A 144,179-nucleotide genomic window follows, 5' to 3' on the forward strand; every position below is an offset into this window, starting at 1 on the left:
TTTTTTTTAATCCTGAGAATGTATCATCTTTAAATCCTTAGTAAGTACTTGCTATGTTTCAAACAGCTTAAATTAGAACAATGAATTACCACAGACTGCATAGAAGAAGGCTCCCACCTTCTCAGAATCAAGTGTGCAGACTGATTTAATCTGACTTCAGTCCTGTTAGTGCAATTTAATAATCTATAACACTGACCTAAATGTATCCAACCTTGTTTAGGTCCTGAATGTACACATGCCCAAAGAGGTGGGGGAAGCCCCATCCCTGGAATTTTACAAGGCCAGGCTGGATGGAGCTCTGGATAACCTGAGCTAATGGAAAGTGTCCCTGCCCATGGGAAGGGGGGTGGAACTAGCTGATCCTTGAGGTCCCTTCCAACCCTGACAGTTCTGTGATTCCCACAGTACTAATTTCACACATAAAGAGTGCTTCCTTTTAACCCTGTAAATGGATCACATAAATAAAAACCATTCCTGAATTCTTGCAGGACAGAGTCGGAATAATGCAGTGTTAGGTATAAACACTTGTGAAGTTTTTTAACACAGATGAATTTGGGGACTAGAAGGAAAATGTGTTATGAGAAAGAGCTAATAAGGAACAAATACAACATCTATATTGAAATGAGGACTGCTAAGTGGATGGGAATTTGGCAAGCTCAGAGTCTTTACATTCCTTTAGTGATGCTTTGTTGCCAACAGAAAATAAGATGTAAAGGAACAAGAAAGAATTCTTAACAGGAAAATATTACTAACTGGAAAAGTGACAGAAATTACAAGCAAAAGGAGGAGAGAATCACAAAATTGGCCAAGACTTTAAGGGTTTACTGAGCCAGAGTACAACAGTATTAGAAATCTGATTTTGCTGGCAGTTTTTCCACACTCTTGTCTACAATTTTAATGTCATTTTTTGGGCTGATGACTTTTTGAGAGGCAACATAATCATCTTAAATGCTTATCAGGTGATTTCTGTAATTATTGCAGACCTGCTCCTAGTAATCATCTGGAACTTTTTCTGCATGTTGAACTACTCTTCCTGCTTGATCCTGCACCTTGACTCAAAGGAACAATTCCCTTTGACTTCACTGGGAGTCTGCCAAAAGAACCTTCTCCTTACTGAAAAAGTTCACCTAATTTATTGACTAGCTGGGATTACAGAATTTCCATAATTTTTTCTAACAACATCCAATTAAGTGTCTAACTTCAGTGTTTGCTTGGGTTTTTTTTCTCCTCTTACATATTATCTTCTGTTGTTCATTTTCAGTAGAGAACTAAGATCTACTTCACAGTTTAATTTGGAAAGCAGTTATGTATTCTTCATTTCATGTTATCCAGTGACAATAAAAAATACGACTGTAATAGCAGGAATCACCTTGGGTAGTTTTAGTGAACATATATGTAAAAAAAAACATTTGTGAAGTGTAACAGTGTGAGAAGAAAAATTAAAAAGACAGTTTCAAACCATCACATGAAGGAAATGCTCACTTCCACATCTCTCCTTCTCAGAAAACATAAATGTTTTATTTAACAGCTTTTACCAAGTATAATTTCACAGGAGATTACTCAAAACACTTTTAAAATGTAAAAAAGTTACCTTTTTTTTTTTTTTTTGATGGGTATATCAGTTCAAAACCTGACTGAGCAGGAAGCTAAGTAAATGTATTAATTCCTGATATCCTAATTTCCATTTCAGAACTGGACAGTCTGAGCAGCAGTAAATGAGTACTTTTAACTACATGAATTTTTCATAAGGATGACCTGGTTGATCTACATGATGTGGTCTCGATGATCTTCCTGACCCTCCTTTCTCTGGTTTTCCCCTCTCTCAGCATGATCCTCTCAAATAATTCTAGATTTATCATATGGCCTGGACAAACCAGCACACCAATGGACTCCAGGGCAAGAAGGAATACAGTGAGAAGAAGTTTTCTTGCTGAGGAACATGTCCTGCCTGTGCCCTTCTACGCTGCTTTCCAAGGGGGTGATGTTGTTGCCTGCTGCTTATACCAGTGTGCCTACCTAAGGGAATCTTCCAGATAATTTCTCCATCATGTGAAGTCTTTAGCCCTGTCTCAAAAGGCACTGGAATGGACTGCCCAGGGAGGTGGTGGAGTCACCATCACTGGAGGTCTTTAAGAAAAGCTTGGATGTGGCACTTGGTGGCATGGTTTAGCTGATGTGGTGGTGTTAGGTCACAGGCTGCACTTGATGATCTCAGAGGTCTTTCCCAGCCTTGATAATTCTGTGATTCTGTGAAAACACTCCCAGGAAGCAGACCATGTCAGATTTTTCACCTGCCCTTTATTTCTCTGCTTTAAGCATCAGAAACCCTCAGGTATTAAAAGCTTAATGATATTCGCTTATATACTTGCAAGACCTACTTGGTTCCATTGTACTGGCCTTAGACTTCACTCCAATGGCAATGCAGGATGCAATCTAAGAGTGTAACAAGATGCTTCTTACCCCGCAGAGCACAAATATCTTCTCTCTGCCTGCTCTCATGTGAAAATACCTTTGAAGTTTAGATGAGCTTTTTTCAACAACTTAAACAAAGACACTGTCAGGCTTAGCAGATACTTACACACAGGGGAAACCATGAGCTGGGCAGAAAATGGGCAGTCTACAGGAGCTTAATACAGAAGTGACCGCAAGCATTTGGCATAAAGATTTTTTGAGTGCTTCAGGCAACGGCCCTTAAGCCTAGAAGGAATGAAGCACTGCTTCTCCCTTCTTTCCCTGATAATCCTGAGAAGAAATTTTTTCTTTCTCTGAGTAATATGTTAACATTTATTTTATGCAACCTGCCAAACTTGGGCAATCCTATGTGGTAAATGATCTCACTCTAACATTTGTCACGCATAATATCCTTCGAGTACAAATCCTTACAAACACAAGTCACTAGAGAGAAGGTTTAAGATACAGTTCTGCTGCAGCCACAGGCTTCGGGAAATGAGGTAGAAATGCAGCTGTCCCCTTGCTAATGGCACCACGCAGGGTATGGCAGGAGCTCAGTGCTGCTCACCAGTGCAGTGCTGCAGTATCACAGCCATGCACTCCTCTGGCAGATATGGGCAAATATTGTTGCATATTACACAGAGGAAGACGGACATGAAAACTGTTTTCCAAGAAAGAAATAAGCAGAAACATTTCAACAGAGTCCACAGGAGAAACAATTTCCCCTACAGGCAAGAATAAGACAAGAAAACTGTGTCTTCTCATCTCTGAAGGATTTGAACCTAAAGAAACATATGACAAAACAGTCAATAAACAACAATACTTTGCTTTCTGGTTTCCCAGAAGTTGATATGACTTTTCTGCCCTTCAAGAGCATTTCAAACACAATAACCAAAGCAAGAGAGAGAATTTTCCTTAATTTCTTATACTTATCCCCATTTTCCTAACCATTAATCAATTTCAGTAAGTGGTCAAAAAGGGGCACTGTAGAAATCTTTCCTGCACATTTGTTCTCTGTCACAAGCCCTCTCACTCCCACATAATTCCCATGTTTGAAGCACAACCCACCTAGTTTTCTAGGAGTCTTTGCTCAGTCTTTCCAACATTCCCCACCCAAAGGGTGGCTTGTGCCTGTGCCTCCCCTAGCATCAGCCATGTAAAATCTAGGAGGTGTCTCTAAACATGTATCTAGGGTTTATCTATAGTAAATGAGGGAGGAAGGTAGCACCACAGACTGATTTGTTCTCCCTTGAAAGAGTAGAAGATAGGTGGGATAAAGTGCTGTAGACATCTAGTTGAGGATGCCCCTGCTCACTGCAGGGGGGGTTGGACTAGATGATGTTTAGAGGTCCCTTCCAACCCAGGTGATTCTATGATTCTGTGATCTGCTGCTTTAAAAGTGAGATGCCTACACAAGTAGTTTAACAAGCTTTGGATGACCCGTGGTGATCTTCATCACCCAACGCTAGTGAGGAGGTAGCCAACTGCAACTGTATCCACCTGCAAAGTGATGATGCCCAGGCCAGTTGTGACCTCTGTTTAAATGAAGAACATGTTGGGTTCCTGCCTCTATGGAGCACAATGAAGGGTGGAAATCTTAACTTATAAAGGATTATTAAAAAAAACCCCAAATCTAAAGTGTTTCTACACAGAACAAGAGAGTCACTCTTAGATCCATGACTGCCAGTCAGAGAAATGCAGTCAGGTTGGGTCTCAGTTTTTACTTGCAAGAGCAGTCATGCATCTCTCATCCAACACATGGGCACAAGTCTGTGCTCTAACACATTCCAGCAGCACAGCCTGAAAGTACACGCATCAGAAACCTGGATGCAGGTGAGTCGTGGCTCCAGTTAAAAACAAATAAATAACAATTAACCCCCCCCAAAAATTATGACTTACATAGTGCAAATTTAGTCACTTCACAGCCAAGAATCCAACTGCTAATGTGTTCCAAATGGAAATCTGTGTCTGGCATCTGAATCCTAATGGCAGCTGACTTTCTTTTCTGCTCTGAATCACCCCAATTCCATTGTCAAGCTAGAGAGCATACTAAGTATCTCTCAAAATCAAGATCCCAGCGTGCCGTGCCCCAGTGAAGCAGCGGGACATCAAATACAGCATTTGTGTCCCACCTGGGCCCATTAGATTCGTACAACCACTGGCTCAAAGCAGAACACTGCTTTCTTTTGTGTTCTCAGTTAAATTCCCTTCTTCCCTCGTGGCAAAGGCATGCGGATAAAGAGAAGATGCTGAGAAAAGCTGTCATATGCATCCTGCCGGATGCTACTTCTGTAAAGACGACCATCAAGTGCCGGCTGGAGCGACAGCGTAAGGGAGGCAGAAGGATTTGGGGGAGGCTGTCAGGTTTTTAAAGGGGAAAAATAAATAAATAAATGAATTCCAAGCGAACCAAAAAAGCCACCCAGCCGAGGCGAGGGGAGGAGCCGGGGTAGGGGCTTGGCTCTTCCCTGTGCCGAGCCTGGCAGCGCGGCAGCGCTTTGCCAACTGGCAGCCGGCTCGGGCGGCCGCTCAGCTCTGAGGCCAGCGCGGCCGCGGCCCCCCGCGCTCCCCGCTGCTGCCGGGCAGAAGTCGGGCAGGGGCAGCGCTCGGGTCGGCCAGGGCCACCTCAGTCTCCGGCTCAGCCCGTCCCTGGGCGCCGGGGCAGTGAGGTGCCGCGGCGGGGCAGCGAGGGGAGAGCCGGGGCCGCTCCTCGGGGCCGTGCCGCCCGCGCCGTGCAGTGCCGGAGGGCGGCGGGTGCATCGGCTCCGTCCAGGCGCTTCCGGGCGCGCCGGGCGGTGCGGGGAAAGAGGAAGAGGAGGAGAAGGAGGGGTAGGGTGGGTGGAGGAGAGGGAGGGAGGGAGGCCGCCTTTTTTAGGAGGGAGACCCTCCTTCGCGGCCGCCCGCTTTCAGCCATGGCTTTGAAGGAGGCGGGCGGCAGCATCCTGCCCATCAGCGACATGGTGTCGGGACCGTCGGTCTCGCCGTTCCCCGAGGTGGTGGAGCTGAACGTGGGGGGCCAGGTGTACGTGACGAGGCACTCCACGCTGCTCAGCGTCCCGGACAGCACGCTGGCCACCATGTTCTCCCCGTGCCGGGGCGGCCCGGCGGCGGCACGCCAGCTGCCAAGGGACAGCCGGGCGCGCTTCTTCATCGACCGCGACGGCTTCCTCTTCAGGTACGTGCTGGATTACCTGCGGGACAAGCAACTGGCGCTGCCCGAGCACTTCCCCGAGAAGGAGCGGCTGCTGCGGGAGGCCGAGTATTTCCAGCTGGGGGACCTGGTGAAGCTGCTTTCGCCCAAGGTCACCAAGCAGAGTTCGCTCAACGACGAGGGCTGCCAGAGCGACCTGGAAGACAGCAATTCGCAGGGCAGCAGTGACCGGCTGCAGCGGTCGGCGCTGGACAAGCGCTCGGGTTTCCTCACCGTGGGCTACCGCGGCTCCTACACCACGGTGCGGGACAACCAGGCGGACGCCAAGTTCCGCCGCGTCGCCCGCATCATGGTGTGCGGCAGGATCGCCCTGGCCAAGGAGGTCTTCGGAGAGACCCTCAACGAGAGCCGCGATCCCGACCGCCCTCCCGAGAAGTACACCTCCCGTTTCTACCTCAAATTCACCTATTTGGAGCAAGCCTTCGACCGGCTTTCCGAGGCGGGCTTCCACATGGTGGCTTGCAACTCCACCGGCACTGCCGCCTTCATCAACCAGTACAGGGACGACAAGATCTGGAGCAGCTATACTGAGTACATCTTCTTCAGTAAGTGCTTGTCCGCCCCCCTGCATTCAACCCCCAGGACGAGGGGCAGTTAGAAGTACATCTGCACCCTCGCTGTCCCAAAGCAACATGTAGCTCCAGGGAAATGAGGGTTACCCTCTTTACCCTCTTCTTCGGCGCTGTCACCGCCACAGTTCAGATTTCGTGCATTGGGGCGGCGGGGCGGGGAGGCAGGATAGGGTTGCCCCGTCCGTATCGCGACTAGGGAGCAGCTCCCCGCCAACTCTTTGGAGCAATCCTTCGGTGTCGAATGTGCTGCGGGGGAGAGCCAGCCCTCCCCCGTGCCATACCGCCTGCCCGGTGTCGGGGTCTCTCAGGGGGATGTCACGCCGATGCCGGAGCCAGGGGGCCGCCGCGCCCGGGGGGTCCCAGCCCCGCTGGCTGGGACAGGGGGCGCGTGCACAGGGCTGGCTCCGCCGCGGGCGGTTGCGGCTCTTCCCCGCAACGAGCCGGTGCAGAGACTGCAACGGTGGAGCCCCGATCAAGAAGGGTTTTAATATTTTATCCCTGCGTTTCCTTCCCAAGTGAGCGCATTGCGCCTGGGCACGGTCTTCTCTGTCAGGGAAGGGGCAGCGAGGGCACAAGCCCAACTTCCCGCGGAGCAAGAGAGTCTGGCTTCAGGGTGGGGAAAAAAAATGGCAAAAAGGAAAAAAAATACTCTGTAACCAGTACACAGCTCCTAAGCAACTTTGCTAGCTGGCTATCGGTAGTCTCAAAGGTTTCAGGTCACTCGCAAATAGTCAAATGAAGCGATGACGAATGAGTTTCAGTCTGGCAAAGTACGTTGTGTCATGTAGGGCAATGGTTGGGCAGTGGTTTTGTGTAGTGAACCCCATCTGGCTGGCTGGCTGGCGAGCACCAGGCTCTCGCAGAGATTTGTCTTGGAAGGGCAGAGGTAGCCTTAAACATGACAGATGTTTCCGAGAGTCGAGTAAGCCTGTGGAAGACAGAGGTGTTCTCCATTCACTTCTTCCTTCTCCTACCTCTGTGTGGTCTCACGCTCCCAGAGCGCAGGAGGGATGGTTTGGTAGAGCATCTGCCTGCCTCTGGCGAGGTGGGAGATGCAGCCTCTAACTAACTTCACCGGTAGGGCAGCTAAACAGGAAGCAACCTGTTTTGCATGCAAAGCTGGACCTTGGCACAGTTTTAGTCGAGGAGGGAAATGTAAATGGTTTTTCATTGCTGTATATTGTACAGGCAGTGACCACCCAGACATAAGTATTTAGTCCTCAAAACTATATTAAAACAGATTTTGAAGATTCATTGCATAACCTACTGATAGTCATATTTCATTAGGATATGTAAAAGCTGAGTAGCAGAGGAGCAGTAAAGAAGCTTTGCATTCTTCTGGGTGGACTTTCACCAGGTATTTTACATGACTATTAAGTCTCCTTTCAGAGAAAAATGAATGTACTGATGTTATAAGCAGTAGAAAGACCTTATTACCAAGACTACAGAAGAGTCTGTTGTGTTTGCTCAGAAAGAGATTTATAGGTGCAGACTTACCCGTGTGCATTTGTGATGCTCATAATGTTTTGGGTTATTTCTCTGTGTGTGTGTTATGATGAAATTGCTGTATAGAGCAGTGCTCTAATTCAGATCAGTGTTCCAAATTAATCCCTGGTGTAATACTGCTGATTTACATGGAATAATGCCAGGCATGAATTGGATGTTGTTGCAACGTGATTTTTTTGTTGTTGTAATTTTTTAGCTTTCTCGCTTATGATGTTTTCATAAGTAAAACAATTACTTAAGTGGCTACACTCAACTGAAAATTTAAGATTTTTCTTATTATTTTTGAGTGATTTTTTTTCTTCTGAATGCAAGAAAAATGGTTGAGATAAAAGTAGGGGGGGAAGAGAGGGAGCATATTTTAGTCTTGGCTGCTTGTTAGGCATTTAGCAACCTTTTTTGTTTAACAATTTTAGACATTTTTGTATGGGTAAATAGATATTTCCAAAATACAGCAACATGGAGACAAAACTTAAAAAAATCACCAAAACGCAAAGAGAAACAAGCAAAGCAATGCCTGAAGTAACGTTTTAGTTTTGTGGATTTGTTTGTTTGGGTTTTTTCCTTAGATGACTAAATGTTCAATTGATAAAGACTGTTGCTAAAACAATGTTATTATGATGAAATCCCCTTGCTGGCTTGGGTGCTGCTTGCCATTGCTTTGCCAGACTGCTGCGCAGGAATCCATTGCAAGGAGAATAAACCTTGGAAGCCTTATTGCTCTGCACCAGGAGTGAAGAAGAGTGGTTGGGGTAGGGGGCTCTAGGCATTCCAGCCACATTAGCCAGCCACATTCTTTCCTCACTCACAAGCAGCTCAATAATACACAAAGAGCAGTCACTTTTCCTTGCCACATGGCCCCATGAACCCCAGAAAGGACGCAGTTCTGGCTGGGAGGTTGCTGATTTCAAGAGTTCTCATGGAGAATGTCCAACACTGGACTGTGTTTTACAGATGAAAATATCACGACAAAAAACGCTGGGGAGCCTGTTCCAGCCTTGGCCAGCACCTGAAACTTAATTTGGTGCCTAGTGGAGAAGAAAGCTAGTTTTATGTTCCACTGGAAGAAGCCCTAGCTGGACTTGGCATTTGTTATTCACAGCATGAGCATCAGCAACTACATTTGTTGTTGGTCTGTAATTCTATAGCAACCACGTAAACTTCTCTTTCACCATTTCTCCTGAGGACTTGTTGGACGGCTCTGTGTTCTACTAATGGCAGACAGCAAAGTAATTGGAAAAATAAATGAGGATATATACATTCTACTCATTTCCTTAGGTCACGAGTAGCTGAGTGGAATTACACAGCTCCCCTTGCTGGAGGTGTTCAAGGCTAGGTTGGATGAGGTGTCCCTGCCAGTGCCAGAGGGGTTGGAACTAGATGATCTTCAAGGTTCCTTCCGACCTAAACCATGCTGTGAATCATAGAATCAGTCAGGGTTGGAAGGGACTACAAGGATCATCTAGTTCCAACCCCCCTGCCATGGGCAGAGAGTGGCTCTATGAGAGTGGCTAATGAATGCTTGAAGGCCAAAAGTTTAATCTATAGATTGTAGGACAGATTTCAGGGCTATCCCTCAAACTTCAGTGGGCATTTTGAGTCACAATGACCATAGAATCATAGAATCACAGAACTGTTAGGGTTGGAAGGGACCTCAAGGATCATCTAGTTCCAACCCCCCTGCTGTGGGCAGGGACACCTATCACCCTTTTTAAAAAAAATAGAAATTGCTGTATATTCTTAAATGTTCCAGCAGATGAAAATCACCTTAGATAGTATATAAATACTTAATTAATTTGTGAATTGCTTAATATCCAGGGAAGGATCAGTTGTTGCAGTCTAACGCTAATTGAAGAGCCAGAGATGGTTTGAAACTGCTTACTAGGAAATAATGCTTCAGCCTTTGGCAACGTGTCCTGACAAGTAGGGAGACTGACTTTTCTTCTTAGCATGCATAATTCCCTGTAAAAACCATTTGCTTCTTTGCCCCCAGTGGTGTGCAGGCTATCATGTATGCGGTGCTGGCTTCATTTGTCTACGCAATTATTACACAGCCAGAATTGAACCTGCATCTTGCTTCTGAAAAGGGCTCTTAGGTCTGAGATGGACACAGTTCCCTGGTGTCCATTACAAATCCTGTCTCTTAATGGTCCCTAAAAGGTGTATGTTTTGACGTGGTAGTGAAAAGACCCTGCCAGAATGTACCACAAAAGACTTCTATGTTTTTTTTTTTCTTTTGCTGATAGCTTGGCTCCATGCTACTGAAACTCTCACCTTAGTGCATGTGAGGATGACTAGGGTCAGTTAATGTCACATGAAGTGCATGTGCAGTTTAAAAGAGAGGCTCAAACTGTTGTTCCTAGTTTCAAGCTGCCACAGAGGATCACTGATAAATTACCTGTTGGTGTTAGTAGGTCATGGCCTTCACAAAAGTTGCTTCTATCTAGAGACAAGAGACCAGAAGCCAGGAGACCTCGCTTCAGGTGGCTGCAGGCATCATAACAGCACCTGTTAGCTGCTCTCTTTGTGAGGAATGGGTGCAATTTACATTTTGAAGGTTTTTGTCTTTTTTTTGGTGGTTCATTGTATCTCTCAGTGTATTGTTGGGTAGTGTAGGATTGCGTGTGCACTCTCTGCCCATTTTTTTTCTTCTGTAGAATCTAATTGGTCTTAATGGATTTTACATTTAGCATCTGCTATGCAATCTGACTTACTGGTGTTGAGAGCATCGTGCTCAGCTGGGAGCTTTCAGTGCTGAGCTGAAATGTTTATTGTAAGAAGAATGCAGTAATACTTAATGAAAAAACCCAAACTTTGACATGCATTCTGTTTTGACATTTCTGTTTCACATGTGACAATTTCTGTTTTCTTCTCTCTCACTTTTCTTTGTAACAGGTGAGATTTGCATGAATTTATGGTGCTTATTTTCCCTTTGAAGTCGCAGCGTTCCGAGATTATATTGGTTGCTGTGGAAATTGTCATAAACAAGTGATAATAATTCTGTCATCAGAGGGGAATAAGTGGTTGGAAGAAACGAACTCGTAGGAAACAGCATGGCATTTTGAAAAACACTAAGCCTGGAACCCCACAAAACTCAAACCACACCACCAAAGCCCCCTTCCCCCAAAAAAAACCTGCTCACAACACCACCCAACCAATGTTATTTGTGTCTTTGCAATAAAAACGAGAAGAAACTAGCAGGTGACACTTGAAATGTGGGGAACAAACATGTATGTAAAATACTTTGAAGTGTTACTTGCTCTGTGAATGCCAAATCCAGCTCAATATCCCACTGGGATGGTGAATGGTGGAATGGTGGGTGGGCAGGTAAGCCTAAACCACTCTTCTGAGGGCAGGGTGGTGTAAGAGCCATTCTGCAGGTGGTATCTGTGACCATACTAAGCTGCTGTCCATCCAGCACTGCTTACTTGGTAGAGTTTTTGCTACATGGGGTGTGTCTATGCTATTTTAAATTTATTTTTTAACATGGAACTGATATATCTGAAACATGCCAGGCTGAGGAGAGAAGGGAGATCAAGACCTAAGTAAAACAAGGGTAGTGCTTCTCTAGGGCATGGTAAGGTAAAGTTGGACAATTTACTTTGCACTTGAAATCTAGCCTTAGAGATTAGAGTGCAATTTTGGTGGCACAGGCAGAGTTGAAGGATTAAATCAGTGTCACAAGCACAATATAGAAAAGCTTTGGATTTCTGTCAGTATCAATATCTAGGAATGTTGTTTCTGGTAGGACTCTTGAGTGAAGCCCTTTGAAGAGAAATTCTGTAGGGCTGTCCTGGAAAATCAGACTTAAAACTTCAGGATATTCTGCTTTATGATCCTAGCTCAACTGCAGTACAGTTTAAAAATAAATGAATAATAGACTACTCTTTATCTTTTCTTCCAAAATATGTGTCCCTGAATGTAAAGGGAGGAAAGCAAATCTTATAAATTACTAACACGAGGTGTTCTGATTTTAGTCATCATTTCAACCAAGAGACTCTATCTGAGAATGGTTTTAAAATGTGAGATTAAAAAGGAGTTTGAACAAATTTGACTTTTTAATAAAGAAATAATGAAAACAACCTCTGTTCCTCCACAGCTGGTGTAAAAACACTGCTGCAGTGAAAAACTGTGCCAGAAACCTTTTTTTTTAATTTTTCTTACGAGTCAATATAAATCTGCAAGACTCTGCACAGTGATTTGTGATCACCTTTCAATCATTGTATCTAGTTTCTGGTCTTTATTACCCTAAAATGATATTTTTAAGTTCTGTAGAACTGCTCAGATATTTGGAACTGAGGGCTGGAACTGTAGTGCAGTGTTGTAAACGTAAAATTACAGATTAAGAGAGAAAATCAACTATCCTGAATATATACAGGGATCAATATTAGATAAGCAATAAGCAGCTTGATACAAGCAGCTGTGATTGCTGGTGCTGGGGAATGGAAATACACTGGGTTTGGTATTATCCCTGACTTGTGCTTCTTTTGGATTACATGAGACCAAAGTGATAGTGCTGGAGAAGCTGACTTTGCTGGATCTGTAATATCTTTGCAGAAAAACTGCTTTTTGGTGTCAGATCACTTCATCCCTTGTCAAGGATTTATGACAGTAGTTGCAGGCAAATGTTTGCTTTTCCACAGGAAGATGAGCAAATTATATTTTTTATTTTTTTCTTTATTATCAACACAAACTTCTAGTTACCTACTGTTCAGATGCAGAATTTATGTGTACAAAAGTTTGCCCTATAATATCATTCCAGGTACAGGATTTAAAATTAAACCATTATTGCTAATCTAATACATTTTGCAATATATTTGCTTTCTAAGTGGAGTATGGTTGGCACTTGACTGCTAGTTTTCTCCTTTGCAGCAAATATACCAGTTCTGGTGTCCCCATCACAAGAAGGACACAGAGATACTGGAGTGAGTCCAAAGGAGGGCCACAAAGATGATCCAAGGAATGGAACATCTCTGCTATGAGGATAGGCTGAGGGAGCTGGGGTTGTACAGCCTGGAGAAGACTCTAGAAGGATCTTAGAGCTGCCTTCCAATACCTAAAGGGATGCTACAGGAAGGCTGGAGGGGGACTTTTTATGAGGGTGTCTAGAGATAGGACAGGGTGGGATGGTTTGAAGCTGAGGGAGAGTAGTTTCAGACTGGATCTTAGGAAGAAGTTCTTTAGTATGAGGGTGGTGAGACTCTGAAACGGGTTTCCCAGGGAGGTTGTGGCTGCCTCCTCCCTGAGGGTGTTGAAGGCCAGGATGGATGAGGCCTTGGGCAGCCAAGTCTAGGTGAGAGGTGCTCCTGCCCATGGTGGGGAGGTTGGAGTTGATGATCTCTAAGGTCCCTTCCAACCTGAGCCATTCTGTGAAATACCACGTTTGTTATACTGTGATGAGAATTTGTGTGGTGAACAAAAATTCACTAAGCATTGCAGCAAGATCATCAATTTTCACGTTAGCTTCTTTCTTCCACATTTAAGCATAGGAAAAATTGCTCAGGCAGCTCTCACAGATGGCAAAAGTAGTATGCTATGGACATGAGAAGTGGCAGAAAGCCTTCTTGGCACAGCTGAACATCAGCGTGGCATGAGCAAAGCGACCTGAAGTAATAGGGCATGTTTTAGGAGTGTCCTCTGGTTAAGGGCAAGATCTTTGGTGAGCCAGATACCTAGATGGGCAAAGAAGGAAAGTGTGTAAGGTGATGTGCATGCATCTCATCTCTCTGGGGTCCTGGGCTCCTTGACACTGGTGTGGTGCCTGGTGTAGATCTCAGCCAGCTTAGCATGCCCTGCGTTGTGTCTCAGCAACCAGACAGATCCTGGGTGTCAGTGCAGAAGTGACTAGCACGGCCATGCTCTGGATTTCTTCTCTGATTGTCTGTCTCCAGTTTGGATTATTTTTCTGCCACAGTCATGTCAGAAGTCTCTTACAAAGGTAAGTTGAGTAAGGTCATGTCTGCAGGGCTTTTCCACTTCACAGGCTCTTGGTGGTTATTTGACTTGGTGTAACTGTTGAAAAAAAGCTGAAGTCACTATAGCAGCTAACATCCTACCCTGGCAAGTAGAATGTCTTGGGTTTTGGTTGTTATTTTTTTTTTTTTATCCAAGGATGATTTAATTCCAGTTTTGCTCGGAAGATCTCTCTGTAAAGCAGGTAGAGTACTAATGGCACACAAGTCATGGTTGTTTTATAAACTAAGCCACTGCGAATCCAGTGGAAAAATCTTAAAAAAAAAAAAAAAATTACTAGGCAAAGTTAATTTTGCTTTAGCAAATCGAATGTTTCATGATGGATTTCCTGGGGGGGTTGTTCACTTTAGCTTTATAAAACTGCATGTTCTCTTTGAGGAGAGGTAATTTTTACTCTGCTTAAAATTCATGTATTGACTAAGTGTTAGGAGAAAGAAATGCTATGTCTAAAATGAAATGATTGTTCTTAGTAGAGTTTAAGCACTTACCTTTGCATATTTTGTATGATTGTTAACTTTTATTTTTAAACCAGTAATGGCCATTGGATATGTGGCATCTGCCTCATATAAATTCAGGATTATGGAGTGAATTTAGTTCTTGACTTATTTTTCCTTTGACCTAAATGAGAGTAATTATACAAATAGAGACTAACAGTGTGTGAAACTCACACTGAAGTCCCATTCACAGCAGCAAGGACTGAAGCAGCAAATATTTTTTGGCTGCTTTTTTTTCATATAAAGTGAAGTTCAACCTACATGAGGGATTATTTGGCTTCATAATTGTTTCTGGTACACATAATCCTGGCAGGAGGTAAGCAGTGATGTTTTGTATTTTCATGGCACTTACAGAAACTTAATGACATTTCATTTTGGTTGCATTTTGGCAGATTGTGATAACAAACCTTGCCATGTTTGTTACATTTTGACAGTTTAGCTTCAGAAGATGTATTTAAATTAAAGAGTGCATCTTGCTGCAAGGTGTCACTCCATTTATATCATCATATCTCTGGATAAGTTTCAGGGCTTCACCACAGACAGGAAAAAATCCCAGTGGGTGCTAAAGAGAGTTTCATGCTTCTAGAAATAAGATAAATGCAACGCTTTAACAACATTTATTCAAATATTATGTCTTCTTTATGGGATGACTTCCATCTGGATATTTTCTTTCCCAAAGTTGCTCCAAACAGGATTCAAAGACAGGGAACTGTGTTCACCCATTTTTGGTGAGGTCTGCCTGGCCGTAAGCAGCGTCAGCGCTGCTCTCAGTTACAGCTGGTGCAATGATTCCTTCATTAACATTTTCCAGCTGAGAGGAGCTGGCTCAAAATTTAGTTCCTTTTTCTTTGCTTCCTGCATGCTTGAACCTTGTGGCTGGGCCTCTGAGGAAAGGAGATGCAGAAACAGAGGCCACTGCCTCTGGGGGACTGCCACTGCCTCCGGGTGGCTGCCACTGCCTCCGGGTGGCTGCCACTGCCTCTGGGCTGTGTGCACGTCGAGTTTGCTTTGTACTGCTAGAGTCCTGTACCCTGTGCCTGACCTCTTCCAGTGACATGCACTTAGTAAATAAAGGAAACTAGAGTGGCTTGTAGAATAAAAACAATAATAGTATTTTCTTTTGAAAGGAATACTGCAACACTTAAAAAAAAATAAATACTGTGAGTAAATCCTAAGTGCAAGAAGACACAGCAGCAGTAACTAATGCATGGAAGTAGCAATGCTGCACAGCTTTGTAGGGGAAAAGGGAGTGGGCTGAGAAACTGAAGAGGGAAATCAACACCATCATTAACTTCTATTAATGAAACTAAGTATTTCCAGTCTTCACTTAGCATATATTCAGTTTATTATACTTACTGCCTGGAGAGACTTTATCTTTGCCTTAGCAGGCAAACACAACTCAGAAGTGAAATCAGTTGGTACATTTTATATAAGCAAATGACAGTCACCTTCAGATGTGTTTTTAGTTTTCTCTTTCATCCTTTGTGGGTTTTACCCTGCAGTAGTGTTAACAAATATTCCCAAAGAGACATGAGTTGGTGCCCAGGGACTCTTGCTACGGTTTGTTGTAAACAATCTCCTGCAAGTTAAGCTAATAGTGAAATTGTTTTATATTTTACTGAAGGTAGGTGTTTAGAGGTTCTTGTAAGCATTACAGCTATGTCAATGTCTTCCACAGAAGTTGTGTGCTACCGTTCCAAAGGCTTTTGAGTACTTTATATATGCCTGGGGTATCTGTGAAGCTCTTCATGTTTAACAGGAGGAGGGGAAAAGGCCCCAAATTGCATATATACATGATAATATAAATAAATTCTGTACAAACCACTTAATTTATAGTGTCTTACTAAGTTTAATTCAACCAGATTATTTTTTCTGTTACTTAGCTCCTCATTAAAACCACCATAGCTGCAAAACTATGAGAGTACTGACAAATATGTATTTTGTGCATGCAAAAGTGTTCTCTCACCTGTGTTTTTTAATCCAAGTCGATTTTTGATGAAAATCAGCTACATGAGGGCTAGAAGGCAGATAAAATAAGACAGTAGAGTTCCAACAATTTAATCAGTGTAATGTGTAGATAATGCAGTGGAGAAGGACTAAAACTAAACAACACTTTTGCTAGCTTTTCTTAACAAACATTTGCTTTTCCTTTCTTCTCACAGTCACCCATTTATAGGCAGTCACTTCTCAGCATTGTTCAGACAACAGTTACTATTTCTGTTGTTAATGCCTACTGTGGCTTTTGAGCTGATCTGAAACAAAGCAGAAGCATGGCTACTCTTGCCTTTCCACCTATTTTTGTCTCTTCCCAGAGTTTGGGGATATAAATATCACTCATTCTGTCCTTCTAAATAAACCAAAATGCAGCCTTGTAGAAGTGTGATCAATACTGCTGAAGGTATTGTGGGCTTCAGGAGGGAAAGAAAGAGAGCAAAGTAGTTCAGCTAGTTATGATGCAAGACAGAATGGTGTCGTTCAAGTAAGGTTGTGTCTGTTCTCTCTTCTTAAATTTGGGTGTCAAATCCCAGACCTGCCTTTGGGAGTGACTTACCCATCTGAATTACGCCTTCTTCAGAGCAGGAACTGTCAGCAACTGTCTGTGTACATAAGCCTTATCATATTAAAAAGAGTAAACCAAAATTACATAAGAAATAGAACTAAGACCACTGCAATTTGCAATCCTGCTTGGGATTTTACTTTCCCATTACTTGTAGGCTTTATTTTTTTCCTGTTAGTAATCCCTCAGCAAGCTGAGCATCTTTACCTCTTTTAGCATTGTCATAGGTAGCAAACAGATTCCTGATCACTTCTTTACCTCTTTTAGCTTTCTCATAGCTGGCAAACAGATTCCTGATCACTTCTTTACCTCTTTCAGCATTGTCATAGCTAGCAAACAGATTCCTGATCACTTCTTTACCTCTTTCAGCATTGTCATAGGTAGCAAACAGATTCCTGATCACTTCTTTACCTCTTCTAGCTTTGTCGTAGCTAGCAAACAGATTCCTGATCACTTCTTTACCTCTTTCAGCATTGTCATAGCTAGCAAACAGATTCCTGATCACTTCTTTACCTCTTTCAGCATTGTCATAGGTAGCAAACAGATTCCTGATCACTTCTTTACCTCTTCTAGCTTTGTCGTAGCTAGCAAACAGATTCCTGATCACTTCTTTACCTCTTTCAGCATTGTCATAGCTAGCAAACAGATTCCTGATCACTTCTTTACCTCTTTCAGCATTGTCATAGCTAGCAAACAGATTCCTGATCACTTCTTTACCTCTTTCAGCATTGTCATAGCTAGCAAACAGATTCCTGATCACTTCTTTACCTCTTTCAGCACTGTCATAGCTAGCAAGCAGGTTCCTGATCACTTTCTTTTGCCTGTGAGATTTCTTCATGCTGTTGGTTTGTTGCTGGGGATGAAATAAACAAATCTTAACGGTTTCTAAATCTTACAACCAGAGCTAGAGAAAGCATGTGCTTTTGTTTCCCAAGAAACATCTGGAGTAGAATGGTGTCTGGTGGCAAAAAGGTTTACTGGTGTATTATTATTTGCATGAGGAGGATCTTTTCATTAGCTGTGGGTGTTACTGAACACCTCTGTCGTAGGATTCTAGAATTGTAGGGGTTGGAAGGGACCTCCAGAGATCATCGAGCCCAATCCCCAGCAGTACAGTGATATCCTTTGGTGTCAGAATAATCCTGTAATTCTTGAGGACAGAAGGGACAAACTTCTCAGAAATGCTTTGGTGAATTATTATGTGATAATTTTGAGGACTACTGCAATTTTTGGAATTTGACCTCATAACTTAAGAAGTTTCTATCTTCCTATGACTTTTGGCTGCCTAGTAATCTAGCCTCTGGTCATAGCAACGCTGACATTTCATTCCTGTACTTTCACTGTTTACCTCTTCCACCTGCAGCTGCAGTGGTTTGGTGTCTAAATTGGTGGAATTATGCCCCTAAATAATTGCATCTGTGATTACATTTAATTACAGGAAGGAGAAGATGCTCGTGGTAGAGGAGATTAGGTTAAAAGCTGTCTTTCTAATCGGGTCCCTGCTGACGGGCTTCTGGCAGTGCTTCCTTCCTAAATCCCACTGCTGTGGATGTGATGAATAAAAGCTCTGCAGCCTGTGGCAAATCCATGCTTTTGCTTTTCTGATTTGAGGGGTACCACACAAACTTAGAAGCAAAAATGAACCTTGTCCACCCTTGCCTCGTGGTGCTTTTTGGGTGAGATCAGTGGTTGGGCAGCACTGTGAGGAGATGGGACTGCCAGCCCTGGGGGGGCTGAAATGGGCTCCTGGGCAGGGTTAGGAGGCTCCCAGGAGGTCTGTCAGGGCCAGTACAGCCTGGAGGTATCTCTGTGGAGCCTGGCACTGTGGTGGCCATATCTGTTTGCTGTAAATGCCAGCAAATAAGCCAAGAGCTGCCCCATCCAAGGACTTCTGGCCAGGTGCTGTAATCCTGGGTCTGCTTCAGGATCTCAAAATACCAGAACAACGATTCAGGGTGGAGCTTTTCACACTTTCACAAGCTTTTTGTAACATAAAATACAAAAGAAATGGCTCTGTGAGTTATTTTTATTGCAGGAAAACCAAGGGACTCTTGGTCAAAGACATCAGTAAAGGCAGGAATTCTAACTGGTATTTATTAAGTGGCAATGTTTCTGCAACCATTTAACATCCAATTTAATACAATTAATATAAATATTCTTTACATTTAGCTGCAAAATGTGGAGAGAAAAAAAAAAAAAGCACAAGGTGTTTTTATTTAAAATACACATACTCACATCATTAATACTTGTTACAAATAAAACATCTTTACATCATTTAAACAGCAAATTGATTTTCTCCAATGTGTTTTCTTCCAGATTATCAATTACTTATAACTTTTTCTATATTGTCATGCTTAAGATGCATAAAAAGGTGTCAAAAATCTTGGGGGAGGGGGGTTGCTTAGCTGTACTTTGTGAAAACAGTGAAAATATTCTGAAATTGGAGAGGATGCATTGCTGGGTTTTAAAAAAAAAATACATATATTTTAATACATGTTCTTGGAATTGAGGTTATCCTCTGTCATCAATAGTGAGTTTACTAGTGATCTGTCTTGATGAAACCTGGGAAAAAAAATCACATTTGAGGATAATAAGGAGTCTAAAATTGACCTCCAAAGCAATGCTTGTGATCTTGGATGGATTTTCTGAAAGTACATTGAAGTTCAGTGAAAATTTCCGTCTGCACTTTGAGTACTGGGCAGAGAGCAGGGATAAACAAATTTAAATTTAGGTTGCTGGTTTGGGAAATTCAGTTCTTCTTGTCATCTCTGTGACTGAGAATAAATTGCACTTGTTTCTCTTCTTATCATAGGGTTTAGCAACACAGAAATTGACCTTTTACCAGTTTGGTTTCTGGCAATGGTTAGCTCTCAGTCATCAAATGGAGCAAAACTAGAAGTGGATAGGTTCAGGTTGGATGTTAGGAAGAAGTTTTACACCATGAGGGTGGTGAGACACTGGAACAGGTTGCCCAGGGAGGTGGTGGAAGCCTCATCCCTGGAGGTTTTTGCAGCCAGGGTGGATGTGGCTGTGAGCAATCTGATGTAGTGTGAGATGTCCCTGCTCATGGCAGGGGGATTGGAACAGGATGATCCTTGAGGTCTCTTCCAACTCTAACAATTCTGTGATTCTATGATCAGTAAATTAAGACTATTCAATATTACATGTGGTAGCCATCTAACACTTTCAGCTTTCAAACTTAATAGATTCCTAGGTTTCTTGATATAAAGAAAATGATTTCCCCCACCAAGGCAGTCATGTGTTGGAACAGGCTGTGTGGTGGTGCTCTGCACCTTCTGCATCCTTGGAGGTTTAGAAGACTGGCTTGGATCAAGTGCTGATAACCTGGTTTCACCTCATAACTGACCATGCTTTTGAGCAGGAGATTGGACTACAGACCTCCTAAACTACCCTGTGATTTCTCTTCTCTGATGTGACTTCAGCTATGGCATTGGCTGTTTGAAATCACTTCTTGGAAAAGGCAGAGTAAACTGCATCAGGTAAATGGAGCAAATGCTGGGGAGCTATAAATTCCGATTATTCTGAAAATCACAAACTCCTTTACTTCATCTTATCTTTTTACTTACTTGGGTGTGTCCTCCTTGTAGTCAGAATTGAACAAATTGAAACAAATGCTTCAGCAGAAAGTTTCTTGCAGGACTTTCTGGTCCAAATTCATGCTGAATTTGCCACAGTTAAAAAAGAATCTGCAAGGATGTTCAACATTTGATGCTGGATAACACCATGGTTGTTGATCCCATGTTACTTGAAGAAAAAAAAAATCTCATTAATTTAGCAAGTGATGATTGTTTAAACCTCTTAACCATTTTTACTGTAATTCTTTAGATAGATTCTGCCTCTTTAAGTGTCAATAAAGGTGACAAACCCATCTTGGATTTCTTTGAGTTTTCTTCATTTTGGTGTTTTTTTTTTTTTTTCTTCTCAATATTGAATTCCTTTAATGTGACATATTTTTGTTTTGCTGGAGATTTTCAGCTTCTGCATTTTCCCCCTGGCATAGCTTGAATCAATTTATGTAGCAACTGTAAAAATGCTGAACAGGGCTTTTTTTTTTTTTTTTTTTTTTTTTTTTTTTTTTTTTTTGTAGCCTGGCAAAGAAAAACCAAATAAATCATAAAGCAAACATGAACAATACCAAATTACTTTTTAGTAATACATTGCTGAATGCATGCTTAGCATAAAAGTAAGGTAGTTAACTGTTAGGATATTTAAGCAATTTGATTTTTTTTTTCCTTTCTTGAAATTTTAATGTAAGAAAGGAACATGAGACACTAAGATTATACAAAAAGATACTGGATGTACCTCTTCCTTTTCCCACATTACTTTGCTGAAGTGATGTGTCTGGAGACCCCTTTTGCTGATGAAAATTCTCTTATGCCAACAAATAACCCAGAAGTATTGCTTGATTGACACCTAATAGATAAATATACATACATAGGAATAGAGAAGCAGCATAATAAAAAGATCTTGAGATAAGCCTTCTGTCAGTTGTAGGTTGTCAAAACACTGTTGATGTCAGTGAAATCATGTCAGTTATGCCTGGTAATATGTTGTCTTGCCTAAAGTTATTCTCCTGGGGCAGGGCATGCCTTGTGTATTTCCATCAGCATTCACAGTGATGCAGGCATTGGGCAGATTTGTACTGGTACCCCTGCTATGAGCTCACCTACATCCAACTAGAGAAGGTTTGAAGGTCTTGATAACAGAGTGTTAGGGATTGGAAGGGACCTCAAAAGACAACCCAGTCTAACCCCCGCTGCCAGAGCAGGATCACCTAGAGCAGGTCACACAGGAGTGCATCCAGACAGGTTTTGAATGGCTCCAGAGAAGAAGACTCCACAAACTCTCTGGGCAGCCTGCTCCATTTTATTGTCACCCTCAGAGTGAAAAAGTTTTTCCTTATGTTCATGTGGAATCTCCTAAGCTCCAGCTTGCCCCCATTGCCCCTTGTCCTATCATTGAACTTCACTGAGCAAAGCCTGGCTCTGTCCTCCTGACACTGCCCTCCACACCTTTATAAACATGAATGAGGTCACCTCTCAGTCTCCTTTCCTCCAAGCTCAAGAGCCCCAGCTCCCTTGGCCTTTCCTCATAAGGGAGGTGTTCCACTCCCTTCAGCCTCTTTGTGGCTCTGTGCTGGACTCTTTCAAGCAGTTCCCTGAGGTCCTTTTTGAACTGAGGGGCCCAGAGCTGCACACAATATTCCAGATGTTGTTTTGATATATTGATGGTGTTAACTACTCTGTTCCTTTATGTCCACACTAAATGTGTTAAAAAAACTTCTGTGATGCTGTGTCCAAACCCTGGTGGCTTCGTTGTTGTTTGCTGGTGGGAGAGTGGAGGTGATGGATTTCCTAGAAAGGGGAGGAAGGGATCCTGAGGAACAACAGCCACAGGGTTTCAGCACATCCCTTCTTCTCCTAAGCTGGTGTGGTGACCTAGAAGCAGTGGATCATGAAGCTTAGTCCCTCTCAGCTTCATCATTTCAGGATTTCTTGCAGGCTCTTCTCCAGACTTTAATTGGTCTCTTAAATCTGCTTAATTCTACATTATGAGGTACAAGCTTTTCTGCACAACATAGAGGGCCAGATAATTGCCCTCACAACTTCTGACTGAAATTCCTGTGTGGTCATGTGAATCAGGAGCCTAGTACCTACTGTGCTACTACTGTTTTCACTGTCTTTTCAATGCTTGATTTCCACCCTTATTTGTAGACTGCTCTTGGAAATATATTAGCCATTTTGCAGCACAGTATTCCCAAATATTTCTTGAATCTGCTACATAATAACCTTAAGTCATGTATAGTGTGCATATTATTATCTATCTGCATTTAACAACCTAAATATTTAAAGAAAAGGCATTGTGCTCTTGTGGCCAAGAGAGCCAGAGGTATCCTGGGATGCATCAAGCAAGGTGTGTCCAGCAGGTCTGGAGAGGTTCTTCTTCCCCTCTGCTCTGCCCTGCTGAGACCACAGCTGCAATCCTGTGTCCAGTTTTGGGCTCCCCAGTTCAAGAGAGACAGAGACCTGCTGGAGAGAATCCAACAGAGAACCATGAGGGTGCTTAGGGGACTTGAGCATCTCCCCTGTGAAGATCGACTAAGAGTCTTGGGGTTGTTTAGCCTTGAGAAGACTGAGAGGGGATCTGATCAATGTCTATCAATATCTGAGGGGTGAGTGTCAAATGGAGGGGGCCAGGCTCTTTTCAGTGGTGCACAGTGATGAGAAACAACAGGTACAAGCTTGAACAGAGAAGATTTCAGCTCAACATGAGGAGAAATTTCTTTCCAGTGAGGGTGACAGAGCCCTGGAACAGGCTACCCAGGGGAGTTGTGGAGTCCCTAAGTGATCCTGCTCTGGCAGGGGGGGTTGGACCTTGATGATCTCTGGAGATCCCCTCCAACCACTGATATACTGTGAGACTGTGATTAGACAGGTTGTGATGTCTTGGCTCAATATCATCATGTTATATAAAGTATTTTTTGCTATAATATTGTTGACAGGCTTTGAATGCTTGGCAAGAGGCTATTCCTTTTTTTATATAGCAACCATGAAACAGATGGCTGTGCCAATATGATTCAGACTGGTATTGGCATATCCTATAAAATTGCCATTATTTTATGTATTTTTTAAGCAGTTTGATACCTCAGTGATCCATGGCAATGATTTGAATGTTTAGGGTGCTGAAAGGGTTTGCTTTGCAGTCTGACTTCCAATGCAAAAGAATTGCTAAATTCTTATGCACAAACCAAGAGCTGTTTGTTTCATCTTGATTCAAAGCTTCTTGAAGTCTTTGGATTCAGTTCAGTGGCTTAATACTTATATGTAAAGATCCAGGGGTATATACAGTTACCAAAATACAAATATTGATTTGGTAATCATTTTATGTAGTGCTAAATCCTACATCAAATACATAAGAATTATGTTATCAAGTAGAGAAGATTATATTAAAGTAACCCTTGCTTTTTTGTGTGTTCTCCTTTCTGAGTTACAATCTTTAAGTAGGATTTTTCCCTCCACATGTTTCTCCCTTGTAAGATTGTGATGTTCCAATCCTTCTTGGAGAGGAAAGGAGCCTCCCTGCCACATAAAACTGTTCTCTTTTCGCTGTCTTCTTCTACACCATTATTTGAGAGCAAAAAAAAAAAAAATGACAGTATTTTTAGCAGGCTGCAGAATTCTCTGTGGACTTTCAGGGTCATCAGTAGAGCCTGCACCTTGAACAGGGTTTTGTTGTGATGAGGATGATAGAGAACATCTGCACCAGGCAAGTATATAACACTGCTTTGCTATAGTTCTGGAAAGAGGTAGATTGCAGTGTTGAGTACTTGAAAACTTTGAGTAGCAGGGTGGTATTACAGATGTTACAATGAGCTGGAGAAATAAATAACATAGAGGAGGCTATGTATTGGTCTTTGTGAGAGCTCTGTAAGTTTTGTAAGATTATCACATCCTCCATGGCATGCTCATGTCATGTGTACTTAACTTCCACGTGGACCAAGCAAAATAGGTTTGATGCTTTGCATGTCCATCAAGCAAATGTAGGCACAGGGCACAAACCAATGGAAAACTTGGGGGTGTATGGACAAGAATGTTCTTGGAAGATAGGAGAAAATCCTCAGCTAGGACAGATGCAGAGGTAAAACTCCAAAGTTTCCAGTTATTCTGGTCCTGCAGACTCTTATGTTGCAGTGGGAATTAAAGTCACAGAATCACAGAACGGCTTAGGTTGGAAGGGACCTCAGAGATCATCTACTCCAACCTTCTAGACTCAGCTGCTCAAGGTCTCATCCAGCCTGGTCTGAACACCCTCAGGGAGGAGGCATCCACGACCTCCCTGAGAACCTATTCCAGAGTCTCACCATGCTCATACTGAAGAACTTCTTAAGATCCAGTCTAAACCTACCCTCCCTCAACTTCAAACCATTTCCCCTTGTCTTATCTCTAGACAACCTTATGGAAAGTCCCTCTCCAGCCTTCCTATAGCATCCCTTTAGGTATTGGAAGGCAGCTCTAAGGTCCCCCCAGTGCCTTCTCTTCTCCAGGCTGAACAACCCCAGCTCCCTGAGCCTATCCTCATAGCAGAGGTGCTCCAGCCCTTGGATCATCCTTGTGGCCCTCCTCTGGACTTGCTCTAACAGCTCTGTGTGTTGAAACTGTAAATTTGCAATAAAATATGTCATAATTAAGAAAAAAGCTCTTTTCTACCAAGGGATTCCTGCCATTAAATCCTGCAGAATTTCATTTTTAGTTTCACAGAGTTACTTGAAATGAGGCTGCTGGGGCTAGGTTCTGCTGAGCCTGACATGAGACCAGTTCAATCTAATGGAAGCCATTGCAGTCAGGGAGTTTGCTATAAAAGGGAGGGCTTTTGTGTGCTTTCATAGAGTGGCTAATGTCAAGATGAATATATTGTGTGCATGTTGAAAATGTTTGAAGGAAGCAGACAGGATTTTACCTGCCAGGCTGCAAATATTCTTTATATTTATTTATTTTTTGTTATTTTTTTTCTTTCTTTCCCCTCTTTCTTTGTTATATTGATTTTCTACACTAGATGGCAGTGCCTTAGCACTAGTGCATGCTAGGGGAATTGATTTCATTTGTCCAGGGGGTGAAGAAATCCTTCTCTTTCATGTTTCCTTTTACATACATAGCTTCCAGAATTGCGGATAGGAGACTGAATTACGATTAGCCACAAACGGATGGGTAAAGGAAGATGCAAATTGTCTTCCCTCATCCTTTGCACAAATGAAAACGTATTCAGGCTGAATGAACCAGGCTTGCCCTGACAGTAGGTGAGATGAACTGGGGCCACCTCTCTGTGCTGTCCCCAGAGAACTGCGTTCATAGAAAGTTCACTTGAAATGCTCTACTGAGTTAGAGCTGAGAGTGTGTCCAGACTCTAAGCAGATTGTCTCACAGTTTTGAACCATATGTTGTCTATACTGAGTAGTCAGTGAGAGAAAAACACAGTTTCTTTCTCTTTCCAAGAAAACCAGGTGCTGGAGAGGTGGGCATGGAATGCTGAGAAATGATGGGATGTACCACCCCTCCTGCCCAGGGAGGTGGTGGAGTCACTATCCCTGGAGGTGCTCAAAAAAAGACTGGATGTAGTACTTGGAGCTATGGTTTAGTTGTCAGGAGGTGTTAGGCATTAGGTAATAGGTTGGACTCGATAATCTCTGAGGTCTTCTCCAACCTGATTGATTCTGTGATTCTGATTCTATTGCTGTGTTTGTGTCCTGGCTTTCTTCTAGCTCTTACACACACACCTGTGAGCTGGGATGCACTCCTTCCTGGGTTGCATGTTAGATGCAAGACTGGAAGTTTACTAACTTGAAGTATTTTGACTAACAGAAAAGTCTGTGAAACTGATGGTGAGGATTGAGGGGAGATCATGATTCATCAAATGGGCTCTGGAAGGTGTAAATGTGGCAATAACAGGGGAAGGTTAAAAGCTGAAAGCTTGGAGATAAAATTCAAGGTGAGACTGTGATACAGTGTTTTAACCTCTTATGGAAGAGGTTAAAAGCAGAAGGTTATTTAAACAAACAAACATCCTTTTGTCATTAGTTATTTTTAGTCTCTAATGTTGATTCTTTCAATCTCACGTTCATAAACTTGAAAGAAAACCTTCTGTGATTATCAGGAGAAAGTAAATATCTTGAAAGGCAAGTAACAGTAGGAAAAAAAAGTGCCAAAGTGCCTGCTATGGGAATGACTGTATGAAAAACAGCTGAAAGAAGGTACAGAACAGCCTGAAAAAATGTCAGGAAGTCCAAAATTGCCAAAGGAATAACTTCCTCTATGTAAATTCCTGAGGAGTCTCTACATCCTAGGATTTGATCAAAAGTAAGATTGTTTTTTCAAGTTTCATTCCAGTTTATACTTAAGAGGAAGTAAATTTGCTGCAATACCTTCATCTTGCTCACTGGAGTTAAACATTTTAGAGCCAGGAAAGCTCTTGCCTGAGGCTGGGAAGGATACTGCCATGAATACATTTTCTTAAAGAAAATTTAACTAAACTTGGTGTCTTCTGGGACCTCGCTGCATGCAGCTTCTGTCTTATTTATTCAGTTTTATTTTATTTTATTTTAGTTTTGCTCCATCCCTACTGAATGAGCCGGATAAAAACAACTTGAAATTCAGGAAAACAATTTTTTTCACTTGCTGTTTTTTTTTTTTTTTTTTTCCCCGTGGATCTGCTGTAGTAGCTGAGATTTCATTATCATTGCTGGAAGGAAAGCAGGCCAAAAGAATGTTTACCTATCTTCAACCAAAACATTTGCAGAAACTGCATCTTTTTTTTTTTTTTTTCTTGCAAAATAAGGCACTGTTGGTTGCTGTAATTTCTTCTTTTTTTTTTTTTTGCATGTCACAGAAAGTGATAGTCTTGCCTCTAATTTCTTACATAACTCTGCCAGAGAGAAGGCGGCACAGATGGCTTGCTATAAAAATGCAATGCAAATGATATTTGATAGTACCACTTAGATGCTTCCTTATTAGTTAGGGGAAGAGACGAATGGTGCTGAGCTGGAATTGCTCAGGACTTTGGTGCTAGAGAGTCAGCCACATGCTTGGGGCAGTTCTGTGGGAGGTGGGAGCTGACAGTTGTTTAAATCAGAGAGAATAAATGATTGAATGAGAGACCTCCCACCTCCCAGGATGAATTTTCTAATCACCAGGTTAGGTTGTCAAGGGAAATACCTCTTCACTTTGCAGCAGTGATTATATCTCCTTTTTTTTTTTTTTTTCCCCTTTCCTTTCTGAATTCAAAGATGAATATCTTGCCTTGAAGGTTTTCATAAAACAGAAACTTGTTTGCCAGTTAGGATTCTTCACATCAGTAGGAAGAGTGATGCAGAGTCATTTGAGGAAGAAGGTATGAAGTGTCTTGAGGAAAAATGAGCATTTATATGAATAATATTAGGCAGGAATTTGGGCTTGGGGAGGTTTGTTGTTGGTTTTGGAGGAGGTGTTTTTATATTCTGTCTTGGTTTGGTTCTCTTTCATCCTGTGGTTAGATGGTGAACTGGGATTTTCCCTTTGTACAGATCTTGGGGATGTCTGAGAAAAGGAAGTTGTGTGGAGAGTTAGTGAATTCCTTCCAGAATTTCCCTCTTCTGAGCACACACTTTCACAGACTGGATGATATATTCAGAGCTACGTGGCCTCATTGGGTACTCAGTGCTGGAGTTTCTTTATCATGAACCTCACTGTACTTTCAGAGGCTCCTCTGACCAAATCTGTGTAGTCTGCAGATCAAATTCCAGTTAAAAAGAAGAGAAGCAGTTTGTAAACTTTTAATGTCAGTACCAAAGGAACATGACATCTATATTTTAGAAATAATTGGAGAGTCTCATTAAAATCTGATTAGCTCATCAGGAATTCTGTAGCCATTTCCTTTTTTTTTTTCTTTTTTTTTTAACAAGACATGCCCAGAACTTTGGGAAGCAGCAGAAACCTCCTTGTTCATGCAAACCAAGAGCAACTTGCTCTGCTAGGAGATTTTTATCTTGCTCATGTGGGTTCTTCTGATTACATCTGAAGAGCAAATGAATGACAGGATGCTTCAAACTACCCAGATGACTTGGCCTTACTCATTGTGGCTGTTCAGGCTGGGTGCCTCCAAAAAAGAAGCCACAGAGTGGAGACCTCCAGTTCTAGAGTGTCCAGCCCAGTGGGTGGACACAGGCAATAGTCTATTTCTTCCCATTAAGTCCTGCACCCTTAGAAGTCTGGCTGCAAAGTTATTGTCAGTCTCTTTCTTTCCTCTCTGCTCCCATGGGAGAGAGATTCTCTCCTATCTGGTAACAATGGGGAGTATCCCAGGCTTCTTTGGCCTGAGTAATTTTTTTTTTTCCCTGTGCAATTTTGGTCTGTTTAGGCCTAATGGCAGGCTAAAAAGGGGGAGCAGTTCAGGCTTGGCCAGCCTGAAACCAGCCTGGCAATGAGGGGTGGGGAGAAAGAGCCCTGGGGTTTTTGGTGAACCCCAAGTGGGGAGAAGGGAAGTGTTGGGTTTTTGATCTGGTGTAAAGGAACTTGTGTGTTAAGATTAGATTGGGGATTTCTTTGAGCTTTGCTATGCTCACCACTATGCTTTGTAGTTGTTATAGTATATGAATTGCTTTACCATCTAAACTTCCCATGACTATCCAATCCATTTGTGTGAGCCCTATTCTTTTGCCCCTTTTTGGAGCAATAGAGCAATCTGTCCTCTAAACTAGGACACTCATATACATGATTTAATTGTAAGCAGTAGGTTTGCCTTCAAGAAGGAACCTTGGTAAGCATAAAGACTACCTCTGTTTTTTGAATATTAAGACCCATAATTCAAACTTTGTTTCCTCAAAAAGGCAATGCACTCTCTCAGACTGTTCTCTTGGGTTTAGTGGGGCTGTGTATTTGAAAAACAAACAAAAAACCCTCAAACCAAACCAAAACAAAAAAACAACCAACCAACCAAACAAAAAAAACCAAGCAAATTGTCAAGGTGTGGCTTTTGGGTTTGTTACTGCTGCTTCCCCTTCTCCACATTTGCTTGCCTCCTTCTGCTTCTGAACTGCCATCAACAGGCACAACAGAATTGCTGCTCTTGCTAAAGTAGTGTTAGCATTTCTCGTGGCAGCTTTTATGCCACTCCTGTTGACCTGCTGATTTTTAGCCATTTTCTTGCATACTTGCACCTGTACAGATCGTCTTCCTCTTCAGAGGCATATAAAGGAATTAATTATCCTTTCACTGGGCTACTGTTTGCTGATGACACTAAGCTGTGTGGTGTGCTGGACACATTTGAGGCTAGAGATGCCATCCAGAAGGGTCTTGACAGATTTGAGAAGTGGGCCAGCCACAAGAAGCTCCTGGCAAAGCTGGCAGCTCGTGGTTTGAACAGATTCATTCTGAAATGGGTCAAGAACTGGCTGGAGGGCCGGGCCCAGAGAGTGCTGGTGAATGGTGCCACATCCAGTTGGTGGCCAGTCACTAGTGGTGTCCCCCAGGGATCAGTGCTGGGCCCTGTCCTGTTCAGTATCTTTATTGATGATGTAGATGAAGGCATTGAGTCCATCATCAGTAAGTTTGCAGATGACACCAAGTGAGGAGCAGATGTTGATCTGTTGGAGGGTAGGAGGGCCCTGCAGAGGGACCTGGACAGGCTGGATGGGTGGGCAGAGGCCAATGGGAAGAGATTTAACAAGGCTAAGTGCAGGGTTCTACACTTTGGCCACAACAACCCCAAGCAGTGCTACAGGCTGGGGACAGAGTAGCTGAGAGCAACCAGGCAGAAAGGGACCTGGGGGTACTGGTTGATAGTAACTGAACATGAGCCAGCAGTGTGCCCAGGTGGCCAAGAGAGCCAATGGCATCCTGGCCTGGATCAGGAATAGTGTGGCCAGCAGGACAAGGGAGGTCATTCTGCCCTGTACTCAGCACTGGTCAGGCCACACCTTGAGTGCTGTGTCCAGTTCTGGGCTCCTTAATTCAAGAGAGATGTTGAGGTACTGGAAGGTGTCCAGAGAAAGGCAACAAAGCTGGGGAGGGGTCTGGAGCACAAACCCTATGAGGAGAGGCTGAGGGAGCTGGGAGTGTTTAGCCTGGAGAAGAGGAGGCTCAGGGGAGACCTCATTGCTGTCTACAACTACCTGAAGGGAGGTTGTAGCCAGGTGGGGGTTGGTCTCTTCTCCCAGGCAACCAGCAGCAGAACAAGAGGACACAGTCTCGAGCTGTGCCAGGGGAGGTCTAGGCTGGATAGTAGGAGGAAGTTCTTCACAGAGAGAGAGATTTGCCATTGGGATGTGCTGCCCAGGGAGGTGGTGGAGTCACCATCCCTGGAGGTGTTCAAGAGAAGCCTGGATGAGGCACTTAGTGCCATGGTCTGGTTGATTGGATAAGGCTGGGTGATAGGCTGGACTGGATGAGCTTGGAGGTCTCTTCCAACCTGGTTGATTCTATGATTCTATGAACTGCAAGAGGTTCAACAAGTCAGAGTGCAAGGTCCTGTGTCTGGGTTGGGCCAGTCCAATGCACAGGCTGGGTGTAGAGTGGGTTGAAGGTAGGTCTAAAGAAAGAGACTTGGGTGTATTGATTGATGAGAAGCTCACCATGACCCATCAGTGCCCTCAAGCAGTCCAGAAGGCAAAGCAAATCCCAGGCTGCATCAAGAGGAGTGTGGCCAGCAGGTCAAGAGAGGGGATTCTTCCCTTTACTCTGCTCTTGTGAGACCCCACCTTGAATACTGCATCCAGTTCTGGTGTCTCCATCATAAGAAAGACACACAGCTGTTGGAGTGAGCCCAGAAGAGGGCCACAAAGGTGATCCAAGGGCTGGAACATCTCTGCTATGAGGATAGGCAGAGGGAGCTGCGGTTGTTCACCCCACTTAGAGAACACTCCAGAGGGACCTTAGAGCTGCCTTCCAGTATCGAAAGGGATCCTGCAGAAAGGCTGCAGAGCGACTTTTCATAAGAGTGTCTAGCAATGGGAAAAGGGGGAATGGTTTGAAGCTGAGGGAGAGTAGGTTCAGACTGGATCTTAGGAAGTTCTTCAGTATGAGGGAGGTGGGACTGTGGAAGAGGCTGCTCAGGGAGGCTGTAGATTCCTCCTCCCTGAGGGTGGTCGAGGCCAGGCTGGATGAGGCCTTGAGAAGCTGAGTCTGGGTGAAAGGTGTCCCTGCCCTTGGTGGGGTGGTTGGACTAGGTCCCTTCCAACCTAAGCCATTCTATGATTCTATGCTCCTTTTACCTTTCTTTTCTCAGTTTTGATTTTTATGTTCATTTTGAATGTTGGTATTTTTCCTTTCTTTCTGTAACTATTAACATCCATCAGTGTTTTGTCCTTGATCTATTTTTTCTGCTTCTTTCATTACCTTTAAGTTGTTGGTTTTTTTTTTCCTAATATAAAAATCTCTGCATGGAATATATTATTGTACCAGCTCTTGAAGGCTGTGTACTTGGTGGGTGTTTTTTTGTTTGTTTGTTTGTTTGTTTTTTTTTGTTAGCATACAGTCCACTCTGGTGCATTTTATTTCATTTTCAGCAAAGCTAAAACCTTGAAAAGGCAGCAGCTCTGCTTGTTTCTTAATTATCTTTGTTTTCTTGTCTCCATCCTGCCTGACATATGGAAAACAGCTGGTTCCCTTGTTTCCATTCCTTAACCATTACTTCCTGTGGTCACATGCTGTTCTGAATCAATGCAAGTTCTTTGGGTGGCGTGATAGGGATAAGAGATTGGGAATTTCTTTTTTCTTTTCCTCTCAGTTCATTTGGTTTAAAATAGAGGACGAAAGACATAATTTCACTGTGTACTGCTTGCTTATTTGACTGTATTAATGAGTAAAATTCTGCAACCTGCTCAAAATCCTCCACTTTCTTTTGCTGCTTTTGGTTGCTGCTGTAGGTTCAGATCTTCAGTCCAGCTGGAAATCCAAGTTGGCTGCTAGAGAGAAGATTGAGATGCAGGTGGTGAGCTACTCTGCTGTAGCCTGCAGAGTTTCTGTGAATATTTTCTGCCCTGGGGGACCTACAGAAATAGCCAAATTAGCATTTTTCATGCTATTGTTTTAGCTGCCGTGGATTAATCACAGACCCAGTATGCTTAGTTGGCAACATGTACAGACCCCTCTCTCTGTACATGGGGACAATTGCTGATTTGATTTTAGCCTCCTTCCTAAAAAAATGAAGAAAAGAGCAAGACACCTCAGGATGTCTGAATCCCACCAAGCCAGCTCTCTGGTGAATGTTTTCTCACTGCACAGCAGCATATCCAGCAAGGTGAAACTTTGGTCCACTGATTTCACAGGATTACAGGATGTTAGGGGTTGGAAGGGAAGTTCGAAGATCATGGAGTCCAACCCCCCACCAGAGCAGGACCAGAGAATCCAGCACAGGTCGCACAGGAATGCATCCAGATGGATCTCGAAAGTCTCCGGAGAAGGGGACTCCACATTTCCCATGCTTGCTGTGGCTACTCCTGTCTGATAGAATTCCATATTTAGGTGTCCTTCTTTTTTATTAGCAAAATGCCTGTTTCCTTCAGATGGCAAGCACCCACCTATCTGTATGAAGACCTGAGTACTAATAGGTCATACTACTCAAAGGCATGTAATTTATGGCTGCCTTCATAATGCAACAAGATAAGGTGCTCAAGGGTTTGGTGAACTGGTGGCCCTGGTAAGAGTTAGACAATGGTTGGACTTGATAATCTTAAAAAATCTTTTTCAACCATAGAGATTCTGTGAACTTAAGGAGTAATCTCTTCACACTGAGGACGCTGGAGCACTGGAACAGGCTCCCCAGAGAGGTTGTGGAGTCTCCTTCTCTGGAGATGTTCAAAACCCACCTGGACATGTTCCTATGCAACAACAGGTACCAATACAGGTTAGGGGCTGCCCTGCTGGAGAGCAGCTCCACAGACAAAGACTTTGGAGTGCTGGTGGACAGCAAGTTCTGCATGGGACAGCAATGTGCCCTTGTGGCCAAGAGAGCCAAGGGGATCCTGGGGTGCATCAAGAAAAGCGTGGCCAGCAGGTCGAGGGAGGTTCTTCTTCCCCTCTGCTCTGCCCTGCTGAGACCACAGCTGCAATCCTGTGTCCAGTTTTGGGCTCCCCAGTTCAAGAGAGACAGAGACCTGCTGGAGAGAATCCAATAGAGAGCCAGGAGGATGATTAGAGGACTTGAGCATCTCCCCTATGAAGAGAGACTGAGAGCCCTGGGGCTGTTTAGTCTGGAGAAGAGAAGACTGAGAGGGGATCTGATCAATGTCTATCAATAGCTGAGGGGTGGGTGCCAAGTGGAGGGGGCCAGGCTCTTTTTGGTGGTGCACAGTAATAAGAAACAACAGGTACAAGCTTGAACATAGAAGATTTCAGCTCAACATGAGGAGAAACTTCTTTCCAGTGAGGATGCCAGAGCCCTGGAACAGGCTGCCCAGGGCGGGGTTGTGGAGTATCCTTCTCTGGAGACTTTCCAAACCCACCTGGATGCATTCCTGTGTGGAATGCCCTAAGTGATGCTGCTCTGGCAGGGGGGTTGGACCTGATGATCTCTGGAGGTCCCTTCCAACCTCTGATGTACTGTGATCCTGTGACACTGATCCAGGCAAACCTGTGTTAGCAGGAGGCTGGAGTAGGTAGTCTGCAGAGGTCCCTTCCAATCCCCACCATTCTCTGATTCTATGAGCACACAAGTAGTAAAACTTTACGCATTTTTATTTCCTAAGAGACAGACACAAAACGGCAAAATGATGACATGCAGACATATATTAGTCTGTATTTTTCTCCATGTTGTTGCAGTTTTTTAATCTTTCTGCTTAATTTCTGAGATTCACCACAGTTTATGTGAATGTGCTGTACAATAATACCAGCAGAGGTAGTGAGGCAGATTTATGTCCTTCTGACTGGTAGAGGCAATAACTTATCAAACTAAGATGCAGTAGTGTCTATGGTAATATTACTACATAATTATGCAATGAATTTTCTTCTTTTTAAAGATGTCTCTTAAGAAATGGAGAGGAAAATAGCCAATTTTACCCAACTTGAAAATTATTTTCTTTAAAGAACAAAAAACAACAACAAAAGGCTGTCCTAAAAATGAATGTCCATCAGCTATTTTTATTCCCCATCCTGTATTCTCTAGACTTGATTTGCCAGTTTGGGGTAATTTTAGCAGTGTCTCACTGTCGTTTTGACTTTGTGAAATTTACTGTTCAAGTGAGTGTAAAATACTGTTCTCTACAAAGATGGCAAGAGGATCATGAAGCATTAAAATTCAAGAGCAACTGTTTGAGGGGGAAGGGAACATCATATTCAATCATGCTGTTTCTTAAGAAGTCAACAACAAAAGACACAAGATATTTATCTGGAATGATCACAGCACTGTATACAGACAGGAGGCAAAACCAGAACTGGCATTTTAATTTAAACACCCCAAATTGCTGATCCTGAGGAGCTCAACTACTGACTCTTTTTTCCTACTTCAGAAGCTCATTACTGATATCTTCAGTTTGGGCTGCTCAGTGCTGTTAGCTGTGCAGCTCACACCTCGCCACCACTCCTCCATTTGTGACAGCTGGGTACAGTGGGTAGCTTGTGGCAGTGCAATTTCTTCTGGGCTGGCATGGGCAAAGTGTGCTGGTGTCTGCAAGCAGGGAGCTCAGATACTTTTTGGAGACAAAAAGCCAGAGCAGCTTTAGGAGGCTGAAAACAAGAGCAAGGTGAGATGAGGGAAAGCTTTCCAGTTTTTGAAGTGGCTAAGGACAATGCAGTTGATCACCTGGTGGTACAAACCCCAGAACACAACATATTCACACCCTCCTGTTGGGCTTGAAGGACATGCCTAATATTTTATCACTTCGGATCTTGCTGTACTCAGTTTTCTGTTTGACATGTAAAATATCAGCTGAGTTAAATCACAGAGTCACAGAATGTTAGATGCTGGAAGGGAGCTCCAAAAATCATTGAGTCTGACCCCCCCCCTGCCAAAAGTAGGATCACTTAGGGTACAGGAATGCATCCAGGTAGGTTTTGAAAGCCTTCAGAGAAGGAGACTCCACAACCTCTCTGTGCAGCCTGTACCAGTGCTCCATCACTTAAGGAAATATATGTCTGTATCAACCTCAAACCTATCACTTTGTTCACTATTGCCACATTTGTTGGTTAGAACCCACTTGAAAATGTCCAGCCTTAGCTTTAGTCAGTTTATTCTTTTTGTTATGTGCTGATACCACTTCAGTTTAAATGGGTCTTCTTGTTCCATTATAAAAGCAATAATTCTGCTGCTGGTGGTTTGCTAGGATTGACAAGATAGGAATGTGTCATTCACTCGTATTTGATAAGTGTTGCCATCCCTCTGATCTTTCTAGTGGCTTGATTTTCTGCATCTAATCCTGTTTAGCTGTACATTTCCTGAAGAAAGGGTTGTATAGAGAACATTCAATGAGATTTTATCCTTGCAGTGGCATTTACACAGTTTGGGATAATTTTTCACAAAACCATGCTATGTAGACATTAGTTTACCAGTTTAAGACAGTCATACCTTTTCTCATCCTTTGTTTTCTCCAACTGAGATTTCTTGTCCTTACTAAACTGGGTAATACTCCATTTCACACTACTTTCATTCTGCTTTTATGATACTCAGATCTTAGCTTACTGACTTCTGAACTATCTGGAACATTTTCTTTAATCTCATCTGTTTCTGAGATGTTTTGGAGTTTTTTGGTGTCCATAAGCTGTTGCAGCCATGCTGCAGCCCTCACAAGCTGGAGCTTCAGGATAGTATGGCCAGAGTAAATGCAAAGCTGCTTTTAAAAATCTCCTTTCTCTATTTCTTTGACACATGGTTCTAGTGGTTACTTGAGTGTGGTAGTCCAGACACTTTTTCATGTTGCATTAGGTCCAGTCTTGTTTGTGCAAATGCTCTGACAGTCTTTCATAGATTCATAGAATGGTTTGGGTTGGAAAGGACCTTGAAGGTCATTTAGCTCCAACCCTCTGGCATTGGCAGGGACACCTTCTACTAGAACAGATTGCTCAAGGCTTCATCCAACCTGGCCTGGAACACCACCAAGGAGAGGGCATCCACAGCCTCCTTGGGCAACCTGTCCCAGTGTCTTACTGTAAAGAATTTCTTTCTATTTGTTCAGGCTGAGGGAGCTGGGGTTGTTCAGCATGGAGAAGAGGAGGCTCTGGGGAGACCTGAGAGCAGCCTGCCAGTACTGAAGGCGACTACAGGAAGGATAGAGAGACACTGCGGTGACAGGACGAGGGACAATGGCTTCAAACGAGAGAAGGGCAGATTTAGATTGGTTATCAGGAAGAAGTTCTTCACTATGAGGGTGGTGGAACACTGGAACAGGTTGCCCTGGGAGGTGGTTGACACCCTTTCCCTGGAGATACTCAAGGTGAGGCTCGACAGGGCTCTGGGCAGCCTGATCTAGTTGGGGACTGCAGGGAGGTTGGACTGGATGACCACTGGAGGTCCCTTCCAGCCTGAACCATTCTATGATTCAGTGACTTTTTTTACTTCGTAAAAATATAAACCATACAAACTTTTTTTTTTTTCTTAAATATAAGGAATGCAATAGGGAATAGAAGCCTTTAGCAATCACTTTCGTACATTTTTTTAATATATATATATAATATATAGCTATATATATATAGCTGATCTCAACACTTGCTAAAATTACAAAAGGAATTTGGGGAGGAAAGATTCTCTGAAAGGCAAAAGAAAATCACTGACTGTGAGTTTTTTTGGCTGTGCAGCAAAACATCAGTATGTTCTAATACACAAGCTCTACTTTCTGTGGTGTATTTATTCCATCAGCAGATAATACTGACAGGTGGGAAAGCTGACATTCTGATTAATCTCACTTTTTTTTTTTTTTTGTTTTTTTATGTAGAATTAAAAGCATCTCTAGATAAGAGCAGCTGACTGTGGGATTTCAGAAGTTTTCTTTTTTCCTGTTCTGGTGCATAAACTGCTGAGCGCTCCATAGCTATAGAATCTTGCTCTTTGAAATTGCTGAAGCTACTTTATAAACAATGTGAAAAACGTTTTTCACAGAAAAAAAAAAAGTCTCTAAATACTCTAAGAAATCCTTGCAAAGTTTATGATTAAACATCAAGAGACAAAATCAGCAGGTTTTGAATTTTGAGTGCAATTTTGTTCTTTTTTTCTCAGGCAACATATTTTTCTGATTCTGAGTTTTTCAGTATGCTAAACCCCTGGTCTTGTATCTCAGTTGTTAACAGTAGGAGAAGAGGGAGCCATGCTGAATGCCAGAACGAGCTGTGGGTGAAATCAGGCTGAGAATAAAACTGTGGAAGGCTTGGTGGCATTTATCACAACTTGCTAACTGGAAGTTATGTTTGACAGGAAAATCTTATGAGGAGTACAGGTTATTGGATATACAGTTTGGAATAATCTGCCTTGCTTTTTCTTTCCAGTCTGTTACCAAATAATGTGCTTTGTCCCAAAGAGAAGCTCTCACCTCATCTTGTATTGAGAGGTGTAAAGTGGTTGTGTTAGGATGGATGATGTTCAGAAGTGGAAGAAAATGCTGTGTCACACTTTTAGCTTTTCCTGTTCAAAACAGTGTTCCTTGTTTTTTCTGTTCTGTGTCCAGCTCTGGAGTGCTCAGCACAAGAAGGACTTGAAGCTATTTGGAGTGGGTACCGATTAGGCCACAAAAATGATCACAGAATCAGTCAGGGTTGGAAGGGACCTCAAGGATCATCCAGTTCCAACCCCCCTGCCATGGGCAGGGACACCTCACACTACAGCAGGCTGCCCAGAGCCTCATCCAGCCTGGCTGCAAACACCTCCAGGGATGGGGCCTCAACCACCTCCCTGGACAACCCATTCCAGGCTCTCACCACTCACATGGGGAAGAACTTCTTCCTCACATCCAGTCTGAATCTCCCCACTTCCAGCTTTATTCCATTCCCCCCAGTCCTATCACTACCTGATAGCCTAAAAAGTCCCTCCCCAGCTTTCTTGTAGCCCCCTTCAGATACTGGAAGGCCACAAGAAGGTCACCTTGAAGCCTTCTCTTCTCCAGACTGAACAGCCCCAACTCTCTCAGTCTGTCCTCATAGGAGAGGAGCTCCAGCCCTGTGCTCATCCTGGTGGCCCTTCTCTGGACACCTTCCAGCATGTCCAGATCCCTCTTGTAATAGAGGCTCCAGAACTGGATGCAGTACTCCAGGTAGGGTCTCACCAGAGCTGAGCAGAGGGGGAGAATCACCTCCCTTGACCTGCTGGCCACACTTCTCTTGCTGCAGCCCAGGCTCTGGTTGGCTTTCTGGGCTGCAAGTGCACACTGACAGCTCATGGTGAGCTTCTCATCCACCAGCACCCCCAAGTCCCTCTCCTCAGGGCTGCTCTCCAGCCAGTCCCTGCCCAGCCTGGATTTGTGCTTGGGATTGCCTTGACCCAGCTGCAGGACCTTGCACTTGGTCTTGTTGGACCTCCTGAGGTTGGCTTGTGCCCACCTCTCCAGTCTGTCCAGGTCCCTCTGGATGGATCCCTTCCCTCCAGTGTGTCAGCCATGCCACACAGCTTGGTGTCATCAGCAAACTTGCTGAGGGTGCCCTCAATGCCACTGTCCATGTCACCAACAAAGATGTTGAACAAGATGGAAGGGTGGAACCCCTTCTGCTATGAGGAAAGGCTGAGAGAGTTGGGGTTCAGTTTGGAGAAGAGAAGGTTCTGGGGAGACCTTACTGTGGCCTTTTAGTGCTTAAACAGGGCTTGTAAGAAAGATGGGGAGAGCCATTTTAGCAGGGTCTGTTGCAACAGGACAGTGGTAATGGTTTTTAAACTAAAAGAGGGGAGATTTAGAAAAGATCTAAGACAGACATTTTTTACAACGAAACTGGCAGAACCCTGGCACAGGTTGCCCAGAGAGGTGATAGAAGCTCTATTCCTGCAAACATCCAAGGTCTGGTTGGACAGGGCTCCAAGCAACCTTTTCTAGCTAATGAGGTGGCCCACAAAGATGATCAGAGGGAAGGCAGCTCTCCTGTGGGGACGGGCTATGAAAGTTGGAGCTGTTCAGGATGGAGGCTCAGGTGAGACCTTAGAAAAGCCTTCCAGTACCTGAAAGGGCCTACAAGAAAGCTGGCAAGGGACTTTTTCCAAAGGTTTGTTGGACTAGGATGAGAGGGAATGGACTGAAGCTTGAGGAGAGCAGGTTTAGACTGGATATTGGAAAAAAATTCTTTAGTTAGGCTGGTGAGACACTGGAACAGGTTGCCCAGGGAGGTTGTGGATGCCCCCTCCCTGAAGGTGTTCAAGGCCAAGTTGGGTGAGTCCTTGAGCAACCTGCTGTAGTGGAAGGTGTCCCTGCCCATGGCAAGGGGTTGGAACTGCACGATCTTTAAGAGACTCTTCCAGTGCAAACCATTCTATTATTCTATGTGCCTGCCTACTGGAGGTTGGGGTGTTGAGCTGTGTGACCTTTGAAGCACCCTTCCAACCCAAACCATTCTGTGATTCTATAAGGTTGTCAATGATATATTTTTTTATAAAGACTTTTTTTTTGGTTTTTTTTTTTTGTTTTTTGTTTTTTGGTTTGGTTTGGTTTTGGGGTTTTTTGTTTGTTTTTGTGGGTTTTGTTTTGGTTTTTGTTTTTTAAATTTGGGTTACCCATGAGAAAATATCATGCAGCTTGGCTTCCAACCTCAGCATCAGCTGAACTCAGACACAAGTGTTTCCTCAAGTCTTTGTGGTCCTTTCCAATGTTTAATTGCTTATTTGTGTATTACTGATAACTAAGAACCTTGCATCATGGCATTACACACAGCTTGAATAATTTGCAACATTTATGCTTTTCATGATTTAATATTTGCTGCTCTGTGGATTGTTTTATTTAGCTTCGTGTAAAGCCACTTTAATTATGTCTTGAACTCTACTTGTTCCTCATACTTGAAGCTAGAGATGCCCATTAGAAAGAAAAGCTACATTTTCAACAAAAATTCAGCAACAAATTTGATACCTGCTGTGAGTGCTCAGAGAACTGCTCCCAACTGTGATATTAATATTGCATTGTTTATCAGGAAGGTAACTTGCTGAGTTAGTTCAAGTTAAAGGCCAGGGTTATCTCCCACTGAGATAATAGCAGCATATTTTTTTTTGGTACAAAAGTATGGGTCTAATTATGCTTTCAACTGTGCTACTAACTATGGTAGCCATACAGCTGCATGCATTAGGCTTTAAATGACTTTACATTGTACATTGGCCCTAAATTATCCTGCGTTTAAAATGCATTGGGAAATTTTTACACAGTAGCTTGTTAACCTTGTTTTTGAATTTCATTGTTACTGAATGTTAATGTAATGACTCAAGAAAATTGGCTACATAGAATTCTTAAGCATTTGAATGCTTTATAAGGAAAGTATAGTTTTGTGTGTGTGTGTAAGAGTAGTACTAATTTATTAACTACTAGCAATTTTAAGGGGAAGTTCCAAATTTAGCATGTGTTAGAGTGAAAAGAGCATTCCACCTTGTAGCCTGTCAGAATTCTCCATTTTATAGGAGTGAAGAAGAAATAACACGAAACAATATTTAGTCCACTAGGCAGTAAATTCAGCAGCACTCTTAGGTCATACTATCCCCAAAGTTTCTGGTAAAAATATTTCTAGATCCTTTGACTGAAACTGAACAGTTTACCAGCATAATTTGTTCTCCACCAGAGACAACAGCAGCATGCTATTACCAGGAGTTGTAACCACAATTAGTCTTACTTCTCTTGATGAGTATTAGTAATAATATTTTAAACTCCTATAATCCCTCACACTTGAAGTTTTTAGTGCACTTTAAATATATGATTTAGTACTCACATCATCTCCAGGACATGTAGGATTACCATTTCCTTTAAATATAGTGGAATTCAATCAGCAGAAAGTGCAGATCTGGAAGGCATTTAGAAAGGCTACACTAAGCATGTGAGTAACTGGAAATCACAGTGCTTTGCAGAATTAGAGCTGGGATGAGGAATTACATGAATAAATTTAAGGGTCTGAAATAGGAAGAAAAGGAGAGCAGAAAGGAAGTACTTTAAATGCAATTCAGTGCAAACTAGTTCTCACTGATCTGATGTGAAAAATTGACAACTCAGGTTAAAGCAGCATCTATAATACTGGCTGAAAGTTTGTTATGGGAAATGTTATTGTAGCCTTTAAATTGAATAAGCAGCTAAGGCACTGAAGAGCTGAACCCCGTTCAAGAAACAGCATATGGCAAGGGAAAACTTCCCTTCACTGTGTGGCCACGCTTACAGGTGACATGTTTAATAAATGGACTCAGCTCATCCAGATACAGTCAACCTTTGGTGATCTGAGGATGAATTATTCAGTCCCAGGGTTAAGTGTGCCGCTGATGGAGCGACGCCGGAGCTGGCTCTGCATGAGCTGGTTTCGTTTCAGGAGCAGCGCAGGCATGCCCAGGCTGAGCACAATATGTTCTGGCCTGCTTGCTGGGTGCCAGCTGGGGGATCTCCCTGCTCATCAGCAATGCTGCCCTTTTCCTGCTGCACCCCTGTGGTGTGTTCTTCTGGCCCAGTTTTACATGTACCTTGCATTGTGTGTGGTTTCGGGTTAGCCAACGCTGTTAGAGTCTGTGAGCATATCATCAAGAGTTGATTATTGCCTCCTGTCTCCTTTTTACATTCTTTATGTACCAATACTGTAACCAGTTTTGGGCTACCCAATTCAAGAGAAACAGGGATCTACTGGAGAGAATCCAATGGAGAGCTATGAGGATGATTAAGAGACTTGAACATCTCTCCTGTGAAGAGAGACTGAGAGACCTGGGGGATTTGTTCAGTCTGGAGAAGAGAAGGCTGAGATGGGATCTTGTCAATGTCTATAAATATCTGAGGGATGGGTGTCAAGATGAAGGTGCCAGGCTCTTTTTTGGTGGTGTTCAGTGATAGGACAAGGAACAACAGGAACAATCTGGAACACAGGAGGTTCTACCTCAACACAGGGAGACACTTCTTTACTGTGAGGGTGCTGGAGCACTGGAACAGGCTGCCCAGAATGGTCGTGGAGTCTCCTCTGGAGACTTTCAAAAGCCACCTGGATGTGTTCCTGTGTGGCCTGCCCTAGGTGATCCTGTTTTGGTAGGGGAGTTGATCTCAGTGATCTCTGGAGGTCCCTTCCAACCCCTAACATTCTGTGATTCTGTGATTTGGTAGGAAACCATATTAAAAGTGGGACTAAAATAAAAGCTGCTGACTTTGAAGTTGTAACTTATATGTGATTTCACAATCAGGCTTACTGCTGTGTTTTAGTATTAGGGTTCATGATCTCTTCTAGTGGTAAAAAGACATTCCTCTTACTAACTTGCTTTGGGCTTTTGGTGCACAGTGAATTTAAACCATTCCTCCAGTGTAGCTTTTCTGTGCAAACTAGAGAGGACCATGCACTTCAGAACTTTGTGTGGAGTAGATCCACTCTGCAATACATAGAAAGCAGCAGGAGGTTTAAATTTCCCACAGTTCTATTTCAGATCCTTTTCACAAGGATTAATTATGTCCCACTTAATGATATTTTCACACCTACATTCAGAATTTTAAAGTTCTCATCAGTTGTTTCCAATGCTTTACCATACCATGCTGTGCATTTTGGAGTGGCAGTTATACACATATATTCACATCTATAATTTTTTGGCTCTGAAGAATATTTTATTCTAACAATAGGCATCATTGGCACTGTCAGACCCACTGATTCCCAGCCACCAAGTTCAATCTGTGTCTTGTTATTTGGCCTCCTATTTGTAGACTGTAGGGCACATAGTCACTTGGGAATAGTGTAATAGAAATCCACTTATGAGATGTACTCATGTTGCTTTTAAATTAAATTTCAAATTGCACTACTAAAAGGTAGGTTTTGAACATTTTTTTTTTAAATACAGTATTTTAAATGCTGAACACAACCATTTATGTTTGAGTTATATTTCAGGGTGCAAGATCTAATTAACCTTCCATTTAATGTAAAAGCCTTTCATAGAATCATAGAATCAACCAGGTTGGAAGAGACCTCCAAGATCTTCCAGTCTAACCTATCACCCAGCCCTATCCAATCAACTAGCTTTTTTTGTCACTTCCATGATGGAGATAACAGCCTGTCAAAATATTCTGCCCAGGATGACTTTACCTACCAGGTTAAAGCTTTGAAATCTTTCAGATTATGTCTGTGAAATGTCTGTAATTGAATCCATGGTCAGTTAACAGCATTACCTCTGTAATCTTAAAATGCCATCTGTTTCATCAACATCATCAACTGCCTTGCAGGGAAATATGACAGTGAAATCATACATACCTGAAAGGTTAAAATCTAACTTTCACTGTTTATTCAAGGAAATATCTAAATAAGAAAAAAAAATAATCAAAGAGTGGCTTGGATTGGAAGGGACCTTAGAGATCATCTACTCCAACCTCCTCACCGTGGGCAGGGACACCTCTCAACTGGACTCAACTGCTCAAGGCATCATTCAACCTCGTCTTGAACACCCTGAGGGAGGAGGCAGCCACAACCTCCCTGGGCAGCCTGAAGAACTTCCTAAGATCCAGCCCAAACCCACTCTCCCTCAGTTTAAAACCATTTCCCCTTGTCCTGTCTCTAGACACCGTTATGAAAAGTCCCTCTCCAGCCTTCCCATAGGATTCCTTCAGATACTGGAAGGCAGCTGTAAGCACACCCTGGAGTCTTCTCTTCTCCAGGTTGAATAACCCCAACTCCCTCAGCCTGTCCTCATAGCAGAGGTGTTCCAGCCCTTGGATCATCTTTGTGGCCCTCCTCTGGACTCACCCCATCAGCTGTGTCCTTCTTATGATGGGGACACCACAACTGGATGAGATCTCAGGAGAGCAAAGGGGCAGCCAAGTCTAGTTGAGAGGTGTCCCTGCCTGTGGCAGTGAGGTTGGAATAGATGATCTCTAAGGTTCCTTCCAACCTAAGCCATGCTATGAAATTTTTACTCTCCCTTGCACATTAGCATTCCTTCTCTTTATATGAAGTACCCATCTCTACAACATGGACATGTAGCACAAATCTGCAGTAGGTTTGTCTCCCTCAGCTGGGCAGGTTTCTTGGGAGACTGCATCTCCCCATCTACCCCAAGCACAGTGGCAACGTGTCTCTCTTGAGTAGGAAGAATAAGGAGAGTCTGGCTCTGAATCAGGGCTGTTCAGTGGTAGAATAAGAAGCTTGTAACTTGAACAGAGATGTAGGTGAAGTCTGTGTGGTAGCACTGTTGCTCAGAGATTGCCCTTGCTCAGCTGTGGACATGCCCTGCTGTGGATGAGGGATCTGCCAAGTCTTGCTGGGCAGTCTTCCTTGGGAGTTATAAATTGATAAGGCAGTTTCAACTGTCTGCATCATTTATTCAGGCTAGTCTTGTGATGCTGATAGCTTAAATGAGAGAGTTTTTTGGAAAAGATCTCAAGTTCATTAGAAATGCAGGTCTGTGGCTGGGTATGACAGGACCTGCTAACTCATTAGTCTCACCTGACAAAGAGCAGGATCTGCTACAGCGGGAGTTTGTGATCTTGACTCGTTTCAAACAAGAGTCTGCCACAGTCTGGGGGTTCTTTTTTGTATGAAAAAAACCCCAACCAACCAACCAGAGGCATCAATCCAGATTTGAGACAACAGCTTCTTGGATGGCATCTCACATGTCACACACAGTAATCAGTATAGAATACACATTTATCACTCTCCTGGTGATACTTTCAAACACAGATTCTATTTTGATTATGTTGCAACATGGCTAAGATTGCTCAACAATCTCCTTCAAGAAAAGTAATGAAATCTTTCCCCTCTGAATATTTTTTTCCCCCTCGTAACCTTCAGAGAGAACATGTTGGAACTCTGGAGGTCACTTTTAATCCTTGGTTGGCCAAGGAGGAAACCTGATTATCCAGGCTTCCTACAGGTGGAACGTGACGATCTGGCAGCACGGTGCAGTGGTGCATCACCAGGGTAGCGATGAGCTGCAGAGCAGGTGAAGCACAAACTTCACAACATGTAGCTGAAGGAATGGCCAACATTGCAGCCTTCAGTGACTCATCAGAGCTCAGGGGTGGAGGCATCAGTACTCTCATCACTTTGATGCATCTGTGGAAGTGCAGTCTCCAGTCAATGACAGAGGATGTAGCTGGCTCTGGTATCTTCTTGTGCTTTGTTCTTCAGCACAGCAGACGCAATAAGCGCCTGCTAATGGCAAACACAGGCAGCTGAAAGAACAGCATGTTTTGGTTTGGGAATAAACTCTATTGTTTCAGAATTATTCTTGAATTCAAAGAATTCTGAAACTGAATCCCTGGTGCATAAGCACTTAAATTGAGTTGCTCTCAATGCATCCCAGCTGTACTGATCTAATTTCCAGACAAGTGACTGCAGCAGCCCTTTATGCTTTGAGTGCTTGCTGCTTGTCCTCAAGACCACTGCTTCCTTCTCTGAGTGTCATGCTCCTGCTGGTTGTGCTCATTCATCCACAGGATTCCACCCTTCAGGTAAGAGCCCCAGAATTCTGTTTGTGGAGTGGGACATGTCTTGCAGAAGAAGCCAGCAGCCAATAAGTCTGACTTTTTGTGGTTAGCAATATCAGCAAAACCACACCAGATGCACCTTCACACGGAGGAATCACAGAAACATAGAACATTAAGGGATGGAAGGGACCTTGAAAGAACATCTAGTCTAACCCCCCTCTGCCAGGGCAGGATCACATAGAGTAGGTCACACAGCAGTACATCTAGGCAGATTCTGAAAGTCTCCAGAGAAGGAAACTCCACAAACTCTCTGGGCAGCCTGTTCCAGGGCCCTGTCACCCTCACAGTGAAAAAGTTTTTCCTTATAGTCACATGGAACCTTCTATGCTCTAGATTGCACCCATTGCCCCTTGTCCCGTCATTGGACATCACTGAGCAGAGCCTGGCTCCATCCTCCTGACACTGGCCTGCACATCTTTAAAAACATGAATGAGGGCACCCCTCAGTCTCCTCCAAGCTAAAGAGACCCAGCTCCCTCAGCCATTCCTCATAAGGAAAGGAAGGTGCAGATCAGAGGACTGGAAGCTCTGCCATATGAGGAAAAGCTGAGAGGACTGGGTTTGTTCAGCCTTGAGAAGAGAAGGCCTAGGGGAAACCTAATTACCATGGACCAGTACATAAAGTGTGGCTATCAGGATGAAGGAGACTCCCTTTTTACAAGGAGCCACATGGAAGAGACAAGGGGCAATGGGTACAAGTTACTCCTAATCCTATTGGATTCCAGAGAAAAAAAAGTTACCATGAGAACAGTTAGACATTAGAATCATCTCCCAGGAGAAGTAGTGGATTCCCCTGCATTTCACAGTTTTAAGACTCATCTTGGCAGGATGTTGGGCCATCTCATTTAAACAACACCATCAGCTAGAATGGTTGGACCAGATGATCCTTGGGGTCCTCTCCAACCTGGCATTCTGTGATTCTGTGAACTGTGTGCAACATTAGTTCCTCATAGGCTGCAAACAATATTCTGCCACAGCAGTGGCATCTCATCTGAAAATTCATACTGCAAAAATAATTTAAAGTGCCCTTTTATACATACATCACATTTTTTGCCTCTTGGTTTCCTGTCCCTATGTAGGAGTCTGCTCTCTCCTTCAGAGAGAACATCATCAGGTCCAACATTGCCACTATTGCTTTTGCCTCTTTGCATTAATCAGCACCAAGATTTCTCTTCTCCTTCTTTAATCCTTGCACCTCTTCAGGAGCACAACAATCTCTATTTTTTACTTTTGTAATGTTGTCCTCTTTGTTCACTTACCTAGTTGCCAGCTAGCAGCCTGTCTGGTGTTGTCCATTACTGCCACAGAAAGATGATCATTCCACCTAGGTGTCATGTAGTCATGTCTGTTGGAAATGCTCTGAAATAGTGCATTTTTTTCCTTTTAGAAAACAAAAATTTAAGATTTTGCTTGTTAATATATATAAAAGGACACTCTTAGTTGGGAATAGAATCATGGAACGGGTTGGAAGGGACCTCCAAAGGTCATCTAGTCCAACCCCCCCCTGCAATAAGCAGAGGCATCCTCAACTAGATCAGGTTGTCAAGCCTCACCCTGAGTATCTTCAGGGATGGAACCTCAACTATCTCCCTGGACAACCTGTTCCAGTGTTCCACTAATAGAACACTAGCTAATGCTTTCTGTTTCCAAGAGGTATATAATGAATAAAAGGAAAAGTTCTTCTATGAATAAGATGAAATTCTTGTGGAAATTTGCAAAACATCAGGGCTTAGTAATTTAAATCCACTCTAGAATCAATTTAAATTATAGTTAGGAAAACTAAAAAGCCAGGGGCATTCAGTTTAGTAGCTTCAGAGCTTTAGCTTCAGTGACAACAGTGGCACTGAAGAGTAATTAACTAAATTATTTCAACAGGCTCTGATGCCTTCATGAACTGTTTATAAAGATTTACTTTTCATTCTGTTTACTCCAATACTTCATTGTTTTTAGGGCTGCTAGAGCTGTTGTTCTTACTTGTGACCTTCTTGCTGTATCATTCACTATGTAAGTATGAACCAGCAGAATAGGGAGAGAAATGGAAAGTACAAAGGAAATCAAAAGTTCAAAGCTTTCATAGAATGCCTTCAGGTTCTTGAAGCCTTTCAAGTAGAAAAATATGACAAAAATTAATTACTTGCTGGTGCTAAAACATAATTAAGAAGTAATGGATAGCACAATATACAAAATTTAAGCAACAGTCATAATATATTATTAATACCTAAAATATTTATCTAGAAGCAACTTTTCAGCCACATCCCAGTATTTGGGTTTTTAGATAGCTAGCTAGATGTAATTATAATGATCTGAAATAATGGCTTGCAAGTATAATCATTGAATCCTAGAATGGTTTGGGTTGAAAGGGACCTCCAAAGGTCATCTAGTCCAACTCCCTCTGCAGTAATCAGGGGCATCCTCAACTAGATCAGGTTGCCCAGACCTTTGTTGAGCCTCACTCTGAATGTCTCTAGGGATAAGGCCTCAACTACTTTCCTGGGCAACCTGTTCTAGTGTTCCACTACTCTCATAGTAAAGAACATGTTCCTAACATCCAATCTAAATCTGCTCTTCTCTAGTTTGAAGCCATTAATCTGTGAATCTGTCGTAGCACAGAGTGAGCTGTTGCGCTATTCGGAGAGAAAAAGGGAGGAATCACAGAAATCACAGAATTGAAGCACAGAAACATTCAGGTTGGAAAAGACCCTCAGGATCACCAAGCCCAACTGAGAACCCTACTCTACAAGGGTCACCCCTGTACTATATCCCCAAACACCACATCCAAACCACCCTTAAACGCATCCAGGCTTGGTGACTCAACCACCTCCCTGGGCAGCACATTCCAGTTCCCTCTTGCTGGGAAAAAAAATTTCCTACTGTCCAGTGTAAACCTACCCAGTTGTAAGCTTGGGGCCATTCCCTCTTGTTCTAGGACTAATTACCTTGGAGAAGAGACCAGCACCAGCCTCTCCACAATGTCCTTTGAGGTATTTGTAGACAGCAATGAGGTCTTCCCTCAGCCTCCTCTTTTCCAAAGTAACCTTTCCTACCTGCTTCAGTCACTCCTCATGAGATTTATTCTCCAAATATCCTGTGCTGTCTGTTTATAAAGGGGAGATGCAGGAATTATGGGATCAAATAACAAAAGATTACACTTCTCTGGTGTCCACCTCCCTGCACCTCTCTGGTACTTGGAGATCTTTCAACTCCATGGTCAAGACATCCAATCTTAAACCCACACCAGCTGGTGATCCTGTAGTGATGCTTCCTCTACCTATATATAGAGATAGAAAAATACTTTGCTGTTCATGTTTGAAAGGTAAATGCTGGCACACCAAAGAGTGAGGCATGTCTGGATACACTTTGGAAAGTAAATTTGCAGACTGTGTATTTTCTACTAGAATTGAATACATCTTGCCCTAGAGAAAATGCCTCCCCAACAGAAGGTAGTTGATTTTGTTGGCAAATAATAGACTCCATATTTTAAAGTGAACATTCAACTTTACCTACCTAAAAGACTTTTTGAAGCAACTGTTATTCACAGATCCTTTGCAATAGCTTTATGACTTTCATTAAACTTTAAAATATGATAATGTTTTATGTTTAAAGCAGAGAAAACTTTGAGACACCAAAGCACATCACTTGCTGTCCTGAAAAGAGCTGAGAAAATAATTCATAATTTATTTGCAGAATTTTACTTTTTTTCCCCCTCTTTTCTTTCCTTCATGAATATGTCACATAGAGCAGTTTCCCAGTATCAAACTTTTATGTATTGAGAACTGGGTTACTTTTAAGTTAAGTTCATAATTTTTAGTCAATAGAGTTTTGGTTTTTTTTTTTGTCAACAGTTATTGAATTTACAAATACTTGACACATTTTGACTGATAGGATATTTTTGTCCCTCAGCTGTAATTCTCTGCACCACTCTTCTAGTAGATGTGAGAATAAATAATGATTTTTTGGTAGACATTAGCATCTCAAGCTTCAGATGTCTTCATGGTTTCCTGTCTGGAGTTCTGAGGTCCATGACTAGTGATACTGAATGTTCATTAAAAATAGAATATAATATATTTTTCCCTAAAAACTGGTAAATCACAGACTCACAGAATCTTAGGGATTAGAAGGGACCTCCAGAGATCATCCAGTCCAACCCTGCTGCCAGAGCAGGATCACCCAGGGCAGGCTGCACAGGAGTGCATCCAGGTGGATTTTGAAAGTCTCCAGAGGAGTCTCCACAAAGTCTCTGGGCGGCCTGCTCCAGTGCTCCATCACTCTCACCATACAGAAGTGTCTCCTCATGTTGAGGTGGAGCCTCCTGTGTTCTAGCTTGTACCTGTTGTTCCTTGTCCTGTCACTGGGCACCACTGGAAAGAGCCTGGCACCTTCATCCTGACACCCACCCCTCAGCTATTGATAGACATTGATCAGATCCCCTCTCAGCCTTCTCTTCTCCAGACTGAACCACCCCAGGTCTTTCAGTCTTTCTTCATAGGAGAGATGTTCAAGTCTCTTCATCATCCTCCTAGCTCTCCATTGGACTGTCTCCAGCAGATCCCTGTCTCTCTTGAGTTGGGGAGTCCAAAACTGGATTCCAGTATTCCATATGTGGTCTCACCAGGGCAGAGTAAACACTGAAATCCATGTGGCAGTGAAAAAGAGTCTTAAGTGTAGATGTTTATAAACTTAGCATAAGTGTGTTGTAGGATCAATGACAATGTGAAAAGTAGGAGAGAAAATAAAAAATGTAATCAAAGGATTGAGACCCACAGCAGGGAACTACAAGAGCTTTTACAGAATTCAGGAGATGGAGTTTCCCACCCTCATGTTTTCTTCATAGTATGAAATACAATCCACAGGCTGAGCTGTTTATTCTCAGAAAGCAGTGATGCTGATTAAAGTCTAGTTGGTTGTAGATAAGCATCTGACCTTGAGAATGATGAATGCTCTCCTAATTCTAAATAATATTGCTGAGTGCTTGAAGGTTTTAAATGACAACAAGGTGGTGAAGGATCCTAACCTAGTCTGCATAAGAAAAAAATTTACACCCCTTTTTGCAATTGATTGTAAAAGTATTTGTAAGCTCTCTGGCCTCGCATATGTAGTTATTTAAATTGAATCTGTTGCTTAGAAAACCAGGCACATAGTGTTTGTTCCTCTGCAGTGTTTCCACTAGCACTGAATATTTCTTTCTTCACTTCACTACCAGAGATTTATTTCATTTGTTTGTTTTGTTCTAAATGCTCAGAGGCAAAGCGGGAAGTAATTGGTTTTTTGCTTCAGCTAGTTGCAAACCTCTGAGTTCAGGGACACTGGAAGGGTTTGCCCAGGCCAGTAGCCTTATATAGCCTTATACCTTCATGATGAATACAACAACAGCTCTTGCAAAGACCATTTCTAACATGAACTGGGGTGCCTGAGGGTGGCAGAGCCCTGGAAGAGGCTGCCCAGAGAGGCTGTGGAGTCTCCTTGTCTGAAGAGTTTCCAAACCCACCTGGATGCATTCCTGCACCTGCCCTAGGTGATCCTGCTTTGGCAGAGGGGGTTGGATCTGTGGAGAGCCCTTCCAACCCCTCACATTCTGTGAGTCAGTGACTCGAATTCTGTTGTGCTTTGCACCACTGCAGCTTCACCCTTTGTTTGTTTATTTGCAGATGCCATTTTGATCTTGCTCAACAGTGCATTTTTTTGACCCAAACCCTTTCTTTGATGCAGGTGACAGAGGTTATTCCACCTTTAAAGAAACACTCAGAGTGGAAAGCAGCCCAAAGCTTTATACACCTCTTGCTTTTGTTTCCAGCTGCTTGTTTTTGTTGTGTCTTCGCCTGCTGGAACTAAAAGCATAGTGATGTCAGCCTAATTACTCTGTACACCTCTTTCCATTTTCCATAATTTTCAAATTAAAGCACATGAAATCTTCCCTTTTGTAGGATTTCATAACACCTCATTTCTTGCAGCTGGAGCCAAATCCACCACTGTCAGTAAGCTTATCTGCCAACAGTGAATTGTTTGTCAGAGCCTTTCCATCTCAACTATATTTCCCAGCTTAATTGCTATGAGTCAGGAGTAGGAAACTAGAAACACACTGCATAATGAATGGAAGCTGGCTGTGAATGCCATCTTTTTAAAGTACAGTTGAACCTTTACAAGTGTAAGCTCATTTTGGATGTTAGGAACAAGTTCTTTACCAGAAGGGTAGTGGAACACTGGAACAGGTTGCCCAGGGAGGTGATTGAGGCCCCATCCCTGCAGATACTCAAGGCAGTGCTCCTCAGGGCTCTGGGCAATCTGTTCTAGTTGAGGATGCTCCTGCTTACTGAAAAGGATTGGACTGGATATCCTTTAGAAGTCCTTTCCAAGCCAAACCATTCTATGAGTTTTGTGCTTTAATTTTTAGGGTCACGTTTCCATTCAATTTTGTTTTGTTTTGTTTTTTCACTGTCAAAACTTAATGGCTTGTCCTACATGACAAGCTAGGCAGCAGTTAGAACCTGCAAATAATCAACCAGATGATATTTCAAAATCACAGGGGGCTGTGAACCTGAGCTGTAATTCTGCAAATCCTGAATGTTCTCAGGCCCAGAGTTTCCCATGTGAAGTGTTCTTGTGCCTTGTCAGCCCATGTAGTCATAGTGAGCTTGCAAGACAAAGCTCCTATTCCAAAAATGATGACAGGGATACATTACTTTATATAGTGACATATTGGTTTATGTCACAAGGATTAAATGGATGACTCAGACATGAGCCCAGAGATTTATGCACACTGTAAACTTTAAGCATTTGAGTAAATTTAAGACATAAGTCTTCCCTGGATTAAATCATAAACTGTAGGTGCTGATTGCCAAATATTTCCACTGAATACTGACAAAGGATTCTAATAAATTTGGTATTGCTTGATTTTTTTTTTTCTTTTTTCACTTCCTTAGGGCAAAGACAATGAAATATTACTGAAAGGAGGATCTTGGTGCATTGCTAAACTAGCAACAACTGTCCTATGGCTGTTTTGTCCAATGATTTAAAGTTTTACTCTGTCTTGATGACAAATAATGAATCTAATCATTACCTTGAAATTATCCTTCCTGCTTCTCTCTTCCCTGTTTGTACTTTGCCCTTACTTAATTTCTTGGGTGTCAAAGACGCAGAGTCAAAGCAATTAGGATTTGTTTGGTGTTTTCGTTCTTAATGTAAGGCCTGAAAGCTTTACATATTCAGGAAGACAGAGAGTTCTATTTAGATCAGATGTGAAGCTTGCAGAAACTGGGTCTTTCCAGGTAGTTATGCTAAGCATTCAATCAGGATTTCTACAAAAAATACATGAGCAAATTGATGTCCAGTCATGGGACAAGCTTCTAGCTATCAGCTACCTGCTGCCCACTGGAAGACTCAATGAAATTTCACTGTCTTTGCTCAAATGCAACAAGAGGAAAAAATTATCTGCAAACATAGAATCATAGAATTGTCAGGGCTGGAAGGGACCTCAAGGATCATCTAGTTCCAACCCTCCTGCCATAGGCAGGGACACCTCACACTAGATCAGGTTGCTTAGAGTCACATCCAGCCTCCAGGGATGAGGCTTCTACCACCTCCCTGGGCAACCTGTTCAACATCTACTTCACCCTTCTTGTCCTTCTCATTTTGCTTCTGGCTTCCACCACTGAGGAAGTGAGGGGTTTTATTTGTGGTTTCCTATTTGTCCAGGCCTGCCCAAAGCTGAAACAGCTGTGAAATTCTGTTAATTGAAATGAAACTTGCTTGAAAAGCAACCATGATCATATGACTTCTAAAACTCAAGGTTTTCATGTGGAAAGAGAACTGGATACATAGAGGAAGAAGAATGGGTACAGAAAAGTTCTCCTAGAGGAAATATAGAACTGAAAAAAGTGGCATTCCAGAAACCCTACTCAAAATCAAGGCACACAGTCCTAGAAAAGATCACAGAGGGAATCAAGTCATCACAAACCCTTGTGATAAGTGAAATTTGCAGTAAATATAGCAGGCTCTGAAATCCAAGGAGGGCTTTTCCAAATGTAAGAGCATTTATTTGAATATTCCATTAATGTCACAATGTTGCCTCATTTCAGTCTAGAATCAGGTGTGAAAATAAACCAAAATCTTGAGTTAGCACAGTGCTCACATTTTCACCAAGGTGGGTTTCACCGGAGTCTCCTTTTGGCAACTCTTCAACGCCAGGTTGAGTGTTTTGTAATGAGGTTTCAGTCTAGGTGCTCCTCTTACTTGTGCTGGAATTCAGATCAAAGCATTTACTCTTGCATAGTCTGTCCTTGCCTCTGTCAAACTGTCTCTCTCTGGCCCTGCTCATCTTAATTGGCTTTCCTGAGCTTCAGATGCCTGCAAGTACCATAAATAGAACTTTTTATGGTGAATATGTGGAAGTCTGAGGTGCTAAAAAAAGGCTGGTTTCATTTGCTGGCAATTAAGATAAGGTTATTCATGTATGTAATGGATTGCTTTTTCTTATTCTTCTAACTAATTATCAAAGGTCAGTTTTAGCATCAAAGTCCTGAGTATCTCTCTAGTCACTGACTTTCCACAAAGTCAAAGAAGTTCACAGCCTCACGGGCTGTGTTCAGCAGTGCTGACTGACTGGTCCCAAGGCTGCTTCTGTTGAAACTCTCAGAAGAATAAATCTTCCCTGAAAAGGGAATAAACATTCAGTTCTCTTGCTATGTAGGTTTGTTTCTAACTTGAGAGCTTCTCAGAGTATCACAGACTCACAGAGTGTTAGGGGTTGGAAGGGACCTCCAGAGATCAGAGAGCCCCAGTTCCCTGCCAGAGCAGGATCACCTAGGGCAGGCTACACAGGAACGCATCCAGGTGTGTTTGGAAACTCTCCAGAGGAGACTCCACAACCTCTTGGGGCAGCCTGTTCCAGTGCTTTGTCACCCTTACCATAAGGAAGTGTCTCCTCATGTTGAGGTGGAACCTCCTGTGTTCTAGCTTGTAGCCATTCTTTGTCCTGTCACTGGGCACCACCCAAAAGAGCCTGGCACCTTCATCTTGACACCCACCCCTCAGATATTTATAGACGTTGATCAGATCCGCTGCACCTTCATCTTTACACCCACTCAGATCCCCTCTCAGCCTTTTCCTCTTCAGACTAAACAGCCCCAGGGCTCTCAGTCTTTCTTTATAGGAGAGATGTTCAAGTCCCTTCATCATCCTCCTAGCTCTCCACTGGACTCTATGCAGCAGGTCCCTGTCTCTCTTGAGTTGGGGAGTCCCAAACTGGACATTCTGTTTCAGGTGTGGGCTCACAGGACAGAGTAGAGCGGGAGGAGAACCTCCTTAGACCTGCTGGACACACTTTTCTTAATGCACAAGAGGATGCTGTTGGCCCTCTTGGCCACAAAGACTCATTGGTGTACCATGGGGAGCTTGCTGCCCACCAGGACCCCAAGGTCTTTCTCCATGGGACTGTTTTTCTAAAGCATTCTATTTAATACTCTGTTGGTCTGTTAGTGTGATAGATTGTTACCTCTGCAGCAGGAACTATATCCACTTCTCTGTTCACAGGAGACCCAGAGCAGTATGACCTGAGCTCTGGGGCTCACAGCCATTACTATTCAGTGCAGTAGTGGAATATTATCAATTTATTTTGGTGGCCATACAGGTATCATGCTTTCATGAGTGACAGAATACCAGTCTCACACCACATCTGTGCTGCTAACCTCAGGGGTACTGAGGGCTTTCCTATACCTCATTAGCTGTGAATAATTTAACCTTACTGCCAGCTATCACAGTGTGGGGGGATGAACCCAGTTCACACCAAATCATACTGGGAGAATTCAAGGAAACCTTTGCAAGTGCTCTCAGAAAGCTCAACTGGATTTAATGTATGGAACGAGTGGCAGAACTTTAATATTAGCTTCTTGCCTTTCTGTTTCTAATTATGCAAATGCTCTTTTGTATCAAAACATCATTAAACTTTTAATGGTATACATTATGTTAGTCAACAAACTGAATCATGCTAGGACTGCAAGATGTTTCATCCAGAAGAAAAGATCTGGAGAGGAAGCTTGGTTGAGCAGGAGGAGGGCATTGTACATAGTTACAAGTTGCTTGCACCAGTTGGTTTTGGGTCAGAATCCTGTTTATTTTCTCCTGTGTGGCAGTGAAGATGTGTGAGAGTGTGGTAGTTTTAGGCTATGCCTTTCAAACTTTTTACAGATCTTGAACAGAAAGTGGTAAAATGGAAATAAATCACTATTGGGTGTAAAAAGGAAAATAAAGATAATTCTAATCAATCCCATTGGAGAGATATCTACCATAAGGTTTAGTTCCCAAAACCATCTCTCTTCTCATTTCCTCAGTCTGGGAGATACTAACTTTGTGCTTCTGCTGGTTTCTCCTTGACCTTGGCTGCATTTTGACTGGTATTAACTTCTCTGCTTCTGTCTCTTGCCTCTTGTGTACAGGGGAGTAAGGGGGAGGCAGGGAAGAGAGAAGCTGTTGCAGCTCACCTGGTCATTGGCCAGGGGGGTCCTTGTGCTGTTTATTAATTGTAAATACTTGTAAATAGTGTATATTTGTACATATTCAGTGCATTCCATTGTAGACTGTAGTTTTGCTTGTAAATACAGCTTTCATTTGCTTCCAACAGAGCTCAAATATAATGTTGGAGGGAGGGATTTTCAACCCACCACAGAGAGCTCACAGGAGGCTTTTGGCTTATAGCTTTGTCCTATAGCAGATGTGGCTGAGAAGAATTTTGTACAGAGTAGTGTTGGTCTGCTGGGCATACACACACTGCTCATGTTTTTGAGCCTCTCTTGAGACACAGCCATTGGCTGGGATCTGCTTCCTAGCATCTGTGGGTCCAGGATGGTTGATGAATTTATAATGTTGTAAGATGGGGAAGAGGAAATACAGAAAAGGAAGTAACAAGAAGAAATATAAATTCATGTGAGAGCCTCCTCACTTTTTACTTCTTTGCCTTCACAGCTTCAGTCACAGCACTTGATAACCTGCACTGACAGGTTGTAGACTGGAGAAGAGCTGCTACAAGAAAGGGAAACATATGCCAAGGGACATGTAAACACCTAGGCAGGGAGGGAAGTAGTCAATTGGAAACTGCTACAATGATTGCTTTTAATTGGAATGGAAAACTGGCTTTGCTTTGTCCTGGAAAATCAACAAAACAACCCTGACTTTTAGGCATAAAACCCACACAAACTATTTAATTTAAATGTCATTAGATAAAGTATGTTAATAGCAGAATTGCACATTAGCCTCACATTTCTAATTCCTCAGCTGCAATTAAGGGAAATTCATATGCTCTGGAAGCATTTTGAGGCCAAAACAATAAAAGCAACTTCAGTTTTAATAATTGATTTGCTATTGTTAAGGAAACATTTCCCCCTATGTTTTGATCTCCAGTGTATAATTGCATTAGAGGGTAAAGACAGCAGACATATGAAAATAAAACAGATGTTCTTAACAGGCAGAAAGGAAAAGATGAGTGAGTTGGGGTAGTCCCAGGTCACCACTGTATCACCTCAGGCTTAATCTGCAGAAGGAAGAATTTTCCTGGTTATAGCGGCAGCCACAGAGCAGTTACTCAGATTTAGAGCTGCTTTACTGCAGGAATGCATTGGAGCTTTTCAGTTTATTATCTTCCTCAGTCAGTGATGGAGCTATATATATTTTTGGTGGTATAGTGTCAACCCACAATATAACTGACAGAGGAAATCTGTCTGGCACTGTACTATGAATAAACACATACAAAACAGCTGAAGGAAATTGCTGTCTGGCTGTTCTGGCAAAAGAACTGCACAGAATATGAAACAGCAGCATTAACCTTTCCTGTAGTTCTTAATAAATGAGGAATCACTAAAAGGTGCTATGCAGGGAGCTCTGGGATGCACAGGGAATAGTTATATGGTTAGAGCTATCAGTAAAATTTAAAACATCTCCATGAATAAAAATTAAAGCTCTGCTGTTGTGATTTCCTTGTCACAACCTTCCTTATCTGTGATTGCAGAGAAACTTCCCAGTTGCATGTGAAAATGCTTGGGGTTTAAGAATTTTTTTTTTTACATTATTAATTACTCAAAATTAATATGAAAATTGCATTACTTGTATCTCTTAGTGTACAAGGTTGAAATGTACATCTTAAACCTTACTTTCAGGGTGAGTGCATTTTGAAAAGCAGTTACCTAGTCTCAGTCTCTCTATTTTCTATTCCTTGGTTTCATTATTGACAAATAATTCCAAGAATTAGGCCAGAAATAAGGAACAGAAGCAGTCCAGATAGGCTGTTCCTGATTTTTTTCCCCAGCAAAGGTATATTCATCTAAATTTTCCACATCCTTGGTGTCATTGACAAATAATTCCAAGAATTATTCCAAACATAAGGAACAAAAGCAATCCAGATAGGCTGTTCATGATTTTCTTTCCCAGCAAAGGTCTATCCAGCTCAATTTTCTATATGCTTGGTTTCATGATTGACAAATAATTTCAAGAATTATTTCAAACATAAGGAACAAAAGCAATCCAGATAGACTGTTCAAATTTTTTTTTCCAGCAAAGGTACATTCAGCTCCATTTTCCATATCCTTGGAGTCATTATTGACAAATAATTTCAAGAACTATTCCAAAAATAAGAACTAAAAGCCAGATAGGCTGTTCAGGATTTTTTTTCCAGCAAAGTTATATTCAGCTACATTTTCTGAAGCAGGAAAAAAATGAGTGTGTTTGGCAAGTGCACACCTAGAAATGCTTTATTGTCTCAGAAAGGCCTTACCTAATGCCCTTATGTAATGCATATATTCTCGAATGGATCTTTAACTCCAGTGGGTATTTCAGCCCCTCAGAAGTGTCAATCTGCACTGCCCATGAGAGTAAGAGCTAATAAAAGGTAGATTTCCCTGCCTTGACTCAGCCAGCTGTGTCTGGATGTATTTCCAGCACAAGGTGTGTGAACACATTTAGTTTGTACCTCTTAACTATTCTTCAGAGGGTCTGCAGGAGATAGTTTTGTACTCAGCTCATTATCAGTGATTTTTTTTTCTCTACAGTACAGTCTTTCATTCATTCTTCCTTAATGTTTTGCCATAGCTGACAGATGCTCTGTGCCTGGGAGCTTAATTAATAAAAACATTACCCTACAAAAGCATCCAGAAGTGACTTATTCCCCCTTTGCTTGCTGTATTAGATACTTTGCTCTTTTTTCACAGAATCACAGAATCACAGAATGTTAGGGGTTGGAAGGGACCTCGAAAGATCATCCGGTCCGAATCCCCTGCTAGAGCAGGATCACCTAGGGCAGGTCACACAGGAACACATCCAGGCAAGTTTTGAACATCTCCAGAGAGGGAGACTCCACAACCTCTCTGGGCAGCCTGTCCAGGGCTCTGTCACCCGCACAGTGAAAAAATTTTTCCTTATGTTCACATGGAACCTCCTGCACCTGTTGCCTTTTGGTCTGTCATTGGATATCACTGAGCAGAGCCTGGCTCTCTCCTCCTGACACTGCCCTGCATACCTTTACAAACATGAATGAGGTCACCTCTCAGTCTCCACTTCTCCAAGCAAAAGAGCCCCAGCTTCCTCAGCCTTTCCTCATAACGGAGATGTTTCATTCCCTTCATCATCTTCGTGGCTCTGTGCTGGACTCTTACAAACAGTTCCCTGAGGTTCTTTTTGAACTGAGAGGCCCAGAACTGGACAAAATATTCCACATGTGGCCTCACCAGGGCAGAGGAGAGGAGGAGGAGAACCTCTCTTGACCTACTAATACACCCAAAGCTACTATTGGCCACAAGGGCTCATTTCTGGCTCATGGTCACCCTTCTCTCCACCAGGAGCCCCACGTCCCTCTCCTCTGTGCTGCAATTTTCTCATTGTCTTGAAAGACTTCTTTATAAGAATTTACATCAGTAAATGATTTTTGACATGAGATAATACAGGATGCAAGGGTCCATTCGGAAAAAAAAAAAAAGAATGCATATTGTTTTTTCTTACAAAGGTTTGAGCTTTTTCATTGTAGTCCTACTTGAGGAACAAAGCTGTCCCACTGCCAGCTTCAATTTTTCATGGATCTTTTGAATAGGCAGTCCCCAAACCTGTGTCCTAAAACTGCCAAACCTATATTTACTGCTTGCTGTGGGAGGTTTTCATTGTCAATCTCAGCTGCAAGATCTGCCTTGAGGGTAAAGCCTATGCTAATATTTGTAATTTATTTAGAAGAGATGAGTTGTTCTTTCTTCCACTTAGTCAGTGAAGGACACATTGCCTCTTTCCTTATCTTCCCAATTCCTTTTTGTCTAGCTGGTGATTCACTTTTCTCCCAAGTTCCTTTACACAGAAACATCTAAAAGGGGGAAAGCAGGTATATTTACACTGGACTGTTACAACAAACAGTCTTTCAGCAAATCCACCATGCTGTTTTACTTCCCTTTATTCTTTTGAGTCCTTCAGAAACATCCATGTCCTTTCAATGACCTCCCAAAGACACAGCATGCAGATAGTGTGCACCTCAAGCAACATCTGTTAAAAGAGACCAGAAAAATCACTTCCTTCTGTTTTCCCAAGGATTGTCCAGGCTGTACAGATACTTCTCTCAGGGCAAAAATGCAGAAAAAGAACAGCTTTGTTATTCAGTATCAGAGCTGCTGTTCTTCCTAGATGACTGCATTAGAGAAGGAGGATATATTTCTTACTGCAGTTCTCTGCAGCTTCACAGAAGTCAAGAACCCCATCTGAGCCATAATTGCTCTTTGAATCAGAATCCTTTTGGTTGGAAGAGACCTTTAAGATCATCAATCTAACCATTAACATTGCACTGCCAACTCACCACTAAATCATCTCCATCAGCATCACATCTGTAGGTCTCTTAAAATACCTTCAAGGACAGTGACTAAATCACTTGCCTGGGCAGCCTGTTCCAGAGCTTGACAACCCATTCAGGGAAGAGATTTTTCCTAGTATTCAGCCTAAACCTCTCCTGGCATTTTCCTCCTGTCTTATCACTTGTTACTTGGGAGAAGGCACTGACACCCACCTCCCTACAACCCCCTTTCAAGTAGTTGAGAAAGATGAGGTCTCCCCTTTGCTTTCTTTATTACAGGCTAAAGAACCCCAGTTCCCTCAGGCACTCATCATAAAACTTGTACTCTAGACCCCTCACCAGCTTTGTTGCCCTTCTCTACACCCAATCCAGCACCTCAATGTCCTTCTTGGAGTGAGTGGCCCAAAACTGAACCCAGTTTTGAAGCTGTGGCCTCACCAGTGCTGAGTACAGGGGCATGATCCCTTCCCTACTCCTGCTGGCCACATTATTCCTGATCCAGGCCAGGATGCTGTTGGCTTTCTTGGCTACCTGGGCACACTTCTGGATCGTGTTCAGCCAGCTGTCAGCCAGCACTCCTAAGTCCTTTTCCACCAGCCAGCTTTCTAGCTGCTCTGCATAAAGCTTATGTCCTGAAGACTTTATTCAAATTCAGAGCTGGTCTTTTCATATTTAAAAAAAAAAATTCAAATGGATGGATCAAAATCTTGAAACCAAAGATTTATCTCTGAGTATATGAAAAATGTCAGTACTTTATCCAAATACCTTTAAATGCTTTCAAAAATAGAGTTCAAACTTAAAATTGAATTGAAGCTACATCCTTTTTGGTATATATTATTTATTTTTTACCATAACTTTATGTGATGCACCCTACTTTCCCAATTCTATTTTCTAAGCAGCATTTTTAGGAAATGCTCTTTATACCTATACATTGCTGCTTAAAACTTGTAAGACTTGTCCTGGAGTAGTAGATACATTTGAGATGAAAGAATGTTCTTTTCAAGTCTCATTTGTGTTGCTAGTAATATAGTTCAGGCATGACATTTTAATCATCTGATAGTGAATAAGATTTATTTTTCCTTAAACTATTACTCATCAGCAAAATGACTAAATCCTTTATTGACCTTTCTTTTTAATTTTTTTCTTTTTTTGAGATTTCAGCAGCTTTAAAGAGTTGCAGTTCATCATCCTGATCATCCAAGATCTGACCTTTACTCTGTGTTTAACATGACTCCCATTACTTTGATTCGAAGAATCCCGGATCGTGAGATAACTGCTTTCACTTTTTCTCCTCCTGTCAGTCTAAGGGTAATATCTGCAAACTACATTGATAAGAAAGCAGAAGTCTTTCCAGAGAATTAATCTGTTCCTGCTCATGCTGTTATAACATTAGGATGCTCCCATGTAATGATTCCCTGTTCTGCTTACGCAGAGCGAAGTGGGGTTTGAAATAGCTCTGTCCTGAAATAACCTGAGAAGAGTTGCTGAGCCTTATCTTACACTGGCAAGTCAGTCTGACATTAGATTACTGATGTTAATTTCTCAAATTACTACCCAGAGTTAAATGCCTCGATTGTTTTACAGAGGATAATGAATTCTGTCAGACAGCATTTTGATGAATCTTCAGTTCAAAACTGCAGTGTGCTGGCAATAGCAGTAAAGCCCATTCAAAGGCATCCCATTCCCTCTAGGTTTTGGTATGGGAATCAAGTCAGTCAAAACTTTGGATGAGTATTTCCCTTGGAATCAGTGAAAAAGTGGATAATACAAAGTGAACAAAGGAACTGGGATGAATGAATTCCTTTTGTGTTTGGTTTTTATTCTTCTGCTGGGCCAGCCACTAAACAAGTAACAGATGCTGTGAAACCCCTCTCCTTTCCTAAAGGGAAGAGAAAGACAATAAGGGAGAGAGACTTATGGACTGGGAAAAAAACCCTAAAACTACTTTAATGTGAACAATAGTAAAATTAAATATATACAAATACATACAAACCCCATCTTGAACTCAACCCCTTTGGTGGCAATTACATCACTGTCACTACTGATGCTGGCACTGGAGAAAGTCCCAGGCTAAACTCAGTGGCGTAAGGGAACCAGATTCAGGAGACAGAATATGGAACTCATGGATTTGGCTCAACAGAGTCTTCCTTGGACACTGGTCATTGAAGAAGAGAGCTGCATCCTTATCATCCCTCAGATGTACATCACAGAAGCTCTGCTAAGCCTTTCTTTTTAGCCAGTTGCCTCCTTGGAGTTGTTGTTATTATTTCAGTTCTCTTTCTGTGTTACACTTTGGTTCAGCACACAGAACAAAACTTTTGTTGCAGCTCAGGAAAAAAAAAACCCACCACCACCTTTTCAAACTCTGGATCTGACATCAGAATAGTGAGTTTGGGATTTTTGGGATGAAGGTTTGGGTGGAAATAACCTCCACTGTGCTCGAGTCCCATCCTAGATACACAATTTCACAGGATAGGAAAACTGCAGAAGCCACTCCATCTCTTACCACTCTGCTTATATAAGCACACATTAAGATGTTCTGCTTGCAAGTCAGAAACAAGTATGACCAATCAACAACCCATTGGAACCAGTGGGATAGGCTTAGGTTTCTAGGAAGGACTGTTGTGATTGTCCTCAGAGCCCTCCACATCTGAAGCTGTCTGGCATCTAGAGATGCAGTGTCCCCAGGTTTGTTCCCAAAAAAAACTTTAAGGTCTACCTTGGCATTGCTATTTCTGCAGGTGAGGTTAAGTCCCTCTTAGCTTCCTTTCTCTTGCAGCAGCTATTTTTCCACAATAAAGAAAGTTTAGCTAGCTAGTGGCCAGGTGTAATGGTAATCCATGTGAATCTGATTATGGACTTCCTTCATATTCCCTTACCATACTTATCTGCCTCTAGATGTTGTTGACTCTGGTATCCATTTGGCTGCAAATTAAATCAGGAGTGGAAAAGGATCAACTGTAGAAGGCCATTTCAATTCACTTTTAACCTTAATGCAAGAGCAGTGCTTTTAGAGAGCAATATTTACAGAGGCTTAAAAATTAAGAGAAAGCCTGGGAATTGTTATAAAGCCAGCTACAAATCATCTACTTTGTTTTAAAAGCAGAGCTGCTGATTTTTTTTACTTTTTTTTTTAATTCTTTGAAATTCAACCTGATGGTTGCCAGAATTGCTTGCAAATGTATTCCACTGTGGTTTAGTATCATCAGTGGGAAGAGGACTGTGAAGCTGAGCAAATCTCTTGCCATCTGGAATGTAACCCCAAGCACCTGATAGTTCCATTCTGAGTCCCCGTCAGGAAGCTTACAATTATATAAAATGTTTAATCAAAGCTGTTATGCCAAGTATAACTGCAAAGCTGGCATCAACATGGGAAAAGAAAAGTGAAATCTCTCCAGATGAGCTCTTCTTTTCACTAGAACTTTGTAAAGCTGGGAAGAAGAGAAGATTCCAACTTTGCTTCCTCTATCTGTGAGTTCCTAAAATCACTCTTTTAGTAAAGAGCAACTCTGCATTGTTATTGTCACTTAGGTTAACTACACACTTAATGCCCACAGATAGATGACTCTGTCTGATGGAGGCTGAGTGTTTAGTCAGTTGCTGATAAGCCTGCTAATTTCTCTTTTCTAACAGTTAAGCCTGAAGTTGACTTAAACCCAATATATGCACTGAAACTGGCTTTAAGTGCATGTATTTTATTTTATTTTCAATTTTGATTCTTAAAAAAGAAAAAAGAGACTGAAAGAGTAAAAGCAGTGATTAAAAAAAAAATGAGCACACATTTTCAGCAATCTTCGTATCATAGGAGATCCCACTTGGAGTATTGCTTCCAGTTCTGGTGGGCACCAGCATAAGAAGGACATGGAACTGCTGGAGGAGGACCAGAGGAGGGCCATGATCAGAGGGCTGGAGAACCTGCCCTATGGGGACAGGATGAGACAGGAGGGGCTGTTCAGCCTGGAGAAGGCTCCAGGGAGACCTTGTAGCACCCTGAAGGGGGCTACAAGAAAGCTGGAAAGAGACTTTTTACAAGGGCTTTTAGTGATAGGCCAAGAGGGAATGGATTGAAGCTTGGGGAGGACAGATTTAGGATGGAGATTAGAAAGAAATTCGTTCCAGTGAGGATGGTGAGACACTGGCACAGGTTGCCTTGGGAAGTAGTGGAATCCCCCTTCCTGGAGGTGTTCAAGGCCAGGCTGGATGAGGCCTTGAGCAACCTGGTGTAGTGGAAGGTGACCCTGCCCATGGTGAAGAGGTTGGAACTGGATGATCTTTAAGGTCCCTTCCAGTCCAAATGGTTCCATGAATCTATGAACAGGTACTTTTAATAGAAAATTGATACCTGGGTCCCACAGGTCAGGAGCAGACTCAAATCCCTCTGTACTGTCCTGACAGTTCCACAAATATGATTCCACTTGTTGCCTCAAGGCATCCAACTTGGCCCCAGTGTGTAATGCTTACAGGATGTTAGAAGTATTGGTTGGAAGGAACCTGCCAAGGTCAAGTAGGTCAGGCTGCTGCCTAAGCAGGACTCTTTGTCAACCTCATGTAAGGTCAGCCTAGCTTTGTCTAGCTTAGTCTTGAAAACTGAAAAGGAAGGGGTTTCACAGCTTCTCTGAGCAATGTCTGCAGTGTTGCACTGCTCAACTGGTGCAAAAGTTCCTCCTAAAGAGCAGCCTGAACCTCCCAAACTGCAGCATGTTGCTGCATGGTTCAATCTTCTGCTTGCATTCTCTGTCTCTCTCAGGAGGAGTTTTGCTCTATCATGTGTATAGGCTGGACTTGATGATCTCAGAGGTCTTTTCCAGCCTCAGTAATTCTGTGTAATTCTGTGTAACCATCAATGAGCTGTGGGGCCAAAAGTCAGTCTCCAACACCTTTACAGGAGATTTTAGCAATAGCTACCAACTCCTCCAGCACCTTTACAGGCACAGCTATTGCTAAAATCCTTTCCTCAAGCTATCAGTGAAGGCATATCACCATAACTTACTTTTATCATTTCCTATTGGAAGACAAAATAGGATTCCATACACAATTGGGAGATGCAGAAGTGGTTTTGTGGGATGGCCTTTTTTTCCATCAGGAAAAGTTCAGTTGTCCCATGCAGCAAGGAGAAATCTTCACCTTCATCAAGAGTAACTAGTGATAGGGCAAGAGAAACTCTGTTAAAAGTTGTGCCCGGGGAGGTTTAGGTTGAACATTAGGAAAAAATTCTTTACTGAGAGAGTGGTGAGGGATTGGAAAGGCTGGAGGAGGTGTTCAAGAAGTCTGTGGTGCTTCAGGACATGGTTTAGTGGTCATGGTAGTTGGGTTGCAGTTGGACTCAGTGACCTTAAAAAAGTCTTTACCAGCCCTAATGCTTCTATGATTCTAAGAGGCAGTCTGGTTCAGCAGGGAGGGAGCATGGTTTAGACCCCACCATGTGGTGTATGGAGTGTACCATCTGTGCTTACTCTGCTCAGGAGATTGACTTGAAATTTTCTAAGCCTTTACAGCTCCCTGAGAAATTAGATTGGCCTAATTAGAGCTGCACCAGAGCTTCACCTACCACCATTTCTTTTCTTCTTTTATAAGCAGGCTGGAATTTCTGCTCAGCTAGCCTACTAGCAGGTTTATCCTGCTGCTTGAAGGATTGCTTGCACTTCAGCCAGCATGAACTCTGAAGACAAACTGACAAATTTCACATCAGCTGGAGAAGGTTTATGAGGTACATCTCTACTTACAAGGAAGCAGGCTGCTTTCCCAGGCTTTCAGAGAAACCTCTGCATACTGAAGGTGTTTAGCACTTCCCTGTTGTGAAGCTGTATTTGAGAGTTAACAGGATTAGGAGAAACTTTATGTAGGGTTCTGTTGGCACCACCTAGAATTTGAAAAATGAGACTGGTTAATCTGAAAAAAAAAAAGAACAAAACCAACAACAACAAAGAACAAAACAACAACAAAAAGAGCAAAACAACAACAAAAAGAGCAAAACAACAACAACCAAAAAGAACAAAACAACAACAAAAAGAACAAAAACCACCAACAAAAAAGAGCAAAACAACAGCAACAAAAACTCAGCTGTGGCTTAGTGAAAGTTTGGACTAGGAAAGTGAAAAATCTCAAAGACCTTGAGTGGTTCTCTGTTATATTTGGGTTTGTTTTGCTTTGTTTTGTTTGGGGTATTTTTAAATGTAAAGCACCTGATCCCCAAGGCAGTAAATACCATGAAATGGTGCAAGAGGCAAATGCTATCATTTCTCTCTTTCATGTCTCTGTGCCCTTTCAGAAACTCTCCAAGGACTTGTGAAGTGGCTTATTCATCTTAATGAGATACTGCCAGGCAAATGAGAACATCACAGGGACATGAGTAGAGATAGAAACCATCCCTGGGATGTCTCAGGGCTTCATTCCTTTCAGTGTCTCTTCTCGTTTTCCCTACTCTAGTTTCAGTCCCTCCTGAGCTTGCTGGTAATTAGAGCATGAAGCTTTATCTATTTAGATAAACAATTTTGCAGCATTTTGAGACTTATTCTGCTGTTCCAGTGTTTTGTAAGGCTATTGTGTACATGGGCATGGATCAGAGAGAGGTAAAATAACTCAGTTTATTTAACAGTAACAAAGGAAATAAAACACCTGAGACAACATTCCATGATACTGCACACACACAAAAAAACCAAGCCTGAAGAAATTAGTGGAAAAATAAGAATTGAAGCTACTCCTCTTTCACTGGCATGGCATCTTCACACCGCATCTTCTTGCTGACACATATGCAAAGCCACATGAGCTGTGTCAGACTCCCTACACGTTTTCAACCACTAAAAGAACCTCAGCTGGAGAAGGACCTGGGAGGCCTGGTGGATCACGAGTTATCCATGGGACAGCAACGTGCCCTTGTGGCCAAGAAGGCCAATGGGACCCTGGGGTGTGTAACAGGAGTGTGTCCAGCAGACTTAGGGAGGTTCTCCTCCCTTTCTGCTCTGCCCTGATGAGACCTCATCTGGAATACTGCATCCAGTTTTGGGCTCCTCAGTTCAAGAGGGACAGAATCCAACAGAGGGCTACCAGGATGATGAAGGGACTGGAGCACTGCCCTGTGAGGAGAAGCTGAGAGCCCTGGGGCTTTTTAACCTGGAGATGAGAAGACTTAGAGGGGATTTAATAAATGTTTATAAATATCTGAGGGCTGGGGGTCAAGAGGAAGGGGACAGGCTCTGCTCAGTTGCACCCTGGGATAGGACAAGGGACAATGGATAGAAACTCCAGCACAGGAGGTTCCTCCTCAACATGAAGAGGAACTTCCTCACTGTGAGGGTCCCAGAGCACTGGAACAGGCTGCCCAGAGAGGTTGTGGAGTCTCCTTCTCTGGAGACTTTCAAGCCCCATCTGGATGTGTTCCTGTGCGACCTGTGCTGGATTCTATGGTCCTGCTCTGGCAGGGGGGTTGGACTCCATGATCTTCGAACTTCCCTTCCAACCCCTAACATCCTGTGAGCCTGGGAACTTACTTATGAAGTATTGTTTGCAGGCTGCCCCATCTTCTTTTCCAAGTTTTTTTTGACTATTAGAGTTTCTATCTTGTGATTCTCTTTTTTTTTATTATGCGGTTAATAACTGGAAATTATTTTTATTTGGAAAACACTAGAAATGTGCTAGGCAATCACTAAGGTGGTTTTACATTCTACCTTTAACAACTTTCATTTCCATTAGCCTTGCTTTTACCTAGGATTTGAATCCTTCTCACTTAGCTCTTCCAACCACATTAGATTCCCTAGATTCTGTTCAATTTACTTCATAGACTTGTCATGTTCCTTGACAGTCCTTTGTATAGAACATCCTGTCATTTAAATTATGAATGCTTCTATAGCTTCTTTGTAGCACTTACTCTTCTGAGTATTACAGGCTTACACCTTCAGGTGCAATAAATTCAACCCTGTTTAGTGTGTGATCAAAGAGCAAGCAAGGCTTTAACTGGATTTAAGATGAGCTTCATCCCTAATGCTGCCAACAGCAAGGTCAGACCCATCTGGATTGTTCTCAACAAAGTATGTCAGAGAAGTCAACTTCAGAGGCCAAGAGTGAAACCTTCTCCCTGATGTAACCCTGAGGTGATTGTAGCCATGTGGTGGTTTTAAGGCTATGCTTTGGATTTCTTTTCACAGAGTTTGAGCAGAAGAGTAAAAGAATGTAAATAAATCACAACTGGATGTAAGAAACTAAAAAATAATGATTATTCTAAACACTTCCATTGGAGAAAGAGAAAGCTTTTAAGATTCAGTTCTCAGAACAAAGTTCAGTCTGTCTGGTGTGTTTCTGCTGGGCAGCCTATCATGGATGTTTCTGCTCTTCTCTTCTGGCTTTGCTTCAGAGAGAACTCACCTGCACACTGACCTTGGCTTCTGCTTCTTGTCTGTCTTCCTTTTGCCAGGGGAGTCTGGAGAAGGCAGGGAAGGGAGAGGCAGAGGGACAGCTTTCCTGGCTTTGGCCAGGAGGGTTGTCTGCTCTTTCTGTTAACTGTACATATGTCAATATTGTAAATAGTGTATATTTTGTATGTATTCATTGCATTCCATTGGAGACTGTGGTTTTTGCTTGTAAAATACAACCTCATTTGCTTCCAAGCTGAGCTAGTCTGGGGGTGTTACTGTGGGGAGGAGATTTCAACCCACCACAGAATCACAGGATGGTGAGGGGTAGGAATGGGCCTCTGAAGGTCACTTATTCCAACCCCCCTGTTAAAGCAGGTCACACATCTAGGTGGGTTTAGAACAGCTCCAGAGAGAAGACTCCACCACCTCTGTGGACAGCCTGTTTCAGTGCTCTGAGTAATCATAGAGTCATAGAATCAGTCAGGGTTGGAAGGGACCACAAGGATCACCCAGTTCCAACCCCCCTGCCATGGGCAGGGACACCTCACACTACATCAGGCTGGCCAGAACCAGTAAAGAAGTTTCCCCTCATTTTTTTAGATGGATCTAGTATGTTATCTATCTTCAAGGAAATAAACTAAACATCTCAGCCAGGCATTCATTTCCACCTAATCCTACCAATCCATGGTGACAGGAGTTGGATAAGTCTTTTCTAAGCATGCTAGATTCAGTCCTGCAAAGACATCTAACTAAGGTCCTGAAATCAGTTTGGTTTTTTAGGCACTTGAACTGTCTAATCATCTGAAAGGATCACCTGCCTACCTATTGGAATCACAACTGGCACATTTGTTTTAAGAGATTGTGCAGACTTCATAGAGCAGTTCCTAGCTGAGGAAGCAGTTCTTAATTACTACTCTATTTAGCCAGCAGAACAGGACTTGAAAATTGGAGTTTATTTCTGAGGATTTTGCTGTCATCAGCTCCAAACCCTGGTAAGAACTTGAATTCACCTAAAACTTTTCTTGGAAGTTTATGGAAATCTAGAGCCAAGTGGTAGAGACTGAACAGCTTGAATATCTTTAGGCCTCGATTTTCTTGTAAAAAGCTTAAAAGCTTTAAAGAAAAAAATGCTACAGTTGATATTAAGGATCAGTTACCTCTGTCAGGCTTACATCTGGACATAGAGAACTGCTGCCCTGTTTTATCCTTTGTCTCCATCAGCTAATGTGTAGCTTTGCCAGGGAAAAGCCTGGCTTTTCAAGGGTGCACCTTAACCTTGTCTTCATGAAACACTTTGTGATTTTAATATGACATCACCAAAGGGAAGAGCTTAGAAAAGAAATCATGTAGGAGATCTTACCCAAAAGGAAGTGCAGTTCTAAAAAAGTGTTGGTTGGTTGTTTTTTTTTTTAATACAATGAAGTGTTGTTAATCCACATCTTGAGGAAATGTTTTAAATAAAATATTCTCCCACTTGAACCTAGAAACACTTGAAAATGCACTACAGCCTACACTGAACTCTGTGTAAAGAAAACCATCAGAAGCAGTTATCACATTAAAAATATAATTCTTTAGGCCAAATACTTTTAGAAACTGACTTTTTTTCCCCTTTTTTCTTTTTTTTTTTTTTAAATACATTTTAAAGATTAAGAGATTTTTGCACTGCATGAAAAAATTCTTGTTTCAGGCCATCTGCCCCTATTGCTTTTTTGGTTTTGATCGAGTGCCTAAACTTACATCTCCCCTTGTGCAATTAGGATTCTAAAATTGATTTGTCTTCTGGTTGCAGCAGATAAAGATAGAATTTATCTGAAAATGATCCTGTTTCTTCAAGGGTGCTCATAAATCTTCTTACAAAATAAAAAGAAACACAAGACTGTAGGGAAATAAAGCCTAGGAAGACTTCAGGGTTAGTCTCTTGGGCTCCTTCTGTAGCTTTTACTGCTGTTTTAGTTGGGGTTTTTCTTAATCATCTCTGAAGAAATACTTGCCTAACTGCTCTGACAGAAGAATCTTCGCCAGTATGTGTTTTGGTGTTGACAATTGCATGGGTACAGTTGCTGATTTGCATTAAGGTTTTTAAAGGCAAGTGGAGGTGATAACTTTGAGTTGAGGAAGCTTGAGGCTTCCTGAGAAATGCATTGAGGAGCTTGCAGTCTGCATATCCCTATTGCAGGTGGTCTCTGTACCCTGCTAATTTTCTTTCCTAGACCAGATGTGGTAGATTTCAGGCAGATGCAGATGAAACCTGCAAGCTCCAATGCAAACACTGCTCAGCTTTTGGCATTGCAGCATGTGCTGAGTGTGAGTTAATAGAGATGAACACTCTCATTGTCTTGGACAGGTGCTCCTCTCACATCACTGTTTCCCATCTGCTTTTGGCTCAAAACACAAGTGACAAGGGCAGTGTGTGTGTGTGTGTGTGTGCCTGTGTGACAGTAGGAAATCTGCCAGGCTGCTTTTAGTGGTTTTCAATCTTTTACAGGGAGGCTTCACGTGAGAAAAATGGCAGAGTGATGTAGTGTGTTAGAAGTCAGTGTCCAGCAGTTCACATTGCCTTGGCTTGACTGGAGGCCTGCTTGCTCTATGTTGTTTGAATCACAGAAACATTCAGGTTGCAAAAGAGCCTCAGGATCACCAAGTCCAACCCAGAGCCCTACTCTACAAGGGTTGCCCCTAAACCGTATCCCCAGGCACCACATCCAAACCACCTTGAAACACATCCAGGCTTGGGGACTCAACCACCTCCTTGGGCAGCACATTCCAATTCCTGACTACTCTTGATGGGAATAAATGTTCCTACTGTCCAGTCTAAACCTACCCAGTCATAGCTTGAGGCCATTCCCTCTTCTTCTATCACTAATTACCTGGGAGAAGAGACCAGCACCAACCTCTCTACAATGTCTTTTCAAGTAATTGTAGAGAGCAATGAGGTCTCCCCTCAGCCTCCTCTTTTCCAAACTAACCATCCCCAGCTCCTTCAGTCACTCTTCATCAGATTTATTCTCAGCACCTCCACATCTCTCCTGTATTGAGGTGCCCAAAACTGGACATGGGCAGGGACACCTCACACTAGATCAGGCTGGCCAGAGCCTCATCCAGCCTGGCTGCAAACACCTCCAGGGATGGGGCCTCAACCACCTCCCTGGACAACCCATTCCAGGCTCTCACCACTCTCATGGGGAAGAACTTCTTCCTCACATCCAGTCTGAATCTCCCCACTTCCAGCTTTGTTCCATTTCCCCTAGTCCTGTCACTACCTGATAGCCTAAAAAGTCCCTCTCCAGCTTTCTTGTAGCCCCCTTCAGATACTGGAAGGCCACAAGAAGGTCACCTCAGAGCCTTCTCTTCTCCAGACTGAACAGCCCCAACTCTCTCAGTCTGTCCTCATAGGAGAGGAGCTCCAGCCCTCTGCTTATCCTGGTGGCCCTTCTCTTGACACCTTCCAGCATGTCCAGATCCCTCTTGTAATAGAGGCTCCAGAACTGGATGCAGTACTCCAGGTGGGGTCTCACCAGAGCTGAGCAGAGGGGCAGAATTCCCTCCCTCACCCTGCTGGCCACACTTCTCTTGCTGCAGCCCAGGCTCTGGTTGGCTTTCTGGGCTGCAAGTGCTCACTGCTGGCTCCTGGGACCAGCACCCCCAAGTCCCTCTCCTCAGGGCTGCTTTCCAGCCAGTCCCTGCCCAGCCTGGATTTGTGCTTGGGATTGCCTCGACCCAGCTGCAGGACCCTGCACTTGGTCTTGTTGAACCTCCTGAGGTTGGCTTGTGCCCACCTCTCCAGCCTGTCCAGGTCCCTCTGTGTACACATTCATTGCATTTCATCATAGATTGTAGTTTTGCATGTAAAATACAGCTTCCCTTTGCTTCCAGACTGAGCTATCCTGGTTATTGTTGGTGTGGGAGGGGGATTTCAGCTCTCACACTGTTATACCTTACATTCTTTAAAGACATAATAAAAATCAACTATAGAAAGATGCAAGTTGTGATAAATTTCTTGTGGTGGCAAAATGATAGAGGTGCTTGATTGTGTCATTAGTGGCCTGGAGTTCAGAGTTTTTGTGTAATTTGAATTTGTACTTGCTGTTTATTTGAAGTGGCATTGGCAGCAGTAAGCATTCATGAAGAGAAACATGTCAGTGACCTGTTGCTGAGACCCTGTCCTGTGTTTGGGGTGAGGTATGGTGGAGAACAGGAAAAAAGCTGAAAGAAACCGTGGAAGCCATTTCAGAGCTGTCTACCAAGTGCTAGTAATTTTGGTTATAAATTAGACTTTAAAATCCCTTTATTTAGCATATGATGTAGAAAAGAAAAAGACATAATCAAGCTGTCATCTGCTCTTCAAGGATGTCAGACTGAAAAAAACCTAATCAAATACACTTCTTTCATATGATGGTTGATTATGGCATCTGATCCAAGAGGATGCTTCCTTGCTGCAAGAGCAAATTTCAGTAGTATTAGGGTGGAGTGGACAAAAAAAACCCTTCCTGGATCAGTTCTCAAGAGAAAGACAGCCTGAAGCAGTAATGACAGTGAATTACTCCTCTTTTATGCTTTTGTTTTTTGTTTTTTTTTTTTTTTAATTTACTTATGATAATGCAAATATTTTTGATCTCTCAGTTTTCATTCCTGAAGTGTAAACCTGTTTCGATTGGCTGTGTTTTGGGAAGAATACCAAACCTAACATATCCTCCTACCAAATGCTGTGCCTTGAGGGTTAAATCTGTCAGCTGTTTTGCTTCTGACTACAGCACAAGGTGGAATTTACTTGGGAAAATGCCATTTCATAGACCTCAACCAAACTACTCATTCACATGTCAGCACTCTGAAGTCAGTAGCTGTATCTCATGCACCAGAAAGGAAAATGAGGGGAATTTCAGGGTGAATTAATATTTTTTCCTGCCTCTCAAAATGAAGATGTTGAGATGCTGCTGTTAGATCTACATATCTCTTCATTGCTCTAAGTGAACCTAACAACTTCAATGCCTTCTTCTGAAAGGATGTTGTGGGGAGGCTGGTGCTGGTCTCTTCTCCCAGGTAATTAGTGCTAGAACAAGAGGGAATGGCCTCAAGGCAGGTTGAGACTGGACATTAGGAAATATTTTTACCCAGCAAGAGTGGTCAGGGATTGGAATGTGCTGCCCAGGGAGGTGGTTGAGTCCCCAGCCCTGGATATGTTTCAAGGTGGTTTGAACGTGGTGCTTGGGGACATGGTTTAGGGGTGAACCTTGTAGAGTAGGATTATCAGTTGGACTTGGTGATCCTGAGGGTCTTTTCCAATCTGAATGTTTCTGTGATTGCTTCCAGAAATGGGGTTTCCTTCTTTTGCAGCCTTCACTGTTCCTTGCCCTGACTATGATAGAGAGTTTGTAGCTGTGAGGTTCACAGCATCACCGAAGGAGCAGAAAAAATTCTTTGGTGTGAGGGCTGAACTCTCTGCTAATGTTATTACATGTCTGACAGAATATGATCTCAGTGGCTTACAGTTAACTGAAGCTAAACCATTTGCTTCCACACTATAGTGCAGACTCCACTGGCTGTTGTATCATCTTTTCCATACCCTTGCAACGTTTAGCATCAGTTATTTATTACACAGAGTTGCTTGGGTCAGCCTTAGTCTAAGTCTCACACATTTGCTATTAGGTTACATCAGGTAGCAAGCTGCTTTTTTTCTTCAATTAGATGGATGTATAGTTACAAATATAGTTAAGAAACTGTGTTTTCTACTGTTCTGAAGAGAATATTCCATGACTGGAGTTCTGGGGAAGTGAGAATTTGAAGCTCTGTGCAGAAAACTCACTCCCAGGGACTGCTTTTACAACCTGGCTTTGGTTATAATGCAGTTAAAGGCAAAATCCTTCTGGTCTAATGTGCAGCCAGTGTTCAGGAAGAGATTCAGTACTCCAAGCAGAAATTTGAAACTTTTTCTTCAGGGACTGCATTTAGAATGCCTGATTTTGAAGATGGCAAAATCCTTTGGGTCTCATGTGTAGCCACCGTTCAGGAAGAGATTCCAAACTCAAGCAATCCGTTTCAGCTGGTATTTTCCATCACTCTTCCTGTCTCCTGACAGCTTACCTGCTGCAGCTGAGTGAGCTGATGCAACTGGTGGGATAATGAGGAGAAATGGAGTAGCTGGGATTAGGCATTTTGGTGACTGCAAACAGTCTAAGATTATTGTGCTTCAGTTCCCCATCGCTCCTCAGGTCTAGCAGGTGACTGGTATCCTCTGACTTTTCATTACTGAAACCTTTTGTGTCCCTGTGGTGTCAAGGAGAAACAATTCTTCTTTTCCCATAGAATTCAGTCTATTCAATCTAGGAAGAGACACCTGTATCTATATACTGAGTGTGTGCACTTGATTGTGTGCTTCTTCTTAATGTTTTCTTGTGTTTAAAAGTGAGATTCTCAGTTGCACCCTGTGATAGGACAAGGGGTGATGGATAGAAACTACAGCACAGGAGGTTCCACCTCCACCTGAGGAGGAACTTCTTCACTGGGAGGGTCACAGAGCACTGGAGCAGGCTCCCCAGGGGGGTTGTGGAGTCTCCTTCTCTGGAGGCTTTCAAGATCTGTCTGGATGTGTTCCTGTGCGACCTGTGTTAGATTCTATGGTCCTGCTCTGGCAGTGGGCTTGGACTCGATGATCTTCAGAGGTTCCTTCCAACCCCTAACATCCTGTGATCCTATGGTTCTGTGAGATCAAGACTTGTGTAAAGTCTGTACTTGGTGAACTGATTAAATTAAAATATCCCCAAACTATATTGATCTATCATCCAGTGGCTTAGCTGTCAAAGTTTTTAATCCATATGTGACTCAGATTGGTTTAAAAATGGAAAGAATAAGAAAGCAAACCTCAAAGCATGTGAAATATTTCCATGTACCTTGTACACATAACTTTCAAGTCACAGTCTGCAGCCTGCTTCATGACATCCAGCCTAAAATAACTCCTTCAGACTCCTTGTACTCTGCAATTTTTTTTTATTAAATGTTTCTTGAAGCTTGGAAACCTTCAGAGCTTCAGAATATGCTAACCTTCAGAATTCTTCAGCTCCTTACAGAAGGATCACAACTGGGAAATTGATGCTTCATATCTACAAAACCCCAGTGTTCAGTCAACAAACTTTGCACCACTCGTGGATAATGCCAACTGCTCATCATGGAATTTCTCTGGATGCTGATACTAGTTAGGTAGAAGAAATGAATGAGGATGTGCCCCAGGGGAAAAGCATTTTCCTTCTGAATATTTATAGGTGTTAAATTTAGCTTCATTAGAACATGCTCATTCATGTTCCTTGGATCAGCAGTCGATGAATAAAAGAAGTGAACTGCTGTGTGTAACATTCACAATCCTTCCAGCAGGCACCAAATGCAGAGCCACCTACTTTCTGGTTTCTAAATGGATGTTTATTGCCCACTAGTAAATAAAATATTAGTAAATCAAACACTTCCTTTTGCAGCAGGGTAGTGATGCCATGTAAGCAGTGATGAAACAGTGGCACAGGGGTACCATAGATAGCAAAAAAAAGCAGCCAAACCCCAAAGATATTTGGAGCTCCCTTCTGAAGATCACATTTCTGCTAAACACATACATAATGTTTGAAAAGAAATCATGCTAGGCATAAAAGCTGCTCCTCATCTTTGGATTCATCAGGTGTGGCTGGTGAAAGTGGTTTAATATTTTGAAAGAAATGACAATTTGACTCAAGTTTTCCTTCCTTACAACTATTAAGCTGGTTGTTGCATCCCTCTGAGCAAGAAATCAAGCCAAGGAGAACAGGAGACCTGCATGGAAGAGGAAGGAGCTTCTGGAAAAACTTCAGTTGGAAGAGGCAAGTTTACAATATGTGCAACAAAGGGACTGGCCACTTGGGAGGAATGTAGGAATGTGGCCAGAGTATGCAGGGATTCAATGGGGAAGGCTAAGGCTCACTTGGAATTAAATCTGGCATGAGATATAAAGGACAAGAAGAGCTTCTTCAAGTACATCAGCAGGAAAAGGAAGGCTATGGAAAATGTAGGCCTGCTGCTGAATGAGTGGGTGCCCTGGTGACAGAGGACACAGAGGAGGTGGAGTTACTGAATGCCTTTCTTTCTTGCTTCTGTCTTTACCGCTAAGGCCACTCCTCAGGAATCTCAGTCCTTGAAGGTAAAAGAGAAAGTCTGGAAAAAGGAAGACTTCCCTTGGTCAAGGAGGATTCAGTTAGAGATCATTTGGGCAAGCTGGAGACTTTCAAGACCTGTCTGAATGCATTTCTGTACAACCTGGGCTAGATTATGTGGTCTTGCTCTGGCAGGGGAGTTGGACTCAAAGATCTCCAGAGATCCCTTCCAACCCCTAACGTCCTGTGATCCTGTGACTCCCACAAATCCATGTGTCCTGATGGAATGCACCCAAAAGTACTGATGGAGCTGGCAGATGCTATTGCTAAGCCACTCTCCATCTTTGAAAGGACATGGAGCACAGGGGAGGTGCCTGAGGAATGAAGGAAAGCCAGTGTTACTCCAGGCTTCAAAAAGGGAAAGAAGGAGGACCTAGGAAATTACAACCCAGTCAGCCTCTACCCCTTGAAAGGTTATGGAGCATCGTGTTCTGGATGTCATCTTCATCAGTGACCTGAAAGATAGAGTGTACTCTCAGCAAGCTGTACACATTGGTACATTGACTTCCATTTAAATACAGGAGAAAAAAATAAATCCTTTCTACCTTTGGAATGGTTGAACACAGGCACAGGTTGCCCAGAGAATTTGTGGAGTGTCCATCTTGGGAGATAGTCAAAACCTCTCTGGGCTCTATTCTTGGGCAACCTGCTGTTGTTAACATGGCTTTGAGCATAAGTTTGAATCAGATGATCCCCAAATGTCCCTTCCAGCATCAGCAGTGCTGTATGTTTACTTCAGTTTTGCCAAGGATTATGACTGTAACATCTAAGGGTTATTTACCTGAACAGCTGTGGGTCATGCAAGGCTCACTTTGTGTTCTGTCTTAGTAACCTGAACAGCTTTTCTTCCCTTACCAGCAAATGTTTCATAGGTACCACGAGAAGTGATTTCATTCATAGATTCATAGAATGGGTTGGAAGAGACCTTGAAGATCATCTAGTTCCAACCCCCTGGTTTTGGCAGGGACACCTTCCACTAGCCCAGGTTGCTCAAGGTCTCATCCAACCTGGCCATGAACACCTCCAGGGAGGGGGCATCCATGACCTCCCTGGGCAACCTGTGCCAGTGTCTCCCCGTATGTACTGTAATTTGGGTGGTATTTGCTGCTTGTTGTCTGAATGCAGGCTGGGTTTCAGAAAACACCAGCTAAGCTTTCTTTGTTTTTGAGTAGTTTCAGTTGTTATTAAAAGACTCAATACATGCATCAACAGAAACGTATGAGCAGATTTCAGTGACCATTACCAAAGTGCTTCCTCAGCTGGGTTACTCTATCATGTATTGATCCAGTGTAATGGTGCTGTTTGTTTTCATTCTTTTCTTCTGTGTAAACAGCTTGAAACAGACTTTAAATAGCAAATTCTCTCTTAAATAGTCACTTCCCAGGAGGCAAATAATCTGTAATGATTAATCGCTTTAATTAATGTACAGCAAGCATCAAGTTGTACTTAATTCTTGTTCTGTAACTTTGTCCGGAAAAGTTAGTGGAGGCTTTTGCAAGAAACAAATACTGCTTTAGGTGAGGGTTTAGTTTCCTTTTATCCCTCAAAAGTTAGAAGCCAAATTCTATATTTCACAAAATGTGACAGTATTAGTAAGACTTAATAAAAGTCTTCCTTCTGAAAACACATCACTGCACCTGATTTTAAACTGAGCAAATGTAAAGCACTCTATCACAGCGAGGTCAAACCAGCAAATTATTCTCTGCTGAACTGGAATTAGATAGTCAAACTGATTAAATCCTCAAGTTAGTACCAAAAATGTGCTATCTTTATATTTGTTCTGGGTGAGTTGCCTGCATTTGTGGGTGGCAGATCCTATGTAGAATTTCCCAGAGTTGTTTCACTGAATGAGGCAAAGGCTCTAATGCTGCCAGAAAGCTATGCTTGAACATCTGACTTCCATTCTTAAAGGTAATAATGAAATAAATCCAACAAATCAACTTAGCTGGAGATTGAAACCTTTTCCATCTGTTTATCCAGGAGGGAAAAGCACTAACTTTACCAGAAAACTTACTGAAAAATAGAAGTTTAGCAGACCATATTTATTCAGAAAGTGATGGGTGACAAGCTCCAGTCTTCCAAAACCTGCACAATACCAAAGTAATCTCTGAGCAGATTTTCCCCTTCTGTGTGGACTCACTGGTTGCTGACATAATAGTAATGCATATAAAACAGAGGCTGCATGGACACACTTCCATTCCTATAAATTCAAGATATAAAGGACATCTCCAAATGAATAAAAACCAGAATGAAAACAAATGAGCTGCTTAATGCATACTGGAGCTTGGATACTCTTTCCCTCCTACAGGACAGGTCTACACAGCGCAGTGGAGCACATCTCCAGGCAAGTGCTGATGAAGTTTGTCTGATGCCAGCAGCAATCCTCTTGATGCCTGTTAGCACTGCCCTGGTGCTCAGGTGTAGCACTGAGAAGATGCCATAGGTAATTCTTGGTGTAATGTGTTAGCTGTCAGTAATTTGGATAGTCTTAAACTAAAGCATAGCCCCAGAGCCAGTGGTTGTTGTAGTGGTGAAAGAGCTTTGTACATAAGCTCAGAAAAGAAATCCCTCTTTCTGTCTGCAGCACATTTCATTAACCACTACTTCTGTTCTCAAAGTGGTGCTGTAGATTTAGTGATCCATTTGGTTTTGCCTTCTGGTTTGAGTTAGTGCCACTCACTATGTGAAGGAATGAAGCACATCTGGAAAACCAGCAGCCACAGGAACCTCTGCCTCTGAAGTGGACAGAGCCTCTACTTGGTAAAGCATAGAAGTAACAGTTCAGATCTCTGCTCAAGGTACAGAATACTCAGTACATCTGTGCTGAACTCTCCAGGACCACTGCTTCCTGGGTAAAGATTGCTTGAGAGGTCAGAGTTCTGCATAGTATCATAGTATCACAGTGTATTAGAAGTTGGAAGGGCTGGAACACCTCTGATATGAGGATAGGCTGAGGGAGCTGGGCTTGAACAGCCTAGAGAAGGCTGTGGTAGGACCTTAGAGATGCCTTCCAGTATCTGGAGGAATCCTATGGGAAGGCTGGAGAGGGACTTTTCATAAGGGTGTCTAGCGATAGGACAAGGTGGAATGGTTTGAAGCTCAGGGAGACTAAGGTTAGACTGGATCTTAGGAAGAAGCTTTTCAGTACAAGGGAGCTGAGACACTGGAACAGGCTGCACAGGGAGGCTGTGGCTGCCTCCTCCCTGGTTGTGTTCAAGGCCAGGTTGGATGAAGCCTTGAACAGCTGAGCCTAGTTGAGAGGTGTCCCTGCCCCAGGTGGAGAGGTTGGAATAGATGATATCTAAGGTCCTTTCCAACTTGAGCCATTCTATGATCCTCTGTTTAAACTCTGTGAAATTGCAGGAAGGAAAGGAAGTGAGAGGCAAAGTTCTACAAGTATATGTGGATTTGACTCTTATTTTGTGCTTGCCTTTTTTTAAAACTGTGTATTAATATCCTATGAAGTCATCTCAGTGGCAAAACCACTAACTGGAACAATGACTAGCAGTGAATAATGGAGCACAGCAGCAGCAAGCAAGGTTTTCATTTGGAATCTTGCAGACTCCCAATTTCTCTCTCTCTGTGAGATTGCTTTAATGTCATATAAAAAAATACTTAAAAATGAAGATTAATAACCTGGTTCTATTAACTTTCTTTAAGTGCTGTATTAAAAATAAGCTGAGTATTTGCCTTTTTTAATAGCTGTGCTTAAGGTCTGCATAAAAATCGATTCTGGGAGGGAAATTTTGTACTTTTGCTTCTAAAATAATTAACTCATCTGTCAGGAACAGTGAGACCAGCAGGAGTAGGGAAATTATGTGCCCCTATACTTGGCACTGGTGAGGCAACACCTTGGAAACTGGCTGCAGTTTTGGGTCCCTCACTACAAGAAGGTCTTGGAGGTGCTGGAGCCAGCAACAAAGCTGGTGAAGCATCTAGAACACAGGGCTGGTGAGGAGTGGCTGAGGCAACAGGGTTTTAGTCTGGAGAAAAGGAGGCTGAGGGGAGACCTCATTGCTCTCTACAAATACCTGAAAGGAGGTTGTAGTGAGGTGGGGGTCAGTCTCTTCTCTCTAGAATCAGGTGATAGGACAAGAGGAAATGGCCTGAAATTGTGCTAGGGGAGTTTTAGTTTGGATATTAGGAAAAATGTCTTTACTGCAAGAGTGGTCAGGCATTGGAATAGGTTAACCAGGGCACTGATGGAATCATTGTCCCTGGAGGTGATCAAGAAATGCATGGCCATGGCACTTTGGGACATGGTTTAATGGCCATGGTGGTGTTAGGCTGATGGTTGGACTGAGTGATCTTAGAGAGCTCTTCCAACCAAAACCATTCTATGATTCTATGAAATGCTATTGGCTTTTCACTCTTTAGTGCAGCAGTGACCCAAGAAGTGCTGCTGTTATTTCTTGTCGCCACATCTCTGCTGTCCACTTGGGTCTGCATGTTCAGCCAGTGTGCCTTGCACTTGCTGCCTTTCTGCCCTGATTTTACAAATGGCATCATCATTCCCTATTTGTGCCCTGTGAACTACAGGTTTTCATTCAGCTGACACTGTGCACATGGAGCCCTGATGCACACAGGGTGAGGCTTCAGCATCTGCAAGCTGCAGGCTGTTTATTACCAGTTTCCAGCATGAGACTGTGTGTAAGCAGCCCACTTTTCCAGTCTAGTGCTTCCCTTCATTTGGATCTTTCTTAAATACTATTTTTTTAATTAAATCAATAAATGAGATCATAATTAAAACCTGAGCAGATCAACAGTGCCTTTAGATTTTCACTTGTAATCTCTTAATCCTGTACTAATATTAGACATTGGTCTTCCTTTAGTTTATATTTTTTTTCAAACCCTCTGTTTAAAATGTCTCTGCTAGCCCTTAATGAACTCAGAGATTAGCTTTGGTAACCCAGCCCCATGAGTGTTTCACAGCAGTCAGCTGATTTCCTCTTCAATTCATCTTTTCCATGATTTATTGCTTGCTGAGAGGAGCCTAATTAAATCTAATGGACTGCTGGTCTACATCTATTGGAATATTGACATTTTATCACCAATTGAACTGTATTCCTTATCTTATTATGCTGTTAGCTGGCTTTGTACTGCTTTACCTGATGGGATTAGGAAATGCTCCTTCCTCTGTTTTTCCAACATACTTGTTTTCAATTAAGGTGTTGAGGTTCCTTGTTTGGCAAATAGAAGCTTTACTTGCCAGAAGATAAGAATGCAGGGTTTGAAGATGTATGCAACTGGAAGGCATAGTCATCTTAAATACCCTTTTCTTTTTCTCCACCTGTATTCTTTCTCTTTCCAAAATGGATCCTGCAGTTTGATAAATTAAGCTGCTGCATGCAAACCTGCTTTCAAGCTAGAATTGCTTCCTTTTTTTTTTTTTCCCAGACCATTTTGCAACAAGAAATTTCTAATGGTTTCAGCTCTAATGTCTTGCTCAGCTGTAACACACACACTTGGTTCATCTGGGGACAGCACTACAGAAAAGATTGTCCCCTCACTTCTTACCCCCAGTTCAAGAGAGACAGAGACCTGATGGAGAAAACCCAAGAGAGAGCCATAAGGATGCTTAGGGGACTTGAGCATCTCCCCTGTGAAGAGAGACTGAGAGCCCTGGGGCTGTTTAGTCTGGAGAAGAGAAGGCTGAGAGGGGATCTGATCAATGTCTATCAATATCTGAGGGGTGGGTGTCAAGTGGAGGGGGCCAGGCTCTTTTCAGTGGTGCACAGTGATAAGACAAGGACCAGTGGGGTCAAACTTGAACACAGAAGATTTCAGCTCAACGTGAGGAGAAACTTCTTTCCAGTGAGGGTGACAGAGCACTGGAACAGGCTGCCCAGGGGGGTTGTGGAGTCTCCTTCTCTGGAGACTTTCCAAACCCACCTGGATGCATTCCTGTGCAGACTACCCTAAGTGATCCTGCTCTGGCAGGGGGGTTGGACCTGATGATCTCTGGAGGTCCCTTCCAACCTCTGATATACTGTGAGACTGTGAGACTGTGTGATACCCTGAGTGCCTTGTACAAGCAGGTATCTTTAAACTGTGTGGCACACTGCAGCATTAAAGGCATGGAAGGATCTTGTGGGAAGCTCTACAGGGTTCTGGGTGTCCTGATCTAGTTGAGGATGTCCCTGCTCACTGCAGGGGGCTTGGACTAGGTGACCTTTAGAGGTCTCTTCCAAGCTGGGTGATTCTATGGTTCTGTGACTCTATGGTAACCCATCTGCCATAACCACTAAATTATACCCTGAAGCACCATAGCTACACACTTCTTGAACACCTCAAGGGATGGCAACCATCACAGAATCACGGAATGATTGGTGTTGGAAGGGACCTCTGAAGATCATTAGTCCAATCCCTCCCCTAGAGAGCAAGATCACCTGGAGTAAATTCCACAGGAACACATTCAGACAGGTTTTGGATGCCTCTGGTGTTGATGGATGTTGATATATGCCCTACAAATACACTACAAAGTAGAGATAAATTGTTTTGGCCATCCAAAGGGATTGGTAAGCTTAGGTTTTCTCTCTGGAATCATAGCAATAGTGGATAAATTTAGGATTTTTCAGCATGAATATGGAAGAAACCTTGAAGATTCCTCTTCCATGAACAGATACTTAGGGTACAGTGGCAGTAGATAATGTATTCTACTCAGTTGCAGCTGAAACCTTGAAAGGAGTGAAGTGTCTTACATTTTGCTCCAGAATTGGACAGAGTGTGCTTTGGTTGGGATTTTTGTTCTTTCCCAAACAGAAAAAATGCAGATCAGCTAGAGAAATGTACAGCCCATTAGGGTTACTTAACCTTACTGAATTAGAGGAAATGTTTTCATATGTTTATGGATTTACTTCATAACCTGTAGCACTAGTGACACCAGAATGCAATGATTTGGGTTTGTCCTCAGTGGCTCTATGCAAATAGTTGTGATTATGGGAAACCATCAGTGCTGAATAGTTCTTATATAACGAAGTAGCCTGCTTCAGAGTGTGGTATTATTCTCATGATGCTTTGACAACTTGCTTCACAGATAGATTAGATGAAGCAGCAGCAGCAGCAGTGGAGAGAGCAGCACAAACATCGTGCTCCGCTGCCTGCACTGTGCTAGAAATTAGTGTGGGAGGGAGAAACACAACAGTGGTAGTGCTGAGACTGACAGCCATGGAAGTGGTAAGTCTTATGAAATCAGCAGCAGTCTGCACTCACCAATTATCATGACAGGGTTTCACTGAGGGGGCACCTGCTACCATTACATCTAAAGAGAACTGTTAAGACAGTTTCCAAAAGATCAAGAGCAGCTTATCTACTTTGGAACAGAGAAAGTTGGTTGAATTCAGCAGCTCTTCTAACACACTATCATCCAGCCTCCTACCAGTATGAAGTTTGAACTGTGGTTTTTTTTATTTTGCATTCCTCACTATCAATACAGACTGGAGGATGAGGTGATGGAAAGCAGCCCTGTGGAAAGGAATTTGGGGGTGGTGATGGATGAGAAGCTGGACATGAGCAGGCAGTGTGAGCTTGCAGCACAGAAGGCAAATCACAGCCTGGGCTGCATCCAAAGCAGCATTGCCAGCAGAGCCAGAGAGGTGATTCTGACACTTTGCTCTGGTGAGACCTCACCTGGAGTGCTGTGTGCAGGTCTGGAGTCCTCAATACAGGAAGGACACAGACCTGATGGAGAGGGTCCAGAGGAGGGCCACAAAAGTGATCAGGGGGTTGGAGCACCTCTGCTACAAGGACAGGCTGAGGGAGCTGGGGGTGTTCAGCCTGGAGAAGAGGAGGCTCCAGGGACACCTAACAGCAGTCTGCCAGTACCTGAAGGGGGCCTACTGGAAGGATGGAGAGAGACTGTTTACAAAAGCCTGGAGTGATAGGAAGAGGGGCAATGGCTTCAAACTAGGGAAGAGCAGATTTAGATTGGATGTTAGGAACAACTTCTTCGTTATGAGGGTGGTGGAAGACTGGAACAGGTTGCCCAGGGAGGTGGTAGAGGCTTCATCTCTGGAGATATTCAAGGTGAGGCTCAACAGGGCTCTGGGCAACCTGATCTAGTTGAGGATGTCCCTGATGACTACAGAGGGGCTTGGACTGGTTGACCTTCGAAGGTCCCTTCCAACCCAGACTGTTCTATGATTCTATGATTCTGTGATTTTATGATCATTATTCTCATTTGGCTCCAAAATATTTTGTAGTCCTTCCTTGTCTTGGTCCCACTGGTTTTACAAAGAGCTTGGCTGATACCATCTCGTGTGTCATACTGTGCTACTGCCAACTGCAGAGGCAATTCTCAGGAAGACCTATTGGGTAGGGTTGGTTTGGTTTTCAGTGTGCAGCTCACCAGCCTCCTTGGGAGGCATGGCAGAACATATGTTGAATTTATTTGTCCTTAAGCTGGTACACTGTGTTCTTTTGTACCCACAATCTGAGTGAAGGGAGGAAAGGTTGTCGCTGCCTGGTGCCCTCAGTAAATGTGCTGAGGATGGAAAATGTTTGCAAAGCTCGTAGGTGTAAAATTCCCAGAAAAAAACCAAACTAAACCAAACCAAACCAAACCAAACCAAAACAAAACCAACCAGGACAAGCAATTCAAGGAAAACCTAGTTTTTATTTTGTTCTCTTTTATTCTCCTCTCATTTATCAAAAGCCTTTGAGCAATATCTATGAGGAAATTGTCTACATAGATTCACCCCAAAGATGGAGCTCACGTGGGAGTCTCACCCTACACCTCAGGAAAGTGCTTGAAAGGGTCCAGCACAGAGCCACAAAAATGATAAAGGGAGTGAAACATCTTCCTTATGAGGAGAGACTGAGGGAGCTGAGGCTCTGTAGCTTGGAGAGGAGGAGACTGAGAGGTGACCTCATTCATGTTTATAAAGATGTAAAGGAGAGTGCCCAGAGGCTGGAGCCAGGCTCTGCTGGGTGATGCCCAATGACAGCACAAGGAGCACTGGGTGTAAGTTGAGGCATAGAAAGTTTCATATAAACATGTGGGATGTGAGGGTGACAGAACACTGGAACAGGCTGCCCAGGGGGCTTGTGGAGTCTTCCTCTCTGGAGACATTCAAGAGCCACCTGAATGTGTTCCTGTGTGATCTGCTCCAGGTGATCCTGCTCTGACAGGGGGGTTGGACTGGATGATCTCTGGAGGTCCCTTCCAGCCCCTAACGTTCTGTGATTCTCTGATCATAGTAAAAGTAAGGTTTTTTTGCAAAGGACACTTTAATACCAGCATGAAGGGAGAACAAAGAGAGTTTAAAGTTTTAGGTCCATCTTGTATTTTTAAGCTCCATGACAAAACTGGTTAGTACCACTTTACAGCACAGAGAATATTGCAGCCACTGTTTTGTGTGCAGTCCCAACTGTTTTTCCCTTTTACTTGGTGACATTTTCTTTTTGGTTATTAAAAATAGAAAAGGACAGCTGCATACTTAGATCTGCATTAACTTCATCAATTGTTAATCCTGAGAAGACATGCTGCTCACAGAGGGGGGAAGCTTAATGCTGTGGACTGCCACTCAGTGACTATCACTGTTTCTTGCATCTGAAATCGTGCACATCAGGCAAGATTTGCTTCCCTATAAACTGAACCCACTCTCAGGGTGCCTCCTGATGCAAACAAGTTTCATTTAGTAAAAATAATAGACCTAGCTGGAATCACAGAATGGCAGAATCACAGGAGCATTCAGGTTGGAAAAGGCCCTCAGGATCATCAAGTCCAACCATTAACTCTACTCTACAAGGGTCACCCCTAAACCACATCCCCAAGCACCACATCCAAATAACCTTTAAACACATCCAGGCTTGGTGACTCAACCACCTCCCTGGGCAGCACATTCCGATCCCTGACCACTCTTGCTGGGAAAAAAAATTTTCCTAATGACCCGAATGGCTGTCTAGCTTGTATCCCTGAGCAGAAATGAGCAGGAAGCAGGTTTGCAGCACATCTTGAAGGTCAGCAACCATACTCCTCACAGAATCACAGAGTGATAAGGATTGGAGGGACCTCCTTAGAGAGCCACAGCTCTCAGCTGCCCCCTGAGACAGCTCTCACCTGGGGTGACCATGTCCTGATACCCAGGCTGGGCAAGTGTTAAAGTGTCCAGCCCCATCACAGAATGTTAAGGGCTGGAAGAGACCTCCAAAAATCATCCAGTCCAATCCCCTGCCAGAGCAGGATCACCTAGAGAAGGTCATGCAGGAAGGCATCCAGGCAGGTGTTGAATATCTCCAGAGAAGGAGACTCCACAATGCCCCTGGGCAGCCTGTTCCAGTGTTCTGTCACCCTCATAAGGAAAAAACTTTTCCTCATATTTCCATGGAACTTCCTATGCCTCATCTTCCACCCATTGCCCCATGTCAAACATACCAAGCAGGATGCCTGGTCAGGGCTGCAGTGGACCTCTTTATGTGAGGCAGGAGTCTGTTTTCCTACATGGATGCTTCAGAGCAGGGATGGACAGGCACCATCAAGTGATGTTAGGAGCCCGCTGTGTGGAAGACAGGGTGGGAATGGAGCACAGCACATTATTGTGGACACTTGCATCCTGGTTAAAGCAGGATTTTGTGATGGATTTCATCTCATGTTACTTTTGTTGGCTTTGTCTCTGAGCAGCTACCCTATTTCTTGCTGTTTCCAAACCTCTTTCACCCATTCACTTCCCAGCCATAAGCTTTGGATTGTATTTTTGTTGAAATGAAACGCTCAAAGTCCTTGGCAAACTCTTTATCAAAGAAATGTGAGGGGAGTGAAAACCTTGAAATTTGTCATTGCTTACATGAGAAGAAAGTAGCAAATATCTCTTAAGCTATCTTCCAGCTCAGGGGAAAACTGAAAGCCACATCAAAAAAACCCAGATTTAGGTCAATGTGCTGAAACTTAGCAAAGTGTTAACATGAGGAACCTGTCTCAGCTATCACTTTACTCTGGAAACAGTTGAAATCTCTGTCAGTTTCCCACTTTTCAGCCTCCTGGCTTTCATAGATTCATGGAGTAGTTTGGGTTGGAAGGGGACCTTCAAGATCACCTAGTTCCAACCCCCCTGGCACTGGCAGGAACACCTTCCACTAAACCAGATTGCTCAAGGCCCCATGCCAGTTTTCCTTATGCATTTGCCTCAGCTGCCTACTGAGGTTGTTCCACAAGGCAGAAAATAATTTATTGTCTAAAAAGGATGAATCTTTTCCCAGCAGCTGTGTTTTAAAAAACACTTCTAAATACAGAAATTAAAAAAATAATAAAAATGAAGTGCAAGAGCAACACAGAGATTCCCATACAGATTATCATTCTAACAGGCTGCTTGATGATAACCATGCAAACATTTTGGAGGTGTTGGAAACCAAGAGGTTGATGAAAATGAGATGAGAACTTGCAGGTCCAACTCTAACACTGCTGAGTATAGAACCATGTCTCTCTTGTACATATTCAGGTCAATATAAAAGAATAAAAGAGGCAAACTCACTGAACCTAACTTGTGCTGTGAGCCTGGTGTACCTTCATCAGCACTGCTAACATAAACACTGCTGGATTCACAGTGGTGTAGCTCTGCTGGAAGACAAGCCCTATGAGGAGAGGCTGAGGGAGCTGGGGGTGTTTAGCCTGGAGAAGAGAAGGCTCAGGGGTGACCTCACTGCTGTCTACAACTACCTGAAGGGAGGTTGTAGCCAGGTGGGGGTTGGTCTCTTCTCCCAGGCAACCAGCACCAGAACAAGAGGACACAGTCTCAAGTTCTGCCAGGGAAGGTCTAGGCTGGATAGTAGGAGGAAGTTCTTCATGGAGAGAGATTTGCCATTGGAACGTGCTGCCCAGGGAGGTGGTGGAGTCGCCGTCTCTGGAGATGTTCAAGAGAAGCCTGGATGAGGCACTTAGTGCCATGGTCTGGGTGATTGGATAGGGCTGGGTGATAGGTTGGACTGGATGAGCTTGAAGGTCTCTTCCAACCTGGTTGATTCTATGATTCTAGGATCTGAGCCAGGCTATCAGAAATGTATCCATATGAATGTGCCAGAAGTGAAATTCTCATTTCTGAGAGCAACAATAGCAATAAGAAGCAAAGGGAATGATGATTGCAAAATAATTGCCTGCCTCCACCTGCTGAGGGAAAAAAAGAGACTTTTTTTGTGCTGTGTGAATGTGTTACAGGATGTCTTGCCATTAGTAGAAATGTATTTCTTTATATTTTTAGTGCTCCATCTGCATAATCCTTAGATACTGCATCATCTATAGATATTCTAATTTTACCATGCATGCTCAAACTGTTTCTATTCTTTGTCCTTTTCTCCTTTCTGTTTGTTCATCTGAAGACATTAAAAAGCATCAGTCAAATATAAACGTGATCTGTGGATCTATTGGCTCAGTTGTTTCACAGGCATGGGGTGATTTGTAAGACATGAAGGATGTATTTGTAGCACCACTTGTGTTCAGTGGAAACTAAGGGTTTCATCAAACCCAAAAAGATTGTAGGCACATGGATTACTTTTTTTTCCTAGGAAGAGTACTTTTAAGAAGAAAAACAGATGATTTTCAAATGTATTGGAAGTTCACAGGCTCACAGGATGTTAGGAATTGGAAGGGACCTCTGGAGATCATCGAGTCCAACTCCCCTGCCAGAGCAGGACCATAGAATCCAGCAGAGGTCACACAGGAACACATCCAGATGGGGCTGGAAAGTCTCTGGAGAAGGAGACTCCACAACCCCTCTGGAGAGTCTGTTCCAGTGCTCTGTGACCCTCACGATGAAGAAGTTCCTCCTCATGCTGAGGTGGAACCTCCTGTGCTGGTGTTTATATCCCTTGCCCCTTGTCCTATCCCAGGGTGCAAGTGAGCAGAGCCTGTCCCTTCCCTCTTAACCCCCAGCCCTCAGATATTTATAAATATTTATTAAATCCCCTCTCAGTCTTCTCCAGACTAACCAGCCCCAGGTCTCTCCTCCTCTTCTCCTAGGGCAGTGCTCCAGTCCCTCAGTCATCCGGGTAGCCCTCCATTGGATTCTCTTGAGTAGATCCCTGTCCCTCTTGAACAGGGGAGCCCAAAACTGGATGCAATATTCCAGATGAGGTCTCAGCAGGGCAGAGTAGAAGAGGAGGAGAATCCCCTCTCAGTCTTCTCCACTTAATAACTTTCATTTTTTTTTATTACTTCTGTGGATTTCCCCGCTTTCTTTACAGTATTGTATGAAAATAAAACAAGCACCCTGCTTGCCTAAATGGATAACCTGATGAGACACAAACATGGGACAAAAGGCAAAAGCCACCCTGAGCAAAAGAAGAAACAATTCTTTTCTAGACCTTTATAGATTTTTTAAAAATGCAATGCTTCCACTATCATTAGATACTAAAAAATCCTTGTCTTTTCTGGTTTCTTCTTATGAACAGCTGCTGACCAGGATACATTATCAACAAACAATATCAATGGCAGAAGGCTGAAAAACAAAGGAGCTGTTAAGTTTGTTCTGAAGGATAGTCTTTTATTTTCTTTTGGTGGCACTGCTTTTCAAGGAGGTTGGACTCAATGATCTCTGGAGCTCCCATCCAACCCTTAGCACTCTGTGATCCTGTGAACTTCCAATGCATTTGGAAATCATCTGTTTTTCTTCTTAAAAGTACTCTTTCTAGGAAAAAGAAGTAATCCATGTGCCTGCAGTATTTTTGGTTTTGTTGAAACCCTTTTTCCACTGAACACATTTGTGTCAGGAAGCATTTCATGGCTGGTTTAAAGAATCCAGTTTCAAGCCTTTCACTGAAGAACTAGAACATGTAGCCAAGATTTTGCCTCTTGCTTTGTGTTAATATAATGATGGAGGATGCACCCAGCTAGAATGATGACATAGCAGCATGTTGCAGTCACCCTTCCCAGTCTCTGAAGCCCTTAAGCTTGGCTGTGGGGGAAATGGAAGCATATATCAGGAAAGGGAATTCTGTCTACACCTGCCCTGGTTTGTTTTCAGTGCAGGTAGTGTCTTTCAAACAAAATCTGAAAAGTTTTTGTTCTCCCAGTAAAAATCTCTGCCAGTGTTCCATCTCCCATCTGTGACCTTGCCTGGAATACAGGGACTCTAAAGCTCTGCCCTTCCTGCATACTAAGGAGGACACAAAAGCTCAGTCTTCAGTGTGGCAGCTGCAGTATGTTCTGTGAGGAAGGTAGGACTCTGTATCATCAGCACAGGTTTTCTTCCTCTTTGATAAATGTTTACACTCTTTAAGGCTAATAAAAAAAAATAATAGGGAGGGATAATTTCATAAACTTTTGACTGCAGAGTGATAATCAAAGTCAACCAGAAGCAGCCAGAAGAACTAAAATTGTGTTCGGTGCATTTTCATTCCTCTTTGCAGCTGAGGACTTTGACTCCCTTTGCATTTCCTAAACTTTGCAAGCCATAGTAATACTGCAGCATACCCTGCATTACTACAGAAGAAATGGTAGGGGGAGTGCAAAGAGGGACCTCTTCTACAGTCTCCTGAGATAAACCTCTTAGGATCTTGATTTTCCTTTCTCTTGCCCGAGTTGGATTTTATTTTGTACCTCCAAAAATAAATTTGGCACTTACTTGGTAAGAATTCAGTGGGATTTGTTCTGGTATACTCCAGTATCCAGTTGTCATGGGAATATTTTCAGCAGTTGATCTTCAAGCATTCTACAGAAGAAACAACTCATATTTCACAGATGGAGAAACTCAGGCACTGAGACAGAAGCACCCTGACTTTCATCTTGACACTGTAAACCACAAGAAAATGACATTTTTAGTCACAGAAAAAATTGTTCAGGGTGCCTGCCTTGTTGCATTTAACAGCTCAATGTACAGCTGAATAGGAAAGATCTACTGTCATTAGTAAAGCTTGCTTCAGTTAAGTTAGCATACAAGGAAATCAAAGTAGTAGGAGAAACAAGTATGTAGGAAGCAAAATATTTCACTGCTGGAAGCCTGAGACCAATGAATATAAAAGAACTGTTTTGATCCTGCATTCCTTTTTCTGGGAATACAAAGGAAAAGTGAGAAGGAAGGGCACACAAAGCCTAATTTGCACAGTTTGCACTTGGAAGTGGTTGCATAGGAGAATCACCATCTCAGCTGTCACCAGAAGCAGGTTTCAGTTTGGATTGCTGTTGGGAACTTCCAAATGCAGAACTGTAATTGTTATTGCAGACTGATGTCGACATCTGTAAGGCAATAGAGGAGTCTTGTGTTCTGAAAGAGTAAATATTCCCAGGCCTTATGGCTCTTAGAAGAAAGATAGGTTTGCATATCAACTGCCCTTTATCTTTTTGCTTAATTTTCACCTTTTTTTTCCTGAGTTTCACTTTTTGGTACAACTAAGATAGGAGAGCTCCTGCATGAATGCAACGAAGTGACCAATTAATACAAAATAAGATTACATTCATTACAAATGAGCACTTACTAAAATACATTAAACGCTGCTTTCCTAACTCAGTGATTTTTTAATTTTTTTTTTTTTTAATTTCTATGATAATGGTCCAAAAATAATTATTCCATCTGCTGGTCAATTCTCTGGTGAGCCAGTCAAAGGTAGGAAAAGAAAATAAGGCAAATGAAATTAGTTTAGCTTTGATGAAACCCTAGTAAAACAATTATTGACTGAGCCTTTGGTCAAAATGAGGGAGAACTATTAGTGATAATGAGAGTGAGGTTATTATTTTCGGTGCAACGTTTTTGCTGCATTTTAATGTTTTTTTCCTTCCTGTGCTATGCAAAGCTACCAAAGCTACTCAGCTCCTGATTGAAACATTCTTCAGATAATTTCATAGAGTCATAGAATTGTTAGGGTTGGAAGGCACCTCAAGGATCATCTAGTTCCAACCCCCCTGCCATGGGCAGGGACACTTCCCACTGGATCAGAGCCCCATCCAGCCTGACCTTAAAAACCTCCAGGGATGAGGCTTCTACCACCTCCCTGGGCGATCTGTTCCAGTGTCTCTCCACCCTTATGGTGAAGAATTCTTCCTAACATCCAGTCTGAATCTCCCCACTTCCAGGTTTTTTTTTCCATTCCCCCTAGTCCTATCACTACCCACGACCCTAAAAAGTCCCTCCCCAGCTTTCTTGTAGCCCCCTTCAGATACTGAAAGGCCACAAGAAGGTCTCCTCGGAGCCTTCTCTTCTCCAGACTGAACAACCCCATGTGAACATTGTGTCAGGTTTGAATCAGAAGGAATATAGTTTCCACAGGACCAGTTTTATAAGCTTAAAGTTGCTCAAACAAGGTCTGGTGCTGTTTATTCCTTGAGACCTTCTGCCAGAAGATGGGAGGAGTTCATAGGGAAGAACTAAGATGAGGCAAGAAAGTGTTGTACTAAGTACCAAGTGAGGGAAAAGTCAGTCAGGACCTGGCTGCTCTACAGACCTATGTAGCTGCTTAAGCAGGGACAAGAGAGGAAGTCCTCTGGCAAATAATTTTTTCAGTTCTATCCAAATTAAATTCAGATTGACTGAAGAAGCAGGGGTTTCTGTTTGGATAGAAATAGCTTGTGGGCAATTTTATTTCCATTAAAAATAACATGAATTTTAAGCCTTAAATGGATTTGCTTAGAAATATGAAAAAGTAAGTTATATTTTTAAGAAAGGGTCTTCATTTTCCCACCTTTCCCATCCAGACTTTCAATATCCAGCTGTGGAAAGTACTACTTTATCTGCTTCCAGAGCACTCTGCTTTGGGTTGTTACAAATAATTTTTGTAGTGGATAGTTTTTGACCCTTGTTATTAAATCTCTCAATTTGATGTCAGAAGTGGGTTGCTTGTCCTGCCACTTAAGGCCTTTGGTTGCCTGTCCTCACCTAACCTCTCTCATTTGTGGTTGAGGTGGTAACTCTTAGCCCCAGTCACACCAGGGTGGCTTGCTCTAGTGCTCACTTTCACATCACCTTTGGCGCTGCTCCTTACTCAAAGGAGAAGATATCATCTGCAAAGCTACTGTGTTATTACCCTTCAAAATCCTCCTTAGAACTCTGGTTTTGTGCTGCTCATATAAATTCTGGCAAAAGATGAGACAGCTGGAGGCCTGAGACGACCAGCTCATCGTGCTGACCAACACTGTACTTTCCCATCTGTCTGTCTCTTCCCATCTGTTGTTTCTTGTCTTGCTCTTAGGTTTGAACTCGTTCAGGGCAAAGGTCATCTATTAATTAGTGATGATGCAGCCCAACTACATCATGCACAATGTAGCCTATTACTAGAACATACAGTCTGCAAGGAAAATAACAATGAATATTAATAACAGCAACTGCCTCAGTAACAGCAGTAAATCCTATCTGCACTTACCTCTTTATTCCCTTTATGGGATTAATGAGGAAACATTTAGGTTAGTTCATGACACCTTCACTTTCATCTTCAAGTGATGAAGAAATTTTGCAATAGTCCAAATATTGCTGTTAGGAATCCCTTTCTGTTTTGCATGCCTGTATGTGACCAGTGTAGTCCTGTCCTGTAAATGCTCTTGCTTCTTGTCTTGTCAAAAAATGCCCTTTGTTCTGCAAATACTCAGGACTTCTGTTAAGAATTTCACATCTTCTTTACTAGTCTGTAGTTGTAATCTGTGTGCTGTTACTGTTTCCCAAGAATGATTCATTTCATGAATTGAAACTTCAGTATTTTGATGTTTGCACATTTAGGTGATAGAGTCATAATATTTTGTTTGCATGGAGATATGATATTTTTCCATGCAGAAGGTTTGCAAAGTACTTTGCTTTTTGCTGGGGACAAGATGTGTGCAGAGTGAATTCATTGTCCTTAAGACATATTATTATTATTATTATTATTATTATTATTATTATTATTATTATTATTATTATTATTATTATTATCAAGAATTTTTGTATTTTACTTAACCTTCTAGCATATAAATAAGATTGATGTTCTGCATATATTTGCATATTTTCTGGAGCTATTTACTTGGGGTGATTGCTTTGAATGTTCCATAAGGCTGAGCTAGGAATTTGGATCTAGAGATAGTGTGTTGTTATCAACATGGTTTTACATAGTTTTGTATGCAATGCCTCATTAGTTTCCTATTGTTTTATTTTATTTTTCATGGGCCAGATCTTCATGGCAAAATAGGTGAATGGCACTGCTACAACTGGAATGTTAATCTGAAATTTACCTCATGCCATGTACACAGAAGTGAGAAAGGCTTCACTGATCACCATCACTGTTACTTACTTGGGCAAAGTTTTCAGCAGATATTGCTGGTCCTTTCACAGAATTCTAGAATCATAGAATAATAGAATTATAGAATAGTCTGAGTTGGAGGGGACCTCCAAAGGTCATCCAGTCCAGTCCCCTCTGCAGTCAGCAGGGGCATCCTCAACTAGATCAGGTTACCCAGAGCCTCACCTTGAATATCTCCAGGGAAGGGGCCTCAACCACCTCCCTGGGCAAATTATTCCACTGTTCCACCACCCTCATAGTAAAGAATCTGTTCCTAGCATCCAATCTAAATCTGCCCTTATATAGTTTGAAGCCACTGCCCCTTGTCCTGGCACTCCAGGCCTTTGTAAACAGTCTCTCTCCATCCTTCCTGTAGCCCCCTTCAGGTACTGGCAGACTGCTATTAGGTCTCCCCAGAGCCTCCTCTTTCCAGACTATCAAAGGGATCAGCAAGGGAAGACATAAAAACTATACAAATATAATCTGAGTGTATTCTGAATCACTGCTCTTTTAGTGCTTGAACACTTAGGATGATTCACTGTGGACTCATAATCAGTTCTGATAATTCATTGCCAGTTCTCAGTAATCACAGAATGGCTTAAGTTGCAAGAGACCTTTGAGATCATCTACTCCAACCTCCCCACCATAGGCAGGAACACCTCACAACTAGGCTCAGCTGTTCAAGGCCCAATCCAGCCTGGCCTTGATAAAATGCAGACTTGATTAAAATGTGCACTTCCCATTGTTTTGCACTTGCTTATTGCCAGAAGCACTATCACAGGTATCACGTAAGCCTGCCAAGATTGCTGGTGTCTGAAATATTTCTTCAGTGTGAGACTTCTTGTAATGCCAAAGCCAGTGCATGGTATTTTGACAACTTTCTGCTAACATATTTTATACATCCTTTATATCCTATATATATATATATATCTCCTTTAAATCTGCATTAATTTATTTTTTTTCGTGCCAGAGGAAAGAAACCTGTAAAGTTTAAAGAGCTGGAAGAAAGACATGAAGGTTGCACATTTTATCTAGAGTAATTGACAAAGCACAGTAATGTGAGACCATAGCAGACAGACAGAAATAATCAAGAAAAATTTCAATGTAGTGTCTGAAATTGAATGAGAAACAAGCCACAGAGGTAACGGTTGATTCTGTTCCTTTTTTATTGTTTGGGTTTTTTTTCCTGTTGTTCATACTATGTTAGAACAAAGTAACCAAGACTAAGGCCACTGCCAGTCCCCAATGAGGAGAATTCTTACCAATGAGTTGTGAATGAGCTTTTCTTAAAATATCAAAACAAAGATTCCTGAAATTGCTGTGTTAATCACTCTCCCTCTGCTTTAACTCATGTTGGAGCTTCTAAGAGAGCAGCACTGATTTTGGAAGTGACTTGTTCCCTGAAGTCCCACTGAAATTCTTGCTCATAGATCTTATTTGAGATGGCAATTTTTACACTCCAGGTATACGTTTACTGAAAGGAAACTCTATTTGATGAGGATATTATGAAGACAGTATATCTAATGTGGGTGTGTGTCACACAAAGGCAGGTGATTGCTTCACAAAAGTTTCAAGTTGCTATAAACCATCCCTGAGAAATGCAGTCCCTTCACCTCGAGTACTCTTTCCCATCCCTCTGGTGCCTTTTGCTGTGGCACAAGCATTTATATGGCCACATCTGACAACTAATTGAGGTAAAAGGAAATTTGAGTGGTTCAAAGAAGAGAATTGCTTATCTGGGTGGAGTGAGATGCAGCTTCACGTTGCCTGAGTTTGATTAGGGCTTTGCCAAACACAGACCTGGTGGCTAAAAGTCTGTTTGGCACTTGAGCAGATGCCCAACCAATACTAATATTTACACAGCAGAAGGCAGCAGCCAGCAATGTTCTTCACAACAAGCTGGAATTCCTGACTGACTTACAAATAAATGCACCCTTAGAAGAAAGGGGAAGAGAGTGAGAAAGGGGAATGATAATATCTGGTGACCTCAGAAGGACCCCCAAGGATCAGGAGGCTGTATCAGGGATAAAGAGGGATACAGAAGTCAATATCCTTCCCCAGCCCAACAGCTGGTTTTGTTCTGAATGTACACACCAAATAGGTGATAGAACTGATCCTCTAAATCCACAGGTTAAGCAGTCAGTTCCAGTTTGTCCTGTGGATCCTTAGAGGGAGGCATACCTGTGGCGTGTTTCAGCAATGAGAAGATGGAGTGATTCTCTCTCTTTCTTGTCACTTCTGCCCTTACAGAGCTTTCACAAGTATGTTGTTAGCTTTTAATTATTTTTTCTTATTCTCCTGTCTTAAGCCTGTTTTAGAGGTGATTTCAAGAAAATGGGAAGAACAACTTAAAGACATTTACATCCTTGACACTGAGATTCTGCAGTGGTGCCCAGCATCTTGCTGTTGAAAGAAAGAATCTTTGCTTTTCTCTACAAGGGCTGGAGGAGGAACTGAAAGACTGGAGTCTGTGTCAAGGATCTCTCTTCCAGTTACCAACATTAATGAAGTGAACTTCATGCCAGCACCAGTTAGGGGAAAGAAACACTGAGGTTATAAGAGCAACATGATTAAGAGTCCTGCTGCCAATTATTCTCCTGACTTCTTGTAGTAAATTGAGAATATCACTCTAGATAAATCTTCCTAACTTTAATCCACCACATTTTTAATTTGAGAATAATGTGGTGCATTTTAGTCACAGAATGGACTGGAAGGGACCACAGAGTGGTTGGAAGGGAACCTCCCCTTTGGAGATTCAGTCCAGCCTCCCTGCTAAAGGAAGTTCATCCAGAGCAGGTTTCCCAGGACCACCACACAACTGGAGATGTTTGAATATCTCCAGAGAAAGAGGTCCCACAACCTTTCTGGGCAGTCTGTTCCGGTGCTCTATTGCCCTCAAAGAAAATTTTCCTCATGAATAATAATTTTTCCCTTATGAATAACATTTTCTTCCATCATGCCAAATAACTATTTTTTAAGGGAAAATATTGCATCTAATAAGCAACCAATAAGCATTTTTCTTGGACAGAACCAAAGCTCTTAGCTGGTAGGGGCTGAAAAATAACCAGTCAAAAAAAAAAACCAAAAAACAAACAAGGAAATAATATTAGCTGGTATATAGAGCTGAGCATGAACTGGCTTTAAAGTTTGGATATGAATGACAAGCACATCCACCAGATGTTGCCAAGCTGGTACTAAAAAGCCAGCAATTGGAACTCTTCACTGTAGCAAGTGAGGTTGTGGATGAGTCCTGCTTTTTATGGAAGTTGTTCATGTTTGTCATGTGTACCAATGCACACCTCTCTGAGATTTCCTTCAAGTATCTCAACTGTTGGATTTTCAGTAGGGTAAAATTTCTGTGGGTGGAGAAAGAACAAATGAACCATTCTACATGAAAAATGCATTTGTGTCAGATTGCTTTCATTTGTACAATAAGCCAAACTCTCCAATCTCAAGGTCAAGATCAGTCTTACTAGTATAATATTTGTATTTTATTGCTATTACTCAGCTGTTAGTGGAGATTAAATATAGCATATGACCAGCACTGAAAAATGTGATGACTTACATGGCTCTTGCTTCAGGAAGAAAATTCTGTACTGCTTCACTGAGTCCTTTTTCTCCCAATAACTTCTATGCAAAATGTGAAGCATCTGGTTACCTCTGGAAGTTTGTGTTGTCTGCTAAGAGCTTTTCAGGTAACTTTACAATATTCCTTTGGCTGAGACAGACTTTCTAAATACTGCTTCTGGGATTTTGCAGAAGTTCTTGCAATCTGTTTCCTAACCAGTGGTCTCTTCAAGGGCAATAAGGAGAGTTGACATCTGTGGCTGCAAAGTATTCACCTAGAGATACAGCCTCGAAATGGATAAAATCTATCATGCATCATCTGCAGTGCATAGATATTGGCAGTGTTGCTGGTGTCTTGACTTCCAGTCTTTTGATGTTGCTTCAGCTTCTATCTTATCTATTCCAAACATTTAATTTTCTTCTTGTACCTCCAGCAGTGCATTAATGTGGCAGCCATCACTACCTCCATGAAATAAAAATATTATCTTCAAGGTTTGACTCTGTTTGTAGTTGGACATTAAAATTACTGGCTTTTCCTGTTATCTTTATCTTATCTGCCAAGTAAAGACACTTCTCAGAATGACTTGAAAATGCTCAGATTAATATATTTAGTAAAAAGCTGTAGGCTCTTGATTAGTTGTGCTGGCATGCAACAAATTGTCTATGTCAGAATTTCGCTGGCTCCTATTTAGGTCCTGTTTTACCTACCATGAAACCCAGCTGGAAAAGTAAGGAATGAAAGGAATGTGGTTTTGTTATTTGTTCAAAACAAGATTAGGGTGAATCATAGAATGGTAGGGGTTGGGAGGACCTCTGGAGATCATCTAGTTCAACCCCTAACACAGGTATGCCTAGATCAGGTTGAAATATCTAATAAATTCAAGTTGGAGACATGCCTGTTTATTGTAGTCCCAATCAAAACAATCTTCTGTCCTTCCAAATATCAAATGTGGTTCCTTCTCTATACAGTGTTTAATCTTTTTCGTGTTCTGAATAATGTTAATACTCTCATGTTGTGAATGATGTTAACCTCTGCTACGAAGACAGGCTGAGGGAGCTGGGGATGTTCAGCCTGGAAAAGAGGAGGCTCCAGGAAGACCTAATAGCAGCCTTCCAGTACCTGAAGGCAACCTTCAAGAAGGATAGAGACAGATTGTTTACAATGGCCTGGAGTGATAGGACAAAGGGTAGTGGATTTGAACTAGAGAAGAGCAGATTTAGATCGGATGTTAGGAACAAGTTCTTTACCATGAGGGTGGTGGAAGACTGGAACAGGTTGCCCAGGGAGGTGGTTGAGGCTTCATCCCTGGAGATACTCAAGGTGAGGCTTGAGGAGGCCCTGGGCAACCTGATCTAGTTGAGGATGTCCCTGCTTGCTGCAGAAGGGCTTGGACTGGATGATCTTTGGAGGTCCCTTCCAATTCCAGACCATTCTATTATTCTAATATTTAAAATACATCCTGCCTGGAAATAAGCAAAGAAATTTTCCTCATTGATTTATTCAACTCTTTCTGGTAGTTAGTTTAAGATCAGGTGGTAGTAAATGTTACAGAAATATTTTTATGTTGTTATATTCTTTTTTTTTTCCTTTTTTTTTTTTTCCTTTTTTTTGTTTTGTTTTGTTCTTTTTGAGACAAAGCACTTATCACTTAAAGGCATGTGGTCCTAATCTGGAAGATGAATTGGTTCATTCACTTCAAGTACCACATAACCATTCACACACCATCGAGCTTAACACTATTAAAGGGTAATTTCCCCTGTGGGAGCCATGCCCAATATAGCCACAATCTCTACACAATGTCTCTTTATCTTTCCATGGCAGGTAAGGAGATTTAAATAAAAGACTTCATCAAGGGTGCAATCACAGACGTATTCTTCCTACTGAAATAGCCATGAAATTGCAAATAAACACTCCTAAAAATCGTGATGCTCCTACACATTACAAAGACTTCAGTGTGCAGTTCCCACTTTGTGTTGGAATCAAAGTGTGTGAGTTGCCTCATAGGCTTGGCAGCAGTGGATAGGGATTATTATGGGGAAATTTGTATTTCCTATTAAATTCTGACCATAGTAATTTTTTTCTGATTCATCAATAAGTGTATTTTGCCTTCATCTCATATTTGCTATGATTTAAAAGAAAATTCTCATAATTTCTTTAGTTTGTCTGCAATGACTCACTGAACACCAGGTTATTACAGAACCACAGAATGTTAGGGGCCAGAAGGGACCTTGAAGGATGATCCAGTCCAACCCCCCTGCCAGAGCAGGATCACCTAAAGCAGATCACACAGGAACACATCCAGGAAAGTTTTGAATTCATCTCCAGAGAGGGAGACTCCACAACCTCCCTGGGCAGCCTGTTCCAGTGTTCCATCACCCTCACAGGGGAAAAATGGTTCCTCATGTTTGCACGGAACTTCCTGTGCCTCAGCTTCCACCATTGTCCCTTGTGCTGTCATTGGGCATCAGCCAGCAGAGCCTGGCTCCAGCCTCTTGGCACTCACCCTGCACATCTTTATCAACATGAACGATGAGGTCACCCCTCAGGCTCCTCTCCAAGCATGACAGCCCCAGCTCCCTCAGTCTCTCCTTGTAAGGAAGATGTTCTACTCTCTTAATCATTTTTGTGGCTCTGTGCTGGACCCTTTGAAGAAATTCCCTGAGGTTCTTCTTGAACTGAGGGGCACAGAACTGAACACAATATTCCAGATACATCCCCACCTGGGCAGAGTTGAGGGGGAAGAGAACCTCTCTCAACCTATTAACCACAGCTCTTCTAATCCACCCCAGAATGGCACTGGCCTTCTTGGCCATGAGAGCACATTGCTGGCTCATGGTCAACCTCCCATCCACTAGGACCCCCTATAGTCTAGCAAAGATGATAATTAAGTCTAAGGTGAAGTTTTCTTTAGAATGTAGTGGTTTTAGATGGTATTTGGAGGCTAAAGCATTATGGCCAATAATGCTGCTTGGTTTCACCTAAAGATTTGTTTTCCAGGGATTTCAATGAAAGTATGATGAGTAAAATCCCAAAAACTTGTAAAAATAATTTTAAATTTTTTCTTTAAACTTTTTTTTCCCCCTCTGTAGGAAGAGACAGCATTTTTTCAACCTTTCTGCTTTTGCCATTAATTTACTTTCCTTCTAAGATACCTTTTTTTTTTCTTTTTTTTTGCATTCACACTAGAATACACAGGCTTTATTTTTTTAATTAATTTCTTTGTAACTTAAGGTCACCAAGTTTGTTGTCTGTGTCAACATTTAAGTCTAAAACTTTTTATGAATGAATGCAGTTTTGGACCCAGACTCACAGCTTGGAATGAACTTCAAGGTGAAGCCAAACCAATATTCATGGCCTGTGGATGTGCATTCAAAGCTTTTGCAGATCACAGAGCATATTTACTGAACTGTTTTGATAAATTGCTCAGATTCACAAGGCCTGTCTGTGGCTGCCTAATTTTAATCTGACTTGCTTGGCTTTCTTAAATCACATAAAATTCAGATTCTTCTCAAGGTACTGAAGCTGATGTGTCAACAGTGTTGGCCTTGACCCAAGAGTTCAAGGCTTAGCACATTAATATACCAAAGCTTCCCAGATACTGTCACTTGACTCACTTCTTCCAAATGAATGTTACCCTGTGGAAAGGAAGATTATCTTCATTTTATTGAAGCTATTCTACTTTGCATTGACTAAAGCCAAGCCTCAGTGGGGTCAAAGAACATGGAAGTGTGAGCCCTTGGCTATCCACAGCGGTCCATCACTCATCTGAAAGGAGGAAATAAATAGGAAATGCTGAGTTTCAATCCCCCTTCTGAAAAATAATTCACTGTTATATACTAAACATTCTTTGGATCAGGCCTTTAATCCGAAAAGTGAAATTTCATACTAGATGAGACTCAAATTGGAAATTGATTTTTTTTTTTCTTTTTAATGTTATTTTTACTGGGAGGAATTTGAAGCCACACAGCGTAAAGACTCCCACACAAAGTTTTGTTCCACTGAAATCTCTGTGCTGAGCTTTTCAGTTTTTCCCCTAAGTGCAAGCTGTCAAGAGCAAGGCTTGTCAGGAGCACTTGGATATTTCTTACATTATATACCTAGTTACTAGTATTGCTTCTTTGGGATGTTCATCATCATATATATAGCCATAGGCAGAGGGGCAGCTAAGGACTTCATGCCACTTAAACCCTGTGTGAGCCTGCATATTAGCCTTAAAATAGAAGTGGGGCATGGCTTTCCTTCTCTTCCCCACTCCCAACAGGATTAAGTTAGATGTAAACTGCAATACCTAAAATAAGTAGAAAAGTTTTCTTGACAAACTGCATGGAGTTAAAAAAAAAAGGGCATATAAATTCTCACTTCTACACCTAAACATTAAAGAGGACAGAGTGCAGTGGTCAGAAAGTCCCTTCCTAAATTTGTCTGCTGTAAATCTGGTTTTAACCTTCAGCTTTGGTGGTAGAATCATAGAATCATTATGGTTGGAAAAGTCCAAATTTTTTAGGTGGTCTTTAAGATCATGGAGTGCAACCATTATCTAACTCCACCAAGTCTGGTGCTAACCCATGGCCCTCAGCACCACATCTCTGCATCTTTTTAACACCTCCAGGGATGGGGATTCAGCCACCTTCCTATTCCAACAGTATGAAGCAAGCTGAGTCTATTGCTGGTCTCAGGGAGTGAATTCATGCACTGAGCTGGGCTCAGGAACTGGAGATAGCGTTTATATGCCACAGAAAATGTCAAGGGTTTAGAGCTATCCTTTTATAGCTCTTAAAAATAATCTTTTTTTAGAATCAAAAATCAAAGTGGAATTAGACATAAAAGATAATCATTTACCATTGAAGAGTGATATTAAGTACTCAAAAGTCTGGTAATGAAAGTGTTCCCACAGCAGCCATAACCTGTCATCAGATTTCACAGGTGACTTCTCTCTAAGCATTCAGTTAAGTGCACGACTTTGGATGTTGGTGAAAGGCAATAAAAAAAAATCCTAGATATGTAAAATGGATAAATCTACCATAATGTGAGATATGACGAGTATTATTTCTATGATTGTATACTAATTATAGCTATTTCTACTGAGATTCTTAAGATTCAGCCATAAACCACACCAGGATTCGCTCTGAAGATAATGCAATTTTGAGATAGTAGGGAAAGGAGAAGATCATTCAGGTTGTAACATAGCTGTGTAGCAAACTCAAGCCTCTGCAGCCTATAAAAATAAAGACTCTTTTTTTCCTCATGCAAAACAATGTGGGAAAAAAAAGCATTTCATGCAAAAGCAAATCACATAGAGTCAGTATTCTCAAGCACTCAAAAACAATACATCAAAGTGCAAGTTGGATTAGAAAGCATTTCTTCTACAGCTACTTCTACAGCAGTGTGCCCAGGTGGCCAAGAGAGCCAATGGCATCCTGGCCTGCATCAGGAATAGTGTGGCCAGCAGGAGCAGGGAGGTCATTGTACCCCTGTACACAGCACTGGTTAGGCCACACCTTGAGTACTGTGTCCAGTTCTGGGCCCCTCAGTTTAGGAAAGATGTTGAATTGCTGGAGCATGTCCAGAGAAGGGCAACGAGGCTGGGGAGAGGCCTGGAGCACAAGCCCTATGAGGAGAGGCTGAGGGAGCTGGGACTGTTTAGCCTGGAGAAGAGGAGGCTCAGGGGAGACCTCATTGCTGTCTACAACTACCTGAAGGGAGGTTGTAGCCAGGAGGGGGTTGGTCTCTTCTCCCAGGCAACCAGCAGCAGAACAAGAGGACACAGTCTCAAGTTGCACCAGGGGAGGTTTAGGCTGGAGGTGAGGAGAAAGTTCTTCACAGAGAGAGTGGTTGGCCATTGGAATGTGCTGCCCAGGGAGGTGGTGGAGTCACCATCCCTGGAGGTGTTCAAGAGGGGATTGGACGTGGCACTTGGTGCCATGGTTTAGATAGGCATGAGGTGTAGGGTGACAGGTTGGACTCGATGATCCTTGAGGTCTCTTCCAACCTTCTTGATTCTTGATTCTTGATTCTAAGTGTATACTGTTACCGGTTTAAGAACTGGGATGTCCTTAACCATTGAGTACAGTCCTTCAGGGACTGTCTAGCCCAGGAGCTGGACACCAGAAAAATTTAATCTTTGTTATTTCCATAAGCCCTTCCCTATATAAACTGGCTGCAGAGTCAGTTTCTTCCCCTTTTCCTCTCTCTCTCTTCTCCCAGCATACCAAACTGTTATCTCTGGTGTTTTCTTGGGGGAGTTACAGTATCACAGCATCACAGTACACTAGAGGTTGGGAAGGACCTCCAGAGATCATCAGGTCCAACCCCCCTGCCAGAGCAGCATCACTTAGGGGAGTCCACACAGGAATGCATCCAGGTGGGGTTTGAAAGTCTCCAGAGAAGGAGACTCCACAACCCCCCTGGGCAGCCTGTTCCAGGGCTCTATCACCCTCACTGGAAAGAAGTTTCTCCTCATGTTGAAGTGAAACCTTCTGTGTTCAAGCTTGTACCTGTTGTTTCTTGTCTTATTACTTTACTGTGCACTACTGAAAAGAGCCTGGCCCCCTCCACTTGCCACCCACCCCTCAGCTATTGATAGACATTGATCAGATCCCCTCTCAGCCTTCTCTTCTGCAGACTAAACAGCCCCAGGGCTCTCAGTCTCTCTTCACAGGGGAGATGCTCAAGTCCCCTAAGCATCCTCCTGGCTCTCTGTTGGACTCTCTCCAGCAGGTCTCTGTCTCTCCTGAACTGGGGAGCCCAAAACTGGACACAGTGTTCCAGGTGTGGTCTCAGCAGGGCAGAGTAGAGAGGTAGAAGAACTTCCCTAGCCCTGCTGGCCACACTTTTCTTGATGCACCCCAGGATCCCCTTGGCTCTCTTGGCCACAAGAGCACATTGTTGTTCCATGCAGAACTTGCTGTCCACCAGCACTCTAAGGTTTTTCTCTGTGGAGCTGCTTTCCAGCAGGGCAGCCCCTAACCCATGCTGGTGTTTTAGTCCTTGAGCCAGCCTGGCTAATTTGTACTGTGCCACTCAGGCCTGGGTAGGGAGGTATGGGGAGAGGGGGTGGGCACTGAGACCTGACTGGGGGAAGGTTTTGGAAAGATTCTGGCCTAGTACACAATCTTGGTATAGCCCAGGTTGGAGAGAACTGGGCAGAGGCTGACTATGAATTTGGATATTTTGCAGGGTTTTGTGCTGCTGTGTATAGTTGTGACTTGTATTATCCACTTAAATTTCCATTTCAATTTCCAGTCCTGTGTGGAGCATTTTCTTTTACTCCTTTGGGGAAAGGTAAAAGAGTTTCTGTCTGCTCTAAAACCATGACAGCTACAGCCAAAAATAACTTCTGTTCTCCTCACTTATTACACTTCTGAGCTATCCAACATCAGCAGCTCAAAACCCTGTTGCTCATTTTTTTATTAAATCAGTTAAAAGCACAGAATTTATTTCCTGCATCAGTATTTTTAACACCATTGTTTTAGTAATTTAGCTGATTTTTCTTTAACATTCAATTTCAATAAAGTATTTTTGCTTATGCAACAGTTCATTCCATTTGTAGCTATGTCAGTTCAAAGGAACTCTTAATTGGATTATTTGATTAATTCAATAGATTCTAGTTTGGGTGGTTTAAAAAAATACATTTAAAGAAGCAGAAAATTATGAAGATAAAATCCCCCCCCCAAGAATTTTGTTCTTACTGAAATTGCATCATAGAAAAACCTCGAGATTTTGTTTGGTTTGTTGATTATTATTTATTTACTTATTTATTTTTAATTTTTTTTTTCATTAAATCAACAAACAGGCTTCATTCTATAGTGCTGGCAAGGAGATTGATAAAATAATTTCATTTTCATTTCATAGCCTGTCCATCAAATCCATCTCTATCCTATTCAGAGAGAAGGATGTTGTGGGGGACCATGCCCAAGGCTTTACAGAAGGCTGGAGCACCTCTGCTATGAGGATAGGCTGAGGGAGCTGAGGTTTTGCATCCTAGAGAAGAGAAGGCTCTGAGAGGACCTGAGATCTGCCTTCCAATACCTGAAAGGATTCTACAGGAAGGCTGGAGAGGGACATTTCATCAAGGTGTCTAGCGATGGGACAAGGGGGAGTGGTTTGAAGCTGAGGGAGAGTAGGTTTAGACTGGATCTTAGGAAGAAGTTCTTCAGTATGAGGGTGGTGAGACTCTGGAATAGGCTGCCCAGGGAGGTTGTGGATGCTCCACCAGGTTCTTGTGTTGGGGGCCCCATAGATGGACAAAGTACTCCAGGTAAGGTCTCACCAGAACAGATACTTAAATGAGTCTCTGTGCACAGTGAAGCAAATACACTTTCTGTGAGCTTTTAAGAGCCATTCTGCTCTCCTGAAAAATAAGCAGTTTCAGGTAGAAGGAACTTTTGAAGGTCTTTGTTGTTATTCTGGAAGAGGTGAGAAGGTACAGTGGAGACAACATCCCATCCCCTTCTCTGGAGTCTTTCAAGCCCCATCTGGATGTGTTCCTGTGTGACCTGTGCTAGATTCTATGGTCCTGCTCTGGCAGGGGGGTTGGACTCGATGGTCTCTGGAAGTTCCTTCCAACCCCTAACATCCTATGATCCTGTGATCATATAATCCCAGCCACACATGAATATGCCAGCATGGAGGGCAGTAAGGAGATGTCTTCCAAATTAGACCTGTAGCTAAATTTGTCTGATAATCCATGAGGCTGAAAATTAAACAAACGTATTTTGAGGATTCTTTCTTACTTATTTATAAATTCTTTTGGATTTCAGTAGGTGAAAAAAAAAAATGGAGAAAAACCTCCCCTCTAGCAGAACTGTCACTTCTGTTAATAGCACAGTCCCGAGAAAAAAGTGCAGGAGTGTATCAAGAATTCTTTGTGAAGGAGGATTTGTTAATTTTTAAAAGGAGAAGTGTGGGAGAGCCCTGGGTTTGGATTGAAGTCATTATGAATTTAGGCGATTCAGTGAAGCACACAGAGCTCGGTGCTGTGAGATACTGAACCTCAGGGTTGTGATCCAAAAGAGCATTTAAATACCTGCTTATTGTCAGGCTCCTGAGTGTTCTTGCAGAAGGAAATGGAATTTTTTATATTCTTGAAGGTGTATTTCAGTGCTTTTTTGAAATAGATCCTTCGTATATGGCAGGTTTGAGCCTCTGAGAAGTGAGGAGTACCCACAAAGAAGTAAATATAAATAGATCAGCTAGAAAGAATGGATTGATTTATGAAGTTACAGCAAGAAAGGGAGCAGGAAAGACAAAACTGAAATCTACAAGGTGTTGCCAGCAGAAAGCTTTAGTTTCTTAGTCACAGGGTGGTTTGTTACATTTGAAGAATCTAAGAAGCTACCTCCCATTGCAGGGCAGGTCGAATTAGATCCTAGAATCACAGAATCACCTGGCTTGGAAGGGACCTCTAAAGGTCATCCAGTCCAACCCCCCTGGCAGTCAGCAGGGACATCCTCAACTAGATCAGGTTGCCCAGAGCCCTGTTGAGCCCCACCTGGAATATCTCCAAGGATGAAGCCTCTACCACCTCTCTGGGCAATCTGTTGCAGTGCTCAACCGCCCTCATTGTAAAGAACTTTTTCCTAACCCCCAATCTAAATCTGCTCTTCTCTCATTTCAAAGCATTGCCCCTCTTCCTATCACTGCAGGCCTTTGTAAACAGTCCCTCTGCAGCCTTCTTGTAGCCCCCTTCAGGTACTTGCAGGCTGCTATTAGGTCTCCCCAGAGCCTTCTCTTCTCCAGGCTGAACACCCCCAGCTCCCTCAGCCTGTCCTCATGGCAGAGGTGCTCCAACCCCCTGATCATTTTTGTAGCCTGTGGTGGTTGGAAAGCTCACACCGACACATAGCCCTCCTCTGGACCCACTCCATCAGGTCTGTGTCCTTCTTGATGTTAGTCATGCTACTGAAAATCAGAGCCAGGATACTGAAATCACTCCCTGATTAACTACTGAGCTCTGTAATTGCATGCTGCAAAGCTAGAGGGATTCCATCATGCCATCTGACTCCCCATTTAGCATATTCATGTAATGGTTTGAGGTATGAAATGAAATCCCAGATGCAACAATAGAAGGAAGGCAAAGTAAATCTTGTTTAAGAAGGTGAACCTATCTCTGGAAGGGAGAGAGGAGGGAAATTGCTGCAGCCATGTGCTAAATATTTGGGTTGGATATAATGAAGCAGAAAATGGCTTGTGTTTTTCACTCTGAATAATGTAAGTACAAGCTCTGATGGATTGTTGTCTCTTCTCTTTGGATCTTCATTATTCATGGGTTTCTCTAGATGGACTACAGAAATGTGACATTGCATCCTGGGACTCTGGCTAACACAAAAGAAAAGCAGGTCCTTGAATGCTGCTGTTGTTAGACTATTATTTATTTGCTTTTATGTTTTGCTTTGTTTTGTTTCCCCCTGTGCCTTATATAAAACATTACATCCTTCACAGATTCCCCTGAATCATAAAAGTGTGCTGTCAAAAAGACACTGGAGTGTTCATACTGCTCCTGCATTCTTTATCATTGTAATTAGAGTTCTAATTTGTGATTCTGAAAAACAGAATACTAAGTGGCTTGAAAATCTCCTTGCAACTCTGTCCCAGTAACTCAAGCTTGAGCTGTCATACTCTGAGCTTTGGTACTGATAAAGGCAGCTAAGTGATGCTGGTGATGTTTGGGAGAGTGTCCAGCAGATGGAGGGAGGTTCTCCTCCCCTTCTACTCTGCCCTGCTGAGACCTCACCTGGAATACTGCATCCAGTTTTGAGCTCCCCTGTTCAAGAGGGACAGGGATCTACTCAAGAGAGTCCAACAGAGAGCTCCCAGGATGATTGAGGGACTGAAGCACTGCCCTGTAAGGAGAGGCTGAGAGCCCTGGGGCTGGTTAGTCTGGAGAAGACTGAGAGGGGATTTAATAAATATTTATAAATATCTGAGTGCTGGGTGTCAAGAAGGAGGGGACAGGCTCTGCTCAGTTGCACCCTGGGATAGCACAAGGGGCAATGGATAGAAACTCCAGCACAGGAGGTTCCACCTCAGCATGAGGAGGAACTTCTTCACTGTGAGGGTCCCAGAGCACTGGAACAGGCTGCCCAGAGAGGTTGTGGAGTCTCCTTCTCTGGAGACTTTCCAGCCCCATCTGGATGTGTTCCTGTGTGACCTCTGCTGGATTCTATGGTCCTGCTCTGGCAGGGGGGTTGGACTCGATGATCTTCGAAGTTCCCTTCTAATCCCTAACATCCTGTGATCCTGTGAACTGTGAGGACAATCTAGTTTTAGATATCTAACCTGTTTGGGCACTTTCGTGATTTGTAGCAGACAAACAAATGACATTGAACCTCCAGTTCACATTTTCATTTGGAAGTTTAAACACCTTTGAAATTTTCCCCGTTTTGGTCTGATCCAACACCTCCTGAACTCTGGAGATATTCCTGAGAGCTTGAGTTAGTGTCCTAAATTAAGAGTGTGAGGTTTATATGATGTCAGCATAGCATCATTTCACTTCACAGCTGGAGCTTTGGGGGAAAAACAAAAAAAACAAGGCTTCAGAAGTAAAAACACCCTTACAGGCTACCACTTAATTTTCACCTTCATATTGTACTGAAGACGTCAAAGCAAAAGTGATATCTGGGGAGAATAACAGCCTGGAAACGATTTTCAGGCGTGTGAAGTCTTGAGCAGTGCCTGCTGATAGGCCATCCACCCTCTCTCCCTGCCATTGCAGAGTGCCTCTTCACTGATAACTTCATTATCTCCTTTTCCCTGCCAGCTTGTGAAGTAGGAGGTGTATGACTGAATCCTGAGCTTGCACGGAGGCAAGTCTGGGATAATGACTGGCAGTAGGAAGTGCAGTGAACTCCCTAGAGGATAAAAAAACCACCCCAAACCTAAAGACTTTATCAGTAGTGAGTGATTTCTGTGTTATCCTAGGATTAATACTCCATTCTCTTCTGCTCAGAGCTTCTGCAGTTGACATCTGCAAAGCATAATATCAGTTGACTGTTCTGGAAGTTGTGTTAAGAGCTTCCAAAAAAAAAAGAAATCAAAGCTCTTGGAATATTTTTATTTAAGCAAACAGTTTAAAGTTGGTATGGTAGTATTTCCCTAATACTACAAAATCTAATTTCTCATAATGAACTTACTGGGATGTCATAGCAAACTAGATCATTTGGTCCTGCCCTTGGGTCACAACAACCCCATGCAATGCTACAGGCTTGGGGCAGAGTGACTGGAAAGCTGCTCAGCATTACAGGGCCTAGGGGTGCTGGTTGACAGCCACATGATCATGAGCCAGCCTGTGCACAGGTGGCCAAGAAGGCCAACAGCATCCTGGCTTGTATCAGGAATAGTGTGGCCAGCAGGAGCAGGGAAGTGATCATGCCCCTGTACTTGGCACTGGTGAGGCTGCAGTTTGAGTGCCAGGTTCAGTTTTGGGCCCCTCACTACGAGACAGACATTGTGGTGCTGGAGAATGTCCAGAGAAGGGTAGTGAAGCCAGTGAAGGCTCTGGAGAACCTGTCTGGTGAGGAGCAGCTGAGGGAACTGGGATTATTTAGTGTGGAGAAGAGGAGGCTGAGGAGAGACCTTCTGATTCTCTACAACTTCCTGAAAGAGGGTTGGAGCCAGGTGGGGGTCAGTCTCTTCTCCCAGGCAACTACAGATAGGATGAGAGGAAATGGCCTGAATTTGTGCCAAGATTGGACATTAGGAAAAAATGGTCAAGCACTGGAAAGGGCAGGTCAGGGAGGTGGTGGACTCACTGTCCCTGCAGTTGTTGAAAAAAAAAAAGATATAGACATGGCATTTTGGGATATGGTTTTAATGACCATGGTGGTGTTGGGTTGATGGCTGGACTTGATGATCTTTCCAACCAAAAAGATTCTATGATTCCAACTTGCCTGCAGGGATTTCTGTGAGCATTATGCACGTTTCAGTACCAGGATTCTTTGGCAGGCAGTGAAGTTATTATTGCTATAAACGCTTTTAGGAATGAGAAGTTTGAAGGCCAAACCTTCAGCTTTTGTGCCCAGTCTGGTGTTGTTCTTCTGACTGCAAAGGAATGCCACAGGTTTATGCCATCTGAGACTCTGAGTCATGCCTTTCTAAATGGCATCTGCTCAGTCTTCTGGCTAAAACCAGCATTTGCTTACCCCTTTTTCTCTCTTGCCTTGTACTAGGGCCCCCCCAGCGAACCATCTCCCCCAAACAAGACCACGAAGAAAGGAAACACGACAAAGTCTTGGACAAGGGCAGCGAAAGTGGGACTTCTTGTAACGAGTTGTCCACCTCGAGCTGTGACAGCCACTCAGAAGCAAGCACCCCTCAAGAAAATGCCACCAGCACTCAGCCATCCACAGCCCACCAGCCAAATACTCTGACTTTGGATCGTCCCTCCAAGAAGGCGCCGGTGCAGTGGATGCCGCCGCCAGACAAACGCAGGAACAGTGAACTCTTTCAAACTCTCATTAGCAAGTCCAGAGAAACAAACCTTTCCAAAAAGAAGGTATGTGAGAAGCTGAGTGTTGAGGAAGAAATGAGAAAATGTATCCAAGATTTTAAAAAAATCCACATTCCAGATTACTTTCCAGAGCGCAAACGTCCCTGGCAGTCTGAACTCTTACAGAAGTATGGGTTATAGTAATCAGCTCTTTCATGACCTGCCTCTGGGGCATTTGATGTTGATTGAGTTGCCACCAAATTACTGATGCCCTCCTTCTGGCCAACTCTGCCACCAGAGCTATTCCTACTGCTTCTTTCTTTCTGTGAACAGTGGATGTTGGGTAGTACATGGTTTCTTTAAAAATATATATAGAGAAAAAAGATAGAAACTTAAAAAAAAAATACAAAAAATTACAAAAGTCATCTCATCTAAACCACCTCATAATAGCAAAGTAAACAAAAATGTGCATGGTCAAGAGAGATGGGGTTTGAACTGTAGTCTGTTGAGCTTCATTATTGTTTTGGAACGTACCGAATTAAAAATCTTGATCATCAGTTAAGGCCTCAGTTTATGTTACCAATCAAAACGACTCAGACTTGCTATGGGTGAAGAGAAACAGGGTTTAAAACTTGATTGAACTGGTTCCAGAACTAATTCCCAACGTTCTTTCAATGTTAATGCAATAAAGCCAATACCTGTTTTGCATGAGCACAATGTTACAAATAAATCACACGAGAACAAGAGGTTGTCGCTTGGGGAATTATTTGTTTGATTCCAAGCCTATAAAAACAGCTTAAGGGATTGAACTTAACTTTGTTCTGGACCTGTGATTTTTTTTTATTTTTTTTTGGGGGGTGTGTGTGTGTGTGTACAATGTTCTGTATGTAAGGATGGTGTAAATATGCCTTATACTGTTTTATTATTGCACCCATCACCAACGTTCATCTATTAGCGCTTGTCGGGGTTATTTCTGTGAAATGCAAACTTATGGCAGATTGTGAAAACTGGTTTGATGGTCTGGAAGTTTCTGTCATGTCAGTTGCTGAAACTGGAGAAAAATAAAAAATACTTTAATGTATTTATTAACAGAACCATCTGGTAGATTTTCTTGGCTCTCATTATCTCCTCTGTTTTTTGAAAACAGAGATTTTCTTTGCTATCCTTATCTCCCCTGTTTTTTTGGGGGGGTTTATTGTTTGTTGCTTTTGTTTTTTTTAATAGAATCGAGCAAATTGTTGCTTTTTTTGTTTAATGTTTTCATAATTACTCTACTGAAAAAAAAATCCAAACAAAAAAAAAGAATTGTTTCGAGATGGGTGAAAAATATTTAGTGTAGTGCCATTGAATTGGAACCACCTAAAAGATTCTCCAAGAGGAGGAGAGTTATGCTAAGGAGAAGAGAATGAACTAAACAAGCAGAGTGGTTTTACTGACAGAGCAGAAAGCAGTTGCATTTTGACAAGTTCACCAAAATCAGCTCAGAAACAGAAGATTTCAAATATCACAGCAGAGTGCACTACATTGATGAATGAAATTCCTCTATGAATAGTCAACTCTATATGACAAACCTATTTTCTCAGCCCAGATACAGGAAAATCAATGCCTTTCTCATTACAGCATTGCCAAGAAGATGACTGTGGTTCAGACAGTCATAGCTGGAGTGGGTAAGGACCACTGGAGTTTGAAGGAGAGCTGTTGAGTTCTTAAAACTCAACATTATCACTCTGTGCACACAAACAAACATACTTTGCTCTGCTCTTGTGAGACCTCACCTGGAATACTGCATCCAGTTCTGGTGTCCCCAGCATAAGAAGGGCAAGGAGCTGTTGGAGCAAGTCCAGAGGAGGGTCACAAAGATGATCCAAGGGCTGGAGCATCTCTGCTTTGAGGATAGGCTGAGAGAGCTGGGGAGTGTTCAGCCTGGAGAAGTCTCCAGGTGGAGCTTAGAGCTGCCTTCCAATACCTGAGAGGATCCTGCAGGAAGGCTGGAGAGGGACTTTTCATGAAGTTGTCTAGCAGTAGGACAAGGGGAAATGCTTTGAAGCTGATGGAGAGTAGGTTTAGACTGGATTTTAAGAAGTTCTTCAGTACAAGGGTGGTGAGACTCTGGAACAGGCTGCCCAGGGAGGCTGTGGATGCTTCCTTGCTGAGGGTGTTCAAGGCCAGGTTGGCTGAGACCTTGGACAACCAAGTCTAGAGTAAGTGTTCTCTAGGATTCCTTCCAACCTAAGCCATTCTATGATCCTATCATACACATACACATTTAGAAGGGTGTTATAGCAGGAGCTTTAGAGTTGTGCTAGAAGAGATGTTCTACAACTGATAGTAATTTTGACCATTTATCTAAAGTAAAGAGAACTTCTTGTGTTGCAGTTTCCAGGGTTATTCCCAATACCTGTGTCACTTTTCACTTTTCTAACTGGCCACTTTAAGAAAAGACTGCACACTTCTGATAGCACCTCGTGACTTTCCTCACTTTTTTGGGGGTTTTTAACCTAGCTAGAGTTAGTTACTCTCCTACTCAGTTAATCAGTTGGCTCCAACATTTCTTCTTTTGACAACATTTTTACACCTTGGAAAAAATCTGTCTGGGATAAGTCTAGTCTAAACTGATGCAGTCCAGTGTGAAATTGTGTGGCTTCTCAGTCCTGTTCTTGTGTTCCATGCTTGTATCTTTCTCTGACATCCAAAACACCCATTCCTTCTTTTGAAAGCTTCTTTCTTCTTAGACATGTTTCACACTTACTTCCTCTGGTTTAATCTTTGACTTCCTAGTCATGACCTAATGAAATTTCCAACTATTTAACCCTGATTTACTAACCTCCAGTGGCTACAATTCTGGTTTTATTCAGTCTGAAGTTAGATTAGTACTGAGAGCTTTTGAAAATCCCCCGTGGGCTTGTCTTCTAGCCTGTCTTCATCTGAGTCCATTGCACTTCTCACACCTGTTCTGTTGTTTAGGTATCTGGGGTGATACCTTCAGACAGCATGTTGAGCCTTCCTGTTATAATAACAGGCTGAGAGAGCTGAGGTCGTTCAGCCTGGGGAAGAGAAGGTTCTGGGGAAGCCTCATAGCTGCCTCCCAGTACCTGAAGGGGGCTACAAGAAGGGTCCAGAGGAACTGTTTCCAAAGGCCTGCAGTGAGAGGATGGTTTGAAATGAGTGAAGAGTAGATTTAGATTGGATGTTAGGAACAAGTTCTGCACCATGAGGGTTGTGGAACACTGCAACAGGTTGCCCAAGGAGGTGGTTGAGGCCCCATCCCTGGGGCTATTCAAGCTCAGGCTGGAAAAGGCTCTGAGAAACCTGATGTAGTAGAGGATGACCCTGCTGACTGCAGGGGCATTGGACTTGATGACCTTTGGAGGTTCCTTCCAACCCAAACCATTCTATGATTCTATGCCTTTTGAGTCTGGAGATCTGTTTTGCCTTCCTTGTTATTCTCAGTATTGCAGGCAGCACCCACCTGAGGTATACTTAGGTGATTATTTGCCCTGTCTGCCCACTTTAATTTGTCCATACAAAGATGGGGTTTATTTTTCTTTTTTAACATGCTACCTAAAATTTCCTAGAGCATTTTTAATTCATTCTTGATGAAAAGAGAATGTGGATACACATCTTAATATATGGGCAGCGTCAGATTTGTGATAACCTTCACCACTCTCTGTTGTGCTCAGGAGGCCTGTGAGTGATGTGGCAGATAAACTACATTGCTATTCCACACTGGCATCTTAAGATGAAGTGGTTTGGGTTTGGAATTGCACAGTGCATGCTGTCCTCCTTCTCTCAGAGTGAAAAATTGGGATGTGTTAGATAGAAGAGTAGGAGAAAGCTCCCTTGAATCCTTCAGTCCTATTCTCCAATTCCCATCACACTTTTCATCCAGTTTACCCAGTTGCAGCTCCAGCCCTATCTATATGGTTATTAAACCACAGTTTTCAGCTTGTTGCCTGTAATGAGGGAAAGCAAACTGAGACATTCAGTGGAACAGAGGAGCTTGTGGTTGGTTAGATGGCCAAGGCTGGTATGAAATTCCCAGGTGTTATAAGAGAATTGAGTATTAGAAGCACTTGGGGGGTTTGATTGCTTCCTTTTTTCTTTCATTTTTCTTTTATATAATAGCTGCTATTTTTTTTTTGCCTTTTTTTTTTTTCCATTTCACACTTTTTCTCTTCTTTCCAGCTCTTCACTTTGTTACACACACTTTGTTTGTGCCTTTATTGGACTTCGGTGGAGGTCGTCAGGGCATTAAAATTCAATTCCATGTGAAGTTTGTGATGTTAAAAATGTTCCATTTTTAGTAGCAAGGTCAAAATACTGACATTTGTCAATCTTAAATTGATGCAGCCCAGGATGTGATTTGCCTTCTGATGATGTCCAGATGGGAAATAGATAGAACAGAATTCAGTTTTTCAATACAATAATGATGTTTAGACCTCCAGAATGGATGAGCAGAGATCAGAATTACAGAGGTGTACTAAGTAGTCTGTTGCTGAAGGAATGTTTCTAAACTCTTCTTCCACTCACAAAAATGTATGAGTCTTAGAATGGTTCAAATTCATGCTGAAATAGAATTTTAGAATCCACTTTGATTCACTTTTAATAATAATGATAATAATTATGGTAATGATGATAATGATGATAATAATGATACTGTGATGATAATAATAATGATAATAATGATAATAATAATAATAATAATAAAACTGTATTAAACCCCCCATCATTTCATTGCTTTAAAAAAGAAAAAACAACAAACCAAAGTGCTTATAGAAAATTATTTGACTTGCTAATGCTGGCTTTGTTCAAGTCATGATATTCCAAAATATACTTCCTGCTGGAGGTGGAAAATCTACTTTAGTACACTTGGTAACAAGAGGGCAACATTAGGTTCCCTCTAGGAGTGGCTCATGACCTGAAGTAAGCTGTTTGGGATGCTCAGAAATTCTCAAGGAAACTTAAGTTCTTTGCAGGCTCACACCACTGGTAAGGCTCACCATAAAAATAGGATTCACACATTGCTTCAGCTGATATATTGCAGGCCATCAAGGAGTTGCATCCTTTTCAAGACATCTTATCTGGAAGAAATTTTCAACCTGCTTCATGTTTTCTGCTCTACCCCTCCCATTTCCGTTGTCAATGTGGACATTCATACAACAACTTTTATGTAAGAGCTTGTCTGTTCTTTGCTTGGAGACACATGTCCACATTCAGAATGGACTAGTGTAGTTTTCACTGGAAAATTAGATGAGAAAGTCAGGCACACTGGGATTGTTGCTCATTTGAATAACCTTCAGCACTGCTGGCAAGAAGATGACATAGAGCACTAGCTGGAAGGCAAAGTCACATCACCCTACAGCTCTCTTTCAGCCTGTCAGGCATCAAATCCCTTTAGCATTGTCCAGTCACCCAGGGAAGGGAGATACAAAGCCGTTACTCACTGATAAATGAGATGTTGATGCTGCAGCATCCAGTTACAGGCTGCCCAGAGAGGCTGTGGAGAAAGTCTCCTGGATGCATTCCTGGGTGGTCTACCCTAAGTGATCCTCCTTTGGCAGCAGGATCGGACTCAATGATCTCTGGAGGTCCCTTCCAACCTCTAATGTGCTGTGATACTGGGATACTTTTTGCCATCCACACCTGCTGTGTGTGGTACTGCAGCAAAATTGGTCGTCCCAGTTCGGATATGGTGATGCTGGGTTGCACAAGGCTGGTGCAGGTAAGAGCTACTACTCCCTTACCATGTCCGTTCATGGAGTTGTGCTACTTATTGCAGGCTGGATGCTTGCTTTCACAGAGCTACACCCTGCATCACTGTATCTACACTGGGACCATTGTTTTATTCTGTTGGGTCACCACTGTGTGCACAGAAAACAGCTCTCCTGCAGGACCAAATCTTGATGTCCTTACATGCAGATCCACAGCAGAAGATGAAGATCTCTGCTGCTGTAGCACACTGTTCTTTCTTTGAAACTGGGCTCCTGGCAGTGTTAAATGAGTTTGCTGAGAAAACACAGGAAAAATGGTGCCCAGGAGAAAAACTCAGCCCCAACTGTGCTCCCATCTGTTTGGAGCCTGGCACCCTGGCCACGCTCAGCTGCAGGCATGAGATTGTGTAAGACACGGTGGGGAAAAGTAAAGAGTGAGTACAGTTAGTCATGAATTTAAGAGAATAAATATTTGGGAATTCTCTCCTTCCCTCAGGGTTCTTCCTCTTCTTGCTGGGCCATCTCTTCTTCTCAGATTGTGAGAAAGGAAAGGGGATTGTTAAAAAAAAAATTATAGATCAGATGGAGGTAGTGGGAATGGTGAGGGACTTTTTAGGGTATTGAGTAGTGATAGGACTAAGGGGAATGGAGCAAAACTAGAACTGGGTAGATTCAGACTGGATGTTAGGAAAAAGTTCTTCCCCCTAAGGGTGGTGAGACACTGGAACAGGTTGCCCAGGGAGGTGGTGGAAGCCTCATCCCTGGAGGTTTTTGCAGCCAGGCTGGATGTGGCTCTGAACAACCTGATATAGTGTGAGGTGTCCCTGCCCACGCCAGGGGGGTTGGAACTTGTTGATCTTTGAGGTCCCTTCCAACCCTGACAGTTCTGTGATTCTATAATTTCACTGTCTCTGTGTTCCATTGCTTTTAGGATTCCCATATTTCTTCACACTGTTACTTTGTGTTCCTTTATATACAGAAAATGTAGAAATAGCTTGACAGTATTCATTCTGAGATCCTGCAGCATCTAATCTTTCAGGGACATATTAAGACAAAATTCTAGTAATGAGCATGTTAAGTGTTTCAATTACAGTGCAGTGCAATTTTTAGCAAGAAGTCACCCAAGAACAGATGAGTACCAGGAACAAGAAGTAAATTAAATTATCATAAAAGGAAGGGAGATCACAAATAGGCAATAAATAATCTTTCCACGCTCTGCAGCAACACTTAACGCTGAAATATTAACACTTTATCTACTATCTGCTTAACATCCATGCAATTAATTTAATTTACTATTGATGAATTCATAATTTACTCAAAGCTTAGGTGCCTCACAATGGGTTTCTGAAAGATTGTTTTCTCCATAAACTCTGCATCTTCAAGGTAAAGTTTTGACAGTGGGCAACACCCGATGAAATATTTCTTGTCCCTACTTGATTGCTGGTTTGGCCTAGGATGAAGTGTGGACACCATCAATCAATGACCCTAGAAAAGCTTTTATTCTATTTTCTCTCCCTTTTTGAGGTGAATTTTGTGGTGTCACTTTTTTCCTGGCCGAAGCAGCGTTAGATTCAAGGCGCCACAAAGCAGTCACCGACACTTCGGCCCTGAGTTGTTCTGATTTATACTTACCCTTGATTTAAATTACATTACTAAGCCTCTCACCTCAGCAGCTGAGATGACTGCTGAGTGATTGAACACCTGCCACACAGCCAAGACACAAGCATAAAGAAAACAGGGTTAAAAATAGTCCTCCCTGCTGCTGGGGGTTTGTAGGCAAAGGGTAACCAGTGCCAGAGGGAGAGGACACAGTCTCAAGCTGCACCAGGGGAGGTTTGGGCTGGATGTCAGGAAGAAATTCTTCACAGAAAGAGAGATTGCCTATTGGAATGTGCTGCCCAGGGAGGTGGTGGAGTCACTGTCCCTGGAGGCATTTTAAATAAGCCTGGATGAGGCACTCAGTGCCATGGTTGAGTTGATCAGATGGTGTTGGGTGATAGGTTGGACTTGATGATCTCCAAGGTCTTTTCCAAGCTGGTGAATTCTGTAATAGAAACTAATAGAAGTCCCTCCAGCCCCTCCAGGACGTGGAACGTGGTGCTTCCCACTCTGGACAGAGAGGGATGGGAAACTCTTCCATGTCCTTCCCCAAGGGAAAGCTTGGTTCATCATTTTGCAGAACTAAGCCTTTTGGGGAAAAAAGCAGTTGCTCTTTCACAGGTTTTATGATGCTAGACCTGAATGTCCTCAAGGAAGAATTAAGCAGTGACCTCTTGGTCCCTGCAGAGAAAGTAGGCTTGGGTTCTATTTTTGTGGCTGCAGTCACTAAATGTATGTGAATAATTACCAGGAACTTCCCTGGCAAGCTCAGGTTTGTCTTTTCAAACATGTTTTGTAACTCTCCTTGAACTTCTTCCAACTCTTCAATACCCTTTTGGGAAAGAGATGCTCACAAGTGCATTTATTCTAGTTTCAGGCAGTAATGGAAGGACAGGGGTAGGGGAAAAAAAAGTTTATTCCCTTCCTGCACTGTGATGAGATGTTTCCATATATAGAATTCATTACTGAATGTTGTTTTTTACTGCCTCCTTATATTGCAAAGTGATGCTGCTTTTCTTGACTTTTTCCCTCTCTTTTTTTATTATTATTATTACTATTTTTAACATCTTTCTTCTGGTTATTTTGGCCCTCTGGAAATACACAGCACAGCTTCTCAATTATTTCTAAACAAACCACTTTCTACAAAAGTTCAGTCACAGTTTTACCTTTCTCTGTATTTCTAATTACTCATTAGTCTTTTTTTTTCCTTCTCTTTTTTTCTCCCTCTTTTTTAAACTGAATTTCATGAACATTCCACTTACTTTATCTTAGCTAATTAGAGAAGATGGCAAATAAAACATGAGAGAGATTTTCAAAGGCACACAGGTGAGAAATATCCAAGTCCCTGTGGCATTTACTGTGACTTTGGTGTATATTTTTTCCCTTTTCTCTCAGAAAACTCATGTTTTCTCTGTAGTGATCCCTATGCCCTTCCCCACATCTCAACAGGACCTGTCAAGCATCTGTAACTCCAGCTTCCCACTTCCACTTCCAAGTCAGTTTGAATTAATTTTGCAAGCCAAGTTTCTTGCAGTGAAAATCAGGAATTGTTATACTGTCCCATTCCCTTCATTCTCTGATTCTCCAGTGCTTCCTGAATGGAATAATCAAGTTTGTTTGACAATAACTCCTTGTGAGTTTGTCTCATTCTCACACCGTGGTAAACAGCAGTTGCCTGCCTGTGAGAGGATGCAAGCAATGGTGCTGCTCTGTGGGGTACAGAAAAGAGAAGCCTTATGCATAGAAGCTTCCAATAAATGAGCTGTAGATCAATGTTCCTGAAAATCTACAGAAGGCCCTTTGTGAGTCTACACACATTGGAGCAAGGGGAAGAGAGAAGGAAAAAAATCAGCAACAGGACAAAAAGCTTCTCCACGGTGTTGCAAGTGAGTTGAGTGTTTTTTCCAGTCTTCCAGTAGCTGGGGAGCAGTAGGATCTGTAGGTGCTATAATTTCTTCCTCCCCACATGATTATCTTGATTGCCTGCTGATGTACATCCTGTGGGCTGGGGCTCACAGCTTATTGAGTAGTTCCTACTTGGTGCTCAGGAGCTAAGATCCTGCTTGACTTTGTAGCAACCATCAGGGTCCTCAGCACTCAAGACACCATCAAGAGATGACAACAGATGTACCTTCACAGACCATGCCTCAACAGTGCTGCAAGTCCAATACACTGTTCCTAGGAGCTATGGATGTGTGCCACATCCCACCATGATCTTGACTTCAGAATTCTCAGCAAAATTGCAATATTGTGCAGGCTCAGTGTCCAGAATGATCATATCTTGTTTTGGCTGTAATTCTTAAAGGATTGTGTGCAGCTGATAAGATGCTAGGCTTTTAAGCTCTACACATCCTTATGTGATTAGCTGCTTGATGCTTCCTCCCAGTTCTCAACATGTGCTGTTTCTTTTTCTTCTTCCCTGCTGGTTCCCCAGTCATAGAATCATAGAATAATCACAGAATCAGTCAGGGTTGGAAGGGACCACAAGGATCATCCAGTTCCAACCCCCCTGCCATGGGCAGGGACACCTCACACTACATCAGGCTGGCCAGAGCCTCATCCAGCCTGGCCTTCAACACCTCCAGGGATGGAGCCTCCACCATCTCCCTGGACAACCCATTCCAGTCACCCGAGGATATTCAGTAAGAATTACTATTGATGCAGTGGGTGTGTGCTGATCCAGTGAATACCCCAGAATGCCTATCATGAGTCATTTTTTATTCATTTTGCATGAGGTGCATGGTAAGTGCTTTACAGTTAAGTGTAAAAACTTGTCTCCTGCCCCACGACAATTGAAAATGACAAAACCAGAACTGGGACCACTGAAATGAATGTGACATCAATGCAAAGAGATTGGTTGCTGTCTGTGATTTCTGTTAGTACTCCTTAGAATGGTGCTGTTTAAACTTTATTACAATGTGTGTGGGGTAAGATCACAAACTCTTGTTTTTAAATCAGGGAAGCTCTTTGTAAGTTAAATCAAGTCGTGTCTAGACCATGCTTTTCTGCACCAAATCTTCCTAATTACCTGTTATCCTCTTTGACACTTTCATGTTTTTAAGACTTGCCAAATTACTTTGCTCTACTGTTTGCTCATCAGCTGTGTTATCAACTAACTCAGAAATCATATCATGTGAATGCAAAATAGGAGGAAAAAGGCACTTACATAAAGCCTCTTCCTGCACTGAATCTTCTGGTTGGGGTGTGTGACAGCTGAGAAATTTTGTCATCTGTCACCATGCATGAAAGCTTCTGAATGGATGAGGATGGATTTTCACAGGCCCCAGTCCTGCAGCTTAATGCTTAGGCAAGACCCTACAGCTGGACTGCTGGCATGAATGGGATTCTTGCCCATGGGTATCCAGTTGCAGGATGAATGTCTTAAAATTGAGTCCTTAAGCTTCCCTCAAGCTGTTTGTGTCCTTGCAATGCAGAGCAATGTTCTGATGCAGCTGGTAGCCATGAGCTCTCACCTCATGGAAGAGTGGTAGATGGAGGAGCATCATGTTCCTCAGAAAGCCTTGCTTAAACTGTTTTGGAAATCTACATTTAAAAGGTCTGCAGGAGCAGCTTCCTGTAAGAATGGAGAGGCATTTCAAAGGACTCAAATCAGGGTCTCTCCAGCTTAATCCCCTTGAGAGAGGTGATTCTGCCACTGCTCTGCTCTGATGAGACCTCACCTGCAGTACTGTGTCTTGCTATTGGTGCCCCAACACAAGGTGGACATGGACCTGCTGGAGCAGGTACAGATGAGAGCCACAAAGATCATCAGAGGGCTGGAGCACCTCTGCTGTAGGCTGAAAGAATTGGGGTTGTTCAGCCTGGAGAAGAGACACCTCACAGCTCCATTTCAGTATCTGAAGGGGACCAACAGGAAGGCTGAGGAGGGACTGTTTAGAAGGTCTTGGTGTGACAAGTTGAGAGGCAATGGTTTGAAACTGGAGGACAGTAGATTTAGGTTGGACATCAGGAGGAAGTTCTTTACAATGAGAGTGGTAAAATACTGGAACAGGTTGCCCAGGGATGAGGCCCTATCCCTGGAGACATTCAGGATCAGACTTGATGTGGCCCTGGGCAGCCTGACCTAGTTGGAGGTGTCCCTGTTAACTGCAAGGGAGTTGGACAAGGTGACCTTTGAGGGTCCCTTCCAGCTGAATGCAATCTGTGAATTCATAATGCCCCTCAGTTTATTGGACACCTCTAAAGAAGAGAAAGTGACCACTGCTACTGTCCCCAGCACAGGAGAAATTCGTCATAGCCTTAACCTCCTTCTCAGGCTCCAATGTCTTATTTGGCTGAGTGATGCCAACTGCAGAGTCTGCGGATTCAGCACAGAGTTTGTGTTATTTTGTTTATTGGTTTGTGGTGGTTATTTTCCCCTCTGTAAGCTTTCTTCTAGAGACACCAGCTGCAAATCCAGGCTGGCAGCCAGCTTTGCCTCTCCTTGGATAAAAATAAGACAGAGCTGGTGGGAAGTGCAGAGAGGGCATCAGAAGATCACACAGTGGCTTGGATCAGCCATGCAGTGTTCACCCAAGTTGCAGCAAGCTGCTGAGGTGCTGTCCCAGAAGAGAAGGGGCCATAAACAATGTCCTTATAGACAGATAGGTACCTGCAGATATGTGTCCCAGGCTGTGATGGCAATAAGCTGCTCTCAGCTTCTCCTGAACTTTCAGGATGCAGAGCTGCAGTAGGAGAGAGCTTACAGCCCTCTGCACCACCTGGACTTGGACTCTACACGGAATTACAGAATGGTGGGGGTTGGAAGGGACCTCTGGAGATCATCTAGACCAACCCACCCTGCTCCACCATGACACTCCAGGTGGAAAAGTGGCCACAGAGAGTCCTGGAGAGAGCAGAAGCAGGTGCATTGTGCCCAAAGAGCACACATTTCCTAGGCTGAGGTGGGAATCAGCAGCTGTGGGGAAGCCAGCAGCACCTCTGTGATGTTTGGAAGAGGTGGTGAGCAGGGGGGGCTGAATCTGGAGTCAAGAGCATGAAAATAAGCAGCAGCTGCTCACTAGGTGGACAAAAGGAAACAAACTTCAGTATCTTCCCTTGCAAGCTGCAGAGAGCACAAACATGCCTCCAGTAGGACATTAAGTTGAATAGCGAGGAAATTGAAAGAGGCACTTCTGAGTTCTGGGCTAACCTTGTCTGGCCCTGAAAGCCTTTCCTCTCACTAATCCAGCTTTGCACTGAACTGAAAATTGTCTCCCAGCACAGACTTTGCCTTCCCCCCTCTTTACCCACCCACTCCTGGAGCTTTCTTCAGCAGCTGCCTTTTGACCCATTGCATTGCAGCAGTGCAGGACACAGCAATGCAGGACACAGACCTGTGGTGGGGAATGAGTGCTCAGCTCCAGCACCACTGCCTGAGCCATCCCCAACAGCATGGCAGGTGTGCCCCTCACCTCACTGAACAAACAGCTAAGCTTTCAGGGAACTCCAAAGCAGCAAAGGGGTTCTGGGAGGTGGAAGATGTAAGCATCCAGATGTTCTGCTGGATGAGTTGGAGACTGCATCTGGGTACAAGCCCTGAGGAGAAACCATTTGCTGTGTACTCAGGTTGCAGGCATTTGGGTAGTCAGGTGATGATGGATGGGCAGGTACCAGGAGGTTTAGGCAGCAGATGAGCTGCAGTTTAACAAATATCTGAGACGTCTGGATTGTAAGCAGAGCTGGCAGTCTGCCTCGTTATGATCCCTCACCATGGACTGACCTTCTGGCCCCTCTCCACCCCCAGGGAGGTGCACACTGCCCCAGGCTGAGGCTGCCCCCAGCTGCCCTGCTCCCTGGCTGGGGCTGTTGGGCTGGCCCTGGCTGCCAAGTCCTGCCCTGCTGCTCCCCAGGGAGGCCCAGTGGTCCCTGACAATGTGTATGCATACATGAGCTGTTCAGCTAGATACATTCTTAGGAAGAAAAATAAGACTGGAATACTAAAGCACTAAAAAAAAAAAAAAAAAAAGAAAGAACAAAAAAAAGAATAGTCACAAAAACTGCAGGCTCAGCAACAATGCCTCTGTCATATCACAATTGTGGATGATTAAAAGTAATCACTTTCCTGTCATTTCCCTGTATTATTTTGGTCAAGGAATAGAAGCTGTGCAAATACCTGCCTTGGACACTTCTGCTCACTGCTCATTTCCCCTTCCTTGCATGTGAAACAGCTCATCATAATTTCATCCAGGACAAAAAGGTTACGTGCTTAAACTGATACAGGACAGGAATGAAGCTGTAACTCTCTGTATTGGAAGCAATCACCCACAAAATATAGCCCTTCTTCAGGAGCAGGAGAGTCCAGAGGATGATGAAATGTCAGCCTGCTTCTGGAAGGAGCTGTTTGTCAAAGAAACAAATAAACCAGCCCCCATTTCTCTGTGTGCCCCTCGCTTCAATTGACGTAGCTGCCACCACTGGCATTTAAAAAAACAAGGCAGCTGGTAGAAGGCAAAAAAATACCAACCTTAAAAAAAAATCCTATCAACAGGAAGAGAATTAGGAATGTCCCTGGGGATACTGAGAAAAGATGTCTTCCTATTGTAATATGTGAACAGGGTATCAAACAAACAAAAAACGCAACCCAGTGTCTGTAGATACAAGGGGTTCAAAATCCCAGAACTGGCTTTTGCCATTCATTGCCCATTCACCTCTCTACTCACAAAATCTTAGCTTTTTTTGCTTATTTAGACACTTGTCAAAACAGCTCTCCATGGTTTTGGTAAAGAGGGGTCTTTAAAACTGGAGAGAAAGCATCTTACACCCCTGTTAAGCCTCTTTTACTGCTGTTTCTTGTGAAGAGCCTCAGTGCAAATGAGAATCTGGCACATTCCTCTTCACAAGCACTGCCATTTATTAGCAGGTTAAGAGAGGAGAAGAAGGATCCTTTTGAAGCTCAGCATGGAGGGTAATTAGTAAGAGTTGTAATTCAGCAGAAAAGTGTTAAATTTAAACTTCAGAAGAATTATAAAACTTAATGAATTGACCTGGAGTGTGCTGAAATTTCTGGCAACTTACTTAATTGTCCTGAATCAAATGACCTAAAATCATGATTGGACATGAAAAAATTGAATGGGTTGACCTGACCTGTGAGCAGGCAGTCAGTGACAAGACAAATTGAGAGGGAATGGTAAAAAATGTGTATTCTGAGAGGAAGAGAATGTATAGGACAATGCAAATAACATACACAATGATTTCCAGTCCATGAAGACTATAATTTTGAATTGCTTTCCATTCATTTCTAGGAATCATAGAATCTTTAAGGTTAGAAAAGACCTCTAAGATCATCAAATCCAACCTTCAACCCAATGCCACTAAACCACATCCCCATGTGCCATGTCCACACATTTTTGAACACCTCCAGGGATGGTGACTCCACCACTTCCCTAGGCAGCCTGTCCCAATGCCTGGACAAAGGAAGACTTAAAGTCTTCAGCAAGAAGGCTCTCAAATAATGTTTTGAATGATAAGCATTTAAAGGAGGAAATGCCAAACACTTTTCCTTCTGCTGCTCTGTTTTCTGCCCTCACTTCACTCCTTTGTGTTGTGTGTCCAGCAGTAGTCTGTCAGCTGCTGAAGATGTTTGAAGACTAACAAAGATGCTCTATGTGCAGTGTCTGTGCTCTTCAGATTTCACTGTTTCCTAGATATTTAGCTGAGTTCTCTGACCTTTACACCACAATTAGAAGATCAGCTAAAGCAGCAAGGACATTTAACTTAACGGAGTATGAAGCTGGTGCAGCTGAGCCTGAGGGCACACACAGAAGCCTTGCACATTGTTGTTTCTTTTTAAAGTTCCTACATAAGAGCAGAGCCACAAACACAGAAATGAAATCACAGAAGCACAGAATTAATCAGGTTAGAAAAGACCTTGGAGATCATCAAGTCCAACCTATCACCTAACATCATCTAATCAACTAAACCATGGCACTAAGTGCCTCATCCAGGCTTATTTTAAACATTTCCAGGCATGATGACTCCACCACCTCCCTGGGCAGCACATCCCAATGGGCAATCTCTCTTTCTGGGAAGAATTTCTTCCTAACATCCAACCTAACTTTCCCTGGCGCAGCTTGAGACTGCGTCCTTTCTTTCTGTCACTGGTTGCCTGGGGGAAGAGACCAACCCCCACCTGGCTACAGCCTCCCTTCAGGTAGTTGTAGACAGCAATGAGGTCTCCCCTGAGCCTCCTCTTCTCCAGGCTAAACACCCCCAGCTACTTGACATGTTCAAGTATCTCAATGTCCTTCTTAAACTGAGGGGCCCAGAACTGGACACAGCACTCAAGGTGTGGCCTAACCAGTGCTGTGTACAGGGGTACAATGACCTCCCTGCTCCTGCTGGCCACACTATGCCTGATGCAGGCCAGGATGCCATTGGCTCTCTTGGCCACCTGGGCACACTGCTGGCTCATGTTCAGCTGCTGTCAGTCAGCACCCCCAGGTCCCTTTCTGCCTGGCTGCTCTCCAGCCACTCTGACCCCAGCCTGTAGCTCTGCATGGGGTTGTTGTGGCCAAAGTACAGCACCTGGCACCTGGACTTGTTGAATGCCATCCTGTTGGACTCTGCCCATCTGTCCAGCCTGGCAAGGTCCCTCTGCAGAGCCCTTCTACCTTCTAACAGATCAATACCTGCTCCCAACTTGATGTCATCTGCAAACTTACTGATGATGGACTCAATCCCCTCATCCAGATCATCAATAAAGATATTGAACAGGATGGGGCCCAACACTGATCCCTGGGGGGCACCACTAGTGACTGGCAGTGGCACCATTCACCACCACTCTCTGGGTCTGGCCCTCCAGCCAGTTCCTAACCCAGTGCAGAGTGCTCCTGTCCAAGCCCTAAAAGGATATATCTTGGGGGTTGTTCTAATGCAAATAGATATTATTTTATTTGTAGACAGTAGCCAGTGTCACTTGTGCCTTTCACTTCTACTTTCTCATTGACTTCTCCCTCTTTTTATTTAGGATGGTGTGCTAATATGTGAAATTATGTAGGACTCACCCTTAGACTGCAAATACATGCAGGTGGTGTCTTCTACACAGCTTCTCCCCACTCTGCTGTCACAGGCTGTTGATTTCAGCTACCTGTACTGCAATTAAATCTGGTTCCCACTGCCCAGTTTCTTGTTTGCCTCACTGCCACATACTGGAGTTCCCTCCTGTTCAGCACTCACAGCAATCCTTACACCAGACATTCTCTACTAAATGAACACCACACACACTCCATTCCCCATTTGGCCCCTTTAAAGTTATAACTATTTATTTATTTCACATTTTGCAGATTTGTTTTTCCCCCACAATACTTTAATAATAATTCTCTGTTCCTCTGTTTCTCTCTTCTTTAATTTTTTTTCACAGTTCCCATGATGAATTAACTAAACTTCTATTGAATGATCTTTGACATATATCCTTAGGAGTGACCCATAATTTAAACCAAAAGGTAATATATCACTCTAGCAGGGAGGTGAAAAGCACACTACCACTTCTTTCCACACACAATTTATTTATGCATATATAAAATGTAGACAACCACCCAATCTATCAGGGAAATTTCTCCGTTTAATTTCTTTTTTTTTTTTTTTTTGTCATCTCTCTCCCTCTGTGATCTGTATCTCACAGTCAATAACCCTTTTCCTCCCACATCATATCTCCTGTCAGCTTTCTTTTCTACGATTTTAAATGCAGATGGTAGATTTTTATTTTTTTATTTATTTTAATCCATGCATGACTCTTCACATTTGTTGATGCAAAAGCTCCAGGGGTATTTTTTTTTTTTTTGCTTTCCACAAAACTAGTTCTCTCTCATTAAGCATCCACTTTTTTTGCCATCCATCATACTGAAAAAAAAATCCTTGTGTGCTTCATAGCATGAAGTAACACCTTTGCTATTCACAGCAGTGACCTACAGTTAGAAGTTCTCTCTGAGTTTGAAAAGTGTGCTATTAAAAATCTCTGATAAGGATTTGTGACCATTCCCACTCGATTCACTGATAAGACAGTTCTAATCCTTAACTTGAAGTTAAATACATGAATTAAGTAGTCTACTAACGCAAACTGTGTTGTTTCTTAAAAGAAGGATTAAGGATTTGTTCTCACAGAATGTCAGGGGCTGGAAGAAACCTCAAAAGCTCATCCAGTCCAAGCCCCCTGCCAGAGCAGGAGCACCTAGAGCAGGTCACACAGGAACTCATCCAGACAGGTCTTGAATATCTCCAGAGAGGGAGACTCCACAACCCTCCTGGGCAGCCTGTTCCAGTGTTCTGTCACCCTCACAGGGAAATAATTCTTCCTCCTGTTTCCATGGAACTTCCTATGCCTCAACTTCCACCACTGCCCCTTGTCCTGTCTTTGGGCATCATGGAGCAGAGCCTGGCTCCAGCCTCTGGGCACTCCCCCTGCACATCTTTATCAATATGAATGAGGTCACCTCTCAGTCTCCTCCTCTCCAAGCTACAGAGCCTCAGCTCCCTCAGTCTCTCCTCATAAGAGAGATGTTCCACTCCCTTCATCATTTTTATGGCTCTGTGCTGGACTCTTTCAAGCAGCTCCCTGTCTCCTCTGAGCCCACCCTGACACACTGCAGCTAGCAAGTATTTTGACCATGAGTCTTCTTGAGTTTTCATTACCATGGGGCCTCCAAGAGATAGACATCTGTCTAAGACATTTGTCTGGCACTGTCCTGGTTTTGAGCCATGAGCTGCCCAGGGCAAAAAGACAGAAAAAGATATTTTACCCCTTCCCAAGGAGTGTACTGGTTGTAGGGCTATGCCTTTAAAATTTTTCACAGATCTTGAGCAGAAAGTAGTAAGAATGGAAATAAATCACTACTGGGTGTGAAAAGGGGAAATAATGATTCTTCTAAATGATTCCATTGGAGGCATGTGGGAGGGGGAATTTCAACCCAACACAGGGAGTGAAATAAAAATGTTCCACGCCGGATCGGAAGCTGAAGTGGAAATTCTTTCTAAGAATACATACAAAAGGCATTCAGGTAAAAGGAATACATTCAGAAATGAGGCTCAGTTCTTCACCCAGGCCTTCCAGAAACCTCCATCACATGCAGCCTCAGCAGACCCAAGAGCAACTAAACTACCCCTGATTAGACCCAGGCGTACCACAGGCTTCCAGCGTAGCAGGAAATTCACTGCCAGCCAAGGCCAGGAGAAAAACCTCTCCCCCACAAATCATAAAGTCAACAGCATGCACATGACCCTGCCAGAGAGAAGAGACAGAGAATTGGCTGTGCACTCCCCTAAATTGAGAGATAGAGGAAAACAGAATAGAATAACAGGTTACAATATCCTGGGACAAGCTGTCCGTCCCCCTGGGATTCTCTAGCCTCTGAAGGACTTTTCCTTGTGGTTATACCAATTAACTCTTCGTTTCCCTTAACCTACAATGAGAATTTATTGTTTCCCCCCCCCCCCCCCCCCCCCCAATCTTTAGCAATCACATCTGAATTTGGTGATGATCTTCCTCTTCCTTGCCAGATTTTCCATTATCAAAATTACATGCCCTTATTTCTTGGGCAGAATTCTAATGATGTGATATGAAACATTGATGCAAAGTACAGATCTTTTGTTGTTTTATTCAGTGCTGGGGAAAGAAAGCTGCCTCTTTTCCATCAAGTAATTAAAAGGTTTTAATGTTTTGAAGTGCAGGGCAAGTGGAGTATCTGACTGGAATAACAACTTGTGTTTCAGTGATCATCTAGCTTGCACCATGTAAAAATCAAAGTAATAAACCTTGAATATCAATATAGCAGAAGCACAAAGCATTTGTCTTAGTAAAACCAGGTTACAGTTTGATAGGAACTTTGATCTCAAAACATATTTTATTAGCACTAAATTATGTTTCTGATGAGACAGAACACATTTGTGTTAGAAATGGTCTAACTTTCAAATGGCTTTCAAGATGTCTCTGGAAGGAAGCAAAATGGTTGAGGGGATATATTTGTTTATTCTTGCTTTGTAATTAACAGTCATTACTGACTTAGAATCAATCTGGTTAATGAGGCATTGTCTTGGTAATTTATTTTCCCCTGTACTGTAAGGAAAAGACCAAGGAACAGCTATGAGAAAGTTTATTAAAACATAACCAACTTCAGTAATGACACTAAGCCAAGGCTGTATCAGTTCTGATGGAGCAAGTTAACACTGAACAAAGCAAGAGGAAAAAAAGACAACAAACCAAACCAAACAACAAGAAAAAGCCCAACTGCAAATAAACAAACAAAATCCAACCCAACCAACCAACCAAACCCCAAAATAAAACAACCACCACCAAGGACAAAACAAAACCAAAACCCAAACAAAGCCAAAACCCAAACAACCAACCAAGCCCAACCCAAACCAAATCAACAACAACCACAACAAAAAACAAACCACCAAAAGGACAAAACACCCAACCCCCCCCAACAAAACCAAACCAATCAAACTAGCAAAACATCAACAAACCAAACCCAGTCTTTTAAAGACAATTTACCAAAAGCAAGCAGTAGACTAAAGTTTCAAAAGAAGAACTTCAGGAACAAAATCTGACCCCTAGCTGTCATATGTGACCCAGACATCCCAGAATTAATGTTCCCTTCCTTTCAAATTCCAACTTAAGGCAATATATCCTGGTTGCTCTGCCTTTATTTTTGATTTTTAATTTCTCCAGAAGGAATAACAGAGGCTAAATCACTTCCAAGAGCCTGAGTTCCCTGATGAGAATTTAATATACTGGTATTTTTTAAAGCAAATGTTTTGATTGTAGAACATTTAGGGAAACAGGCTGTAACCATCTAAAATTAAAATGACCTGTAAAGAACCTAATAGGCTAAACTGGAGGACATGCACATGTATTCTAAAGAAGGGGAAACATTTCCAAGGCCCTAAAGCTGTCAGAGACAAGTAGGGACCAGGTCAACAATATCTGTGCTAATGGACCAGAGAGACTGCTCTCAGATCCCAAGAGGGGAGTGATGTTTGATGGGAGATGCTATAGCAGCCTGTAGGAAGGACTGGACACTGTTCATTTAGAGGTGCCCACTGGAGTGCAGCTCATTTCTACTCAGATTGGAGATCCTGGACTGTTTGAATCAGAATTGCTCCAAACTGGTAGGGTTGTTTTAGGCATGAACAGGTGCTACTGTGTTGGGGATGCAGGTTGTAACTGGCAAGCCACCATGAACATTTGTGCTCTGCCTGGGTGAGTAACAAAGAGCAAACCTTGCTCTCAAAGGTGTTCAGGCAGAGGAAGGCACAAGAGGATGCATTCTCACCTGTGGCATTTCCTGAATGCTCACTAGCTCCAAAGTGAGAGGAAAAACCTTTCCCATTCTGTTTGTAGAAGCCAACTTGAAGAGATGATGCACTCTGGTATTCTGCTGCTGCTATGCATGCAACTGAGAAATCAGTGTGAACACAGGGGCTGGCAGAAGTGTCCAAGGGACAGCAGCATTGCAGCAGAGGGATGTCTTGCTGCAAAATGAACTAGCTTTATTAATTCAGGGGGTTTCTAGGAAATAAGGGACAAGAAAGAACAAGAGACCCATTCAGGTATTGTGATCTGCTTCAGACAAGAGCTCTTGAAGGCAACATGTCATTTTGAACCTAACCAGATGCAAGAAGGGCATGAGAGATTCTGAGAAATCAACTGTCATTTATCATTTGCCAACCCCTACCACGAGTAGAGAAGTCTTCCAGAAAGGATTCTGTTGTGGCTTCTGTTGGGCTTTGACTGCTCACTAAACTAACATCCTTTTGTGGGATAACTGCCCAGTTTACTGTGGGACCAGGAATGCAGGTTAATTTAGTGTGCTTCAGGAGGAAGGTCAAGATGCTTGTAACCAAGAGATGTTTGTCTTATCTCCAGAATGAGCATCCAGAAAGCTGGCCTGCCAAGCACCTGAAAGGGGGAGGCTTGTAAAGATAAGGTGGCCCTGCTTCAGCTAAAACAACTGAAGCAAAGCTAAAACAACAATAACAACAACAAGCTGGAGTCCTGGGGGCTTTGCAGCCCAGGCAGCAGCTCAAGCTCCCTGTAAGCAGAGGCATGCATTCCCCTTGGCCACTGCTTTGTGTGCTCAGCTGGATTTGCACAGGGTGCCTGCCACCAGCACCGACTGCAGCTCTGCAGGCAGCAGCAGTGGCACTGGAGCAGCAGGTTGCTGAGAAAAGGCCACCAGCAACAAGGTGTTGTTCAGGCTGGGGGGAGGGGGGTGGTGTTAGGACATAGGATGTGCCTCCAGGGTCAAGGCTCGCTTCCTTCTCTCCTCCAGGCAGCAGCAGAGGCTTCTTGGTCCTGACCTCCTCCTCCTGCTTTTGCAGAAGCTGCTGGTGGAGAAGAAGAGGCATCCATTGGTGTGGGGGGAACAGAAATGTGACTGATTAGCATGGCTGCCTCATTTCTTAACCTTCTGTTCTAATGTCATTGAAGTTGAGGGAGACCCTGGGAGGTGCTGGAGCTCATTGCCAATACATGCAGCTCATCTGTTGGCTCTGTGGAAGAAGTGAAGCTGTAGCACTTTGGAACTATGGAGTGATTTCCTTCATTTTCTCAGTCTCTCCTGATCTTCAAAGACTGAAATTTGAGTGTTACAGTAAGAGTTTGTCCTGCCTGGTCCTGAACACAGAGCAGTGGAGCTGCAGTGTGCTTGTCTTCAGCTCGGAAGTTGAATGAGTGCCAGCAAGTGGGAGGGGAGGTGGCTGGGGGTGGAACCTGGACCACAAACATCACGCTTGGTGGGCAGCTCCTGGGGGGTGGCAGGCAATCAGCACAATCACATGACAGCCCTTTTTTTTCTTATATGATCACTGTGTGCCCTCCTATGGACCTGGACCTCCTCCTTCCCTTTGCTGAAAAGGCAAAGGGAAAGATCTGTTTGGACACTGGAAGGGAGGTGCTCTCATGGGAGGTGAGAGCCTCTTTAACCATCTGTCCATGTAAGAATTGTTATTTTCTGGGGGTCTTTGTCTACCCTGCTAAAGGTGATTCAGAAATCTTCCTAGGGAGGCCTCTTCCCTACAGAGGTTTTTGAAAAACACAGCACATATTTTTGTCAATCTAGGGATTCTTTTTTGTTTTTTCCCCCATTTATTTTACTAGCTTGAACAAATCTAGCAGTCTGGGTTTCAGGAGGTGAGCCATCAAAAGAACACTCCTCAATTGCTATTCCTACAATGTATTTATTTAAAAACCAGTGGCCTGCCATCTGCAAGCAAGGAGACACATGGCTGCTGGAAATACTCTCAGGTTTGGAATGGCTCTGACATTGCAACAAAAGTAATGGGGCTGTTAAAATGTCAAGAAACTGTCTTTGGAGGGCTGAGGGTGGATTCACTTTTCTGCACAACAGACCAGAGAAAACAAAACTCCAGTAGCCCTGGGAAGATTCGTGAGACAAAAGTGTCTCAGAGGATTTGCAACATTCCTAATCTTATCAAAACAAATAAAGGCAGGGGGGAAAAAAAGGAAAAAAAAAAAAAAAAAAAAAAGCCAGACCAGGCACCAGTACAGACTAGGGCTTGTCCCCCTGGAAAGCACCCCCAAGGAGAAGGACTTTGGAGTCCTAGTGAACAGCCAGTTCTCCATGGGACAGCAACGTGCCCTTGTGGTCAAGAGGGCCAAGGGCATCCTGGGGTGCATTAAGAACATTGTGTCCTGCAGGCTTAGGGAGGTTCTCCTCCCTGTCTACTCTGCCCTGGGGAGACCACACCTGCAATACTGCATCCAGCTTTGGGCTCCCCAGTTCAAGAGAGACAGAGATGTGCTGGGGAGAGTCCAACAGAGAGCTCTGACGTATGAGTGAGAGCTGACTAAAGTCAGCCTGGTAGTTAGACGAGGAACACTGAATTAGTGAAAAAAGTGAGCAAATCTGTACAAAGCCTGAACAGCTAAATGAATTTGGTAAATTCATTAGAATACACTAAGGAAAGAGGTTGCTGGTGTTTTGTTTTGTTTTGTTTTGTTTTGTTTTGTTTTTTTGGGCGGGGGCTTTTGCTTATTTTCAAAAATTGAGAGTTCATGACTTGCTTTGAAATTTGTATTTGGATGAAGCCCTCACCATTCTGTTTGCTTCACTCTATTCACAGAATCACAAGGTGTTAGGGGTTGGAAGGGACCTCTGGAGATCGTTGAGTCCAACCCTCCCTGCCAGAGCAGCACCACATAACCATAGAATTTAGCACAGGTCATACAGGAACACATCCGGATGGGGCTTGAAAGTCTCCAGAGAAGGAGAGTCCACAACCTCTCTGGGCAGCCTGTTCCAGTGCTGTGGGACCCTCACAGTGAAGAAGTTCCTCCTCATGTTGAGGTGGAACCTCCTGTGCTGGCGTTTCTATCCATTAGCCCTTGTCCTATCACAGGGTGCAACTGAGCACAGCCTGTCCCTTCCTTCCTGACACTCAGCCTTCAGATATTTATAGACATTTATTAAATCCCTTCTCAGTCTTCTCCAGACTAACCAGCCCCAGGTCTCTCAGCCTTTCCTCACAGGGCAGTGCTCCAGTCCCTCAATCATCCTCGTAGCTCTCTGTTGGACTCTCTTTAGATTCCTGTCCCTCTTGAACTGGGGAGCCCAAAACTGGATGCAATATTCCAGGTGAGGTCTCACTAGGGCCAAGGAGAGGGGGAAGAGAACTTCCCTGGACCTGCTGGACAGACTCCTCTTAATGCACCCCAGGATACCCTTGGCCTTCTTGGCCACGAGGGCACATTGCTGTCCCATGGATGACTTCTATTGAACCTATAATTGTTGTTAGACCTGCAGTAAGATAAAATGTCACATAAATTAATGGAAAAAGTATGAAGGAATAACATTAAAGGAGCTGGCTATCTCATACAGGATAGCTTCAACACTTTCCTAAAAGCACTGGGGAGGGTTCTCTGTGATGTGTCTTCCAGTATCAGTGAGAGTTGTGAACGTCAACTGGGGAGTAAAAACAGATCACTAAGTGTTCATCTCCCTCCTCATCAAGTTTCACACAAACAAACAACAAAACTACAATTGAATCCATTGCACATCTGAGCTAGAATCTGCACCTTGTTATGCAAGCTGCGAAGGAAAGTAATTAAGTCAAAGTGAAGATGTGGTAGGAGGAAATAATTGAATCGAAGCTGTGGCTTCTAATTAAGATGTACAGTACATTAGTGACTTAATTTTTCAGGTTATTAATTGCTATAAAATAAGTGTCTATAAGACTCAACCTTTCAAGCTTCTGACTTTAAAGGTAATTCAAAGCCCTTGACATTTCCACCATGTGCTTGGTGCTAGAGAGGATCAAGCTCCTAAAAGACAAGGAAGCATTTTTCCCTTTTTACTTAGGGTCAAAGCAATAAACATCCAGCTCCAGAGACATGTGGAAAGTACATTTAGGTGAATAAAATAATAATGTGAACTTACAGTAGGAAAAGCTGTAGGCTCCTACTGCTTTGGACTGAGTTTATCAGTTAGCCTGTGCAGAATTTTGATCACTGAGTATCACAGGCTCAGGTAATACTCCAGGTGACTGTGTTTAAAAATCTTAGTCTTTATCTAATGTTAGTGGGTCCAATCTGGTTTTAGATACCAATGTAACTGGGAGCACCTCCAGTAATGGTGGCAGCCACACCTGTAAAAAGTTGGTAGAATCTAGCCTCTATCTTCTTCATGCTGTAAGGCTTTCTATCCTGAATTTCTTGTGGCCTGAAAACTTGGCCTCTCTGAAAATTTATGGATGTTTTTCAATGACTTCAGCTGGAGTAGGACTGCACCATCCAAAAGAAAAAAGAAAACAGAAAAAAGAAAAAAGAAAGCAGAAAGAAGAAAAAAGAAAAAAGAAAAAAGAAAAAAGAAAAAAGAAAAAAAGAAAAAAGAAAAAAGAAAACAGAAAACAGAAAAATGAAAAAAACCAGAAAACAGAAAAAATAAAAAAGAAAAAAGAAAAAAACAAAGAAAAAAGATAAAAGAAAAAAGAAAAAAGAAAAAAGAAAAGAGAAAAAAGAAAAAAGAAAAGAGAAAAGAGAAAAAAGAAAAAAAACAAAGAAAAAAGATAAAAGATAAAAGAAAAAAGAAACAAGAAAAAAGAAAAAAAAAAGAAAAAAGAAAAAAGAAAAAAAATGTGTTAATACCCTCCCCAGTGATGTTCATACTCCAGTAAACTCCATTAGAAAAACTAATTTTATTCTAAACACTTATAACACAGCATTTAGGTAGGAAAAAAAAGTGCCATCAATCATTTGGTGTTATCCCACAGACAACACTACACACATCAGTGATGTGCTCAGAAGGCAAGAAGGCCCAGATGAATTGGTACAGTTTGTCTGGGTTTTTTTTTTTTCCCCTCACTTTATGAACTAAAGTGTTGCAGAGATATTATCCACCATGGAGCTATCATTTCTACTGCTAAACTCAAGCATATAAAAAAGATATTATAGGAAAACAGCAGGACCAAACAGCAAAGGATAAATTTGCATGATCTTACAGGAAAACATATGAGACCAGTGTTGAAAGAATTAAAGTTTAATATAACAGACTCCTGATTAGCAATCAGGCATTAAACTTTAATTTATGCCTTCTGTCTTATAGAATGATGCTGGCAATAAAATTCTGCTGATGTATATAACAGAAGAAACTCTCAGTGCAGAATGTGCATTTACTGTAAGAGAAACTGAATGATTCAAGGTTCTGAAAGGAACATGCTAAAGGAAACAGAACACTGGACATTAGGAAGTAGTAGCCAAACCATTCTATGATTGTATGATTCTGTAAGTGATATTGGCTGGAACAAGCTACCAAGAGAGGTTGTGGAGTCTCCTTCTCTGAAGATATTCAAAACCCACCTGGATATTCCCCTAGGCAACCTGCTCTAGGTGACCCTGCTTTAAGAGGGTGCTCAGACTGGATGATCTCCAGAGATGCCTTCCAACCCCTACCATTCTGTGATTCAGATATCTGACAGTAATCATTAAACAACTGTTTTCTGAATTATTCTCAAAACCAGAATGGCCATTTGCAATTCAGTTGCCATCCCTTGAGTAAAACAGATTATCACACACAGAGTCACAGAATGGTCTGGGTTGGAAGGGACCTCTGCAGGTCATCTAGTCCAATCCCCCCCCCCTCAGTTAGATCAGGTTGCCCAGAGCCCTCTTGAGCCTCACCTTGAATGTCTCCAGGGATGGGGACCCAACCACCTCCTTGGGCAACCTGTTCCAGTGCTCGACCACCCTCATGGTAAAGAACTTGTTCCTAACATCCAACCTCTTCTCTAGTTTGAAGCCGTTGACCCTCACTGTGTCACTACAGGCCTTGGTAAACAATCTCTCTCCATCCTTCAAGTACTGGAGAGTTGCTATTAGTCTCCCTGGAGGCTTCTCTTTTCCAGGCTGAACAACCCCAGCTCCCTCTGCCTCTCTTCACAGCAGAGGTGTTTCAACACCCTGATCATTTTTGTGGGCCCTCCTTTGGACCCACTCCATCAGGTCCACATTCTTCCTGTATTGAGGGCTCCAGTCCTGAAAACTTATGAAGACAATGGAAGTTTAGAACAGTTTAGAACAGTTTAGAAATTAAAAATGACAGGGGGAAAAAAAAAAAAAAAAGATAGTTTATTATTTTAAATGTTCTTTGCCTGGCTTCTGAAAGAATTAAAATGGTATCATTATTTATTTTAAGGTTATTTATCTTGACATCCATGTTGATCATGCTGCTTATGCATGTAATGTCATCAAAGGTAATATTATTTATTTTGAAAGCTAAAAGAGATGCTTACATCTTTCTGTGAAACCAAAGCAGGAGAATTTTACTATCTAACTCAGCACATCACAGATTAATATCTACAGAAAGACTTTCAATACTGATTTAAGCCCTCAAAGTAATGACACAGCAAGGTTATTCCTTAGGACAACGTTATTAGTTTAGGTAAGGAAAAGCATTTGGGGTTTTTATTTATGAAGGAGGAAACATCCTCATTAATGTGTATGGATCTTAGGGCTTTTTAAGCCATTCTTATCAGCTCAGCCATTTATTGACTGCTGTTGATTATTATCAATAAAGAGAATACAGAAATGTTCGTTTTGTTTTATAATAACACCCAATCTGGTGTCTATGTAATGTTGCATTAGCCTGGGAATTAGTCTCATTTGTAACCTCTGAACTTGATGAAGAAATATGGACAGGATCTGATTCTGTTTAGCTGATATTTGTGGCATAACACAGAGAAATCAATCCACCAGAACCAGTTCATTTTCCTTGAGTGAAGGGAGTCTTTCACCAACCAGTTCTTACATCCAGCTCAGCAAGTTACAGACTAATATCTGCAGAAAGATTTTTAATACTGATTTAAGCCCTCAAAGTTGAAGCAGATGTAAGTAAAAGGGAATTAAGGTCGTCTTTTTTTTTTTTTTCCTGCATGGTTTTGTTTGCATGGTTTTGTTTGGCCAAAGCCGATGGGAGTGAAACAACAACATCAAACGTCCTTGCCACTCCAGGGAAATGATTCTTTTCCTGCAAGGAAAAAAGCATCCCACTTCCTTTCTCCTGTTCAGGCCTTCCATATTTACCACTTCAATGCCAGCAGCTGCAATAACTCAGCCTTTGGTGTTGTTCTAATGGACCTGCAATTAAACAGGGAGATTTCCACTGGCCTCTGTTTGAGGGGAAGGGTGCTAGGCACGGCAGAGCCAGCTGCTACAGAGCATGTGCAGTGAGGAGGAGACATCCCATTTGTATGTTGTTCTGCAACACCAGCCTATGGGCTGTGCATCTCCAATACATTATTGATCAAACAGTCGTAATAAATAGCAACATCTAGTTTTGCTCCCAGCATCAACCCTCAGATCTCTGAAAGCCGAGGTGTAATTAATGTATTCATATAGAACACTTGAACTAAGACTAGGAGGCTGCCTGCAAACAGCTGCAGAAGAAAAAAAATAAAATAGAAAATAAATCAACAGGACAAAGCTCTTTAAGAATGATAATATTGGTTAGATGAGGCAGCTTTCCATGACCTGCACTTCTCCCTGTCGTGCCCTGCTTCTGTCAACATCCCAAACCTCGTTACAGATTTGTCAAGACAAGTCGTTGTGCTCAGAGAAAGAAACTCATACAATTGCACTAAACCTTCTGACAGTTCTGCTGTCAGGGCTGTCAGGCTGGGATGTGTACTTTAGGTGAAATGAAGCAGAATACAGTAGCAGAGGAAGGGCTGCAAGAGTCTCTTCATAGCAATGATTTATTTATATTTGCATTAAATATGCCTTTGAGCTGGCAGATGAGGCAAGGTAATTACTGTTGTTTATTGTTGGCATGATCATCATGCCTTGGAGTAGCCATGGATCCAACTGCTCTTGCTGCTGTAACACAGCCCTGCCAAGGAACTCTGAGACTATGTTTAGAGAGCAGCCAGAGATGGGACTTCCAAATTCCTTTCTTCCTTCATTTGAAGACAGTCTCTAAATTCTACTCACTAAGACACCTGTAGCCAATGCACAGGCTCAACACAGCACAGCATTTGTAACTACACAACAGGAAAACTCAGTGGGTAGAAACTAGAAGCAGCATCATTGATCCAGCAGTGGCTATCTTTGCCTAGGACACTATCCTTTCATCATAAACCACCAGGATGATTAGGGACCTTGAGCATCTCCCCTGTGAAGGGAGACTGAGAGCCCTGGGGCTGTTTGGTCTGGAGAAGAGAAGGCTGAGAGGGGATCTGATCAATGTCTATCAATATTTGAGGGGTGGGTGTCAAGTGGAGGGGACCAGGCTCTTTTCAGTGGTTCACAGTGATAAGACAGAGAACAAGGGATTCAGACTTGAACAGAGAAGATTTCAGCTCAACATGAGGAGAAACTTCTTTCCAGTGAGGGTGACAGAGCCCTGGAACAGGCTGCCCAGGGGGGTTGTGGAGTCTCTTCTGGAGACTTTCCAACCCCACCTGGACGCATTCCTGTGCAGACTCCCCTAAGTGATGCTGCTCTGGCAGGGGGGTTGGACCTGATGATCTCTTGAGGTCCCTTCCAGCCTCTGATATACTGTGATATTGTGAAATCATGTTAGGTAAGGCTCTTTATAATTGAAGCACATTTTTATTTGCCTAGATTGGAGGCTTGATGGAAAAGTGGTACTTTCTCTTAAGGAAATTATCTGCTTTAGGGAATGCCTTTCAATATATCAAACTGGAGGGATCATTACCTTGTCTGTGGCTCATTTGCAACATAATCTCATTTTGGCTCCCACCATCACTGAATGGTAATGGATATTGATCAGTTGTTTTAGCAGTGGAATAACAGCTCCACGTTAATGACATTATAACTGCTGAGGCTGTGAGCAGACCATGCTCATTATTTCACAAGCCCTACCAGGCAACAGTAGAGCTTTCCAGGTATTTTCTGTATGATTTCAGTGTGCCCCAAGTGGTGCTTCTGTACCTGAAATGAGAGGACTGCAGTCTTGTAAAAGGTAGAGTATGCGCAATTTACACAAGCAGAGCTGATCACAGTTTTGTTTTTATGTCTTCAAACTTACTTCCTTTTAACTGAACTTAGAGCATTTCATAGGTGAGCAAAGCTTACTGGATAAGAAATGAGTCAGAAGTCCTGACTTCCTCTCTTTCACTATAATACTCTCCAGTTTCCTTTTCTCAGTGGCTTCTCTGACAACAGTGTTGAAGACCAGTTAGATGTTTCTTTAGTAGACATTGCTGGAGCAATCAAAGATGAGGTACTTGCTCTTCTAGGGGGAGATGATTCAAGTGATGAAGATGATAGGGCAAGATGACCAGGAATAGTATATTCTACATTCACTTCCTGTCAAAGGCAAAAAGGTACTACAAATGTAGCCCTGGCAGAAAGTGGCTGTGTCCTTTCAGCTGTCACATGCCTGCTTCGAGCCAAACGAGAGCTAACTGTGGGATTAGAATAAAACTAGTAAGAACTATGGGATATTGCAAAAAATCAGTCTCCAAACTCACCAGACCAGACAACATAAAGTAGAAATCATCTGTTTTCCATGCACCAGTGTACCAGGCTCCTCTAAATATCTGAAACATCTTCTCATGACTTTTTAATTTTTTTCATATTTCTTCATCAGATTTCATTAATTTCATCCTTTTGAGGTTGTATCTCTTGCACCGTATCCAAAATTACTTTCTTTTTTTTGCCAGCTTTTTTGAGAGGCCTTGACACCCAGTAAATTACTACTTTGTTGTGAAAATTTCTTTTTTTTCTTTTCTTTTTTGCACATAATTTCAACCTGGTCTAGTAGAAGGTGTCCCCGCCCATTGCAGAGGGGTTGGAACTGGATGATCTTTATGGTCCTTTCCAATCCAAACCATCCTGAGACAATGTGATTCTGTGAGTTGAGGGAGATAGTCACTGAGGAGAGCTCTCACACTGACACCTTCAATGCAACAACAAACATGAAGTCTTGTCCTTCATTTGAACCTCCTCTTTTAAATCCTTATTTAAGGTCTGGGCTGAAAACAAATGCACTAAGACACACTGAGTGTCTTAAAATACAGTGTGATGGGCAACATTTTCTTTTTTTTTTTTTTTTTTTTTCCTTAAAAGCTTAACTTGAACCTTGAGGAGGGCAGATTCCCTCCCACCTAGTGGAAGGTGTCCCTGCCAATGCCAGGGGGGGTTAGAACTAGATGATCTTTAAGGTCCCTTCCAACACAAACCTTTCTGTGAATCTGTGAATAATTTCACACTTCTAAAAAAGTTTCCATTTAGCAGTAAAAAAAAAAATCCCAAACAGTAAGAACAGTAAAACAGTTAAAAAAAAAAACAGTTAAAATATTAAATTCTTGTCTGATCAATAAGAACAGTGACAAATACACAATTGGGAGTGTATATGCTAATATATATTCTAATTCCCATTATGTCTGTACCTCTAAATGAAACAAAAGGTTCATTTTTCCAAGTGCAAACCCAATTTTGATCTTCTCAGGATAACAAAATCCAACCCTGTGGTACTGTTTGGTTTTTTTTTTTTTTGTTTTTTTTTTTTGGAAAGAAATAGTTGGGAGTGAGGCTGTAGAAACTTTGGAAGCCAGTTAAATTTTATTTTTAAAACACCCCTTAAAAAAAAAAAAAAACAAAGAAAGGTTAAAAAGCTAAGAAATTTTGAGCAAGTGTAGTTTAATCTTGGAGTTCCTCAAGTGCTTGAGGAAGTCTGATGTGTCTTGAGAATGAAAGAGTCTTTTTATGATTGAAATTCTTGATGATTCTTTAACAATTTTTGATTTTTTTTTTGTTTTAATATTTAGTCTTTCAGCAGAGTCAAAAATGAAAATTTTCCCCCCCTCTGGGAAAATATCTACTTCTAATTTTCCACTTTCCCCATGGCATTATTAACTAATATGTTCTGCTTGTCAATATTCATGGAATATCTTAGAATAAAAGGCAAAAGCAGATTTTAGACGTGTCTTGAGGATGAGGAGAACAACTTTATCTTTTTTTTTTTATTTATTTATTACTATTTTTATTATCATGTCCACAGAATATTTTTTTACCCAGTGCTATAAACCAGCCATTTATTACACTATCAAACACCACTACTCTGCTTGGAAGGGGAGAGCAGATAAACTATCAATCA

At 42.7% G+C, this 144,179-nt stretch overlaps 1 protein-coding gene across 1 annotated transcript; it reads left to right on the top strand.

The window, feature by feature from the left end:
* Positions 1-5,363: 5,363 nt before the first annotated feature.
* Positions 5,364-112,498, top strand: KCTD8 (potassium channel tetramerization domain containing 8). The gene is made up of 2 exons (XM_054383146.1): positions 5,364-6,207; positions 112,038-112,498. The coding sequence occupies exons 1-2, from the start codon at positions 5,364-5,366 to the stop codon at positions 112,496-112,498; spliced, it is 1,305 nt and encodes a 434-aa protein (XP_054239121.1).
* Positions 112,499-144,179: the final 31,681 nt, after the last annotated feature.

The sequence above is a fragment of the Indicator indicator genome, chromosome 8, assembly GCF_027791375.1.
Source record: "Indicator indicator isolate 239-I01 chromosome 8, UM_Iind_1.1, whole genome shotgun sequence".
In the NCBI taxonomy this organism is placed as follows: Eukaryota; Metazoa; Chordata; class Aves; order Piciformes; family Indicatoridae; genus Indicator; species Indicator indicator.

Bases quoted from the DNA above. Each gene is read 5' to 3' on its own strand.
- KCTD8 (XM_054383146.1), top strand. From the start codon at position 5,364: ATGGCTTTGAAGGAGGCGGGCGGCAGCATCCTGCCCATCAGCGACATG. The intron at 6,208-112,037 runs GTAAGTGCTTGT...GCCTTGTACTAG, and splicing joins TACTGAGTACATCTTCTTCA to GGCCCCCCCAGCGAACCATC.